Consider the following 144179-nt stretch of genomic DNA (forward strand, 5'->3'; position numbering starts at 1 on the left):
GGTCTGGATACAGCACTGCTCTCTCTGGGTCTGGATCTGGGTTCTAGCACAGGGTTTTTAGCTAGAACAGCAAAACAGCTCAGCCAGGCTGTTGGATTTTGAGATGCCCCTTGGAAGTTTAGGGGTTAGAATCAGGTTGCTGGATTCTGAGGCCTGCTGCAAAGAGTTCAGCTTTGGGTTAGGCCTCTTCTTCAGGGTTCTAGAGTTTGGTTCTAGAGTCTGGTCTCTGGATCTATCTGGATTCTGGAATCTCTGTCCGGATATTGGGCCTCATCACAAGTTGAGCGGTTACGCCGGTGGTATTACCGCCGGCGGTATTAGCCCTACCGCCAAACCCCCCGGTGCTATTAGCGCCGGATCATGGGTTTGGCGGTAATGGAATTCCCCATTCCCCACTGAGCCTATTCGGGAATGCCCCATTCCCCATTGGGCTCAATGGGGATTTTCATGCTCTTACCGCTGGCGGATTTCCCGCCGACGGTAATAACGCGAAATCTCGGCGGATTTCTCCCTAGCTAAAAGCTGGGGAGAAATCCGCCGAAGCCCTGATTTGGCAGACCCTTAAATCTGGCGGTAATAGCGCGACCGCCGGATTTAAGGGTTACCGCCAAACTCGTGATGAGGCCCATTGTCTGGATCTGGTCTGGCAGGGTGCTTTGCAGGAATCGGTGAGTAGTGGAAAACAGTGTGTTTTTCATCTCTCCTAGCAGTCCTTATTTATGTGTTTCCAAAGTGGGTGGGTACGCTGATTCTCTATGCCCAACCCTCTAAGGATTTGATAGGTTAGAGAATTCCCTGTCCCCTGACTGGAGAAAGGATCAGCGTGTCAGAATGAGTCAGAGTGATGCTGTGTTTATGGCTTAACTGAAATCCCTCCCCTTTGCTTTTCCATAGAAAATCTATTTTTCCCAAAAAACATATTTCCCAGATACACAAGTTGTTCATAATACATATACACATCACAGATCAATTAAGGCATGTCTCTGTTCAAGTCCCATGTTCCTACGAGCTTGGATCAGAAATGACCACTTATTTGCGCTTTTGGTGGGTTTCCCAATATTGGTTCTGCACCAAATTCTACACAGGCATAAACACCCTCTCTGAGCATATTACTGTAAGTTTTTATGTTTCTAGCATAAACACTGTATCTACAATATGAATACATTCCGGGGTTTAGTCTCAGAACATCACACAGCGTCCAGCTTAGTCTTAAATTGTGAGTTAATTTTTCATTTTAACCGTCTCAAAATTTTACATTTTTGTCAGCTTGGTACACTTTGTTATAAGCAATTTTATAAAACATATATTTGCTGGGCTATCTGAATCCACAATGGTTTGTCTCCGCCTCCCGGATCTGGCTGTCTCAGAGGTCACATGTCCTGTCTCTTAGAGAAGTTGTTGACCAGTTACTCCCAAATCAGCATATTCCTATTCATCCCAAAGCCCCCATTGTTCCTTCCTCCGGGCTGCAGAGAAAATCTCATCCTATCCTGATTTACATGTCAATGAGATATCCTCTCCTGTTGGTGGGAAGGCCCAAGGTGTGAAGGTTTCTCATGAAAAGAAGGCCTCTTGAAGTTTTAACTAAATCAGATTACCTTCTGGTCAATTGCAACATAGTTCCTTGTAAATAAAATATATTTCTAAACTTACAATAAGCAACATATCTTTAAATCAAGTCTTTTTCAACAATGAAATCACTGTGTGCCACTCTATATGGCATTTTGATGGAATTCTCTTCTTTGGCATAGTTTGGGGTTCCATGTTCAACTTTATCCAAAAAAGTTTTAAAACGGCAGCTTTCTGGTAGAGGTGAGCAACGGTACTACACCCATTTTTGACAGCTGTCTTTCCATCAGTATCCTTTAAATAGGATTTTGTTCTGAGAACATATGTTTTTTTCTGACATTGTTTTTGTGTGGATTCTTGCATTACATGATATGGAACACCCAACAAAGAGGTTGGATCTTTTAGGGTAGTTTGTGAGCCATGATTTTAGCACTTTGACACCCAAGAAAACGAAACTAGCTCTGTTTCTTTTTCATCCAGCATTGCTATTTCCAAGTGGTTGCAGGCTGCTTTGTGGGTAGCCCAATGGTGATTTTAGGCAGTGATCTCCTGTGCTCACTAAGATAGGCAAAAGTGGATGGTGGCCTATTTTTCAGGTTTTCACTGCGCATTTTCTGGTGATTTCTAGCGAGCAGCATGCTTTCCAGTGGCCATTATGATGTTTCTGCTGCCAGCAAGGCACAGTGATGTTGCAGGGCTTGGATGAGTGGGTTGATACATCCCACAGTACCAAATGGTATGTTCCTCCCTGGACTAAGCTGACAGCATCCCCTTCCCCCCCTTTTTTTTCAATTAGGGGTCCACTGTGACAACTACCCAGAGGCACTATCGGCCTCGGGACCACCTTCTACCTGAACGCCTGTGGCTTTACTCACGTTTCCACAGGTAAGTGATGTCCATCAACCACATGAAAGATATCAGGTGATTTAGTCACGTGTTTTCTCGCTACTATGCCTGTAGCTTCCCCTCACCATCCCTCATCCATCTTACAGCACCATCTGAACATCCAGATACATAGTCCTCCTTAGTCCTGACGAAGGCCCTAGGAAGAAAATGGCTCACACAGCCCCTATATAGGGTCGAAACATCGGGTGTAGACATATTTACCCTCCAAACACAGTGTTACCAATGTTAACTGTTTCACACCAATATATGTATTGTATACTTGTTTTTCACTTGTTTATCAGATTTTGACCCATGTCGTTCCTCTGTGGTATCGACAGTAGGAACTATATTATGTCCATTGCATAGAACTATGTGCAAGAGAACCAACTTGCTTCTGTTTTGTTTTATTGTGCCAACTGTGGTTGCTTGTCTTTTCGTAACTAATGATGTTCAGCACTATACCTAAACCATAAAGAAAGTAGATACCAAAAACTATATAAAATACGTTTTTGGGAAATTTAGGTGTGGTTTCTTGCACTTCTATGTGCGAATGGTTGAATGAACAGTAAGGGGTGAAGCTCTCCATTGTTTTTCTTGACCCTTTCATTTGTGTTTTATAAACTAAGCCCTCCTGGGCAGGATAGGGTTGATCCTCCAGGAGCCCTTCTTTAGACTTGATTTGTGGCAATCCATCCATGACACTTTCCTCGGATTAAAAAAGTACACAAATAGGATTCACAATGACTGCAACATAATGTTATCAAATGACAAAAGAGAATAGCATCAAATATAGGACTGGACATAGAGAATGTATTATTGATAGGAGAACAGTATTGAATGAGTTTCTACATACAGAATGTTATAAAAATAAAAAATCCTGTCTTTGTTACATAGAATACCGGAGCATAAGACTAAATTGCTTTTGCGTTTGCAGACATAATTCAAACCTCTACCGAACGTCATGATTTTGATTATTAGGTGTTTGCTGTCACTGACCTAGTGCTCCAGATATTGGGCCTCATCACAAGTCTGGCGGTAGCCCTTAAATGCGGCAGTAGCGCTATTACCGCCGCATTTAAGGGTCTGCCAGATCATGGCTTTGGCAGATTTCCCCCCAGGTCTGAGCTGGGGAGAAATCCGCGGCAAAATTGCCGATTTTAGGCGCGATTACCGCTGGCGAGAAATCCGCCGGCGGTAATAGTGCATATTTTCCCCATTGGCCCAATGGGGAATGAGGAATTCCCGAATGGGCCCAATGGGGAATGGGCAATAACCCTTCCGGCAAACACGTTATCCGGTGCTAATAGCGCTGGGGGTTTGGCGGTAGGGCTATTAGCACTGAAAGCGCCGGCGTTACTGCCCAACTCGTGATGTGGCCCATTGTGTCAGCCCAATATAGGTTTGTTAGAAAAAGGTTTTTAGAGAAGAGCAACAGTTATCGTGCCAAACTGTAAGTTATCAAATAATTTGCGTATTTGCCTTTTACAAGAAAAAGGAAAAATTGGTTGAATCACTTGTTTTTAAGCCTAATTTATTTAAACATATATTCAGTGCAATGAGTCTTTATGTCAGCTGGGGGTAAATGTCCTGGGAACTAGCCGATTTGTGGCACAATTGCTGCGCGGTAATACCCAGAAATTCCCCATTGGGTCTAATGGGGAATGGGGAATTACCATTCCGCAAAACCCGTGATCCGACGCTTATAGCGCCAGGGGGTTTGGCGGTAACGCTATTATCCCTGGTGGTATCCCAGCGGTAATGCCACCGGGATACCGCCCGACTCGTGATGAGGCACACTGTGCATCTCATTATGAGTGCGACAGTAATTCCATGATTTTTAGCAGAATTACCAACAAACTTTACTGTTACCGCTACTTACCCTTGTATTACGACTTGCGATAAGGCGGTCTTAAAGTTCATTTTTACAGCGCACAGGGCTCCATGGGGATTTTTGTGAATTTACCACAAGTGGACATTCGGCCGCAGTAAATCCGCAGTAAATCTGATTATTATTATTAGCTGTAAAGCTCAGTGCCCAGATGCCCCCGGGTTCGGTGCGCTAGATAAATTGCGAAATAAATAAATAAAGTGTAGTGCTTGCCTCCAGTTACACGGCAGCGATAAATCCTCCACCTCACCTCTAAACGTGAAATTCAGCGGTGGGGTTAAATTGATGCCAATTCTGTTACCAGCAAAACAAAGTGGTACCAACAGCATTACTGCCCAAATCGTGCTGCACTGCCAAACTCGTAATGAGTCCCTGTGTTGGCCCAAAATATATTGTGCTTAGAATACTTTTTAGTTTTGGCCCTAGTTGAAATGAATACAGCACTCATCGCTGACGTTTCACCATTGCAATGTTATTGAGTTGTAAGTGGGTACCCCCGCAGTGGTTTCCAGTGTTAACAGCTGTCAGGACCATTCCATTTATGTGTAACTCAAGCCCTTGCACTGTGACATGCTAGCAATGATTTTAACCTGTGCTGAGTTCCACGTCTTCAGGCGTTTGGCTCAAACTTGTTATCATGTGGTTTCTATTGTAAACGTTCGGAAGCAAAATTCCTGCTGTGCGAGGTGCTCGCTTTATCCGCAGCATGTGAACTGTGACAGCATGGAAATACCATGCCATATCCATGTGAAATGTGCCCGGCAAGGCATAGTTCTGTGTCTGAATAAATAACTCCTTGAACCGATGTGGCAGGCTTGGAAAGGCGATAGGAAGCTACTGCTGGGCGCTCATTTTTAGTCTCTGGGAAAAATTCAAAAAACGTGCATTAAAATCATGAAATGCACAATGTCATTTACCCTTCAGGGAGTACACTTTAAAGTTTGAGAATCCCGTTGAAATCAGTGTGCTGGTTTTGCCCAACATACAATACTGGAAACTCCTTCAGTATATAATTCATGAACATTCCTGGGAACATTATCATGAAATAATTGACTGCGTCGCAATTAGGGCCCCTGAGCTGAACCTGGAAGCCTCCAATGAGGGCAACGGTCAATTATGTCATATAGTGCACAGTACAATGTTGAATAATGATGTCAGAGCATTATCATAGAGAGCACCAAACTGCCCCTCTTGCCTACAGTGTAAACACCTTTCACAAGCAATCTATGTAGTAGTAGATACTCAGCAATAATGTACTGAGGTTTCAAGACATCATAACGAGTTCCTTGAAGTAGGCTCAGGAGCACCAGCAGACACTGCCAATTGACATTCCGATCGGCTGGAATATTATTGCATTGCACAATTTAGAGTTATGATATGATATGATATTGTATTTATAGCGCACCTATACACAAGTGTTTCAAGTGGTGGTCAGCAGGCATTTTTCTCCCTTTACAATAATAACACCAAGCATTGCTACGAGTCAGTGAGGAGATGGAATTCTCTATTAGGCAATAATGTCTTCAGTGGCAGGCCATACAGAGGAGGTAATTCATAGAATTCAGCGCACAAGTGGCGCACGCGGCTGGCGCACAGTGTGCGCGTGCGGCAGTCTGCGCCAGCGGCGTGCGCCAAAATCCATTTCCGCGCACAGCTCATTCATGGATCTTAATATCCATAACCAGCCGTGGCGCAGAGCGGGGCAGCGACCCTGCAGCAGAGCCAGTAACACCCCCAAACCCTCCCCGTGCGCCAGGAACAGCGCACAAATCCTGTGCATGGCGCACAGGCCAGTGAACCAGCATACAGCCTCCCAACCACGAAAACGTCTGCAAAACTCCCTGCGCACCCCTCTGAATACACGTACCCTGCTGCGCGGGGAGAATCATACGCGATAGGCCCTGTGCGAGTGGGGTACGTGTATTACTGGGGTTCGCGAGGAGTTTCACACGCGATAGGCCCTGTGCGAGCAAGGTACGTGTATTACTGGGGTTCGCGGGGAGTTTCACACGGAATAAGCCCAGTGCGAGAAGGGTACGTGTATTACTGGGGTTTGCGGGGTGTATCACACACGATAGACCCTGTGCGAGCAGGATACGTGCATTACTGGGGTTCGTGGGGAGTTACACACGCGATAGGCCTTGGGCGAGCGGGGTATGTGTATGACTGGGGTTCGCGGGGAGTTACACACGCGATAGGCCCTGGGCGAGCGGGCTACGTGTATGACTGGCGTTTGCGGGGAGTTTCACACGCGATAGGCCCTGTGTGAGCAGGTTACGTGTATTACTGGGATTCGAGGGGAGTTTCACACGTGATAGGCCCCTGTGTAAGCAGGGTATGTGTATTAGTGGGGTGCCCCAATGGGAATTGACAGTGTGTATCCTCCCAGGTGAGCCCTCACCACCCTCCCCAGGGCCTGCAGGCAGCCCACACCACAGGGGACTACCCTGCACCCCTGGCCATGCCCCGCAGGCAGCCCATCCACCCTGGCCATGCCCCCGAGCCAGCCCACATGTCACCATGCAGAAGTGAGCACCGACTCATGTCCTCCTGCACCCCCCCACCCAGCAGTGACGGGCACCTGCCAGCAGGCCCTGACTCATGTCCCCCTGCACCCCCACCACCCAGCAGTGACAGGCACCTGCCAGCAGGCCCCGACTCATGTCCCCCTGCAGCCCCCACCCAGCAGTGACGGGCACCTGCCAGCAGGCCCCGACTCATGTCCCCCTGGACGCCCCCACCCAGCAGTGACGGGCACCTGCCAGCAGGCCCCGACTCATGTCCCCCTGCACCACCCCACCCAGCAGTGACGGGCACCTGCCAGCAGGCCGCGACTCATGTCCCCCTGCACCCACCCACCCAGCAGTGACGGGCACCTGCCAGCAGGCCCCGACTCATGTCCCCCTGCACCCCCCCAGCAGTGATGGGCACCTGCCAGCAGGCCCCGACTCATGTCCCCCCCAACACGTCATAAAGATGCACAATCATGGCCCTCATGTCCACCAAAATCCTACAGCATGCCACCCCAGTCTTGAGAGGCAATTAATTTCCCAATCCACCCCACACTGATATGCCTATCTCATGAACAAACCAAAAGTCAACTATGTATATCAACACGTGTCCGTCACACACACACACACTGGGTTCTATTAATTGTGTAAACCCACATTTTGACATGCATGAACCCAATGAGCGAATACCACACATGGAAGTAAAATATGAAAATGTATTATGAACAAAAAGAATGTAATAAAAAGAAAGCATAAAAAAAGTCAAACATGAAATGAAATGCATGTCCAAAACATACTAAAATGAAATGTAGAACCAATCCAAATAAATCCAAAAGAATATTCGTCCAAACTCTCCGTCCACCAAAGCAAATCCAAAGGAAACGTAAAATGTAAAATCCATTGATCCATGGTGAATAAAAAAAAATAAGTTCCCACAAATCCAATGTTCAACTATGTACAATGAATATTCAAAGGGTCCACGAGCCCAACGAAAGAAATGAAACCCATCAAACAAACTACCTAAGAAATAACTATATACAAAAGTGTGGGGCATAGTCCAATCACCCCAAAATAAAGCAAAATGAAAATTAAACCTAAAACTAAAAACTATATACAATGGCGGCGGGCTAGTCCGATGGCTCACTTTCCGATTTCCCGGGCCAGGGCATCATCGAACTCCTGCTCAATGTCCTGGAGGCGGTCCTCTTCCATGGCCCCGAGGGTTCGTAGGGACGATGCCATGTTCAACTCCAACTCCCTGTGAATTGCCCCAAGGCACTCGGCCCGCCTCTACGCCCTGACCATTGTGAGCCGTGTCTCTTCCGCCCGCCACCGCTCCACATCTATGGCCTGGCCCAACCGCTGCCACACGGAAAACACTCCCAATCCTGGGTCCTCCTGCCCTGTGGCCGATGCCTGCCCCTCGGATGTGGATGGCCCCGAGCCATCATCTCTCCCACCTTGTTGCTGCTGCTGTGCCTGTGCCCTGGCTCTTGCTGCCTGCACGTCCTCCTCAGGCTGGGGTGCAGTTGTTATGGTGGCCACCTCTGCTGGACGTCCGACTCCCGACTATGGCAGGGATGTGTCCTCCACCAGCCTAGCCGCTGGGTCAGAGGCAGCTCCACAGGGTAGCCAGGTGATGCCTGGGTGGGAAGATGGCATGGAGGACGACTGGCGCATAGGGGGTTCAGGTGAGGAGGGGGTTGGAAGAAGGTCCAGCATACAATCCAGCCCTGGTGACCCGTCCCAATAGGTCAACACGGTAAACAAGGCATCCGAGATGCCGTGCAGTGTCTTCACGAAAACAATGCAGGTCACTTTGCATGCCCTGTTGACGCAATGCCATCCCAGCCAGGACAGGCTCAACCCGGTCCCGGATTGCCACGTCCACAGGGAGAGGAAGGCCAGTTGTTGTGTGCTCATCCCCTCCCTGAAAACGGGTCTGGACGTAGGCAGCCCTGCTGGTGCAGGATGATGCAGTCACAGGATCGGGGACAGCATTACACACAGGCACCTCCGCAGCGGCCTGTGCTGCCTCCTGTCCCTGCCTCTGCGCTGCACCACTAGCACCAGTGGAATCCCCACTTCCAGACCCCGTGTGTGTCCCTTCCACGTCCTCCTCCTCTACCAAACCCCCACCAACCTGGATGACTCCATGCCAACCTTCTCCTTCGGACCCTGTGGGGTCTCAGCTGCCCTTCTGCTGCCGAGGAGTCCACCTCCGACCTCCACCTCTTGGACCTACCCTCGGCAGCTGCAGCCTGGGATGCGGCACCAGACTCCTCACTCCCCGACGAGATGACAATGTGGGAGGGGAGCTGGACCTTGCGTCTCCGGCTGGTGGTGCGATCCCTGCCGCTTTGCTCCACAGCACTCTCTCCGACCCTCTTCATCAGTTGACGCTGCAGACAGGGTGAGATAGAACACAGGCATCAGGGCACTGTACAATGGACTGATACACACATGACAGTTGTACATGAGTGGCAGTGTAAAACTACAGACATGGCATCATACTCCCCAACACACATGTCATTTCAACTCACACATATGAGCAAATCAACAGGAATATTGCACCAGGCAGCACCATCTATACACAAACAACAGCACAAGCAGCCGAAGGTGAGCCTGACGTCACATGAAATACGGGGAGTGCACAACACATGCACACACGCCACCAGACTTACATGCATGTGTACATCTCCACCAACTGTCACAGTGATGAGATCGCCATCCATGTCACATCTCACATTCAGCCTTCTACATGTCAGTGTCACATGCATCCATGTTGCATCACAGTTGAACCAGCATCCATGTGTGACACCACAAACATGCCACAGTACATACTCATAATTCATTACATGTGTGCACCCACACATACATTTGCACAGCATGCTTACCAACACATACACCATCGATGTGTCTCACACTTGAGAGGAATCACATGTGGCAGGTTCATGTCCCTGTACATACGCAGCCATACATGTCCCTACAAAGACATATGTGCAACCTGCACACTCCTGGCACACCACAACACGCACAGCGTCCAATCATTATGCATGTACACTTACCGCTCGACTCCAGACGGGTCTTCCTCTCAAGGACCTGGATGTGGAGCGCTGGGTGTTTGCGTTCCAGGACCTTCATTTGGTTGTCGGTCAGGTGGACCTGGCACCCCTTGGCATCCGCTGCCTTCAAGAGGCGCCGGGCCTTGTTGAGGGTCCTGGACCTGAAGTCCTCCCAGCGCTTCCAGACATGTTTGATCTCGCGGACTGCCACCTCCTCCTTGTTGATGGCAGTCACAATGTCCATCCAGATCCTCTTCTGTCCTTCATTGTCGGTGCGCAAACTTCCAAAGAGGGCATCATAATGCCCCAGGACTTGCTCCACCAGGACACCAACTTCCCTGGCAATGAAGCTGGTGGCCATCTGCCTCTCTGGCTGGGGGTTGCCAGTGGTGCCAGATGGTGTTGTGTCCAACATGGCAACCCCAGAGGCAGGTGTTGGTGGGCAACTGGGTCCTGGGGCTGGGCTGTGGAGCGATGGTATCCCAGTCGGGAGTCTTCTGTTCCAGCAGGGGTGGTCACAGCAACTGCCCCCCTGCAGATGGCTGACGTGCAGGCAGCAAATAGCAGGGCACGTGGCAGCATCCAGGCAGGCAGCAGCAGATGGCAGGTGGGAGAGCGTGCTCGGGGCTCTGGGGGGCAGGCAAATGGCCTTCTGGGCAGGAGCGTGGTCTTCCGTGTGTTGTTGCGTGGCCAGCTTGATACGGAGTGATTTGGCACGTGAAAAAATTGCACGTCAGCGTGAAGTCCGAGGAAAGGCCCTTAGCGTGTAAGCGCATCTGTGACGTTACGCGTGCGGGCGTTTCTCTCATGACGTGTGCATATTGATTCAGCACGTGAAAAAACTGCACGTCCGCGTGTTAATGCGTGTAATCCGAGGAAAGGGCCTACGTGCATAAGTGACGCGCTGCGCGCAGGCGTTTCTCTCAGCACGGGTTAAAGGAGAGTGGGGCCAGCAGTTTGCTGTACGTGCCTTTTGTGGAGACCGACGTGTGTGTTGCTACTTCGTGTTGTTTCGCGTGCCATCACAACTTCACAGCGGATCAAGGACGTATTTCTTCTTTTCGCGGGGGTATTGGCTACGCGTGTTTTTCATCATTACGCTAGTCTGATGGTGAGTCGTGCATGCTATTTTTCCCACTGCGGGTGCCCCTGTGTATTGCGTACCTGTTTTCGAGGTCATAGTAGACTGCGTGTCCCACGCGTACGCTTTTTTTGTGTTCCTGGGTGCCACCGCGTACTGCGGGAGGTTAATTTCATGCACGTAGGCTGCAGGGGTTGCATGCACAGTTTTACTGCAGTTTTGGGGTGCCTGAGCGTTGCGTGACCCGTCACTTCATCACCGGGGTCACATACAGCCTTGCAGGTGCAGGGGTGCTGTTAACATCTTGCATCCCACCCACTTCACCCCAATTGCCCATCTGTGCCATGGTTGGGAGGCCACCAAAGGTGAGGGGTGCCCCAGCTGGGCGTACTCCTCGTGGCGGGATTGGTCAGGGACGTGGCCAGGGTGACCAGGGAGTAGGGGGACTCCAGGGTGTGCAGGGTGGCCGCAGAGGGGAAAGAAGCAGTGGTGCGCCACTTGGGCACGATGTTGTGCCATGTGTCGGTGCAGTCATGCCACCACCCCCTGTGGTTCCGGGAGATGCAGCTTCTGCATCTGGCACTGGCGCCCATATGACCCGGCAGTCCGTTTCATCGACTGCCACGGGCCCAAGGGTAGTGGTAGCTGCAGGTGCAGCTGTGGACACCACCACCCAGACTCGGGGTCTGCCAGCGCAGGCTGCGTTGGCACTTGAAGAGTCCTTGGAAGATTTCCAACAGGGCAGGAGGCAAACCGTGGGTGCACACAGGGCTGCCCTGACCGAGACACATGTCCCTAGGGCAGTAATGTCATCTGCTGCCCCGACCAGCCCGGTGTTGGCAAGTGCAGGGGCAGATGCAGCCAACAACACCCCGGTTATGAGTCTACCAACAAGGACAGTCGAGGTCAATGACCCTGCCACAGCGGATGTTGCAGCGCAGGGTCCATTAGAGGGCACCCAGCTGCCACTGATGCAAATCAGGCCTTTGGTCAGACCTCCACCTGCCACTCCCTTGGCTCAATCCACCGGTGTCACTGGCCATACTGATCAGGGTGGCATTTGCCAGCCAGGGTCTGCGCCACAATCCAAGAGGAGGAAGGTTGCACCTGCAGCACAGGCTGGGACCCCACACTCAGCCACGACCTCCTGCATGTCGAGGAAGAAACCTTTCTGCAACCAGGAACTGGACTTCCTCGTGGACTACGTGCGGGACCACAGCCGTGACATGCTAGTGGGGTCTAATTGTCAGACTACGACTGCCCACCATGATACCCACTGGAAGCAAGTTATGGAACATGTGAGTGCATTCGGCCATGAGGTGTGCACGGCGCAAGAGTGCAAAAAGCGTTGGAATGACCTCAAATGCAACGCTAGGGCTAAGCGTGCTTCAAATTACAACTTGACTCTGGTGATTGGCAGTGGGCCTGCACCTGAGGAGGAAGACCTCACTCCGCACGAGTCACTCGTTGCAGAGTTCATACCACCTGAATCGGTCGAAGGAGTGAGAGAAATGCCAGACTTTGATGCCCAGTCCAGTGAGTGTTGCTGCGTGTTTGTTGAGGACATGTGTGTTTTACTTGTGTGATGTGTTGTGCATGACTGCCACTACATGTCATGTGTACATGGTTCTGATGTGCAAGTAATGCAATGCTTCACTGATGCATGGCTGCTCTGCAGGATGGTGGACATGTGGAGCAGACGGGGACTGTCCGCATCACCATTATTGCTCCCTACTCACATGCTGGTCACCAGGATGCCCCTCCAGTCCATGTTCCAGCTCACTGGCCCTTCTGCATGTAGCCTGGGGTGACCTTCCTCTCAACCCTGGGACTATGTCATAGCATGACTGACGTGCATGTGTCCTCTGCCTGCATACAGGTACTCCATGTAGGCATGTCCCTTGCCCCTCCCCCCCTCTGCACCCTAATTTCAGCTTTGCACTGGCCTGCATCAATTTTGCCGTTAAGTACTTGCCTGTTCATGCGTCCTGTCTACATGCTAACTTCCACCAGCCAATCTGCCAGACATATGCTTTGTGGTACATCCTTTGTACTTGATGCAGGGTGTCTCACTTGGACTGTGCAGATGTCAGATGCTCCGCAGGGACATGAGTGGCCATTCATGCTCCATGTGCATTCCACTCATGCCCCTATGTGTCCTTGAATGGATGATCATTGTAGTACGTGTCCAGGGTGACCTACATTGCGTGGCATTTCATCACCCTTCCCATGGCCACTGTGGCTCAGTCCTGCGTCGCACACATGTTTCGGGTGTGACAGTCTGTGTGGGTCACAGGCCTCAGCCTGTTTCATGCCCAATGACTCTGTCCAACTGGTGTACTGTCTTCTTCACACGTGGGTGTACTCTGCAGGTTTCATCATGTGTCCTGCTTACTGTCCCATCATCATCTGCTGTGTTGTCACTTGACTCACATGTTGCAATTGATGCTAGTCAACACTGTCTGTCAATACACAGGTTTATGGTCATACTTTTGATACAATGCAAGGCATCCCTGCATTTCCACTTGGGGAGAGGGGTGGTTTGCTTGTAGCCATGCTACCCATTGCATGCACATTGCACGTGATGCCTGAAGTAGACCTTGCACTGCCTTCACATTTTCTGATACACATCATGAAGTACTTGTACAAATAGATGGTGAGTAACGTACACATTTGCTGCACTGCATCGACCCACTTCTGAGCGGTATAACACCCTTCTACATGCCTAATCACAGAAGCAATGTCAAGTTGACCCAGCATGCATGGCAGGCTCTCTTTTGTGTGTGACATGCCTGCTTGATGTGTTTGGTGTCTGTGTGATGTCTATGTGTGTTTGTGTTGTGTGCTTCTAACATGTGTAGTGACGTTTTTTCTCTCTACTTTTCAGATGATGACCCAATGGAGCCAGAGGATGGTGTTGTCATGCCAGGCACAGGGTTGGTATCACTACAGCAACCTGGCACAGGTGGGGGTTGTGGGGTGGTAGGCCATGAAAACCCACATGTGCTGCAGACCATCTTGTCTTTGGCTGGCAATGAGTCCAGCCCTGATGACCACTCTGACGTCCATGTCGAGTTGGATGTGTATCAGGTCCATATGTCAGGGGTGAGTGATTCTGATGTGGGCACTCCTCTGTCCGCGACACCTGCACTGAGGGGTCAGACAGTGTTGGAACCTCCGCCTGTGGAGGATCGGGACGCAGGGTCACCCTCCACACCAGTCGCTGATGTGCCTGGGCCATCACATCGACGGGGGCATGTAGTCGTGCAGCCGCGGGCGGTGCCAACACAACGAGGACACCCAGTCCTTGGGTCCCGCAGGTGTCGAGGACAGCAACGCGGTGGCCGCGCGCAACTGAGTGGGAGCAAGACATGACTGCCAATTCTGAATGCCAGGGGGCAGCAATGGAGAACATCGCTGTGAGCATGGAGTGTGTGGCCCAATCCGTGCTCCCCCCTGCTAGGCAGGTGCTTCGCCAGCAGCGGGCGGCACGGTCCACGGCCCGCTCACTCAGGTTGGGCATGGCGGCCTCAGACAGGGCACACCAGGCTGAAATGTTGTCTCTGCGTGAAGCAATTGCTGCTCACGCAGAGGCACACATGGAGGCCCTGAGGGCTGAGTATGAGTCCCTCAGATCCACTCTGGGTGTCCTCTTGATGTCCCAGAGGGTGCGGTCAGAGGAGAGGTTTGAACAGATTGAGCATACCATCTCAGCTGAGCTACGTGCTTGCTGGTAGGTGCATCAGTTGTCCAGCCAGGCCTTGCAGGAAGAACTCTGTGTTACACGTGTTACATTGCAAGAGGAAGCACGCGTATCACAGGAGGTTCTGCATGCAGACCTATGTGTCATCGCCACACAGAACCAGGCTCACCCATCCGGCAGACTTTCTGCAGGCTCCTGTGCCACGTCCTCCTTTCCAGGAAGAGCCAGACTCGGACGACGAGGTATCTCTCACATAGGTCGGGCTGTGCAGGCATTGAGCCCATGGAGGTTTTTTTTTTTCCTCAACATCATCGCATGTGGGTGTTGAGCAGCACCCTGTACCTCCCCCCTCATGGGTGCCTCCCAACCCCCCGGGTCGTATGTGGCCATTTTTGATTTTTCTTTTAGTTTAGTTAGTTAACTTTCAATTTGATAGTTAGTTTAATTAGGTAATGTAGGGTTTTTCATAGTTAGTCTAATTAGTTAATATAGTTTAAAATTGCTTGTCTCTTGTGCTTTCATGTGACGGTGTGGTGCTTTGTGGCTTTTGAAAGCATCCACTGTCTGTTCCAGCTGGTCCCTTCAAGCTTGTCTCGTGTATGTGTTTGCAGCTCGGGTCCTGACTCACATATGCCACTCCTGCTTCCCTTATCAATGGGCTCGCAAGGATGGTTCGGTGTTACAGCCTATTACACAAGGGCTTTGGACTGTCATATCTGTGGTATGCCTGCTGCTGTACTACTTGTGTTGACACCCCTAGTGGGGATGATAGGGGTGATATTGACCACAGTTCTTCCTTTGCTAGATGGGTGGTTTCATTATTCATGTGTGCATTAATTGCTATACATTGTGTAGTATGTTTCTTATCTTTGCTGTACATGTGCTTGATGCAATTCATGCTGTAGACAGTGGCTAACACACTTTTCCTGTGAAAGTTGCAATGATGGAGTGATTTCTGATGTACATCTCTGACATGGTCCAGTCATGACATGCCTGGGAGACACACACAGGGAAATGTCATGCATTTATCATGTGCTTTCTGCCCTTTCTGCAGATGGATGAGCCTCCAGACCACCTTTCCCAGCAGACATGGCCCATTGGACGTCTGGAAGCTGGCCACGTTCGGTGGTGCAGACATGCGCATGTATGCGCAGGAAAAGCCACAGGGATTGCGCTCATACATCCTGCAGAAGCTGATATGTTTCAAGGAACTCCAGGAAAGGTGAGCAGCACAAGGGGGCCACACCGCAGCCAACCTTCCACCAGGCCAGTTGCACATGCATGCTAAGTAGCACCACTGACAGTGAGCTTGGACAGATATTGGTGTTGAAGCGCACAGTACAGCTAAGATGTGTTGGTGGACTAATGGCTAGTTGATGGGAAAGTTGTCAGGGGCACATGAAGGGGCAGTGGCACATATCCTCCGGTCCTCCATGGTCCATTGAGGCAGTTTTATTAGCCATGTAGTCTTCCAAGACAGGGAAAGAAGCAGCTCACAGGGACAGACAGCGAGGGACAGACTCGTTTGCAGTGCATTTCATTTTCATGTTGAAATTGCCACATGCACTACCTACTTTATTTAGGTTATGCTGGAACACGACTTGTACTGAAGTCGTACCTTGCTAAATGCGTCTGGCTGCTTATCCAGGGAACATTGGATGTTGTGTGAATCTTGACACATTGGTCTTCCATTTGCCACGCACCCACCGGTGCATGACTTACTGCATTGACTGCGTATGAATCATCACGGGGGGAATCTTATATATGGGTACGAAGCACCACACCAGATAGTTTGTTTGTAGAGTATTTTGTTACTTTGGGGCATGCATGGTGGTGTGTGTGTGTGTTATGGGCACGCACAGATTAGTGACTCTGGCTCTCTTTGCAGCATTGAACTGCTCATGTTACCGGACCTGAGAGTACGAAGGCAGGAGGCCAGCACTCACCCCAGAGATAAGTTTCTCTTTGACTTCCATTTGAATAATTTGGTACTATGTGCATGATGTACACGTTTGGTCTGATTGTGTATGTGTTAATGTGATTATTATGTTTTTGTACATTCCCTACTTTCCCTTGTCAATCCTACTCCCCTCTCCTGCCCCTTATTCCGGTTATCCAGTATACCAATGCCTGTCCCAACTGCATATCCCTGACCCTCCTTCCCCACCAGGGTCTCAGAGGCCTGTGTGAGTTTGACCTTACAGGCACCCAGACCACGGTGGGGGTGGTTGGTTCATGCCACTCCTGCGCCTGTACACGGAAGCTGTGACAGTACACATCAGTTTGTGGTGCATCATTCCATATTATGTACCAAAAATGGTACACATCCTGTTGTGACATTGTTTTACTGTGCTACCTTGGTTGTTCCATCATTGTGCAAGTACTTGTGCTTTGTGACGTGCTGCTACTTCAAGTCATCTACTGGAGGTTCTTCTGGTTTGTTTTGCTGCCTGCAGGCTTTTTGCTTGGCTTCTGTGTTTGCCTGCTTTGAGTTCTCTTTGATTTGGTGTTTTTGCAAGTCAAGGTGGCCTCTGAGGGTGCTGGACACATTTTACACGCAAGGTGGAAGATGGAGACAAAGGGGAAGGGTGATCCTGTGGCCAGATGAACTTCAAGGATGAAGGCTACATACCCCATGCGCAGTTGTTCAGTGGGTCATGCTGATATGGGAGGGAGGGGGGTATTTTGTTGTTGGACAGTTGCCTTACCCCACAGTGTGATGGGCACCCTGACATTGTAATTGTGGTCTCCTATGTACATGATGTATTCTGCTGATCAATGGCTGTTCATGTGTTGTGTTTACCTTTCAGGTGTGAGGATATAGTTGTGGTTTGACATTCTGGGGTGTACACATGGGCAATGTTCACATGTGATGAGGACTCTGATGGTCACTTGATTGCACATGCATGTATTGAGTGCATGTCCCTACTGACACACACACTCACACTATGATCCGCAACATGTACAACCACCCTTCCATGTCCACATGTGCACTCAGTTTGCCTTCTGGGGCCCACTGTGTCCCTGCAGCACATGATCTATGACCATTTGTGGATCCTGTACATGCGTGATTTGTTTTTTTATTTAGTTTGTCGTTTTCATGTGATGCTCAGGGTGTGCGTCACACACAATGGCTGGTCACTATGCTGTGTGCTGAGCAGTGTGTTGCAGGAGATGGACACAGCACACGTATTATGCAGTGTTGATTTTGCCGTGCACAATGTGCATGTGAACAGGCATTCATTGTTATGTTCAAGCTACAACTGTTGTTATGCATTTGGGTATGACTTGCTTTGTGTGGGAGGTTGTTGGTCAGTCATTTCATCTGATTCCATGTCAGGCATCATTGTCTGACACCACTTTGCATTTTTCACATGTCAATGGGTACATTATTGTTACTGTGTTGGTGTTTTGCTATTGCTTTCCATGTCATGTTGCGGTTTTGGTGGCTTTGGGTGACATACCAGTGATTGTCATGGCCTGTTTTGCAGGTCTGTGTGATACACACCTTGCATGTGTACCTTTTGGTCACACAGGATTGGTTAGGTTTGAGTTGCTAGGGATGCACACAATGTGGCACTTCCATGGCAACATTCTCAGGGTGGTAAGGTTGTGACAGTTGACTGTCTCTATGTCATCATCGATTGTCACCTGGTATGTGCCAGGCCTGTGTGCACTCCGCAGGGGTGGGAGTTTAGGTAAAAAATGTGGCCACAAGCTGTGTCCGGGCTGCTTCACCACGTGCCCTATCCCCTGCCATGGGCAGCGCCTGTGCCTGTGGTTGGGGATGTGGGGGCACCACCATGTCCACCGGTACGCCCTGCCGTGTTGCAACATTGTGCAGGACACATGCTGCCACAATGATCCTGCACACTACTGGGGTAGCATAGAGTAGCTGCCCGCCAGAGCGGTCAAGGGAGCGGAAGTGTGACTTGAGCACTCCAAATGTGCGCTCCACTATGGCCCTGGTTGCAATATTGGCAGCGTTGTATCTTGGGGTGGGGTGGTGGGGTTCCGGATTGGTGTCATCATGTGGTTGCTCAGAGGGTAGGCACTGTCCTCTGGAGAGGTGATAATGGTTGTGATTATTAGGGTTTGTGTATTTGTCTGTGAGTGACATGCATGCATGTGCACAGGCATTTGTACTCACCTAGGAACCATGTGTCTCTATGCTGCCCAGCTTCCAGGGCCCGGCTCAGGGTGGACATTCTGTATATGAAACTGTTATGGGCAGAGCCAGGGTAGTTTGCATGGACAGGGGTGATGATTCCCTTGGCATCACATACCACCTGCACATTGATGGAATGCCAGTGCTTGCGGTTTCGGTAGATGTGCTCAGTGGCCCTAGGTGGACGTAGGGCCACATGGGTACAATCTATGGCACAGAGCACTTTGGGGAAGTGTGCCACCCTATAAAAGTCCTGGACAACGGCCAGCCTTTCTGCGGGTGTTCTGGGCAAGTATATGTGCCTGCTCGCAGTCATGATTGCCAACACCTGGTGTAGGCAGCGTGACTGCGTGGCCTGTGAGACCCCCCACTATGGCAGTAGTCCGCTGAAATGACCCAGTGGCCAAAAAATACAGGACATTGAGCACCTTTTCTAAGGGGCTCAATGCTTGGGAGCACAGGGTGGGGGATGTAAGGTCATCTTCCCACTCCCTGACCAGGTCTAGGATGGCACGAGGTGGAAACCTATACCTGCCGTAGACCTGGTCGTCAGGCATCCAAAAAAGGCTAGTCCGGGGGGAAAAAATGCGGGCCCTGGCTATTGTCCTCCTCCTGCGGTGTCCCACGATCAGTGCTGTGACAAATGGGGCATTCATCGTAGCGGTATGTACGTGTTTGTTGTTTGTGCGCGCTTTTATACTGTGCGCGGGGACGCTTACGTCTGCCTTCCTGTGGTGGACGTGTTGACGCCTGTGCGCGTCTTTTAGCGTGCCTTGTTTCCCTATTCAAATCCATGAATACGAGTTGTTTGCGTGCGTGTGGGCGTTCCGTGTATTTCCCTGCAGTACATCCCCAGTTACGCCTTCTTTTTCACGCGTTGTTCCACATTCCGTGCGTTACGCCCCGTGTTCCGCCCCCTTTTTGGTGTGTGCGCGGACGTTGTGCGCTATCCCTGTGTGCGTCGCGCACGGCGTTCAGGTTGTTGCAATGACATGTGCGCCCGTGTGCGCCACGCACGTATTTGGTGCACAACCAGTGGAAAACACGCGCAGCGCCTTCCTTGAATCACACGCGTGCGCATGCGCTTGCTTTCTCACGTTTGCGCCACCCTGCGCCAGCTTGCGCTGGGAATTTCGGCATACGTTTGTTTCGTGAATCGGCCCCAGAGTGTTTATTACCACTTGCACAATGTATAGGTGCTCTGCATAGAGGGGACCTGTTAAGAGGCTATGGGCCATTACCCTCACTATACGGTCCGCAACTCAAGGCGTTATTGACATTAGGAAACCTCGATGCTTTGCAGTGTACTAAGAGCTAAATATTTTGTCACAAAAAACACAAAGAGCATGCATATGGTGAACGTAGATCACAAAAGACTGCCTTCTCCATTTCTATGGGCCATCTTGGAGCAGCAAATGGGGGGCTTGAATGTGAAGGCGGTGGGCGCAGACCGGGCAGCATTTGATAATCAAAAAACCTGAGAGTTCTACTCTTGCCCTCGAGAATTTTTTTAAAATAGTGGGTTAAAATTGAGCAGTTTACAGCACACTTCTTTGAAAAATGGGATACAAAGCTAAAATAGCGTGCAATTGGTTTTGTCGGATGACTCATGAAAACATCCAATAGATGCAAGTCGCCAACAGTGCATAGGAGCGTTTCTCCAACACATTGTCATGATGCCTTTGCCCACAATATGTGCCAGTATAAAACATTTGCACCCTGGCTGTGCCCATACATTTACATGTTGGTTCACCAATATATGCCAGTATTTCCATATAAGAACATACTCATGTTTGCTTTGCACATAATGTCAGTAATGATACTTTAAGAAAACATGTCCCCGCTAGTTCTGCCAATTTATGGCAGTATCCCACATAAGGACATACTCCAGTAGGCTTTACATTACAAATGCACACCACAGTAGAAAAACATGTCCAAACTGGCTGCACTAAAATGCCAGTCTAACTACATACAACACTTATCATGCTTTCTTTATCAAAGATGCCCAAGACAAAATGTCATGCCACACCAAGAAATGGCTAGACTGGCCTCATGTCTGGTGGGTCCAAGGTGCAGTCCTCCCTCACCGATCAGGGCGAAGGCTGGGCCGGGGAGGCACTCAATAGGGGTTGGAGCTGACCGTGACATGTTGCACATGTCACATGCCATGTTCAGCTCCAACCCCTTCTCCCTCGGCTTCCTTGCATCTCAAATACAGGAACCAGGAAGCTGTGGCTCTTGCAGCTTCCTGGTTCCTGTATGTGAGCAGCACGGAGGAGCCGAGAGGGCCTGGAAGGACGGACCGAAGTTGCAAAAAAAGGTAAGAAGGCTTTGTTTTGTAATATGAAGTGTGTTTTGCATGTGTGAAGTGTGTTTCAGATGTATGTATGTGAATGGTGGGTGAATGAGAAGTGATGTTATGTGATGTGTGTTTTTGAATGTTCTTTGTGTGCCTGTATAGAGAATGCAATGAGTGGATGCAAGAAAAGGTGTGAGTGACTGGTGGGTGAATGAGAAGTGATGTGCTGGGTGGGTGGGTGTGTGCCTGTGTAGCAAATGCAATGAGTGAATGTAAGAGAAGGTGTGAGTGACTGGTGGGTGAATGAAAAGTGATGTAATGTGTGTTTTTGAATGTTCTGAGTGGGTGGGTGTGTGCCTTTGTAGAAAATGCAATGAGTGGATGGTGTGCCTGTGTAGAGAATGCAATGAATGGATGTAAGAGAAGGAGTGAGTGACTGGTGGGTGAATGACAAGTGATGTGATGTGTGTTTCTGAGTGGGTGGTTTTGTGCCTGTGTAGAGAATGCAATGAGTGGATGTAAGAGAAGGTGTGAGTGAGAGACTGGTGGGTGAATGAGCATACATGCAGTAGTGTGTGTTTGAATATTCTGGGTGGAGTTTGGTGTCTGTCTGTGTGGTTAATCCAGTGTGAGTGCGAGAGGAGATATATGGGTGAGTGAATGGTAGGTGAAAGGGGATGCATGTGTGTACAAGGCCCTGGGAGATTGGGGATCACTGGAGCATTTTTGCCACAACCTTTATTGACTTCACATGTTTTACTGGTATTGTTGGGCGAAGGCAAGTTCATGAGTGCCATTGTTAGGCAGAATCACATGCAGTACCCTTGGGGAACACTATATGCAATTAAGACTACAAGTGCCAGTACAATTTCACCTTTGGTACAAGTCCGTACTACATAGCCATGTGGTAGCAGTGGCTGAGCAGCCAGGCTTATCTCAAGAGTTGAGTGAGCACTAGAACAAGTTGCACATATGACTAACAAATAGTGATTCAAACAAACACTGACTCAAGGTTTCTTGGTAAAAGAATATACATTTATTTGCACAGTCAGTTTGAAAACATCACACTAGCAAGAGCAGCTCAATATCATCTGCTAAAATACCACAAATACACAACAAATAAGTTACTGAACAAGTTCAGCTCCCCTTAAGTGGGAGCAAAATGGCACTTCAGATACTTTAAAAAGGCGTAAAAAGACAAGGTTATAAGAATCAACAGCACAAATACTTTCATAGGCAGGGCAAAGGGATTAAGTAAACTAAAACCAGTAATTCAGTTCATAGGCCTGGGCCAAAGTCAATGGTTCAGAGTCTTTGTATAAGATAGCACAGTTCTGGTAGTATACGGTTAAGTCCTTGCCACAGATCTTAGGAGGATTTGGCTAGGCGAAAAGTTTGACAAATTATTAGGGAAGGGCAAGCCTTTGAAGTCGGGAAAGTTTCACAAACTTTCACCATGGCCGAAAAGATTTCCGGACCGCGATTGCACAATACCTTTAAAGTGAAGAAGAGCTGTGCTTAGGCAGTTGTTCCTGGCAGTTCGAGCAGATCTCACTGTTCCTTAGCTTCAGTCGTGGGGACAAGAAGGAGGACATTGGGATGTTACTGCACTGCCCAGGGATGAGGCCGCAAACTTGGCAAAACGTTGGTTTAAGGTGTGAGTGCCTTAAAGTCCACGAGATGGTTTCCTTCTGCCTGGCTATCCAGTTTTCAACAGCACTCTGAAGAAAATTCGACCAGGATGGGGACGGTGTCCAGGTGTCTTGCGAGTTGGTAGTTCCCACCAGACTCAAGGGAAGAAGTTAACCTTGAAGGGCTTCTCTGTCAATGGAGTTTCAGGCAATTCAGACCTGCAGTAGGGCTTCACCAGTCATCCAGGAGTTGCAGCAGTCCTCTTCCTTCAGCTCGTCTTCGTTCTTTCGTTCCAATGTTCGACTCTGCTTTCCAAGTCCCAGAGACCTGCTTTTAAACAATTTTTCCCCATTAATTCCAGCCTGGCTGTCGCTCACACAGCAGAGTGGCTGTCCTTGCCGGACAGCTAGCCGGCCAATCACGCCAGAGTGCTTTCAGGTCTCCTAGGAGAGTAAGCACAGGGAGTTTCGGGCACCTCCCTCACATCCTGTCCACCCCAGACACTCAGGCGCCAGAGGAGGGCTTCAGCACTGAAGCCCGCCAAAGGCCAATGAACAAAGGGACCAAACCTGGTTTGGCATGCAGAGAAAACACAAGAAGGACCTTTCCTAAAAGAAATGGCAAACAAAGTTGACCAGAGTCTGTTTTTACACATAGGTCTTGGGCGCCATATTGAATAACATGGCTGACCCGATTTTTAGCTACCATTGTTCGCGGTCGGGACAAATCATGGTAGTTTGATCCAAACCACTGCCACCAGCTATTTAAAGTAGGAAAGGGTAACATCTGACTGTTACACAAGTGTTCTGACTCAGGGGATGCTAGGCAACACCTCCAGCAATCTATAGGAGGATAGGGTGTGCTGGGTCAGTAAATTTAAAGAGACTAGTAAAGTCAATTTAACTTTATATGCTCTGGGAGACAGTAGTCAGTCCCACAGAAAGAAGGTATTTAAACCTTGGGGAGTCTGGAAGACACCCTGTGCCACTGCACTGAAGGTGCTGTGTGGCACACAGAAAAAAGATGATGCCTGTGGAGTTGTTTTAAAACTCCATAACCAAAGAACACAAAAGTAAAACACACATCAAAATACATGGAAGAGTGGGGAAAAAAAAGCTCACGCTCTTCCCAGTCAAAAAATCAAATCCAGCAAAGTTGCTGCGAGTCTCAAAAGGTAAGGGAAATTAGCACATTCTTGAGAATTCTCCCTAACAGCCATTCCCTGGCTGGACTAGCATTTTGTTGCAGTCAGTCTAGCCATTGCTTACTGCGGCATGTCATTTTGTTACGCTGCATCTTTAAAAAAGCAAGCATGATAAGTTGTATTACTCTGCTAGACTGATGTTTTGGTGTATCGGCCTGTAGATTCTTCATTGTAGCATGATTTTGTATTAACTGAGCATCTATGATGAATCAAGTGAGATAAGTGTTCTTATGGGTCTAGACTTGCTTACATTGGAACTAGTTTGGACAGGTTTTCCTATTGTGACATGTCACTTTTAATGGCTCAACCAACATGAGTATGTACTAACATAGGAGTACTGGCATATATTGGCAGAGCCAGTTATGTGCTCAATGCCAGTAATGATACTATAGAAAAAAACATAAGTATGGTCTTATATGGGAATACTAGCATATGTTGGTGGAGCCAGCATGGAAATGTATGGGCACAGCCAGCATGCAAATGTTTCTTTATACTGGCATATATTGCTGGGACCGGCATGATAATGCATTGGGAAATGCCCTGTGCACTTTTGGTGACTGCATTTATTGTACTTTTTTTCATGATTTACCCTACACCCTACAAACCCTACACACCGATTCTTGGCCTTTTACCCACATTATTGGCCTTTTACTCACATTATCCCAGAAAGTGTGCTATGTAATGCACAATTTTAACCCATTATTCAAAATTTTACTCTGGTGAGGGAGAAGAATTCCCCCGGGTCCCTCACCCCCAACACATTTTCGTTATTTTGGGATCCCTCGCTATGCTCAGTCGCAATCACATACTGCAAATATTTACACCCTCCAAAAACACATCCTGTGGCTTGTATATTTGTGGACCAGGCATCGCCCCTTCTCTCTATGTTACGTTAAAGATGTAAGCTTTGATTGAAAAACATATCTACTTCTTTCACTTGCAGTAGTGCAAGCCCCTACAGCAGCATCATCACCATGGACATTGTGCACACGTGGTAGTCCGGCCTGGGGTGTGGCATGCCCTGTGCTTTGTTAAGGAGCTTGGGGGGACCCCCGCAGCATGGCTCGCAGGGAGCTGCCAAATCTTGTGCTATGCCACTGGGCACCACTGGGTCTGACAAAGGGGTAGTGTGCAGTGCATGCCTTGAAGTCTGCCACTGAGTCCCCGGGTGAGAAGCAACTTGTGGGTGTTTTCAATTTTAAATAACTGTGGTGCTATGAATTTATGTGTGCAGCAATGAGATTGCATTAAATGTTTTTTTTAAATTTTTTTAAAGTCCTCTGGCACTCAGATAATAAAAACTATGGGGGGTCTTGGGTATATTGAAAGAACCTATACCAGGTATTATACTCCAAAGTTAACATTATCAGGTGCCCTCCACCCTGTGCATCAAGACCAGTCGAATGCTTGTCTTCTATCGTAGTGGTAGGTGAATCATATATACATGTATAACCAGGGAATTTTGTTGATACTAAGTCCTGGTCAATTATTTAATTTTTAGGCCTTTTTTGCTCGTGCCGCATTTTTCACCTGGTTGAATGCAGCTCACGTCTCCCCAGGTCAGTGCTTTTTTGGCTTGTTTAAAACAGATAACACATACTTCTGTGTCCTTTGATCTATAGATGTTTCAAACACTAGCTGTAGCCTGCGTTACAGATTTTGGTTACCCTGTTAGAAATACTGCATTAAGTATGTGTTACATATAGACCCCATGTCGAATCTGGAAAATGGCATTCCCCAAATGTGTAATCGTGGACAAATCATGCCTCCCTCTGTGCCTCTGAACCCTGTGTGGTTCTTATATCTGGCTGAAATGAGAGCACAGGGAAACAAGGATGCTAGATGCATCTAAAAAAATGTGAAGGTCGTTAGCCATCACTTCATGTGATGTCACTTGGGGGCAGGGTCAAATTACATCACTGCCTGTGATGTCATCAGGGGGTCAAGGGTCGTGTGATGTCACTTCCGTTACACCCGGCATTTTGGTGAAATGACGTCCCTGAGTTCCTGCCCCCTGGAGTCTCAAGCACCTCACAGACATCCATTATAAATTGTGTGCATGAAAGGTGCTGGGGGGCCCTTATATGTCATTTTTGACTGGGTATCTATCATAGATGGCCATAAAAATGCCATGCCTGACCCCCGTTTCCCCAGCACCTCACACGCACACAATAAATGGAATTATGTGTGTATTAGTTTAGTGCTTTTACTTAGGTGTACAATAAAAATTATTACATCTTTACAAATATCATTACATCTTTACAGGAACACACAGTGTTCTCATACAATCAAGAAACAGGCTACAGAAGCTATAATATACAGAGGTCGGCCATAGCCTTATGTTGCAAGACAAAATCACATGAGCTGTGCAGAAATATACAGATATACACAGTGTTTTGTCCATAGGTGAATATAGGTTTAGGCAGAGTCCTGCTAGAGGATATCACTTAGTGTTGTAGATCAAGGCGAGGGTCCAAGGAGGAGTGTTTGGGGTCAGTCGTTAGGGACGTGCATTAACTAAGCAGGGAGAAGAGCCATGATTTAACCTTGCTTCTGATGGCCGGATAGGATGGTTCAGCTCTGAGGCCAGGGGCTAGAGAGTTACAGGTTTTGGAAGCCAGTACTGGGAAGCTTGCCCCACCTGCTGTCTGCAGTTTGAACTTAGGGATGTTGAGGCAGTGTACGTAGTTGGTTCTGGTGGGTCTGGAGGACATCTTTCTAGAGAATTTGTCGGCCAGGTATTTAGGAGCTGAGTTTGACAGACGTTTATAAGTGATCATATGGGTTCTGAAATAATTCTATCTTGTATTGGGAGCCAATTGATGTTGTGCCTCGCTTGTGATATATGATTAGATCGAGGTATGTTAAGAGCGACTCTGATGGCATTGTTCTGCAACACTTGCAGCTTATTGAGGTTACGTTTACAGGTGCCTAAATGTAAGGTGTTGCAGTAGTCCAATTCGGAGAGTATGAGTGCTCTAGCCAGCATGACACAGCTGGTGGTGGACAGAACGGGTCAACATGCATTTATTAATTTGGCGGTGTAGGCAGTAGATGAGGCTGTTGCATTTACTTGTCTAGAAAGGGAGAGAGTTGAATCTAGATAGACTCCTAGTGTTTTGGCATCCTTGGATACTGTAATGTCACTCCCATCGATGTTAAAGGAGGTGCAAAGGGGATCTAGTGTGTTGAGGCAATGGCTTGAGCCGATAAGCAATAGATTGGTCTTGTCATCATTGAGACAAAACCATGCTTGGACATCCAGGCTTGTATTCTGAGGTAGATCCCGTTAAGGAAGGCCGAGTCTTTGTCATATGACCCTGAGAGAGTGATGAGTATTTGAGTATCACCAGTGTCATTTGTATAGGGGATGCCCAGATCATCTAACTGGTCAAACAGCAACTTCGTAAAGATGTTGTACAAAGTCGGGAAGACGCAAGAGCCTTGCGGGACTCCACAGGTGATTCGAGAGGGATCAGCTGAACTGAAGGGGAGAGGACCCTCATGGTCTTGTCTGAGAGGAAGGATTGGATCCAAGCAGCGGCTTTAGGGGAGAAAGAAATTGCAGAGGTCAAGTGGGTAGTTAGGATACTGTGCTCGACTAAATCGTAAGCTGCAGATAGGTCGAGTAGGAGGAATAAGGCAGGGTTTCCATTATCTATAACTTCATCTATCTGGATTTTTAAATCCAGGAGGACTGTCTCTGTGCCGTGTCTGGGTCTAAAGCCAGATTTTTCCAGAAGCCCAGAAGGTTGAACCTATCGAGGTGGTTCTGTAATTGGATATAGGCTGCTTCTTCCAATATTTTTAGAAGAAACTGAACAGTTGTAATAGGTCTGAAGTTGAAAGGAATGCTGGGGTGGAGGTTAGGTTTTTTGATGAGTGGCATGACCCAGGTCTCTTTAAGATTATTTGGGACAGAACATGAGGACGAAAGAGGTATTAATGATGTGATATAAGGGGTGAAATCCTTGGCCCCCTCTTTTATGATAGTGGCTGGGCATGTGCCTCCTAGGCATCTAGTGGGTTTTAGGCTAGCGATTATGGCTTCTACCTCTTTGGTGGTAACTGGGGAGAATTCAAATAGGTTGCATGATTTTGGAAGAAAAGCTCTGTAATTTGCTTGTGTTTGGCACTGGAAGCGAGGCTATGTTTTTTACCTTCAATTTTTGCTTGTAAAAGTGTGATTTTATCTAGGAGGGCCGTTGGATGTTGGCGCACCAAATGGCATCATTGTTGCTTGAGTCCGGTGGGGAAATAGGTGTCTCTAGCTCTTTGAGGATGGTAAAGAGCTCTTTGGTGCTGGACCTATTAAGCCTAATTCAGTGAGAGAGTTTTCTAAGGCTATGACTTTAGTGTTATGTAGGCCTAGGTTCAGATCACCTAGTAGTAGAATTTGGGAGTTTGGTTTGGTGTTGTGGGTGAGAAGATGTGTGCTGTCTTCAGGGGGGCCAGGTGGTCTGTATAGAAGGTGGGTGAGTAAAGTGCGTGAGGCTGATAATGGGAGTTTGGCGGAGAGGAGTTCTCCAGAGAGGATTGGTTGGCTGGCAAATTCTCTGATGCCAATACGGGTTTTGGCAATGAGGGGGACACCGCCACCTCTTCTGGTTGTTCTTTCAGCTCTAATGATTGTGTAATTTTCAGGCAATGCTAGCATGAGGGAAGGTCCTGCTGCTGGATGGAGCCATATTACTGTCACTGCTAAGAAGTCTAGGTTGTTGGAGGAGATGAGGTCTACTAAATCTAATGCATGTGCGATCAGAGACCTGGCGTTGATGAGAGCTCCTTTAATGTGGGCGGCTTTCGTTTGCTGAAACGATACTATAAGGGGGGGCTTGGATGCCTGTGAGGACGCAGCAATGTTTGTCTTTGGGAGGGCAGTGTGGGGTGAGGGGGTGATTGTTGCTCTCTGGTACTACAGTATTAGCCCTAGGTAGTTGGCAGTGGACGAGTGATGGAAGCAAGCTGGTAAGTGTGATGGTGTTGGAGAAGGGTAACAGAGTGGCCATGGTGAGTGTGGCAGTCCGTAGGTTATCCATGAAGACCTTTAGTAAGTAAGTTGCTGATAGCAGATGTGTAAGAGTCGAGCGAGTATATGCTTGAAAGTGGGTAAAATGCTTGGTGCAATCATAGATATGACAGTAAAGATGAGAATACGGGAGTCCAAGACTGGTGCAGTACCGGATATGCATACGGCAGCAGCGTCTAGTTACCATGGTGACGTGCAGCGTTATAGACTAAACGGAATCGGAAACATTCATCCATTCCTAATGGTAGACTCTATAATAATAATAATAATAACTTTTAGTATTTTTTTTGCACGGTCACACGATACAATCAAGATGTGAGGCTGTGGGAAGTTTGCAGCAATATTTACATTACAAACAGCAACTGCGTCATGTTGCTATGGCAACCGGCGGGTTGACGGACAAATTAATAATAAATGGGAACATTTCCTGACACTGACATATATGGGGCATTAGATTGGCCCTTAGTTTTAAATTAAAACACGTAGCTGTGTTAAATTTCACGTTGGATCATGAAAATACAGCAGGTACTTCCACGTCGGTGGTCGTTAGATGGCTGCTAATACAAATAGCATCGGTGGCCATGACAACGAGCATACAGCGTTCTGTACGCTCGTGTTTGTCGTGATGATTCACTCCATTTAGGTAAGCGTTTCCCACTTGTCAGCACACGGCAAGTTCGGGTTTACTGAAGCACCTTTTGTTTTATCAGATCGGGCAGCAGCGCTCATATTTTGCAATAACATTGACTGTAGCGGGACAGGGGATTTCAGAATAGCTACCTCCTTAGTCGTGTCCTTACAACAGGATTATGGATATATAGTTAACTTTGGCGACCTAACAGGCACTGATGGGCGCATCATGTTTCCGCTAACAGGTCTGTCGACACCAACCTGACAGCGCCCTACATCACCCGCCCTCGCGGAGGTGAAGATACTTAGGATCCGCCCCCGGCAGAGTTACAAAATAGGGTAAGACAATATCTTTGATGGTGATACACAATCTGGTGTAATGGGTGATAGTCACACCCCCTAAATCAAAATACTACTCTGGTTTGCACTAGCAGATACACGTGGTGTGCAAGAAGAAATGACAATTGCCAGCCATCATCTTTGGACTGCTATTCCGTCCAGATGCGATAGAGCCACGCCGTGGCATCTTTCAAACATGGTAAGACCATGTTGTGATCTCCCTCTAGTAGTAGCGAGATCCTTGTTTTTACAAATTAAGAAACACATTAGTTGCATTTTTGAAATAATCTAAAGAAATATTCTCTGGAACCCAGCACACACTTCTAACACACATGTCTCTGTCCATTTCTCGACAGAGCGAACAGGACCCTCCCACTACAGGACCCTCCCACTACAAATTCTCTTCTCGTCCTGATGAAGGCCTACCAATTCACAGCTACACAGTGTAGCTAGAAATGGCCAAAACACAGTTGTATCGACTCCTTTTCCCAGTGTCCAACATACACACTGTTAAAGCTCTGTAATTTTTCATTTTTCTCAATGTTAGTCTTCACTGATTGAAGGATATTTATATGTCTCATACTGTGATCCAAGCAAATTATCTTGGGTGAACACCAACGACTCCCGTGTGGATACTGTTTTTTGAACTGATGAATGTCCTGTAAATATGTTTTAACTCAAATATAATTTTTGTCATTTATTAAACCATTGAAAAAAGGAGAGCAGTGTGTGTACTGAGGATGTGAGTAAGCTATCGTAGGTGGGCTGCAATGGAGACTGAGGGACGCGCACAGACAGTATGGAGTAACTACAATTTACATTTGTGATATTAGCACTCTTACCGCACGGAAATGCGAATGCGGGGTAGCTCGAATGAGCAGAGAAGGCGGCAATGTTCGAGCATTTGTTGTAGGTGTGTCTCGATTGGCGGCTAGTCAGCAGGCCTTAGACTGAGGTTCGGTGGGTACACATGAGGAGTAAATGTCAGGCATGGTCTGGTGGTCCGCCCGGCTCTGACAGGCTCGGGACAGGGACTTTAACTTGTCCTTCAATGCTGGCTGGCTTCCACTTGCCGGCGGATGCTGATTCGTTTGGATCAGGGTTGTAGGGGTTGTCACAGTGTCATTGCCTAGCAACCAGGTAAACAACTGGTCTAGTGGAGATTTGATCATCATACCCACGGTGCAGTGGCCATCTTATTCTGCTGGGGGATAAGTAAAGATAAATGTCGTGAGCACGGGAGCCACAGAGTCAGAGCTCCACGTTGCTTGGTGAAGAGGGACTCAGGTGGTGGAAGTAGTTGCCGATGGGCAATTTCACTGCAGATTAATTCTGGATGCGGGTTCGAAGGCGCATCAGGCTTCACAGTGGGATAAGGTGGGAAGTTGTTCTTCACGCGCAGGCACCTCTGCAGGACCGCTCCAGAGGCTGCTTAGACGTTGGGGCCACAGCCCTTCCTTGAAGAATGATTCACTGGCTCGGGACAGGACCTTCAACTTGGCCTTCGACGCTGGCCTCGCTTAGATCATGGTCGCAGGCGTTGTCATGGTATCGTTACCTAGCAACCAGGTAAACTGCTGGTCTGGTGGAGATTTGATCATACCCACGATGCAGCGGCCATCTTATTCTGCCGGGGAATGAGTAAAGATAAATGTAGTAGGCACGGGAGCCACTTTTCCGACCCCCTGTTTTTCTAAATAAAATATGAAGAGGCTTACGTGGTCGGAAAATTAGGCTTCCACTTTCTTCATACAATACACTTAACTTGGAGAAAAAAAACCTGGTATTCCTCATTGGCGGACCTGCACACACCCAAGCTGATGCAGGGGTCTGATTGACAAGCCATTGGTTCACGTCTCTTTGCTGCGGACACCCATTTCTGTGTCTGCTACGTCATATCCAATCAGGGCACAGGAAATCTACGGCCCTGATTGGATGACAGAGACACACCTTCAGTCACTTGGAGGCTCAACCACCATACGTGCAGAAGTCTGTTTTCAACATTAAGCGCAGACTCTCCCGACATGGGTTTTCCAGTACGCGAGGACACCGCGAATCGCGAGAACGTCACCCGGGACTGATTCCCACCGGCACCCTGCGACACACACATTCAGGTAAACTCGGCGGACGCTCGTGTCCCCTATGACACTATGCCTTTCTTGTAATATTAAGGACAGTCCTCACATTTGGCCTCTTTAAATTGTGCACATAGCTAGAGGATCCGTACTGCCCACAGACAAGAGGACCTTACAACTTACCACCACATATACGCAAGGGACAATTTACCGTGCCCATGGAGGTTGAATAATAGAAGGGATACAACACACGTCCCCCTTTTAAGGTAAATCTCCATGATTACTATTATGATGATTACTCAGCACATTATGAGATAGGAGTTTGACAACTTCCGGTACTCCTAGTACGTTGCTGTAGTTTGGAAAGAGGAGTACCTGAATATATGCATTCCCCTCTCTCTTTCTTTTTTGGTAGGGAATTTTGGATTTAGTGGAGACCCATCTCCTCAGCCCCATCCACGGCCGCACCTCCAGCATTTGTTGCTCTGAGCAGCCACGTGGAGCTCGTTTTCAAATGTTGTCCTGATTTGCATGCAGCCTTCATGTTGAGAGGCGGGCCATACAGAGAAAACCTATAGGAGATCCGTGGTGAGTTAACACACTTACGATGTACGTCCACCATGGAAGGCCAGAGGTAGCATCTTTAACCCTGACCTCCTCTCTGCCCATGAAATGATTAGTTCACATTGTTAAAAAGAATTATTCTCTTTTTCATTAATGTATGCAATTATCACTAGTTGCCTTGAAATGTCTAGGAAGGAAACACGCAATACTAAAAGGGGAATTTATCATTTTTTCCTCTCTGTTTTTCTATAGGGGTTGTGTCTTTTCGCCCTGAAGAAGGCGGCCATCATGAACAGCTATGAGTCACATTGGGCCTCATTACGAGGTTGGAGGTAACCATGGCGCTATTAGCGCCATGGCTGCCTCCAAAAACTTACCGACTCCGCCCTGGTGAATGGAGCTATTACCGGCCATTCCAAAGTTGCCGGGGCCGGTAATTCCCCATTCACCAGGGCCCTTCCGCATTCCCATTGAGTCCCCATGGGGCTCAATGGGAATGGGGAAGGCGCTAATAACGGTACCGCAAATTCCAGTACCGTTATTAGCTCTAAAGTCCCTTTGCGGGTCCTGTCCTTAACGCCTGGTAAAACCAGGTAAAACCAGGCGTTAAGGGAGGACCCACAAAGGGAACCCGTAGTAGGGCGGTAAGGGATTACCAGCACCAGTGCCCTTACCGGTGCCGGTAATCCCTTACCGCCCACCTAGTAATGAGGCCCATTGATTCGGTTGAAATGATTTTGTAATTGCCGCTGAAACGCAATTTATTTGCAAGGGGGAATATTAAGAATAACATTAGGGTTGACAGACTGGTACTCTTAAAATTGTGGCCAACGTTTACTTGATGGTTGATTTGAATCCCACCCCCTGCAGCGTCGGCATATGTTTCTCAGAATCTTTATTGTAACACACATATGTCAACTTGTTTTGTGGCCTATCTCTACTAGAATTCCTAATACAACATATACATGTCAAATGGAAATGAATATAGGTCAATTCAACATGTACCTTGACTTCTAGATGTATTTTGTGTGATTCATGTGGCACTACTTTTTCAGAATATAGGTTTTATATCATCATGAATATGTGTTAACTTGATGTGTGGATTCACTGTTTTTGTTTTTTGTTTCCCTTGAGAACTAATGTCTAGTTTAGGAGCTAATGTATTTTCTCTTTCTTTCTGTTTATGACAATACTTCTTTGTTCAAGCAAAATCCTTGTTATTTGTACAAGTGTATATAATTCATTTTTTTCCAATACAATTATTTAAACTCACTGGGCCTCATTACAACCCAGGCGTTAAGGGGTTAACGGCGCTGTAAAAGGTGTCGGCGCCGTTAAACCCTTAACTCCTGAGTACGAGGTCCCTTTGCGGGTTGTACTTTAACGCCTGCTTTTAGCAGGCGTTAAAAAACCAACCCGCAAAGGGACCTAGGAGCTAATTACGACACCGTAATTTACGGTGCCGTAATTAGCGCCTTCCCCACTCCCATTATGCCCTATGGGCCAAAAATCGGAATGGGGAAGGGCCATGGCGGCATGGGGAATTACCGCCCCGCCAACCTCGGAATGGGGTGGTAATTCCCCAATCCGCCATGGCGGAGTCGGTAAGTTACCGGCATGGACCATGGTGCTAACAGCACCATGGTCCAACGCCTGGGTCGTAATGAGGCCAACTATGCAGCCCCTCTATGTGTGTTTCCTTCCGGACAGTACTATGGGCGATATACTTTGGGATTTATTCCACTAGTAATATTAAGGGTCCCCAATCAAGCTCTTTCTGAACATAACCAATACGGGATGAACCCTTTGGTAGCAGTACTTCTTTCTTTTTTGTTTGACGGGAGCCACGCAGTCAGAGCTCGACGTGGCTTGGTGAACACAGAGGGGCTCAGGTGGTGGAAGTAGTTGCTGATGGGCAATTTCACTGCAGATTAATTCTGCAGGCGGGTTGGAAGGCGCATCAGGCTTCACAGCGGGATAAGATGGGAAGTTGTTGTTCGTGCGAGCTTATGCAAGGCTGTGGGGTGTCCAGGGTGTAGGCATTGTATTTTTTTACTAGGCATCTATCATAGATGCCAAGTAAAACAATTTCATACCTTCCCCTTGAGCCCCCAATGGCCTCACATGCACACACTCAATGTGATTATGTGTGTATGTGAGGTGCTGAGGGGCCTAGGGAGCAGGCATGGTATTTTGACTAGGCATCTATTATAGATGGGCAGTAAAAAAAAAATAACATGCCTGCCTCATCGGCCCCCAGTTCCTCACACATGCACACAATAAATGTGGTTATATGTGTATGCAAGCTGCTGGGGGGCTTTGGGAGCAGGCATGGTATTTTTTACTAGACAACGTTCATAGATGCCTAGTATAAAAAATATTGTCCTATCCCCTGGGCTCCCCAGCGCCTCGGAAGGGTAACTGATTTGGCCTGTGTGAAGGGGGTTGTGCAACAAAGGCATTTTTAAAATGTGGTTGTTGTAAAACCCTCTCCCGACTAGACAAAATCATCTCCCGGGCCACCAAAAACACCCACACACAATTGCACAGCATGCACCCATCATCATACACTCACTTGTAACATAAGCATACACGCATCCATACACATATTTAAATTAATATTGACACACCTTCTGCCGGAACTTTCCTCCCAGCGCTGCAGATCGTGCGAAGCACAAACAGGAATCAGGAATCAAGAGCTTCCTGGTTCCTGCACATGCGCCACAGCACTGATGACGAGTGCCCCCTCACGCATACACACATGTAGTTCCCCAGGAAGCATTCCTAATTGGCTATGTAAGGCTGGGGAAGCAAAACACCCCAGCCTTGCATGGCTCATTGAGCATGCATGGCTTCGGAAGAGAACTGTCAAAGGGAAACCACATTTTCCTTTGACAGTTCAAGCCAACCCAGGAGTACCCCCTCAGCTGCAAAAAAGCAGTTGAGGGAGTGCTCAGTGTTTACACCAGGCTGGCTCTTGGCTCCTCCACAATGCACGGGGCGCCAGTGGGTCAGCACCCCCATACCCATTATGGAGGAGCTGCCACTGCTGCCCCAATACCCCCTCCAAGGCCGTGCCGAAACACTCACACGCGCATTCATATACACATCCACAGAAGCAGTCACAAACCCACACAGCCTCTATCAATCATTCACACGACACCCACCAGAACACTTCAGTCGCACAGATATATGATTGTGTGTATCTGTGTGAGTGAAGGGTTCTAGTGGATGTTGTGTGAATGATTGAGAAAGATGTATGGGTGCATAACTGCTTATGTGCATGTGTATATGGATGTGTGTGTGGGGGGGCTCAGAGGAGGCATAGGTGCAGGACAATATCAAGGTAAGAAAACATGTTCTTTCTGGCTACATGCAGTGCACGCAGTGAGTAACACCATGTTTTATCACCTTGGTATTGCCCTATTCCAATGCCCCTTTCAAAACCATGCACACACACAACACACATGCACCTCCACACAAGCAGTCATTAACCTACACAGCCTCTCTCAATCATGCACATGACACCCACCAGGACACTTCACTTACATAGCTATACAAATTCCTGTATACATGCGCACAAGCAGTGTATACGTGTGCATGTATATATGAATATGTGCTTCTGCCTGACTAAGTGTTCTGATGGACGGTGGGTGAATAATTAATTCACACAGAGTGCAGCAGAACTCCTCACACATGCATATACACACATTCATATAGACACATGCACACAATCAGTCACTCACCTATACAGCCTCTCTCATTCATGCACATGACACCCACCAGAACACTTCACTTGCACAGATATCCATGTTCATATATATGTGTGCACACAATCACTGAATGATTGAGAGAAGCTGTATGGGTGTGTCTCCGCTTGTGTGCATGTATATATGAATATGTGCACCTATCTGAGTAAGAGTTCTGCTGGGCGACGTGTGGGTGAACCATTCACACGGCACCCTACTCATGCATGTCCACACATTCATATAGACATATGCGCACTCATGCAGCTCCTTTTAATCATGCGTCAGGAGGGCTGATTCTCACCCACAAGAACACTTACACAGACTCACACATTCAGGGCCTGATTGCAAGCCCCATGTAAAATAATAAGTGTCTTCCCATCACCGAATCACACTTGTCTTATTTTACACAGAGCTCACACTCAGGCGCTCATATACACCTACACAGCATCCACACAAGCAGTCACGGATCCATACAGCCTCTCTTATCAATCATACACATGGCACTCACCAGAACACTTCATCGACGCAAATACATTGTCATGCACGTGTACATTAAAATTACAATGTCTCTCTCACTCACACACACACACACAAACAGACACAACCATTTTAAACACTTAGCTGAGTGGCCGTGGCAGTGATCTCTGGAAAGCCTGGGCTTTCTCCCTCTTCCTCAAATGTCATCACGTTGTTGGAAGCATAGCTCTCAACCATTTGTTTCGCAAAGGCGGGTGAAATCACCCGATTTTGTTTTTGGCGGGTGAAACACCCATTGGAATGAATGGGCGTGCAGGAGGCTTGGCGGGTGAGTCAGCACTTTGCAAGGCGGGTGACACCCGCCAAATGCGGGTGAGTTGAGAGCTATGTGGAAGAGTGTCTTGGGTCAGGAGACTCATTCTCCCCTCCTCCTGCCTATATCTCTATTAGGCAGAGGGTGGGGCCAGTGTTCTGACCCCACCCCCAGCCTGAGACAGACAGGCAGAGGGAGACGCCTCCGATAATTAAGAAGAAGAAGAAGGGTGAAAAGCCCTTCAGGATGCCTCCTGGGCCAGATTTTCTAGCTCCCTGGATGCATCTGACCGGACGGATCCTTGGATTCGCAAGATTGGCTCACCTGTGGGTTCTTTGTAGCAGTCTTTTTGTGGAGTTTCCCCTGTTGTTTTGAGCGTGTTTCGTGTAGAAAAGGACAAGCCTCTCCAGACGCCACCCTTCCTGTAAGGGTTCCCAGGCCAGGTAAGCTCAGGAGAGACCACCAAAGATCTCCAGTAAAAAACTTCCAGATGAAGGAAAAAACCTGACAGCAATCCAGGAAGAAGTATCCAGTAGAAGAGGTAAAGTTCTTGTAGCACCAATTGCACACGAGAACCGGGGAAAACAAGAAGAAGGGAAACCAGGGGAGAGCCAGGGAGAACCAAAACAGAGGACTGCCAGGCAGGCAAGAGGGAGAGCACAGGAGGAAGACTAGAGAAGGAAGGATAGAAACAATTACGGAGCGCTGAGCAAGGTTCCACGTCTAATGTGTGCTTAACTGGATGCTGCTTGTGCTGCCTCTGCCACTACTAGGAGAATGGAGCATTGACAATGCTTCCGCATAAAGCTGCAAGCTGCCATCTTGGGGGTAAAGCCGGTGCCCGCTATCGTCGTTGTGAGCAGCCAAGAAGACCAGTGCGACCAGGGACGGAAAGGTATGACAGCATCTTGATCGGCTGACGTCACCCGTGGTCTCCTAATGCCTTTCACAGAGCTCTACATGAGTGAATGCATGGGCATTTTATTTGACGGCCTTCATCTATGTAAAGTGCTGTGTAGGGCATTAGGGAGACCAGCAGTCTTTGAATTTGCAAAGAATGTAAATGTCTTTTAGATTTAGAATCACTCGCTCCAAAATGGAAATATATTTATTTTAACTTTTTTTTAAAAATTTTACTTCTTTGCATTTTTTACCAGGAACTGGAGGCTCCTGAAAATTAAGGGGTGGGGTGGGAGTAGGGGGGTGCCCTCTATTGGTGAGCTCCCACGGTTCTAACTATAGAACAGTCTGAAAAAAAAATACAGCAATTGCAATTTAGCATCAGCATAGATAAGTGATTACCATGGACAATCCTATATATTGCTGATTTTTCCATAATTGACAGCAAACACACACAAGTTCTGATTAATTATTATATTTGTTTCTATTTTAATGGTATCTTTAATACAGGCACCAGATTGACAGATTGAGATTGTCGCAGCCAGGATGTAAAAGCATGTACAGACCATTGACATTTAATTAGAGATGGGGTGGCCGGGAAGGAGACATCGCCCTAGTGTCCCCTATGGCCAAGCCCCCACTATCGAGCAGTCTGAAGAAAAGAATACAGCAATTGCAATTTAGCATCTGCATATTTAATTTATTTCTATCTGGGCAATCCTAAATATTGCTGATTTTTCCATAATTGACAGCAAACACACACAAGTTCTGATTATTTTTGTTTACTGTTTATATCATTGTGTTGTTAAACATGTGACAGCGATTTAATGCCGAAGGGCTTAGGCTCTCTACAAATAAATAAATGAAGGAAGGGCAAGTTTGGAATGAAAGTAAGTACAGTTTACTGATGAGGTAAAAATGCTAGGCGGTCTGAAATTCCATATCAGGTAAGTGCTATTGTGATAAAAGGGAGATGGAACAAGAGAGACAAGGGGTGGTTGTGAAAGTGTTAACCAGGGTGCAAGGAGGGGGGAGTAGGGAGAAGCATATGGTATGTCTAACTGCTTTTATAGTTAAAAATGAAGTGGTTGTCCAGATGAAGGAGGGAGTGGTGCCATGAGGGTGAAGTGTTAGGTGTCTGAATGTTGAAGCAGGCGGTGGGTTAGGTTTATGATTGAAGGGTGAACCAGTCTTTAGATAGTACTTTTGAAGGTGTTGAATTTGGGTTCTTGTGAGATGTATTCTGGTAGTTTGTTTGCTAGGGTGGGAGCAATGGAAGAGCATGATTTTTGCATCAACATTTGAGAGTTGTTAGTTTAGTTGTATTTGATGGCCATAGGTATCTACGTGGGATGGAAAGAACAAGGTAGGATTGGATTGTTTTGTGTGTAATGTTTTGGATTCGTAGTCCAATTTGAGTTTTAATGGGTCACCAATTGAGTGTGTATAGAGCTGGAGTGATATGATCGTAAGGCTTGAGGTTTAGTACACATTGACCAGTTTTACTTTGGAGAATGTAGAACAATTTGAGGTTTTCTGAGGACAGACCCATATAGAGAGAATTGCAACATGCTCATTGGGAGAGTTTTGGCATTTTGGGGATGTTGATCTTTTGATGAAGTTCCAAGCAGGGAATTATCTTTCTAAGGATGTGCAGGAGGCAGTCTGTTTATTTGGTGAGGTCTTTTATGTGTGGTTTAAGGGATGGGTCAGTGTCTGTTAGAATTCCCGGGTTACATGCTTCTGAAGCAGGTGAAGGGGCGAGGGGTTCCCAGATCAACGGCCATATAAAATGGAAGGTGGTGACTGTGTTGGGTGTCAAGAACCACCATCTCTGTCTTGGTGTGGAAGAGACATTAGTTGTTTTGGGACATCCATTTTTGAGTGGCTTGAAGCCATTGGCCGATGGAGTTGTTGGAGTCAATGTTTGCTGAAGTGGAGAAGGCAAGTTGTGTGTCATCTGCATAGCCTTGAGATATGGGTGTGAATTATTGTGTAACGTGCGTGTGGGGCATGATAAAGGCATTCAAGGGCCATGGCGATAAGGTGGAACCCTCAGGGACTCCTTGAGTAACTTCCATGGGGATCGATAGGAGATCTGTGGTGGGGCAGTTTTGGAGAAAAGACAGTCCATTTTATGGCAGAGCCTTGTATGCTTAGGTTGAATTGCAGGTGATTAAGAAGTGTGCAGTGGCTGATGGTGTCAAATGCTGAAGAGACGTCTAGAAGAATAAGGCAGGTCAGAGTGTCGGTATCTAGTCTGAGCAGGATGCATTCGTTCATGTATAGAAGCACGGTTTCAGTGCTTCTGTGGGTTCTGAAAATGTATTGTTTGTTGCAGAGGAGATTCTCAGAATAGGGTGAGTTGTTTGCATGCTAGTTTCTCTGTGATCTTTGATATGGATGACAGAGCAGAGATTGGTCTATAGTTGCCTGGATTCATCTTTTTCAGGAGAGGTCTCTGGGGCTCGAGCCAGTTGGGGTTGAGGCATTGCTAAGTTGTGCTATGTGAGAGTTCTAATAAAGATCTTTTTTATTTAATTATGGAGGCTGGGCAAGGATCAGTTTGAGTGGTGGGTGCCTTGGGCTTCATTATTATATTTTCTTGTTCTCTTGCTGAAGCAGGCGTAAGGTCTTTGAATGTAGGTGGACTGATGCTGGGGTTGAGTGGTGAGATTGTCGAAGTGCTGCTAAATTAACATTGTCTATAGTTCTGGATTTTCTTATTTGTTTGAAAAGCTATAGCTATGTTGTCAGCGCAGTCTTGGATAAGGATTAGTGAGGTTGTTCATGGTTTCAGGGTTAGTGATTTGGCAGAATATTTTGAATAGTTCAGCCACTTGAAATTGAGCTCTGGTGCTAGTGGATTGGTGAAATTAAGTTTGTCCTTGTCTGATTGTTTTTTTCTCCATTTGCATTCTGTTTTTCTAAATGCACGTTTATGGAGGTTTAGATCAGAGTCAAATCATTTGCTGGATGTATTTTCTGGTGGTTTAGGTCGACGAGTTATTAAGGGAGTGAAGTGTGTCAAGTTTGTGGTCATTTCAAGGTAAATGTTTTGCAAGATGTCTCTGTTTGGTGAGGGACTGTATGGAGGTGGAGAGTAATTTGTTGTTGGAAGTTTTTCTAAAGTTTTGGAAAATAATGTTTTTCATTTAACTGAAGAAAGAATTCGGAGTTGTTCTTTGTTTTGTGTGGGAGATGGAGGGAGTGTTATTTGACCAGGTGGCAGTGAGGAGGTAATGGTCGGTCCACGCTAGTGCAGCAGAAGTTGCTTCGACAAGAAGGGGACTTAAAGATGTCAATGGAATGCCCGTTTTGGTTTGTGGGGCCTTGAGAAAGAAGGTTAATGTTTTGGGCAGAGAAGATGTTGTGGAGGGAGCGTGACATAGGGCCTCATTACACGGATGGCGGTGGACCAAGGTGCTATTAGCACCTTGGTCCATGCCAGTAAAATACTGGCACCGCCTTGGTGGAAAGGGGAATTACCGCCCTATTCCAAGGTTGGTGGGGCGGTAATTCACCCTTCCCCCATTTCCCTTCCCCATTTTTGCCCCATAGGGCATAATGGGAATGGGGAAGGTGGTAATTACGGCACCGCAAATGGCAGTACCGTAATTAGCTCCCTGGTCCCTTTGCGGGTTGGTTTTTAATGCCTGCAAAAAGCAGGCGTTAAATTCTCCAACCCGCAAAGTGACCTCGTAGTAAGGCGGTAAGGGTTTACCGGTACCGGTAAAATACCGGTACCGGTAAACCCTTACCGCCTACCGTATAATGAGGTCCATAGTGTCAGTATAATCTAGTCCGATGTTGATATCACCTAGGACGATGAATTTATTTGTGCTGATGGAGAGGTTGTACATAAAGAAGTCTCATTAGTTCTGGACGTGTAGATTGTAGCCAGGAAGTCTGCAGATGATGACAAATATTAGGGCAGGGTTAGGGTTGATGAGTTTTATTACAAGGCGTGCAAAGTTGGATGTTGGGATGGTGGTGACAGAACATGTGGTGGATGTCTTGTGCTATAGGGGTGCTATACCTCTGCCTTTTTTAATCTGTTTCCTATTGAGTTATTTGATGGTGAAGTCGGTGGGAAAAGGAGAGTCAAGCATTGTCTGTAAACCATGTTTCTGTGATGGCCAATATGTCTAGATTAAAGTCTTCTATAAGAGCCAAGATGTGATGTGCACTTTTCATTGCTGATCTTACAGTGATTAAACCAATGTAAATTTGGACTAGTAGTTTAGTTGTAAGTGTAGTGGATATAGACAATTTATGGTTGGGTGTGTAGTTGTTGTTGATGTGGTGTTGGTCCATGTAGTTATTGTTGGGTTGGAATGGCTGGGCAACATTAAACATGTTTGTGGAGAGTTAGAATGGGTGAGCTGGGTGGGGGGTCTGTTGTGTAGATTTAAATGGGTGATAAAGGGGGGTTGTAATGTGTAGTAGAGTATTGGGATGGAGTCTGGTTTGTGGTGTTTGTGGGGATGCTGTGTTGGGTTTTGTATATTCTACACCTGGGTGTGGAGTGACTTATGGGGAAGGAATGAGATTGGTACTAGTTAGGTAGGGTCTGTTTTCTTTGTTTTTGCTCGGGCTGATTGTGAGTGTTTGTGGAGCTGTTGGAATTGGCGTTGTTGGAATGAGTGTGAGTTGGTTTGGGTAGATTGTGATGACATCCTAGTATAGTCAGCATTTTGGTGGCAAACATTGATAGCATGGGTTGGTCGGCGGCCTGGTAGGGGATCAATCATGATGTCTGAAAGTGTATTCTGATAGGGGTTGTAGTATCTGGTTTGATGTGTGCTCTAAGGGTAGAGAAAGTAGGTGTACAGAATGGGTACCGGGATGTATCCCAATTATATTTTTTACAAGAGAATAGCATGATGTTTGCTATGTTTTCTTTTGAGGATTGTGTATAGTAGCTATTGAAGTAGGTGTTGTCTGGGTTTGTTTGAAGGAAATATATTATTTTCTTCCTACAGATATTTTGTTGTATGGTTCGGGCATGGGTAGGCAGTGGGGAAGGGACATGGTAGTAATTGTGGGTGAAGAGGGGGGCATAGGATTGTGGGTTATGGTACAATGTAATACAAAGGATTAAACAAACACATTACTTGGGTCGGTAGCAAGCAGCAAACTAGACAAAATGGCTAACAGGCCAAGGATATCTGCATTAATGATGCCCTTTACCTTCCGCCCTTAGCTGGATGCCCTGGGGGCAGGAAACTCCTAAGTGAGTTTCTTAATATATTTGTGGGGTTTGACAAACTCTGAACTGGAAAGGCGCTGGTTGGATTAGATAGTCCGGTAATTGTTGGTAGGTAGTTTGCACAAGTAATAGATGAGTCAAGTTATTAGTGTGTCAAACATGAGGTTTGGTTTATTCCTTGGTTTAGTCAGCACCAATGAGAGACATCATTGGATGTAAAGGTTATAATTATAACATGATGATATGTTACACAGCCGACGCGAGTTTCAACCTAAGTCTTTTTCAAGGCTGTGTTTTTAGTGAGTTGGTGAAGTGGTGATATGGTATACCCAGTGAGGTGACATTCAAAGCCAATTAGTATTGAGGATATTTCATTCACATCCATTATGCATACATTAATAGGCAGTATCAAAAAATAAAAAACAAATTGCGATTTACGCAAAAACACATTGTGACACGCAGGAGAGGTGATTTACCATGTTGGGTGATTGCAAGTGATGGTGACAAAAGTATAGTTAATTGGACAGAACAAAATCACAGTTGGAATAATAAGGTGCTGATTTGCAGTATGATTAGCAACATGAAACGGAACAATGTACCAAGGGAGAAGAACAGAAGGACAGACGTTAGGGTTAGATAAGCAGAGGGCTGGATAGAATTCCAAAATAGCCTGATAGAGACAAAAGATTGAAGTCTTACCCTTTTGGGTTTGATGGTTGAGCTTCCAGGTGGGGTGAGCTGGTCCTCCCATGTGTGGGTGCCAATAGGCTGGATAGCCGCGCTGAAAGGAAATGGATAGAGTTGACTGATAGGACCCTGGGAGGGTTGGAGGTGGGCATTGTTGTGGTTATGGCGTGTTGTGTGCGCATTAGTGGTGTTCTGATGATAGGACATGATATTTGGCCGTGGATTAGTTGGTCTAGTGATGTGGTAAGTGCAGTGCCCGAATCCAGACAGATTTAGGACGTGGTGAATGAATTAGTATGATCGTGTGAAGCCTCTGCGGATGCTGAGACAGTTAGTTGTAGATGAAGCTTATACAGATGGTCAGGCAAAAAGGACGTATCTATGATTGATGAATTGAATACTGCTGCCTTGTGGTTGAGCGGCCATTTTAGAAACAATTCTACTGATTGCAATTGCCAGGTTGGTGGGTGTGGGAGCTAAGGTTAGGAAATAGCGGTGTGCGTGATGGGGGTGCTTGTTGATATTATCAGCAATGTGCGTTGGTAGTACGTGCGTTAGTTGGGAGCATTAAGTTAGCATGTGCTCAATGAATATAGGGGGTGGGTGTGATGGGGTGCTTGTTGATATTATCAGCAATGTGCGTTGATAGTACGTGCGTTAGTTGGGAGCATTAAGTTAGCATGCGCTCATTGAATATAGGGCTGCGAGTGAGTGCCCGGTGATACTATAAGCAACGTGCGTTTTGTTGTGGAATACACGTTAAGTTTAGGAGCAAAACGTTAGCAAGAGCCAATTAACCAGAGGACTATGAGTCGGCAGGACGGCAAAATTAAAGGGGGAGTGGATGCGGATGCGTCTACAGTAGCGCGGTGGGTGTCACGCATTAAAGCTTACCTTGAGCTGGGTTCGGCAGTGCTGGTGTGTGGAGTCTAGGATCGGCTGCCGCAGAATCGCACTCCTTCCTGAATATAAGGAAGGAGTGCTGCGGTTGTTTCCGTCGACGAGCGATCTGATTCGCTCGTTGCAAGCGGCCCGCAGATTGGCTGCTGGGCCAACACATGTCGTGGTGCTGGGTAGAGCACACGCAGTGTTGTTGTTGTAGGCCATGGAAAGCGAATATTCCACCTTGGTGAATCATGAGAACGGTGGCAGTGCAAGTTTCTTTGAGTTTGAAGTTGTGATTGAGGTGGGGCGTGGTGGAGGATGGTCCAGTTGTGGAAGGAGAATAGGAGACTCCAGGGACTGAGTCAGCCCTCTTGGGGCGGCAGGTGGGAGGGAATGGGGGTGGTATTGGACAAGTTAGCAAGGAAAAAATATAGAGAGAGCCTATTAATGGGCAACTAGTTGACAGTAAGCAGGGCAGATTAAGCTCATTGTTATGTTGGAGAAAAAAGTCATAAAGTGAACAAGAAGTCCAAAATAGTAAAGGATCGAATAACCAACCACAAAGATGGTGGAGTACCAAAGCAGTGGCATGAATACAGAATCTGACATAAATGTCACTGTAAATTGTTTTGACCTATACAACATTCAGATTTTCTACATTTGGATGTATACATTGTTATAAGAACACATGGGAATCATGGTCACTGTTCAATCCAAAGGTAACAGCTCGATATTTGCATATCAGCTTCGCTTCTCTCTGACGTAGTTGGAGTTCTCTGTCTCCACCTCTTGTGTTGATTGGTATCTTTTCCAGGCCCATGAAGGTGATATCATCCTTGTTGTCCCACTGGTGTTTTTCCTGCCAGTGTAAAGCCAGTGGATATCTGGTGTCCTGAGAGTGAAGGGAGTTCCGATGTTCCCTGATCCTTGTTCTGAGCTCTCTTTTAGTGTTTCCAATGTATTTACGGTTACAGACACAGTTGATAGCATACACCACAAATTTAGATTTACAGTTAATATATTGCCCAATTGTATGTGTGTCAGTGGTGCTGAAAATCACTGTCTTAGTTGTGGTGGCGAATTTACACATGGAACAGGTTCCACATTTGTAGAAACCTACTGGTTTGTTGCTGGTGAGCCAGTTGGTGTCAGTTTTGGGGATTGGTGCCATAAATGACGGACTGAGAATGTTCTTAAGTGTTCTTGCTTTGGTATAAGTTAGAGTAGGTTTGTCTGGGATCCCTTGCACTTGGGTCTGTATCGGCAACCCTACAGTCCCATCACTTGCAATTAATAGACACCCGTTGGCAGCACCACCTGTTGTTTTGATCTTGTTTTGATCACTTCCCACTCCTCCCCTGCCCCACACTTCCCCTTTACCCCTCCGCTGCACTTGCACGTTCTTAATGTCACTAGGCCTAGTAAGATTGTTGTTTTGTCCTCTCTGTACCCCTCCCTCGCCTTGCGCCCTGAAACACTTGTGTATGGCGTGATATAAATAAAATATCATATCATATCTGCCATGTAGGCCACTTTCCGGTCACTTTGGAACTTTGCAGTTGTGATTGGTCCAGCGGAAGCCACCTTGCCTGCACCCTGCTGACTGGCACTGTATACAACGCTTGCTGTTTGTGGAGTTGTAAAGAGGGGGATGTACAGTATATCTTGTCAGAGATAGAATGCAGAACGGGTGGGGGGGTGGTGGTGATGTGTGAGTGAGTGAGTGAGTGAGTGAGTGAGTGAGTGAGTGAGTGAGTTACGTGAGTGGAGTGTATGCTTGGATTAGCATTTATATCTAGACTGACATCGAAGTTGGATGCATCCAGCGGGTGCCTTTCTCATGCACCTATTCTCCTGCTTTTACCTGAAACACGATCCATCTAGATTGGGTTTCAGATCATTCAGTGGGTGGGGTGGCAATTATTATTAATTCCCAGCATGCACTAGCAGGAGTTCCCTTGCCACATGCCATTAGTGTGCTTTGCTATGTCTCCGTCCTTTTCATCACATCTTCTTACTGTTTATTATCCCCTGGGCATAGTCATCAGCTTTTTCAAATAATTTTGAGATTTGGTTGCAATGTTGCAAGTTACAGTTTCCAATCTTTTAGTCTTGGGTGATTTTAACATTAGGGACAATACGCCCAAATCTTTAATAGCGACACACTTTTTTGAGTCTATGCTGGACATCGGGTTTAGTCAGCTCGTCCTGGAGCCGACTCACTCACTGGGCGCTATTTTAGATCGTATATTTTCTGTTTCTGTAAAGGATTAGTAATTTCTTTCTCAGATGCTCAGCCTGGCCGAATAATTTCAGGCAGTTGGTTCAAATAAATTGCTTTGATCGGAAAATAGCCTTTTTAAACCTATACAGAAACCCCTGATGATAGCTTCTATAAAGCACTAATAGTACTGGTTGACATTAGTTCAATGACCGCGAGTATTTCAACCACCATAATTATGGGCGATCTAAATTTGGATTGCATCAATTCCGGACTTAAGGTAAGACATGTTGACGTCATTAGATGGAAAACACTAATGTCAGAACGAAATTTCAGAATGGCTAATGGGTCACTTTTAGGCGGTGCAACACCTCAGAGTAAATGGAGGAGAGGGAATTCTCAAAGTATCATCAGCTATATATATATCTAGAGGATTGACTATTTACAACAGTGGACACATTTGAAATTATACAACAACCGCATAGTGATCACCACATGCTCTCCTTAGCGTGGACTTGGCAATTGGGATCTAATATTCTGCAACCAGAATTTCATGGGAAACAATTCATTATTTACAATGCCAAAACTCGTTTCCATTGGTGTGATGATAATTTACAACTACTAAATAATAAACGTATGCAGCGGAATTCCAGGGGATCTACTGAACAATATACAGAAATTCTGAACAGCTTTAAGTGGTCGTTGATGACAGCTCGCCCTAAAGCTTTTAATTATAAATAATGCTTTGATCCGGAGCTAAAGGCCAGTAAAGCAGAGTGGCGCAAAGAGAAAAAAAGTATTCTGAAGCTTCCATCAGTAGAAAGACCCAGAGCCCTGAAATCAGCCAAATGTCAATACCCTAATTGGACAAGAGGTTGACGTGTATGGTGGTTTCAACATGACAGTGAAGCTATGTTGGAATCTTTGCATAATAAAACTCTGCACAAACTTGGCAAGTTTTGAATAACACCCAATCGAACATTAATCCACTTTGTATGCTGATCCAACATTCGATGCCATGATGCTCTCTTAACAACCACTCGATATTTGGAATTTACATTAAACTGTTTAAATCATTGAGGATCTAATTACAAAATTGAGTGGATCAACGGCAATGGGACCGGATGGCCTTATTAACTTTATGTTTAAAGCAGATTCTCGAAGTTGGGCTTTCATTCTGTACAATAGCTTCCAGAATGTTATTATAGAGCGAACCCTTCCTCTATCATGGTGCAAGTCACTGATAGTCCCAATTTTCAAAAAAGGTGATCACTCGGCCCCAACCAACTGCAGACCCATAGCTTTGCTGGATGTGCCTGGGAAAGTCTTCGCTCGTATTGTATTACGAGATTTTAATGCTTGGACTAAGATGCATCAGCAAGGGGACCCCAATCAAACTGGGTTTGTGGCTGAAATGGGGACGGGAATAAATCTCCTATGCCTTAATGCCATCAAGGAACAAGCTCTTTCGACAAAACAACCAATTTATTTTTCATTCATTGATCTTCATTCTGCTTTCGACTTGGTATCCCGAGTCCCACTTATGACCAAACTTAAGAAAGCAAATTGCCCCTCTACAATGTGTGACATAATGTATGCCTTCCATTCAAATACTTCTGTGGAAATAGGATTGGCCATGGAGGGATTGCTCTCAGCATCGATTCACACAGCAAAAGGGCTAAAGCAGGGTTGTATCATTGCTTCAGCCCTCTTCAACTTTTTTATACATGATGCTGGGGATGCATTCAGTCATGTCATATCTGATTCACCAAAGTTAAATGGCGTACCGATACAAGCATTGTTTTACGCCGATGATTTGGTGTTGATCTCGAAAACACCAATGGGCCTTCAAAAACTATTGAATTTTCTGGCTCAATATATTGAAGTGAATCAATTGGCAATTAAGTACTTGCATGTACTGCCCGTAAACTTATGCGGGGTAAAATGGTATGGACAATTAACAACATTTGTCTAGATGCAGTATTAAACTACACTTATTTGGGGAGGATCATAGATCAAGAACCTCTTAATAAAAGTCATCTTTTGAATCTAGAATGTAAATTAACAACAGCCATATCACAGATCAAGATCATTCTACACAGGTATGGCAAGTTCTCCTTAACTCCTGCCACAACATATTATAAGCAGAAAGTTACACCCACTCTCCTTTATGGAATGGATGCGAGAACTATTTTACCAAATTCCATCTTTGATGAACTAGAGGGCAAATTTTGGAGACAAGTGTTACAACTTCCCCAGTGCATTCCGGTAGACCTGTTGCGATATGAACTGGGCCTTGTCTCCTTAAATGCTGTATATCACTGGCGACTATGTGCATTGTGTAGAAAATGTTTAATATTGGACCAACCAGACACATTGCTTAAGACCTTATCGGATTATGTGTTCTCGTCCAATCATACGTTCCCCAACTCATGGACTATGGCCATCTATTAAATCTTGGTCAATGCAGATATTACTGTTGAAACCCTTGTATCCAATTCAGATTGCGCTAAAATGAAAATGTATCTCGTGGATTGGATAGAAACGAGGACAATCTGCTTGACCTATAAAAACTTTGCAAAAAATCCTTTTGATGTAAAAATGCTAAGAGTGATGGAACCGTATTTAAGTAGATCACCATCACCCATCATTAGATCTGCCATTCTTCGATTCAGATTGAATATTTGGCCGACTCGTGATATAATGGGCGATCGAAAATTACTACGAGTCCATGAAAATATTTGTCAGTTCTGCTAAGATGCAGGACATAAGGAAACTTTGGAACCTTTAATAATGTACTGCACAGCATTGATAGTAGGAAGACAAAAGTAGCTTGCTAAACATTATAAGCGTTTAGGAGCACTGTGTCCGACTATGCAATGGCAGTTGCTCCTGAACACTCTGTCTATGAGTATTAGGATAGCAACAATTTATTTTCTTTCATCATTGTCATTAAGTGATTGAAAATGTGCACATATTGGTCTGGAGGTGAGTGTCAATTGTGAAAATTGCCATATATTAACATAAAGTGAGTAAACATAGGGATCTCATAGTTAAATATATATGAGACCGATATGTAACTCTCTCCTATCAAGGTTGGCAGAGTGTGCAAATGCCTAACTGCCTGTGTTGATATGGAGAGGGTAAGTCACAGTTGAAGAGATCAATAATACTAAAGGAGAAAAGATTGTAGTGAAACTATCTCTGGTGGAAGCTAATAAGATAACTATTGATTAATTGAGTTATGAATTGTGGTTCCTTCCGGTGTAATGCGCACATTTGTTGTAATTATTGTGTTCATTAATAGAAAATGATCAGATTTAAAATAATCTAAATTCAGAATATAAATGTTATTCTGATTTTTTTCTTGAAGAGAATTGTATTTCCTCATTTAACCTCATTGTTAGTTCATTATTATTATTATTACTATTAGGATTTTATATTTTGTGATGTTAATAATATGTATTGTGTAACTTCGGTATATGAATTTTGTAAAATGAGTTTTATATTATTGAAAAGTTGATTAAATCAGCTAATTCAATAAAAGAAAATGTAAAAAATCACCTAGCTATACATGATGCAAAACAGGTTTTCTTTACTAATAAAGTTGAAACTGCGCTGAGCCAATCCAAAGAATTATTCGCAGTGGTTAAGTTGGTTTCATACACTGTTCAATCCTCCCCTAGAGCTGCCCCCACCCAAATATTCTGCAAATCTTTGAGTTTTTTGTCACAATAAATGTGGACATATGCAATAGTATCTGTCCCGCTCCAGCCAAATACGAAGCAGCCCTATCCCATTTGTGGTCCACTTTTCCTGTTTTCTATCCAGAGTCATTTTTGACGGCAGTCCGAGGACTTACGTCAGCAGCCCCCTCAGATGCTATCCCTTTGGGCATCCTCAAAGATATTATGCCTAATATAGTTAACTGGGTTACATAGGCAGTTGATCTATTCTGCCAATCTGGCTTGATTCCAGGTGAATTAAAACAGGCCATTGTTCACCCCCTTCTTAAGAAACTGACACTGGACCCTTTGATTCTGGCTAATTCCACCCTATTTCTCTTCTTCCCTTTTTCATGTAACCTTTGGAGCCTTTGGTTTCCCCTCTGCTCTATTCCTTTCTAGAATCTTCTAATCTGTCAGGCACCTTTCAGTCGGGATTCCGTCCTGGGCTTGGCACTGAGAGTGCCTTAGTCTCTGTAGTGAAGGGCCTTACCAGGCTAGTGGACAAGGGGGGAGTGGGAGCCTTGATCTTAGTAGATCTTTCAGCTGCTTTTGGCACCATTGACCAATCCCTCCTGTTGTCCCATCTGGCTCTGACTGGTCTCTCTGGGCCAGTATTGTCCTGGTTCAAATCATTTTTGACTGATAAGGGCCAATCTCTCTCTCTTCCCTGGTTTTCTTCTTCTTCTTATCTGCTTTCATGTGGTGTCCCCCAGGGCTCCACCTTGTCCCCTATGCTGTTTAACATCTATTTACAGCCTCTTGTGTGTCTGGTCCACTCTTATGCCTTCCGGTGCTTATGCCGACAACAATCAAATTGTCTTTAGATTTGATCTTGACCTGTCTGAGGCATTGTCATGCTTGAGTGGGTGCCGGGCCGCCATTAATGTGTGGATGAAAAGCAATTGGCTTAAGTTGAATGTGGACAAAACTGAGGTGTTAGTGGTGGGCGTCCTTTCTATTTGTTATTTTCTGGGCCTCTTCTTTCTGGCCACCTATTTTGGGTGTTTCTCCAATTCCGGTGACGGTGGTTCAGAACTTAGGTGTCTATCTGTCTGTGTCACTTTCTATGACTGCTCAGGTTAGTGCTGTTTGTAAAGTCAGCCACTTTCACATTAAGGTTCTTTGCAAGGTTTCACCCTTGCTGCCTGGACATCTGCAGCCTCTGGTAGTTGCCTCTTTAGCTCTCAGCTGCATTGACTACTGTAATGCCTTGTTTTTAGCTCAGCCCCATTATCCACTGCAACGGCTGCAGATACTCCAGAATCTGGTAGCTCGGATTACTATCAATACTCCTTATGGAGCCCACATCACTCTGATGCTTCAATCTTTGCACTGGCTACCTGTTCCTGAGAGGGTGGAATTCAAGTCCCTCTGTTGAGTACATTGGGCATACTATCGCCACGTGGCTGAGTACTTACAGGCCATATCCTACGCTGTGGTACTGATTGTCTGCTCACTGTTCCACGTTTTCGTCTATCAAGGATTGTTGGCTGAGCATTTTCAACCGCTGCAGCAAAATTGTGGAATGCGCTACCGCTCACACTCAGACGCACCGAGAACCATTATGAGTTTAGGCGTGGGTTGAAGAATTTGTTATTCTAGATGCCTGGGGTAAGCCTTAGTTTTTCCTGATTGTCAGCGCACCAAGATGCCCTTGGGTGGATGTGTGCTCAATAAATGTGCTTATTATTATAATTATTAATAATAAAAATAATAATGTCATAGAAAAAACAAAAAGGTCTTGTCCAAAGTGAAACATGCGTCTTAAACTTTCTTTTTTAAATTGTAGTTTTCTTCAAACTGTGTTTAGTATTTTTTTGTACTATCGCCACAAATATCCTGTGATTTTGTGCTCCTTCCTTTGAGTTTTATCAAAGTATATATTTCCAAAGATGTTGTTTGCTTTTCAAACTGCCCATTCAAACTAACCAGTGTGTTCATGAGTTGCAAGGTTTGATTTTCATTGTGGAATTAAAAATGTGCCCACCCCGGCCCTGAATATGAACAAACATCCAGCCCAATCTATCCTCTAGCCGAATGGTGCATTTTTACAGCACCTATTTTTTTTATAAGGAATTGCAAAGATCTCTACCCATCCCCGCCCCTGTGTACTCGGAGCCTATGGATGACATCTGATCTATTAAACAGAGCACCTTTGATAACCTATCATTTAAAACTGAGCTAGTAGTGACATCTCTTCTGGTAAACAGACTGTTTTTGATGGTAGATTATTTGAAGGTCAGCTGGGAGTGATGTTTCTTCGGCTGAACAAAATCTATATCTATATATTATTTGAAGCTGAGCTGGGAGTGGCATTTGCTTTAATTAAAAGCACCCAGTCTTTTGCTGAGTGCATACTAAAATTGGTTGAAGTATGAGTGATGTCTCTTTAAATATGTGCTGTCTCTTTCTTGCATGCACATTGATGCCTGCCTTCATCAAACAACAACTATGAGCAGGTGACTATCAGATGTATAAACCAGCAGGAAGATTAATGCCATCTGAAATTAGTGCGTGTCAGGTGTGAGATGCTAAACCAGTTCTCATCATCTCATTTTATCATGGTAGGTGCAAACCCGGCTTTGTAGTCTGAAACTAAAACTACAATGGCTGGTTAAGAACACTGAACGAAGTGTGCTGAAAGCAAGGACTTGAACATCTGAGCCATTAAAGGCACAACTCAAGGGCTTTATTTCTGCATATTATGCATTGCGTAAAGAAGAAGCAGAGTATACATGAATGAGAAAGGCACCCGCTATATACCTCCAACTTCGAAATGCTATTATATGATAGGTTATTTATAACACGCTTAATACCCAGAGGTTTCTAAGCGTGAAACCTGGGATCGAACCTGCATTGCTTCGTGTCGTCTTGCTTCCAAGGCGAGCGTGTTACCCCTGAGCTATCCTCCCGAGACGAATGCTAATCTATACATACACTCATGCCACGCATCACACCCACACACAGAAGCAGCAGTGGGTTAGTCCTGTACCCCATAGCCATTCGTCCTGGGATATGGACTATTTCCATTAGTAAAAAGGGGCTGCGAAAAAGGTGCATCAGTGACATGGAGCTATGAAATCACTCTAGTCGACTGCACGCCCCAGCAACACAAACCAACACTTTAAGGGTAGTTTGGTGGTAGAAGGGCCTGTCTAACAAAGGATAATATTATTTGCTTCATAGGCACGATTATTGCAATTACCTTTCGTTCCCCGCCCGCAACAGAACAAATTAGGTTTAATGCAGAAGAGGTACAGAAATGACAAGCTACAGCTGAGCCTATACCTTAAATACCCCCCCTCTCCCTCTGCTCCCACTGACCTCAATCGCCTCACCCACCTCGATTATAATTTCAATAGTTGGCAACTTTTTTCTTTGCAGCTAAGCCACCTGCACCCAAGACTTAGCCTTGTAAATGTTTATGCTTGAATTATGCCAGAGTCATATTTCCCTCATAGGCGGCCCTCAGTATTCTCTGTGAGTTAGTCAAACCCATATTTTGAAAGCTGACCCTTCGCTGTTTATCGGGAGCCAGTATTGGAATTGCAGTGAAGGGCCTGTGTGGCAATATTTGATCAAACTAGGAAGGAACTCAAGACCTTCCTCTTCAAGGAATGACACATAGGTCCACACACCCTGCACTCACTCCCTAACCTGACACTAGCCGGCCTGCTCCCCTGTTCCCTCACCTTGTTTCTTGTAGATCTCTTGACACCATGTTGCCCAGGACCCACCGCCTACCACGCCCACTCGCTCACTTGTATTGTTCAGTTGAGAGCTGCTTCCCTCACTGTGTACGTCCCCCAATGACTTGTAAAACGCTTGTTGTTTCCAAAGCTAGGTAGGCACCCAATAAATTCCCTAATAATAATGATGGTAATGATTAAAAAACAAGGATATCTGACTGCATGATTTCAGGTAAATTAAGCGTCCACCTCTTCAAATCAAGGAGTGCTTTTTCAGTCCCATGGCGAGGGCCGGAAGCCGGACTGGCGAAGGCTGAGGGCATGGTAGGTTTTCCAAGAAGGCTTCGATTTGGGTATAAGCTACTTTATCAATGATTTTCAGAAGGATGTGGGGATGGGTCTGTAATTGGTGTGGATAGTGGGGTCGAAGGAAGGTTTCTTGAGGAGGGGGGTGATCCATGACTCTCTAAGGCAGGTCGGGATGGTGCAGGAATTGAATAAAGAGTTTACAATGGCGGTGTTAAGGGGGAATCAGAGGGTCTGCGCATTCCTTTACCAAAGTGGCAGGGCAGATGTCACCCATGCAATGGAATGGCTTGAGGCCTGCGATAATGGTAGCTAAATCAGGCTCTGAAATTGGTTTGAAATTGAATGGTTGAGCAATAGGTGTCGTATTATTCCGGGGATGACCTGAACTGTTTGCGAAGTAGTTGGCGAGTTTAGCTTTCATTTTAACCTGAAGTTGTGTGACTTTATTTGTTAAGGTTTCTTGAATTTTGTTGCACCATGTAGTGTCTTTAGTGACGTTAGAGAGAGGAGTGATGGGGTATTGTAATTCTCTTAGGATGGATAACAATTCTCGGGTGTTTGAAGCAGCTTCAGCAATTCGTGTTTTGTAGGTAGTTGCTGTAGATTTGTAGATTTTGTTTTGGAAACGTCTGCTGCCGCTGTGAATCGTGCTTTGTATTGGGTCATGGGGAGTTTCTGCCAGGCGGCTTTTGCGCAGCGGTTTCTTATGCCCGTAGAGATTCTAGCTCGGCTGTGAACCATGAGTTCTTATGCTTAAGTTTCTTGTATTTCCATGGCTTTAGTGAGGTGAGGGTCTCGACAGCTTTGGTAAGCATAGTGTTGTAGTGAGCAACAAGTGCCTTGGTGTCTAGGTGTTTTGGTATGTGTGCGGAAAGCAATGGGAGTAGGCGCTCTTTTGTCAGATTGCAGGAGCTGCGAGCTATGGTAGGGGGCAGGGCCATAGGCCATTCTATGCAGCTTGGAGGGATAGGGATAGAGAAGTCAATGCAATGGTGGTCAGTCCAGGGGCAAGATGTGTTATAGAGGACGGAGATGCCATTAATATGGTTGAGAGTCCAATCAAGTGTTCAGCCATGTACGTGGGAAGGTTAATGGACAAGTTGGGTGCATCCAAACGCAGTCATGGATTTGGTAAGGGATGCCGCTTGTAAGTCTGTGGGGTCATTGTAACCTAGATTGGGATAACCTAGGATGGTCATCTGGGTAGATGGTTTTAAGTTGTTCAAGAGGAGTTGAGTATGGTCTTCTTCAAATGAGGCTAGAGCGCCTGGTGCCCAGTAGACGAGGTGAAGTGCGATGGTGGAATTAGGTGAACAGGCTACTTTGGCTGAGATGATTTCGCAGTGTGGTATAAAAGGGGGATTTATAGGTCAGAGTGCCATGGTGGTTTTGTGAATAAAGGCGACGACTCCTTTGCCTGTGGGTCTATCTTCTCTGATAATAGTATATCCGGATAGTACTGCAATGGATAGGGATGGGCCAGAGGTAGGAATGAGCCAGGTTTCAGTGATGGTGATGAAGTCAGTGTTGTTGGATGTGATGAGGTCATCGATGTCCACAGCATGGGTGACAATGAACCTAGAGTTGATCAGGATGCAAGAGAGTGTTAAGGAAGGTGAATAGGTGGTGGATGGATTGAGGTTGGTGGCATTTTGTATGATATGTGATGGTGGGAAATCGGCGGAAAGGTGGCATTGAGTTCTGGTGCGATAACAGAGGAAAGAGTTGCGGGTCTGACGGTCCCATGGATAGGCTAGGTGAGTGGTGACAGGGGGATAAGTCTGACTTGAGAGATGAGCAAGTCAATTTTTGCCTGTGCATGACGTGATGAATGTGGGTTTCTGTTTTGTGTTGAGGCATGTGTTGATAGTGAGATCAGTGGTCGTTTCTCTCAGCACAGGGTTGAGAGCTTTGGAATTAATTCCCTGATGCACAGGCCAGCAGTTCACTGGGGCGAGAGAGCAAGTGGTTGTAATGGTGTGTTTGTCATCCAGTAGTGCTTGCGCAGGAGTATAGTGGTTAGGTAGTGTGTCATGGGGATGAGTTTCGGTCCTCCTGGGCCCAACCATCTGGGGCTGCCAGGAAGGAAATGCATAGGGGTGGGGGGAGTACAAGAGATGGTGGAAAACGTGTGTGGTGAAGAGTGGTGCTCAGGGAGGCAGGGAGGACATCAGGGGTGCGCCGTTAGGTGTCATATGGGCAATGATCCCTAATGGTTAAAGTGAGCATTGCCAAAGAAAAGTGGTAACAGGTAAATCCATGTTGAGTCTCTGTGAGGCAGTGCTCAGGGGCTGGAGCTGTAGAAGAAGGTACGGGGGGAGGGTGTTGGGCGTACCTCCGCTAGATAGGTGCTGTCTGTGGGGGGATATTGTTGCAAGGCATCCAGAGCGGGCGTTTTCTATCACCGTGAGATGCTCAGGGGAGTTTGGGGCTGCAGATAAAGGTGCAGGAGGTAGGGTGTTGGGGGTACCTCTGCTAAGTAGGTGCTGGCTGTGGTAGGATGATGTTGCAGGGCATTCTGAGAGGGTGTTTTCAGTCACAGTGAGGTGGTGCGCAGGGGAGTAGGGGTGCAGAAGCAGGTGCGGGAGGAAGGGTGCAGGTCGTACCTCCGCTAGGTAGGTGCGGACTGTGGAATGTTGCAGAACAGTATTGGGCATGACGGTCAGGCTGCTTTGTAGTACTCGCATGAGGGAATCCACCAACGTCAATCTGGTGGTTCCCAGGGGGAATGGGAGTTTGGGGTGTGTAGAGGGAGACTGCATTTGGCGGCGTTTTGTTAGATGGCGGTAACTGCATAAGTCATTCTCATTCAAGGAAGGGAGGAGGAAAGGGGTATGGAAGAGGCATTACTGAGGAGTAATTGGGTATAAAGGTGCATCATAGCTATATAGAAGACACCGCAGCAAGCTGCGTATAGGCTCTTCTTGCCTTCAGGTGGAGTAGGTAACATCAGGGCTCTGCTTGATGGTGTCAGGTCCAGCTTGAGCACAGTGGTCGTCTTATCAGGGGACAACTGCTGCGGCTCAACATGCAAGGTGCTGGGGGCCAAGGTGCTTTGGCCAGCAGTGTCTTTCAGGGCAAGTCAGTCTTCCTTCTTGTAGGGAGAGACAGGCAGTAAAGGCCTTAGATGCAGGCCATGGGTTGCGGACGGATTTGTCAGCTGGCTCAGGTCTCCGCAGGACATTTCAATGGTGAAAATGGGCAGGTGGGAGCTATAGCACCCTCCACTAACTTCTGCAGCTGTTCCTGGTCATTCAAACTGCAAATATCCTCCTTGTGTGGACGGAGCACGATGCACCTGAATAGCTTTTTAAAGTGGGCTGGGAAAGCCTTGCGGTGGGTGAGTCCCACTAAAGTAGTGTGGCGTGGGAGTTATTCCCATCGGAGTTGTCCTACTGATTCCGTATCTCTCTCCACAGTGCTCAGACAAGGAGTCACGCCAGGAGGTCCAGTCGCAGGAGGAGAGCAAATATAATGAGCAGAGGTGCCGGCATATGGATCTGCTGAAATGAACCCTAGAAAGCAGGCCTTCTGCAACACAATCAGGGGACACTTCAGAAGGACCCCGGTCCAGGTTCCCGCCATCCCTGGAGCACCCCCGTTGCCCTCCTGATGTTCTTACCCTGCTGCCTGCAAAACCGTGGGTGTCCGTGGCTTGCACCTGGAGCACTGCCCCGGTTCGCAGGCGCCGTCCCTCACCAGGGGAGCCTCCTGCACTGCTATCTCGGGCAGCCGCCATTGGATTGGGCTCAGACTTGGGCTGTGTGCTCAGCAGCCTGGTCACTACTGTGTCTTTGAAGGTTCTAGGGGGGGAGGCTCTGGTCCCCTTTCGTCCCGTTGCTGCGTGGCCTTAAACAAAGAGCACCGTGGAGATCGGAACCCGGGTCAGTATCTCAATTTCTCTTCCTCATGACACATAAAACACTGCCACCCCCCCACAGTCATCATAAAGTGGAACCAAGAACAGTGATAACACCTCATCCAGATGGATAAAACAGCTTGAACTCTACTGATTAAGTGTAACCCTACAATCCTCAGGTGTGCCAAATGACCACCACCGTCTCAATCTTTCAAGCTACTAGCACCCTCAAACTACACACAAAGAATAACACAAAGACACATGGAAGTTGTATGCATGTGAGCACCATCCCAACCTCAGGAACCTCGGGGAGCAGCTCAGAGCTCATTGCACAGCCTTCTACATATATCCAGTCATTCTTTCCAAAACATAGTTTCGAATGACAAAAGCTTTGAAAAAAACATTTTAATGCATTTTTCTTCATGTTTTTGGTTATATTTTAGTTTTGTAAAGAAAAAAGGTTTGTTTTAAAAGGAAAACAGCGGGTTGGAGGGGAACCCCACCATTAAAAAAAAGTAAAATGCATTCGAATCTTTTTTTTCGATGCTTTTGTGTTGAAACTTTTGTATTTCGAAACTGTGACTGTCGAAAAAATCACTATGAACCCCTTCTACATCATTAGCTCTATCACATGTTGTGCTGCTAGGGGCCCTCCCAGTGTCCCGCGGCAGTCACCCAATAGATCTTGATAGAAGAAACACCCTAGCGTCAATGCCACAAACAAACACATACCACATAGAGCCACACCAGCACTCAGGACTCTGGTATGCAATGCCCACACTCATACAACGCCCACACTCATCAATGCCCACACTAACCAGTGCCCACACTCATCAATGCCCACACTCATGCAACACCCACACTCGTCAATGCCAACACTCAGCAGTGCCCACACTCATCAATGCCCACACTCATACAACGCCCACACTCATCAATGCCCACACTCACCAGTGCCCACACTCATCAACGCCCACACTCATCAATACCCACACTCATCAACGCCCACATTCATCAACGCCCACACTCATCAATGCCCACACTCACCAGTGCCCACACTCATCAATGCTCACACTCATACAACGCCCACACTCATCAATGCCCACACTCACCAGTGCCCACACTCATCAATGCCCACACTCATACAACGCCCACACTCATCAATGCCCACACTCACCAGTGCCCACACTCATCAATGCTCACACTCATACAACGCCCACACTCATCAATTCCCACACTCAGCAGTGCCCACACTCATCAATGCCCACACTCATACAACGCCCACACTCATCAATGCCAACACTCAGAAGTGCCCACACTCATCAATTCCCACACTCATACAATGCCACATGCCATCTGCCTCTTCATTATAACCACCCATCTTTTGTTTTTCTAAAACCATGTGACACAAGGTCACCACAAATTTCGGAGATGTGTTATACACAAGACCACTTTATATTATGTTACATTACCATTAATGTCAGTAATAATAACACTTATTAAAGCACTTAGATGAGGCAGGTCTATGCCATGAACACTAGATACAAACGTGATAACATTATTGTTAACTTGAAACGTGTGTCTGGGGTTGCTGTTGGTACTCTTCATTAGAGGAGAATTGGATAGGATGCTGTCGATTATTCATTTAAAAGGCTGAGTGGAAACCTTTAGGCAAACAGTTGAACAGTCATGTTGTAATAAGTACGTGTGGCTGGGCTGCCATTGAGGGTGTTGTGTGCTGGACCTTGAAGGTGTATCACGAAGGGGGACCGTGGGGTGTATTTGCAGACTGTTAATCTATTTTGTTATGTCATTTTTCATTAATTATTTTAAAGATAGAGGAACAAATGATGATGAATGGTATTCAATGAAACACAAAGTAAAACACTTGAAACACTAAATGCCTCTGAAATGTTATTTGAGAGCATTTTTGCAACTGTTGGACATGTGTTTACTTTTTAGGGCGTATATTAACTTGATGCAAAACTTTCATTGTCTTAAACCTACTCCCAACACGCACAATGTCATTTTTTTTTAAATGCCACTGGAAAAGAGGTCTATCTCTAAAAGAGCAATACGCGAGATTGTTTTCTAAAATGGAAGAGTTGTTTATCACACCCAAAGGAAGTCAGCGAGTATATTCTCCTGTCTTCCCCCCTTCCAGTGGCCGAGCTAGAGAGGGGTCTGGGTGGGCATCACCCCATCCACACACAGGGCTCCTGTCAGAGTCCCAGCTTGTAAAGTAGAGGAATGTTTTTGTTCAATGCCCAATAAACAGCTCTTACTAGAAAAACGTCCATCCGCCACTGCCCCACCTTCAATACCTGCATGCAGATGACCTCCTTCCCCACATCCCGAGGCCCCTGGAGGCATCACTGCTGATCTATGTCTTTCTCATTCTCCGTTTCTCTCTCTCTCTCTCCCCCCTTCTATCTCTATGTCCCCCTTCTTCCTCTATCTCTCACTTTTTCCCCTTTCTCTCTCTCTCCAGCTCAGGGTCTTTCTCTCTGTTTAGCAGATACTTGGAGCTCTGATCACCACAAGGACTGTGAAGAGGCACTCATAGGAAGTGCTAGGGTAGGGGTAGGTGTGCTTGGAATTGTTCAATTACCCACTCCCTCTATCTCTATGTCCCCCTTCTTCCTCTATCTCTCACTTTTTCCCCTTTCTCTCTCTCCCCAGCTCAGGGTCTTTCTCTCTGTTTAGCAGATACTTGGAGCTCTGATCACCACAAGGACTGTGAAGAGGCACTCATAGGAAGTGCTAGGGTAGGGGTAGGTGTGCTTGGAATTGTTCAATTACCCACTCCCTCTATCTCTATGCCCCCATTCTTCCTCTATCTCTCACGTTTTCCCCTTTCTCTCTCTCCCCAGCTCAGACTCTCTCTCTCTGTTTAGTAGATACTTGGAGCTCTGATCACCACAAGGACTGTGAAGAGGCACTCATAGGAAGTGCTACGGTAGGGGTAGGTGCTCTTGGAATTGTTAAATTTGGTTGCTTCAGAGATCGCTGGGCCCCGGGGTGCTAAACCCCAGGCTCCGCCCCCTCCTTGCTTGAGTGATGTTGTGGGGGAGTTTTCTGCCTTGCAGGATATTAATGGCGTTGGGCAGTCATTCATTAACTTGACTTTGTTTGTCTTTTGAAACATACGGTAAGTACGGGATTGGTTTACAATATAAAAGCCTCAAAGCATAATTAATATAAAAACAGAAAAATACAGAAAATTGCTTGTTTAAAACTGGTAAGCCATCTGCTTTTGAACATATGAATTATTCAAATGCACCTTGATGACAGAATTATACAGATGTAAAGTGAACAATTACGCAATCTAAGCTCCACAAGAACATACAAAATAGGAATTTGCAATCTTTTGTGTAGCTTAAAAGGTACCTGAGGGGACAAGCAAGCCAGAAAATACCATGTGACACATTTGATATTTTGTAGCGCCTATTTAGTGATTCACCAACTTCGAGGAACATTTTATGAGATTCTCATAACCCCAGGATCGAAGGCAGGTTATTAAGATGGAGTTGAAAATAAAGAATAGACAGATGTATATCTGGGGAACAGGGATAGTATCATAACGCCTGGCCATGTAGGCCTTGACCACCATGTCTCAAAACATTACTTTAGCATTGCCCTGTGAGTTCTTCTTTACGGTAAGAGAAAATTGCAAAGACGCCCCCCCCCCCCGCCCAGAAAAAGTGCTCTTTATATGATATATACTGGGATGTATACCGCGTGCCGCTGCTATTTGCAGGATCTAGGTTGGGCAACTGGGGAAACAGGGAAATGCAAGGTAGATATGCTGTTGTGTTGATGTTTGCAATTTGGAGTTTATTTCAGATCTTAAACAAATCCACCAACCATACACAACATATATCAATTAAAAAGAATCATATATAAAATAATAAAACACCATGGCGGTCATTACAACCCTGGTGCTAAGTGCACCAACTTTACCACCATGGAGTAAACTACGTTTACACCATGGTGGATGGCGGATTTACTGCCCCATTCCAGGGTGAGTGGGGCGGTAAATCCCCATTTCCCATTTTCCCTTCCCCATTCCCATTTTTGCCCCATAGGGAATAATGGGCGTGGGGAAGGCGCTAATTACGCCGCCGTAAATTACGGCGACGTAATTAGCACCATGGCAGGTTAGCGCCATGGATTTTAATGCCTGCTAAAAGCAGGCGTTAAAATCAGAATCAGGCGTTAAGGGTTAACGGTGGCGTTAACCCTTAACGCCTGAGTTGTAATGAGGCTCTAATCTTTCTGAAGCAGATGCTTTTCTACCAACATCGATTCGATGTCAAAAACTAAAAAGTGTTCCGCGGTTGCTTTTTTGCCACGTCACAGTATCTTCTTTCCATAATTCGATTTCCCATAGACTGTCTGGGTCACTGTGTCGAACATAGCCTGCTTTGTGCTTTAGTATGATGATTAAGGCTCTGTGTTTTGCGTATTTACTGACTTGTACACATAAATACAGACAGAAATCACTCTTTTTCCTTTCAGTATTTATTTGCAAAAATTTGAACGGAAATGCATGTCTCCTGGGTGTGACTTTAAGTCGTTAAACCTACATGTTAGGTCAGTGGCTGTGCAAAGCATCATAGCAGGAAGGATGAAAAAGTAATTTAATTGATTTTTAAGTTGTTTAAATGGCCACAGGTATGCAACCCTTGGTGTGCAAGAACGCCACTCTAGGAGCTTCCCATTACATGCATCCAAGTGCTAATGTGTTTTTTTTTTGTCATGTGAATAAATATGGAAAATTCTAGGTACACTACTTTTTTTACATAGCAGAAAATAACATGGGTAAATACAGAAAGAATCACTGACAAATAAAAATGGATGAATACAGAAGTAAATGGCGCAAAAATAAATCGCATAAAACCGGGAGCCTTAATGATAATGATGTGTGAGCGATGGGCTTGGTGTGCATGGCTGAGTACCGTGCGTATAAACCCACAGCACTCAAACGAACACACAACTGCACCACCCACACCTAGATCATTCTGGTGTCTTTCAGTTATGCAGATACAAGTGGGGACCCCCTTTGCTGCAGACATATTCACATTCCGGCTATGTGTGTGTCAACCAACATGTGAAACCCACGCATCCTGGCCTCTATCTGACACTGGAATTCCCACTTATGTAAATCCCTTTGGAATGCCCACTTATACAAATCTGGTAGCAATTTACTTAATCTATGTGTTTGAGCATTACACCCTTGAAAGATATATTTGCGCACAGAGGATCTACATTAAGGGCCTGATTCATGGAATTTTTTGCACGGTTTTAAAGTGACTTTACCCTCCTTAAAAGTGACATTGCACTACCGACACAAACCCAGATTCATGGAGCTGTGCTAAGTGTATTTTGAATATACAAAATGACTTTGCACGGGCTCAACGCTGCAAAAATAAATACACTTTGCAAAGTTCCATGAATCAGGGATTGTGTCGGCAGTGAAAAAACACTTTCCAGCAGTGCAAAAGTCTTGAGATTGCAGGAACAGAGACAGTTGGTTGAGTTTGAGATGTCGCATGGTCATGCGGTTGAACCTGCTTTAGGTAACTAGTTTAGTGTTAGTTGCAAGATCTGAGGTTATGGCCAGAGGCATGGTGAAAAACGAGCTTCTACAGTTATGCTGCACCTTTTCCCTCCAATGCATTATAGAAAAGAAAAGTGTTTGAACATGATGAACAATGATTGTAGATGAGGAAATGTGTTAGATGGTGCAAAATATTTGCTTCATATGGACTTTGCACGGCAAAAATACACTTTGCACAGTTCCATGAATCAGGGTTTGTGTCGGCAGGGCAAAGTCACTTTTCAACTGCAACTGGGAAAATATTCCATGAATCTGGCCCAAGGTGTCTGTCAGATGGACGTGTCATACCTGCGTTGACAAGTAGTTGCAACCCTTACAGCACTACTACTGCATAATATCTGTGGCCTGCTCAATCACTCTTGATAGTCGCGATACTATTCTAGAGAATACTGTTCTTTGTAGATTTTATGTCTGGCAAAGTGTGCCCAGTTTCCTGTAAGATAAGGAATCTCTTTGATGAACCGGAAATGCTTTACTTTTATAGCTAAATGTCAGCTTTATTAGGGTTAGGCTTGTTTGTTTGTTCGACTCAGACCAAAGCATGCCCAAGTCACTTCAAAGGCCTTTTCCTGTGTGTCTTGTGTTTTCGGTTTACAGGATGCTGTGTTCTGGGTCTGGCCCCATTGTTTACTTTGTTTCTTTTTCCCCTATGGTCCCACATATAAAAGGAAGCATTCCTTTTGGCACGTGCTACAAACGTAAACACGACCAGGAGTGGGACTTGATTCGTCACTTACATGAGTCTGGCATTTCTGCAGCTGGAACTGGGAACAGGGGCATTCCTGGAGCGGTCTTCGGTGCATGCTTCAAATTGCACGGAACCCCTCCCGGACCCCCAACCCCCAAAGTTTGTAGGGACACAGTTGCTCACGAAATAATGAAATACTTTATGATTCGCAGCAGGACTTTGGGGCAGTTTTCTTCTGCAGAAACACATAGATCGATTTTCTCAGCATAGAAATGTGTGACTGGTAGAAACACTGGATACACAACAGGCAAACATGTGCACAAGACCTAGTGCCTATCAGAAGTATTGCAGCCCACCAGGAAAAAGTTCACCCTAAACATTCCTCCCGGATAAATAATTTAGCAATAATCTCACATTCTGCGGGCTACAATGGTCAATAAAGGCCCAGGGGACACGTTACAGCGGGGCCCCCAGTGCGATTATGGGGCTGCTGATGATGGCAATAGAAAAAAATGGCTGTATCAGGGAGAGTCAGGGTTGCCATGGAAATGGAAGGCAGGGCTCTGCCCTTTCCCTTGGCAAAGAAACAGGAAGCCATTCAGCCCTGGCGGTAGGAACCCCTGAGGAAAGGAGTGTTGGATTTGGGGAGGAGGGGAGTGGAGGGGGTTGATTGGGAGGCGGGAGGCAGAGGATGAGTGAAAACAGCAGCGCCAGACGCAACGACCACTCGGCTTGCTCCAAACCCGGGCTTGCATCAGCAGCTTCTTCCCAGGTTTGGGGCAAGCTGATTGGCTGCTGCACCTACTGAGGGTGCTTATACTAGTTATCAGACTGCTAGTGAATACTCCCCCGAGTGCCTGTGCTGGAATATATTGCAATCTGCTTGCAATGATATCATTCAGATGAACACTTGCCAGGCAGCTAGGGAAGGTGCTCCTTTAGGCCAGGGTGCTGCTCATGTGCCAGGTGCATCCCTCAAATAGGTAAGGTGCTACTAATGGCCTGTGGCTGCTTAATGTTTCAGTGCTGGGCCTGCATATCACTCCTCATTCCCTTTGCTCATATTCTCCTTCACATTTGTGAGTGTTTTCCTTTTTTTATTGTACTATCTAGGGTTGACCTTTTTTCAGATATGACTTGGAATAGTTATTCCAACTTAAAGTCTAATCATGAATTGCAATCATCGGCAGACAAGTTCAGCTCATCTCTCCTCTAATCGTGGAGAAAAGACACATTCTGAAAAGGAAATAATAAGGGTTTAATGGACTTTCTTAAAAAAATGGCAAGTTATATAATAGACCAATAAATACAAGGTGGTGAACTCCACAAGTACTGAATAATCTCTTTCAACCAATGAGAAAGTCCCCAACACAGATCGCCAGACCCTACTCTTCATGTTTATTGGCCGGTTCATTCATCAACCAATCAGACAGTCCGCAACACGGGTCCACAGACCCTACTCTTCATGTTTATTTGCCAGTTTATTCATCAACCAATGAGACAGTCCGCAACACGGATCCACAGACCCTGCTCTTTATGTTTATTGGCCGGCTTATTCATCAACCAACGAGACAGTCCTCAACACGGATCCACAGACCCTACTATTCATGTTTATTTGCCAGTTTATTCATCAACCAATGAGACAGTCCGCAACACGGATCCACAGACCCTGCTCTTTATGTTTATTGGCTGGCTTATTCATCAACCAACGAGACAGTCCTCAACACGGATCCACAGACCCTACTCTTCATGTTTATTGGCCGGTTCATTCATCAACCAATCAGACAGTCCACAACATTGATCCACATAGCCTACTCTTAACGTTTATTGGCCGGTTTATTCATCAACCAATGAGACAGTCCACAACACGATCCACATACCCTACTCTTCATGATTATTGGCCGGTTTATTCATCAACCAATGAGACAGTCCACAACACGATCCACATACCCTACTCTTCATGTTTATTGGCCGGTTTATTCATCAACAAATGAGACAGTCCACAACACGGATCCACAGAACTTACACGTCATGTTTATTGGCCAGTTTATTCAGAGGCAAACACACAAAGATAGGAGACCACATCTTTGGCCCCATTAGACAAAGAATCATGTTCAAAAGCAGAAAACTAGTAGTACATCACTCGTTAACATCCATAACCCCTGTAGCATGGCTACTCATTTTATGGCCCACAAGATGTTTGGGACTTCAACTCCCAAGATTCCTTTCCACCATAGTCATTGATAAAACATCTTGGGAGTTGTAGTCCAAGATAGGAGCTGTAGTTCAAGACACGTAAATGGCCACATGAAGTGTAACCATGCCTTATACAAATCAACCCTCAAAGGCCAAATATCCCACTCCACCTGGCGTCACCTATTTGTCTTCTCTGGAATTCTTGGCCACTTTTTTGGGCCCCATAATTCTCTCTGTTCGACCTCTGACGTTTGTTTTTTTTCCTGACCTTCTGGGATTGTATTTTCTAGAGCTAAACAGACCCTAGAAAAGATTGCCTGTGGGGGATTTGACCAAGCCTACCCAAATGCCAGCCCATTTCGATCTCTCCTAACCAGACTACCTAATGCCACCCGGATACTCCCAGGTCAAGTTTGTAAATGACCCCTTAGTCAACTTTTTAATTGTGTTATGGTTCAATTATTGCACCTTTCACAAATGTACACACATTTATCAACAAAGCAATCTACATGGTAAACAGAACATAAGTACACAGACTATCACACACATATATGTACATTCACCCATTATAAATTCATTACTCTTTATGTTGATCATATTTTAAAAAATTCTGTTTTAGATATTTACAACTCCTTGAGACCTAAAATTCAATGTGCACAATGTATTGTAGCAATTATCAATGGGGTATTCCCTCCCTGCTAAAATGCGGAGCCACAGATCTGTATAAGCGCGCGGCGAGGAAGTATGCAAGAGTCTCTTTCTCTTTAATGCCGGACACATCATTAATAGATGCTCTAAAGTTTAAACCTGTTCCATTTCATTAAAAAGCTCACGCCCACGTTGCTCACGATTAAACTGTTGCCCGGGACCCATATCTTCCACTGTTGAGAGAAGGTTTACAGGGTATTTCATGGAATAAATGTGCGCCGAAAAGGGGAGAGCAAGCGTGAAAATTGCAGCGCATGCGTGCTAAAGCCACGCACGCAGCCGTTCATCGATTCATGGAATGCGCTGCTCTTGTAAAACCTGGGATGTGCGCCAACTCAGTTCACTAAACGGCATGCGCAACGCGCACAGGGAAAGCGCACATCGTGTAGCGCACACAAGAAATGTGGGTGGAACACGGGGCGTAACACGCGGAATGGGGAACAATGCGTGAAAATGTGGCTGTTACGGGGAAGTACAGGAGGTAAATGTTCGCAACGGCCACACGCGTGCTAACAACACGTATTCATGGAATCGAACAGGGGAAAGCCGTGCGCTAAAAAAGATACGCTAATCTGGAAACACGTACGCCAGCAGGAAGCAGGCGTAAGCGGCCCCGCGCAGCATAAAAGTGCACGCAAACAACAAACAAGCTCATACGCTTCTGTAACGCTTACCTGAACTCTGCGGGAACACCACAAGGACTCTTCTTAGTGAGCAATGCTACTTGTAATTAGAGACCTCCCTACTGCAAGGAATTCCTGTCAAAACACAGAAAACCCCTCTAAGAAAGAATTCAAGTTTTCAGGGAAAAAAGGGGCACTGACTCAATGTTCAAAATACTATGGTTAACACTCTTCCTATTTACCTTCTGCTTTATTATGGTGGGCTCTCCATCCTGCTTCTGCGCAGGGGCGCTTGTTCTGAAGAATGGGCGATGAAGGGACTCAGTGGTTCATGTAAGTGAGTGATGGAAAAATTACATAGGAACTGGCACAAACAATTTCTGGGACTATAAGTGGAAAATAACTGAGGGAAAACTTGAGTAGTTTGAAAAGGTGAAAACAATCCCAGAGGACACAGGGAAAAAAGGAACCCCTAGAATAATGATGCACCACCTAATACTACACTGGTCGCAGATAACACTCTCAGATGAATGGGCAATTTCTAATCTTCCCGTAACATGCTAACACCGCTTAACAATAGGGAAAACGTTAGGAGGCAAGAACCTTGTCTCTCTACCCACTGCTCCTGACTAAAATTTCTAAAGAGGTGGAGTACTGTGAAAGAAAACCACAGAGAGAAAACTCGGAGAGCGGTTTCCAAACGTGTTCATGCATACAAGAAGCATTCTATAAGCGGAACATGAATGGCTCGCTCCACGAGGTGAACGCACTCAGAAAAAACATAACACCATGCAGGAACAAGAATAAACTTTAGAGCGTTGGACACATTACAGGGCAGCCACATGTGTGAGAATACTTGCTGTGATAATGAGCCGTAACTGTAATTCACTCTGCGCACGGCGACGCACTTCAAAGACAACCAGGGAAACGCATCGAACTAGCGATGACAGGAACAGCTGACTGACAGAAATTTTCTGATGAAGACACAGGGCCTCATTACACGGTAGGCGGTAAGGGTTTAACGGTACCGGTAAGGGCACCGGTACCAGTAAACCCTTACCGCCTTACTACGAGGTCCCTTTGTGGTACCCGACCTTAACAGCTGGTGTACACCAGCCGTTAAAGTTGGGACCTGCAAAGGGACCTTGGTGCTAATTACGGTACCGCAATTTGCGGTAACGTAATTAGCTCCTTCCCCATTCCCATTGAGCCCTACGGGGCAAAAATGGGAATGGGGAAGGGCCATGGAGAAAGGGGGAATTACCGCCTCGCCAAACTTGGAATGGGGTGGTAATTCCCCTTTTCTCCATGGTGGTACCGGTATGGTACCAGCGGCAACCATGGTGCTAATTGCACCATGGTTTACCGCATAACATGTAATGAGGCCCACAGAGGGCTGCAGGGCTGAATACTAACGAGGGAATAAGAAACTAAACTAAATAAGAAAGGGGAATGCGAAGACTATGATGCTGTGGAGACTGTGAAAAGAATATAACAGCAATTCCCTTGACAGCGCGGACCGCGATAAGCGTTAACTGCTAAAGCAGAAAAGACGTGAAGCGCAGAGCACTCAAGGGGCGGGGCTTAAGTAGGGAAGGAGTGGAAATGACTAGACCCATACTGTGACTTCTAGGAACTAGGAGGCGGCCATGTTTGGAAATCAGGAAGTGACTCCTTGCTTGCTTCATCAATATTGAGTCTGCACTTTATCCATGAGTGATAGGCAAAGGACCAGGTTTTCTTGGAACTACTTTTGGGAGTTTTGGCTGTGATCATGACAGTATTCCCCCCCAAAACCCCTCCTTAATTGGAAGCCCCCCTTCTTGGTTTGTGCGGGTTGTTTCAATAGAAGGTTTTTAACAGTCTTGGAGCGTGGATGTTTTCAAGGGGTTCCCAAGTTCTATCCTGCGGACCATATCCTTTCCAGTCGACTAAATAGAATAACTTATTGCGAACCATCTTGAAGTCCAGAAGAGCCTTGACTTCGAACTCGGGCTGGTCGTCTTCCACTTCCACTGGAACAGGAGGCTCTTGAATTCGAGTGTCTGGGCTCACTGCTTTCAACAGAGATACATGAAAAACTGGGTGAATTTTCATATTCTTTGGAAGAGTCAGATTCATGGCTACAGGGTTAATGACTCTTTCCACTGTGAAGGGTCCCAAAAAACGTGGAAGGAATTTCCGAGTTCCTTGCAGTGCTAAATTCTTGGTGGCTAACCAAACAGAGTCTCCAACCTTGTATTCTGGGGAATTCCTTCTTTTGAGATCAGCAAACTTTTTCTGTGACTCTTTTACTACTGACATTTGTTCTCTTGCTTTGATCATGGCTGTGGCAATGTTGGCATGCAGGTTCTTTACTGTTGGCATTTCCAAGGATTCTGGTGGATCCAAAACCAAGTTCTTGGATGGCGACCATTTAGGATGAAAAAAGGGGTCAATCCACTGGAGGAGTGCACCGAATTGTTGTAGGCATATTCAGCCACCCACAAAACGTCTAGCCAGGTACCTTCATTTTGATGGAGAATGCATCTGAGGTATTGCTCCAGCGTTTGTGCGCTCCATTTGCCCATCAGTTTGTGGATGATGGCTAGTGGACAACCGCACATCAATCTGGGCTAGTTCACAGCATTTCTTCCAAAATTTGGAAACAAATTGACTTCCTCGGTCGGAAACCACAACTGAAGAAAATCCATGTAGTTTTACTATATTTTTCAAAAATATTATCGCTAGAACCACAGCTGAAGGGAGTCCCTTTAAGGCCACAAAATGTGCCATTTTGGAAAAAAGATCCACAACAACCAAAATGGTATCAAACCCCTTGCATTTAGGTAAATCGGTGATAAAGTCCATGGAGAGTGTGTGCCATGGATTGGATGGTACACTCAATGGTTGGAGGAAACCAGCAGGTTTCTTCTTCTGTGATTTATTGTGCGCGCAATAACCACAGGTTTGGATGAATTGTACTACATCTCGACGCCAAGTTGGCCACCAGTAGAATCTTTTGATTTTTTCCATGGTTTTAGTGATTCCGGGATGACCTTCCATGGTGGCACTATGATAATTAGCAATTACTTGAACTTGTAACTTTTTTGTGGGCAAATATCAACATCCTTGAAGAAATGGCAGGCCATCTTGGACGCTACAGTATTCTTTTTCAGATTCCCACTTCTGCAGTTCCTCATTCGTCATGCTGAGCTTGACTTCCTCTCTAAACTCGTCGAATGCTGGATCTGTGATGTCCACGACCCCCAGGATTTCTTCTCCGGAAATGATCTCCACGGGGGGAGGGGCCACATAAGCTTCTTCTCCCTTTCCAATCCGCGACAGGGCATCAGGCTTTCCGTTTCGAACACCTTGTGGAATCAGAAAAAATACAATATTACGGCTGTTACACAGAGCAAAGGAAAATGCACCGACACGGGCTTATAAAGATTGCCAGAATCTTTATTACAAAACTGAACAGTATTCAACAAAGTACACAAATAGCTATTTGGCCGTCAATACATCACAGAGACCACCAGCAGGGTTCAATATGAGCAGTGAGGGAATTTCCTAGCTGGACATTGACGCATTTATACAATTTGTAAAATGATGTCCAGCCCCCTTACACGTTAATCATGCACTGGGCTAGGGTCGCGCCAGGTTCACTTTCCTAATTTACATATCTCGGCATGCGGTTTACTTTTCAATACATTTACTAACACACTCCATTATTGTTCAATTTATCATTTACACTCTTTATATATTGCTTTAATACAGACCAAACAATGTTTCACATATTATATTCGGATAGCATTACTGTTTTTGTATACTTGTAGTTTAACATTGCTAATTCAAGTAATCCCCTGCTCCCGAGGTCAACAAAGGACAAGGTCTACCCCCAATGGCGGTTTCTAACCTAAAATGGAGCCTTGATTCAAGATGGCAGCTTACATCAATTTCTAAGGTCAAGACCTTGCCGCAGAGAGTTATTTGCGTACAATTTTTAAGCAACTTGGCGTAGGCCAATATACATACAAATCGTTTGTAATAAGAGGCATAATTTAATATTCGGTTTGACAAACCCTCCTTTTGGCCTATGCCAAGTGCTAATACTATTTCTGATTTGATTGCAAGTAACTCCATGCGTCATCGTCCAGACACCCCAAATGATTTTCGGACATATCTATTGCCATTAGGTCTGATACCAGAGTTTCCTTTACCCATTGACCATGTTCCGTTCCTCTGTATGCAGAAGGATACTGAATCGGGGCTGTGATTAACAGAATAAGATGGATGCGTGGCATCCTTATTGCCTATAGGAGCCATTTTGAAATAGATTAAAGACTGAAAAGGACGAGACAATCTATCAGAAGGCCTAACAGAAGCAACGTTTGGCTTGCTTCTATTTGCAAAAAGCAAGCATCCTAGGGGCATCAAAACATTCTTTTCAAAACTATTTAAATTTGTACCATCAAAGTTCCCTGAGATGCTGTCATTCCATCGACCAAAAAATAGTGCTCTAAGAGAAGCGTAACAGGCAGTTGTCAGAGGCAAAGGGTAAATATACCAACCTAGCTCTTTATCCACATGTTGCGGTAAATGTGTACAGATCCAGCAATTGATCTTATTAAAAATTGCATGAGTGGCATTCATTATTAATAAAAGGGTATTATTCTGATAATTCCGTCTATGCAAAGAATCTCTAGGCGACAAAGTATGCAATTGCACAGAAGGAGTGGGAATCACAGATACATTTTCAATAGGTAAAAAGTCCTCTAACGGATATGCTTCTTCCAGATACCATAACCCAAACCCAAAAGTCATTACAAATCCAGTAATTAGTGCGAGAAGGCAACAATACACTTTGGGGGTCCCCTTACATACTTGATCATTGTCTCTGCTAGTCACATTTTTATCTAAAGGTTCAGTACGAGCGGTAACGGGTGCAGGCATCGTAGTCTTCAATCGAAAAACACCAATTATTCGTTTGCTGGCGACTCCAGTCGCGCGTCTTCTTAATGTCTTTCCCACAACCCTTAGCCAACAGAATCTTTCCGTACAATCGGGCCAAAAAGACAAGCCCTCAAATGATTTTTTTCAGTCGCACAGTCAGACCATGCTGTACATTTATTTCCTTGGGCGCAAATTATATTTTGCAGTTTCTGGTGAGAACAAAGTGTCGTCACTTCCTACTGGAAGTGGTGAACGGACGGAAATGGGATCAAGAAAGGATTGATCCGGAAGTTCCACTGTTGGGGAGTGCGGAGACAAGATGGCCGTTTTGTCTGGCCCTGCGGATTCTGAAGCGGTCTCCGATTCTCCCTTGTTGGTTGTTGCTGTTTCAGGCACAGCAGTGGGAGGAGATTCTGTGTCTTCTGTATTGTATGGCACGGGCTGTGGGATCCGTTTGGTGTGCGTCGCATGGATCCAGTGTGTACGACCCAGGACTTGGTAGGGACCCCTCCACCGAGGTGCAAGGCAAGATGACCTCTCAAAAACCTTTGTGAGGATCCAGTCCCCCGGTCGTAGACTGTGACCGGGGCCCTCGTAGTGTACAGGTAATGCCTCTCGCACCTGGTGATAAATTCAAAACAGATTTTTAGTCAACTGGTTACAGTAGTCTGAAAGAAGCACATTTTCTATATCCCGTAATGAGCGACTTTTTGGCATACCCCAAATATTAGCAGGTCTCCCCATTACCACCTCAAAGGGAGACAGCCCAGTCTTAGTTTGAGGGGTCGTTCTCATCGATAGTAATATGATCGGTAAGGCATTCGGCCATTTTAGCTTAGTGCCAGCACACGTCTTAGCGAGTTTGTTCTTTATAATGCCATTGTGCCTTTCCACTAATCCGCCACTGTGGGCATGTCTAGCTGAATGGAACCGCTTGTCAATCTGTAGTCCTTTACAAATTTGCAGGATTACAGTGGCAATAAAGTGTGGCCCATTATCAGACCAGATGACTCTCGGCAGCCCGAACCTAGGAAAAAACTCTTTTAACAGAGTTTTTGCCGTGGTTATGGCCGTTGCATCTTTAACCGGGAAGGTCTCAACCCACTTACTAAAGGCGCAAATAACAACCAATACATTTTTAAGATTGTTTCACCGTTCCATTTCAATAAAATCAAAGTGAATAACCTCAAACGGGACAGAAGGTGGAGCGAAACTTCCTCTAGGAGTCGAGGTACCTTTCCCTACATTGTGCTGCAAGCAAACCATGCAGTTCTGGACAAAACGCTCCGCAATTTTGAAAATCTTATCATTGGCCTATACACTGTGTAGCATTTTTGTTAGTTTCCGCGCACACACATGTGTCGGACCATGAGCCATAATAACCATCATTGTAATGTAGGCGTCAGGGAGTAACCATTTCCCTTCAACATTGTCTACCCAACACCCATCATCATCCAATCTTCCTGCACCCTCGATCCATCTCTTAGTTTCCTCTATGGTAGCATCTGCTTGAATATCTTTTACAACATCGATACTTTCTCCCAAAGTGCAAACATTTACAACTTCTTTTACAGCGTACATTTCTGAACTGAAATCAGTGGCAGTCTGTTTAGCTATCTGATCGGCGAAGGCATTCCCTTTTCCTACATCATCTGTAACCTTTTCATGTGCTGAACATTTTATGATAGCTAACTGAACAGGGAGTGCAAGTGCTGAAAGCAATTACACTATTAAAGTGCCGTGCTGGATTTTCGTTCCGTGCGAGGTCAAGAAACCTTGTTCTTTCCAAAGTCTACCGAAATTGTGGGCCACCCCAAAGGCATACTGACTGTCAGTATATATATTCACTGTACGCTCTTCAGAAAGCTCACAAGCTTGAGTTAACGCTATAATTTCTGCGGCCTGCGCAGAGTTATGCATAATTCTTTTAGTTTCCACAACCGTGCTTAAAGTAGTGACAGCATAAGCAGCCGTGGATGTACCGTCTGGAAGTTTAAAACAAGAGCCATCACAAAATAGCTCTCCTTGAGGGCTATTCAAAGGCGTGTCTTTCAAATCGATTCTGCCTTTAGTCTCTTGTTCTGTCATATAAAGGCAATCATGTGACGTATCGTCATCATCAACAATATTTTGTGAGACAGGTAAAAGTTCAGCCGGATTTAATACGCAACACCTCTGAATTTGAATGTGGGGAGCAAACAAGATCAGTTCATATCTTGTCAATCATGCAGAAGTGAGGTGTTGCGTTTGAGTTCTATTCAATAGAATATCTACAGAGTGAGGTACCATTAGGGTTAACGCATGACCCAGGACCATTCCCTCACTCTGTTTTACAGACGCAGCAGCAGCAGCAACAGCACGCAAACATCTTGGCAAAGCGCATGCTACAGGATGAAGGGCGGAGGAATAGTAGCCGCACAGCCTATTCTTCCCTCCATGTTCCTGCGTTAACACAGCCAAAGCACATCCATCACGTTCATGCACAAACAATACAAAGGCCTTATCATAATTCGGAGTTCCTAAAACCGGCGCCGACACAGCGCGGATTTGAGCAAATCGAATGCTGTCTGGTGTTCCAAGGTCCATGGCAATGGCAAAGAAATGCCCTTTTTTGTCAAAGCCAACATTGGTTTAATCGTTAACGAAAAATACGGGATCCACAATCTATAATAAGAAGCCATACCTATCAAGGCTCTAACTTCCTTTTGCGTATTTGGGACAGGCATACCAGAAATGGTCTTTATTCGTTCAGGTGTCAACCGTCTTCCCTCCTTTGACAGGAGATAGCCTAAAAAGGCGACCTCCTGGCAACAATATTGGAATTTCTTAAGTGAAGCTTTGTGGCCATGTTTTGCTATATGACAAAGCAACAACACAGTGCCTTCTTTACAGGCACTCTCAGAATCAGCGGCCAAGAGGAGGTCATCTACGTACTGTAGTAACGTGCAAGTAGTAGGCAACTCGAGGGTATCAAGCTGCTCTTTCAATGCCCTACTATAAATACTTGGACTCTCAGTGTACCCTTGTGGTGCACGAGTGAATGTAAATGAGCGTCCACGTAGGGTAAACGCAAACAAATACCTACTATCCTTGTGTATAGGAATACTGAAAAACACGTTTTTAAGATCAACAACGCTAAAGTGAGTGGCAGAAGCCGGAATCATGGTTAATATCGTTGTAACATCAGGTACAATATGAAATTGAGGAGCCACAATTTTTTTAATAGCGCGTAAATCAATTATAAAACGAAAGGGAATCGCATTATAACCTTTTTCGTATACTGGCTAAATGGGGCTGTTACATATGCTACCCGTAATTTCCTCAATTACTCCACGATGTACAAAATCAGAAACTATACATTTCAAAGCCTGTTCACCTTCAACTGAGATCTTATATTGCGGGATGTGAGGCAATTTTACTCCATGTTTCAAAACAATTTTAACAGGTTCAATTTGGAGAATGCCCACATCATTATCATCAATTGCCCATATGCATTTTGGAACATTACTAAATTCTGGCGGTAAAGGTCGAGTCAAAAACTGAGCGGCGAGTGATTGCTGAGGTGAAATTGTTAGCCGAATTCCATCCAGAGAACAATGAATTACTGCATGTAATGCCTTCAACAAATTTAGCCCCAGCATGTTCTCCCCACAGTTTGTGGTAAGTAAAAATGGACACTGTTCCGTGAAGGGACCCAGAGTTATCGGTACTGGCAAAGAGACCGGACAAACTACAGGTGTGACTGAAAACCCTACGAAAATGTTGGATTGCCCTGACAGGGGAATATTTGGAACCCGTGAATGGTCAATGGAACATTTCTGTGCTCCCGTATCTACTAAAAATAGATGCTTCCTATTTCCCACCGCCATCTCAACGTAGGGGCCTTTCTGATGAACAGGAATAGCGGAACAAAATATTATCAAAAGGAAGTTCTTCGGAGAGGTACGCGGCAGAAGGGTGATCAAAAATGTTTCTATTATCCACATTCGAAACGTGCTTATCTTGTGAAAGAGATTGCTGTGATTCTGGTGCAAACTGACCTCTGCCAGGGCCCCCTGCACCTGGGCGACCTCTGGATCGTCTACCCATGTTCCCAAATGACCTTTGCTGTAAGGTCGGACATTGTGCGCGCCAGTGGCCTTCCTGCCGGGTATTTGCACACTGGTTAATGGTTACCGGAGCCAAGGGCGCACTTCCCTGTGGAATGTACTGACCTCTAAATTGATTACCCCCTCTAGGGTTTCTAACGATCTGCTGCAATAAAACTTTAGTTTTCAAGTCACCCTTTTTTTTCTCAAGTTTCTATTTTTCAGTGTTTACACGATTTTCATAATACTGAGCCATATGCAATACTTCTGATTGGGACTTCGCCTGCCAAGCGCTTTCAGAGGACATAATCTGTAACTGGATGTCAGGCAGCAATCCACGTACAAATTTGTCGACAAACAACCTTTTCCCTGACTCTGTGCCCAAGTCTTGTCCACTGAAATCCGAGAATACCTGCTCGAACCGATTGAAAAAATCGGTAGCACCCTCAGACTTTCCTTGGACACAGGGCGTAAGCTTGTCCCATATGATTCTTTTTTCTGGAACCATAGTTTTCAATTTTACAATAATTCTATCAGGCAAGGTTAATATCACTTGAGGTGGTCGTTCGCCAGCTGGTCTTCCTCTGTCCAGCCTAGTCATGTTACCCCATTTATCTCCCAACCCAGGTATGTCATCTATAGTCCTAATCTGCTTCCACAAATCAACTGGCAGGAGTACGGGAAATAATAGGTCAATATCACTTAGAGTGAATACCGATGACTGTAAGACCGACTCTATTTCTTTATAGAATCCGGTCAGATTTTTTCGTATAGTAGGAATAGATTGCTTTATGGTGTTCACTTCCTGTCTTGAAAACGGGACGTGAACAAACTGTGAAACGTAATGTGCAGGAATTTCTCCGGCTACCATACCTCGTGCAGCATCAGCCGCAATCTCAACTTTTGGGACAAATGTCAGAGGGACCTCTCTCATAGGCAACTGAGAAGTAGGCAGCTCCGAACGCTTACTAAGCAACAGAGCCAAGTCAAGCGCTAAGGCAGTCGAAGAAGTATCAATCGAAAAAGCTCTCTTATAAACACTCAACAATTCTGCGGGACAACAAATCTTTCTTGTTACACACTCATTCTCCAGGTGCTCTACCATCACCTGTATCACTTTCATTTGCATTTCTAAAGTATATTGACTGTATGTGTCATATACTTCATCTGGAGTTATCGACATATCCGAAATCCATCTTATCTCGTCCTTTGTACAAATTCGTGCTTCCTCACCTTTTAATTCTCGACGAGGAGAAAACCGTTTCTGTAAGTACATAATACCTAAACTATCACCATCTACTTCCTCGTTCTGTAACTCTTCCAACTCCTTCCTATACTCAAAAATCCTCTCAACATTCTCATATACCTTCTCCGCAGTATCTCTGGACAATGCTAAGGCGTTCAAATCCCGTAACCCTTGTGGGAAATCTACATCATTTAGTCTATTCCACATTATACTTAAATGAGTCCCTAATCCTTCGATAAAAACATTTTTATTAGGAATATCTTTGAAATGTTCGAGTGTGGAAAAAACATCAGCTTGTTCACCCTTCTCCATACAATGTTTAGCCCAAGCAGTCAATTCATTCCTCTTGTCTGGCGACACAGTATTACGAGTCACAACCCTTGGTCTTACTCCCTGGTCTACTACAAGCGATGCAGGATCACTTAGAAGAGGAAGAGTAGGCACATTCCGAATAACAACAGGTGAAGGCAAGGGGGCAGGCAAAGGGGCGACGGCTGGAAGAATAACAGGAAGAACAACAGGGAGGACCGGAGGAACTATGGGAGGGGGAACTACAACAGGAAGGGGCAAAGCGCCAGGAGGAGGGACATATGGAGGTGGCGCGGAGGCATCGGGCCTTCGTTCATGCAAAAGTTTATTAATCAATTTGTCTGACGTATGAAAATCTTTTGAAGGGTAGATTTTCTGAATGCCTAATTGAAATGCCCTGTCTGTGTTCCTAACTGACTCCAATTGCTTATTTTGATCATATAACCGTGCCTTTTCGACACTCGTCATATGTCGACGCATATGTTTCTCTCTACTCTTTTGTTGCTGCAAAGCTTCTATTTTCCAACTGTGCAACGCGTCAAATGCTGCAGGCCTAGCCTTCTTCTTTACTAATACAGACTCTAAATATTCTATACGAGGGATTTCAAAACTACCATTGGTTGGCCACCGAAGATTAGAATTAGGTCTGGTTTGTCTGTGCCAAACGCCATTAAATGCTAAACTACCAAAGCCTTTCTTACAGTACATAGTACATGCTGGCGACCCCTCCTGTGGTGCGGGACGGCTATCTTCCAAAGATTGTCTGTCACTGCGGAAAAATGCCCTAAAGCAGGCAGACAATTTCCCAGGCATATCAAAGTTCTGGTGTTACCTGATTAAATAATTGTGCTCACGAGGTCAATGCTCCAAATTCAAATTTGTCTGGGTTAAATTAAGAATCGGGACACGATTCACCTGACCAAAGGACTGGGAGGCCCGATCGGGTTACTAAGGACAATGCAAAGGACCCACGTGTCTGGTGATTTTTGGCAAATTTACCCACCTCAAATATATGGACCCTCGTCAAGACGTTGTTAAGAAAGGAAGAAGGCCTTGACTATGGCAAGGAGAAAAGTGCACAGAATTGCACAGTGAACAACTTTGGATCTAACAACGTGCATAAAATACCCAAGACTCTTGTATGTATAAACCCAGGAGTGCAAATAAAGTATTTACCAATATATGAAAAAGGAATGTGGGGTAAGCACTTAAGACTTCCTTATAACTGAAAGGAAAGTCAGCAAACTCTTTACCCACTATGCTCTTACAGATACCGACAGCGCTAAACCCACGTAGCGGGCAAGCAAGGACAGATTCTGTGAACTGACACTCTGTAAAATACTGAATAAGGAACATTCAAACAGTACTCACGAGGACCGGAAAGACCACTAGAATGTCAGTAATTTCACGAACCCTGTAGATCAAACAGGAACCCAGAAGGCTGTAAAAGCAAAGGGTTAAAGATAACAAAATACATAAAACCCTAGTCAGGGGCAAGTATGAATTGTGATGTTAACTTGTGAGGAAAACAAAAGGGGATACACACTGGAACATGTTACAACAACACCCACATCTAATATTCGATGGAAAGTAAATGCAGAGGTGCAATGGAAAATATGGAATGGAATCTGAATAAAGTAGGATCAGGAGCAGGGGAAACGCTATTACAAAAGGAAACCTTTCCCACCCAACCAAGGGAAAAAGGCAGTAACAAATACTACTAAAGTAAGATTAATGCATCAAGCTTTTCAGTAACCAGGACAGCATAAAGAGACAGAACGCACCGGCAACCTGGGCTGCATCTAAGAGTTAAGCACAGAGAAAGGCTGTCTGCAGACAGAGGAAGACAGAAAGGGAAATTCAGAAAGCATAAATCAATTAGCACATTAATCCGAAATCCAGGACAGAGGAACAAGATACAGGAGCTAAGGAACTGGGCACAAAAGCTAGGAACTGGAACTAGGTACAAGGCACAGAAACCAGGAACAAGGAACAGGAGACTAGTCACAACAGGAACACTGCTACAATGACCAGCGCCGGACTGAAGCAAACTGAGGCTTTTAAAGCTGCTAAACGAGCACACCCCTCAGGCGTGCCGCCTGCTGCACCTGCAGCCACAGGTGTTGCCTATCCTCCACCCAGCCTTGTGCTGCAAGGGAGGAGATGAAGCAGTGAGCCAGTCATTCTGGGAAGCAGGAGGTGAAGCAGTGAGCCAAGGCATTCTGGGAAGCATAGTCATTTGATTTAAGTAACATGCTGGCTGCCAGAGAGGAGATGAAGCAGTGAGCCAGGCATTCTGGGAAGCAGGAGGTGAAGCAGTGAGCCAAGGCATTCCGGGAAGCATAGTCATTTGATTTAAGTAACATGCTGGCTGCCAAAAACCTGGAATGGATCCGGAAGGGAAGTAACTTGGAATATAAGGTTTTAACGCTCCCAATTCATCAGAACACTGTAGCATAGGGTTCGAAGGAAATGTCCAGTAGGGAATAAACCCCAAAACATGCCCCCTAGTGGCGGGAACGGGAGCGAAGGGAGCAAGCCGTGACACCATACCCCCTCCCACGGCCGACTCCAGGCGGCCGTTACTCGCACAAAACATCTTCTTTCCATGACAGGAGCGCTTTGTCTTCAGAAGTGGCACTGACGGAAACGATGACCCACGGGCAGAAGCAGAAGGACTGGAGTGAATAGAATCAGGCCGCAGTCTATAAGAGCCATAGGCAGGTTTTCGGTGAGGAAGAGACTCATGGATCGAAGAAAGGCATGAAGGACTTGCAGGACCTGAAGCAGATTTGGAAGGTCCAGGAAGCTCAGTCTCTGGAAGCGAACACTTATACAACATTGAGGAGGGAGGCAGGCTGGTGCGACATGCTTTGGACAATGATTGATGCTCTGGTAGCCCCCCTGCTGAGAGCGGACACACAGGAGGCGAGAAATCAGCAGGTTTCAGGAAACGTTCATGTTCAGACAAAGAAGGTGGCGGCCGAGGTAGAGGTTCGGATCTTCTCCCATCATCTATTTGATTAAAGGCCTGTGGTTGAGGGTGACCAAGGTTCGACTGCATCTTTCCCACGCCTTGGGGGCCTAGAAGTCCAATGGGTTGTACGAGGTTGGCACTCCTGATGTCAGTCATGTAGCCACCTTGTTGCTCATGGAATACAACCGCAGGAACGTTTGGCATACCGATAGGAGTGATAGACGCAGTACTTGGCACATCAGGCACATTCGCAGCAGGAGTAATAACGGGCACGTTTTGAACTGCAGCAGTCATGTCCTTTCTTTGGCTACTAGCACCCGAATGGTGCAGCAGTTGGGGGGCCGTGCCCGTCCCTTCCTTCAGGCTCATGTGGGATCCGGCAACAAAAAGGCTGTCAAGCGGCTGATCCAAACCGGCCCCCAAATGTGAACCGTCCAGCCCGTTATCCTAGTTGGCTACTTGTTCGATGTCTGAGCCATGGCGGATGGTATCCGTCTCCCAATTGTAACACTCCAGGCAAGTCCAACGGCCTTGCATGTAAGGCCCTCCCGAGTCGTGATCCAGCTTGATGTTTCTGGCAGAAGATTCAGACTCAGATGTAGCATATGCGGGAGGTGCTGATTCTACAGTCAAGCAGTTGGGAGTATTAACTTGTGTAAGAGGCAGGCCTTCTGGTGATCCTCCTGAAGCATAAGAAGGGCAGATTGGACGTTCATCCGTAATAAATGGTTGTGATTTAGGAGGTAGCTCAGAAGTAGATGAATCTGCAACACGATCAAACAGAGCAGACAGGTGCACCTCCGATATTGGCAGCGAGGCTGAACAGGATACAGGTTTTTCATGAACTGAAGCCAAACTAGCAGTAGGCTCTGGGACCGAAGACAGGCACTCAGGATGTGCTACCGGAGGCTCCGTGGCTGAAGGATAATCCGCTGTATGAGTCACTGTAGCCGAAAACAGGCATGCCAGAGGAAATTCAGAGGCTGAGGGCATGCAAGCTGGAGCCGTCACGTTAGCTGATGACAAACTTGTCAAAGTCTTTGACTCTGACCACGTACAAGGTGAAAGCTCTTGAGTGATTGGCAGACATAGCAATTGTTCATTGATTGAAGACACGTTAGACAATGATGACTGCAGAGCCGTGGACTGGATAATTGAAGAGTCAATGGTTGTAGGAGGACAAACAGAAGTCCCAGAAGTCAACAGACACATTTGTGGCTCAGGAATGGAATGCACCTCTAGGGCGGTTGACTCCTTGGCACCAGTAACCAAAGACTGAGCTGTAACCATGCCGTCCCTCTCCTTAGTGGATGACACAGAGTCTCTTCCTTTGTAAAAATCAAAATCAACCAGAGGGATCACCATAGTAAAGTCTCTGTTAATCAGGATTTCGTCAAATGTCCATTCCTTTGTCTCAACTTCTGAAGGTGGCAGATTATCAATCAACAGTTCAGGAATCGCCTGCCGGGTCTTTGTTTTAGTATACTGTGGAATGAGTCCATCAAAACAAGAATTATGTACTGTCTTTGATTGTTCATTGTGACAAAATTTGGCAGAAGGAATGAACACAGAGGTAGCATCATTTTCCACATCAGCTTGAATGTTTACTTCAGTCTCAGCAGCTAGATCAAGGGCAGAACCTAAGCCTACGGTAGTGACTGATTCTGTGTATGCCACCATTGTGGATAATGTTTGGGAATCAGAAGCATGTATGTGTTCAAACTCTGAATTATGACTGACTGCTACAGAGGAAATCTTAGGTAAAGGAGTGACTTGTAAATCCTCAACTAATAGCAATTCCTGACAAACGGTAGAACAATTGTCAGAATCTGTGCTCTGAATAAGTGCTGTGCAAGAAAGAGGACTTTCACTCCCAATATAATTTTCATATTGACAAGTATCATGACCTACTAAAACCTCCTCACTCAGAGATTGAACAGTCTTCACTTCATCAATGGATACAGTTTGAGGTGTAGTCAGAAAAAATCGTAAAGTTTTATTCTCCTCTAGTAAACTGATGTATTCTCGTTTTAACTCCTCAAATTCAGCTTTTAGCATGCCTAGGCTTAACTGTACATCCCTATCAGTAGGCACAAGGGAAGGCATGGTGACATCAGGGCTGGATCCTACCCTAGTCATCCGGACGTTTACTGATTGTACATTGTCATTTACTGCTTGCAAGTCTTGTGATCTATACTCTCTCTTACCGACTTGGTCTGTGTTACCCTTAAGTAAACTACTGACATCAGACCTCTTGACATTAGGGACTACAGTAAGTACTTGTGCAGAGGAGTAAGCAGTTGACTGAGGGCTGAAAACAGAAGATATGTAATGAACCCCTTCATTCTTTATGTTTGAATCATGAAACTGTTCAATCTGAGGTAAAGCACAACCGTAATCATGGGGTTCAACAACAGATGTACTCGTATTTAGTAAATCTAACAGTGTTTTATTTTCTGCTGCTAAGGCTTGTGCGGACATATCTGGATCAAAATTAAAGACAGAACTAGGATCAGACAATGTACGATGGGCCATCCTGTGGAAAAAATACTCAGCACGTAAATACCCATTTGTATCAAGGAGTTCCTTTAAGTCAGGATCAATGATTTGATTGTCACAGGTAGACTTAGGGGAAACTTTCTGTACTAACTTGTTAGTGACCTTGCTGCCTTTCTTTCTTAACCTGGCCCTATTCAGACGGGAATAACGGCTGGTCATTCTGTTAAGAAAGGAAGAAGGCCTTGACTATGGCAAGGGGAAAAGTGCACAGAATTGCACAGTGAACAACTTTGGATCTAACAACGAGCATAAAATACCCAAGACTCTTGTATGTATAAACCCAGGAGTGCAAATAAAGTATTTACCAATATATGAAAAAGGAATGTGGGGTAAGCACTTAAGACCTCCTTATAACTGAAAGGAAAGTCAGCAAACTCTTTACCCACTATGCTCTTACAGATACTGACAGCGCTAAACCCACGTAGCGGGCAAGCAAGGACAGATTCTGTGAACTGACACTCTGTAAAATACTGAATAAGGAACATTCAAACAGTACTCACGAGGACCGGAAAGACCACTAGAATGTCAGTAATTTCACGAACCCTGTAGATCAAACAGGAACCCAGAAGGCTGTAAAAGCAAAGGGTTAAAGATAACAAAATACATAAAACCCTAGTCAGGGGCAAGTATGAATTGTGATGTTAACTTGTGAGGAAAATAAAAGGGGATACACACTGGAACATGTTACAACAACACCCACACCTAATATTCGATGGAAAGTAAATGCAGAGGTGCAATGGAAAATATGGAATGGAATCTGAATAAAGTAGGATCAGGAGCAGGGGAAACACTATTACAAAAGGAAACCTTTCCCACCCAACCAAGGGAAAAAGGCAGTAACAAATACTACTAAACTAAGATTAATGCATCAAGCTTTTCAGTAACCAGGACAGCATAAAGAGACAGAACGCACCGGCAACCTGGGCTGCATCTAAGAGTTAAGCACAGAGAAAGGCTGTCTGCAGACAGAGGAAGACAGAAAGGGAAATTCAGAAAGCATAAATCCATTAGCACATTAATCCGAAATCCAGGACAGAGGAACAAGATACAGGAGCTAAGGAACTGGGCACAAAAGCTAGGAACTGGAACTGGAACTAGGTACAAGGCACAGAAACCAGGAACAAGGAACAGGAGACTAGTCACAACAGGAACACTGCTACAATGACCAGCGCCGGACTGAAGCAAACTGAGGCTTTTAAAGCTGCTAAACGAGCACACCCCTCAGGCGTGCCGCCTGCTGCACCTGCAGCCACAGGTGTTGCCTATCCTCCACCCAGCCATGTGCTGCAAGGGAGGAGATGAAGCAGTGAGCCAGGCATTCTGGGAAGCAGGAGGTGAAGCAGTGAGCCAAGGCATTCTGGGAAGCATAGTCATTTGATTTAAGTAACATGCTGGCTGCCAGAGAGGAGATGAAGCAGTGAGCCAGGCATTCTGGGAAGCAGGAGGTGAAGCAGTGAGCCAAGGCATTCCGGGAAGCATAGTCATTTGATTTAAGTAACATGCTGGCTGCCAAAAACCTGGAATGGATCCGGAAGGGAAGTAACTTGGAATATAAGGTTTTAACGCTCCCAATTCATCAGAACACTGTAGCATAGGGTTCGAAGGAAATGTCCAGTAGGGAATAAACCCCAAAACATGCCCCCAAGTGGCGGAACGGGAGCGAAGGGAGCGAGCCGTGACAGACGTCGTCTCGGGCTACAGCTCACCGTCCAGGAATCGGACCGTGCAGTTTCGTCGAGGAATTCACTTCTCGTCTTAGAGTTGCCGGTTCTGTTGACACCGTCCGATCCCGGTCCGATAGCCGAGCCAACCTTCAATGAGACAAAGTCAATCTTGAGGGTCCCTATTCGGGCGCCATCTGTGGAATCAGAAAAAGTACAATATTACGGCTGTTACACCGAGCAAAGGAAAATACACCGACACAGGCTTATAAAGATTCCCAGAATCTTTATTACAAAACTGAACAGTATTCAACAAAGTACACAAATAGCTATTTGGCCGTCAATACATCACAGAGACCACCGGCAGGGTTCAATATGAGCAGTGAGGGAATTTCCTAGCTGGACATCGACGCATTTATACAATTTGTAAAATGATGTCCAGCCCTCTTACAGGTTAATCATGCACTGGGCTAGGGTCGCGACAGGTTCACTTTCCTAATTTACATATCTCGTGCATGCGGTTTACTTTTCAATACATTTACTAACACACTCCATTTTTCTTCAATTTAACATTTACACTCTTTATATATTGCTTTAATACAGACCAAACAATGTTTCGCATATTATATTCGGAAAGCATTACTGTTCTTGTATACTTGTAGTTTAACATTGCTAATTCAAGTAATCCCCTGCTCCCGAGGTCACAAAGGACAAGGTCTACATGACCCTATCATGTAGCCTGAGGGCAGGTTGGACATTAACTTCCCTACTAAGGTTGGAGAGGTTAAGGCAAGAACAAGGACACACGAGACGGCCATTTAGATTACAGCGTGACTTTGTATAAAACCCCAAAATGGCGGTTTCTAACCTAAAATGGAGGCTTGATTCAAGATGGCGGCTTACATCAATTTCTAAGGTCAAGACCTTGCCGCAGAGAGTTATTCGCGTACAATTTTTAAGCAACTTGGCGTAGGCCAATATACATACAAATTGTTTGTAATAAGAGGCATAATTTAATATCCGCTTTGACAACCTGGCCGAAATGTAATGATGAAAATATATTCTGAAAAGAAAAGAGCCCACCTCAACTGTCTCGAAGATTGTGCCTTGGCGAAACGTAGGTATTGTAAATTTCTGTGATCAGTGAATATGGTAACGGTGTGTCTTGCTCCAGCAAATAATGCCTCCACTCCTTCAGCGCACCTTTGATGGCTAGCAACTCTTTATCTGTAACAGTGTAATTCAGTTCTGCTGGGGAGAATTTTTTGGACCGAAATGCCACCGGATGTAATTCTTGCGAATTTGGATTGCGCTGGGACAAGACCGCCGCCCATGGCAACATTTGACGCATCAGTTTCAACTACAAATGGTAGATCTGGTCTTGGGTGTTGTAAAACCGGTGCTGCTGTAAATCTCTCCTTTAACCTTTGAAAGGCCTCGTCCGCCTCCTTAGTCCAATTAAAGGGTTTGTTCTTTCCGAGTAAACAAATGATGGGATGAACTAGCTGCGAAAAGTCTGACACAAATCGCCAGTAGAAGTTTGTGAATCCCAGGAAGCTCTGAACTCCCTTAACAGAGGTGGGTGCTGGCCAGGTAAGAATAGCATCAACTTTTCTGTTATCCATTTTAACACCTTGCGATGACAAAATGAATCCCAAGAATTCTACCTCTGATATAGGGAATTTTCCTTGAGTTTCTGAAGAACCGAGGTCACGTGTCTCACATGTTCCAGAGGGTCGGCAGAGAAGATGAGAATATCATCCACGTAGACTACCACACAGATGTCCATCAATTCTCTGAAAATGTCATTCATAAAGGACTGGAAGGCCGCCGGGGCATTACAGAATCCGAAAGGCATTACTTGGTACTCGAAGAGCCCGTACCGTGTTCGAAAAGCCGTTTTCCATTCATCTCCTTGCTTGATGCGGATTAAGTGATAGGCCCCTCTTAAATCAAGCTTTGTGAAGATTTTCGCCTGCTTTACTTGGTCTAACAGCGTAGAAATGAGCGGAAGTGGGTATCGATTCTTTACAGTGATGAGATTCAAGGCTCGATAGTCTAAGCAGGTTCTTAGGTCACCTTCCTTTTTGCGAACAAAGAAAAGCGGTGATGCTGCTGGGGACTTAGACGGTCTGATGAATCCATTAGCCAAGTATTGATCAAGGTATGTTCTCAAATGACCATTTTCTTTTTATGTTAGTGGGTAGATTCTACTGCAGGGAAGTGGAGCTCCAGGAACCAAGTCGATTTGGCAATCATATGACCTACGAGGGGGCAACACTTCCGCTTGCTTCTCCTCCTGGAAAACATCCTGAAATTTCCAGTATTCAGATGTCAAGGAACCAATTGCGCCTAAACTGATTTCAGTAGTTTGTACTGGCTGTAGGGCTCCCACAGCACCTTCCACACTTCGACATGAGTTCTCACAATCTGCAGCAAAAGTTAATGTTCTGGATCGCCAGTCAATGGCTGGGTTGTGCTTTTATAGCCAAGGAATTCCTAAAATTATTTGAAACTGAGGAGCTTGAATTAGGTCAAAGGAAATCCTCTCCTTGTGTCGTTCCTGACAAATCATGACCAGATCGTTAATGCACTGTGTAACCAGGCCTGACATTAATGGAGTGCCATCCACTCCGGAAACTTTCCCAGCCTTCAACTTTTCCGTTACAGAGAATCCTAATCTACTTGCCAGGTGAAGATCCATATAGTTGCCAAGAGTCCCACAGTCTATGTAAGCTTTTAACGCAAACTGTTTTGTGAGAAATTCAGTACTACATAGGATAATTGGGAACACAAAGTGTGAGGTCACAGAAACCTTCTCCACGCTCGACAAGCTGACCCCTATACTTGTCGGGCACTTCAGTTTTCCGACACCTGCTCCTTCTTATCTTGATTAACTCCTCCCAATGGTTTTCTTGATGGTTTCCCTGGGCAATCCTTCAAAAAATGTCCGGCCTTCCCACAATATAGACATAACTGTTGTTGACGCCTCTTGTCCCTCTCCGCCTGAGAAATAGGGCCTCGTATTCCTCCCAATTGCATGGGTTCAGGATGAACTTTGGTCCCAGCCTTCCTGCAGATTCCTTCGTGTGAACTAAAATACGTTTGATTCTCAGGACAAGAGCGATTGGTTCTTCGGTCCTGTAGGCGATAATCCAATTGAAGAGTCAAGTCGATGAATTCAGTGATGCCTTCGGGCGGGTTTACAACCTGTGCCAAAACATGTTTTAAGTCACTTCTCAGGCCACGATAAAACAAGGTTGTTCTTTTCTCCATAGGCCAATTGGCTTCAGCCACCAACCTGTTAAAGGTTGCAACATATGCAAGTAAATCTTGATTGCCTTGTCGAAGTGACAGCAACTCATTATCTAAGTGATGAGTGAAACGTTTTTCCAATTCCCGTTGAAATTCGTGGAAATTTCTCAACACAGGGTCATCTCTGTTGACTAAGGGAACCGACCAGTCGGCAGCATAGCCACCCAAGTAAGATAAAACAAAGGCCACCTTAGATTGATCTGTACAAAATACTCCTCGTCTGCACAGAACATGTAATCTGCATTGATTAAGAAACACAGCAAACTTCTTCGAACCTCCTGTGAAACGCTCCAGAGGCGCTAATGGAATATTTCCAGGAACCACTACTTGAACAGGAACTGGAGCTGGAGTGGACACTGAAGCCTGTGGGTTACTCATGGGCAGTGGAACATGTCCTGTTTGGGCCTGTAGGAGCTGGCGAGCTAGTTCCTCCGTTCTATCTTTATTCACCACTAACTCTCTCCGAAGGGCACTGGTCTCTGAACGGGCTGCATGGACTTCAGCCCTTAATTCCCCCAATAATTGCGTCAAGGTATCAATCTCAGGAGTTTCGATGGTGTTCAGGCAGAGTGTATTCAGTACGGCTTCGCGTTCTGTAACGCTTACCTGAACTCTGTGGGAACACCACAAGGACTCTTCTTAGTGAGTGATGCTACTTCTAATTAGAGACCTCCCTACTGCAATGGAATTCCTGTCAAAACACAGAAAACCCCTCTAAGAAAGAATTCAAGTTTTCAGGGAGAAAAGGGGCAATGACTCAATGTTGAAAATACTATGGTTAACACTCTTCCTATTTACCTTCTGCTTTATTATGGTGGGCTCTCCATCCTGCTTCTGCACAGGGGAGCTTGTTCTGAAGAATGGGCGATGAAGGGACTCAGTGGTTCATGTAAGTGAGTGATGACAAAATTACAAAGGAACTGGCACAAACAATTTCTGGGACTACTAGTGGAACTATTAGTGGAAAATATCTGAGGGAAAACTTTAGTAGTATGAAAAGGTGAAAACAATCCAGAGGACACAAAGAAAAAAGGAACCGCTAGAATAATGATGCACCACCTAATACTACACTGGTCGCAGATAACACTCCCTGATGAATGGCCAATTTCTAATCTTCCCGTAATATGCTAACACCGCTTAACAATAGGGAAAACGTTAGGAGGCAAGAACCGTGTCTCTCTACCCACTGCTTCTAACTAAAATTTCTAAAGAGGTGGAGTACTGTGAAACAAAACCACTGAGAGAAAACTCAGAGAGCGGTTTACAAACATGTTCATGCATACAAGAAGCGTTCTATAATCGGAACATGAATGGCTCGCTCCGCGAGGTGAACACACTCAGAAAAAACATAACACCATGCACGAACAAGAATAAACTTTAGAGCGTTGGGCACATTACAGGGCAGCCACATGTGTGAGAATACTTGCTGTGATAATGAGCCGCAACTGTAATTCACTCTGCGCACGGCGACATACTTCAAAGACAACCAGGGAAATGCCACGGACTAGCGATGACAGGAACAGCTGACTGACAGGAATTTCTGACGAAGACACAAAGTGCTGCAGGCTGAATACTAACGAGGGAACCAGAAACTAAACTAAATAAGAAAGGGGAATGCGAAGACTATGATGCTGCGGAGACTGTTAAAAGAATATAACAGCAATTCCCTTGACAGCGCGGACAGCGATAAGCGTTAACTGCTAAAGCAGAAAAGACGCGAAGCGCAGAGCACTCGAGGCGCGGGGCTTAAGTAGGGAAGGAGTGGAAATTACTAGACCCATACTGTGATTTCTAGGAACTAGGAGGCGGCCATGTTTGGAAGTCAGGAAGTGACTCCTTGCTTGCTTCATCAATATTGAGTCTGCACTTAATCCATGAGTGATAGTCACAGGACCAGGTTTTCTTGGAACTACTTTTGGGAGTTTTGGCTGTGATCAAGACAGCTACGATGAATATACCGTTCCTCACAGCAGTGGTCGTGGGACAACGTAGCAGGAAGAGGATAGCCAGGCCCTGCATTTTTTTTACCCAGCACCAGCCTTTTTGGGATGCCTGATGACCAGGTGTATGGGAGGTACAGGTTTCCACCACAAATAATCCTAGAACTGGTCATGGAGTTGGAGGATGACCTCACATCACCCACCCTGTGCTCCCAAGCACTGAGCCCCTTGGAAAACGTGCTCAATGTACTGCACTTCTTGGCTACTGGGTCATTTCAGCGGACAAGTGCTATAGTTGGGGGTGTCTCACAGGCCACGCAGTCACGCTGCCTACACCAGGTGTTGGCCATCATGACTGCATGCCCCTCAGTCCGCAGGCACATATACATGCCCAGAACACCTGCAGAAAGGCAGGCTATTGTCCAGGACTTTTACCAGTTGGCACACTTACCCAAAGTGCTAGGTGCCATTGATTGCACTCATGTGGCTCTACGTCCTCCGAGGGCCACTGAGCACATCTATCGTAACCGCAAGCACTGGCATTCCATCAACGTGCAGGTTGTATGTGATGCCAAGGGAATCATCACCTCAGTATATGCCAACTATTCAGGGTCCAGCCATGATCGTTTCATATTCAGAATGTCACCCCTAAACCAGGACCTGGAAGCTGGGCGGCATGGCGACACATGGCTAATTGGTGAGTATAAATGCCTCTGCACATGCATGCATGTCAGCCACTGAGAAATGTGAAAACCCCACTAATGACAACCATTATCACCTCCCCAGGGGACAGTGCCTATCCTCTGAGCACCTACATGATGACGCCAATTCGGAACCACACCACCTGAGGTAAGATACAACACAGCCCATATTGCAACCCGGGGCATAGTGGAGCGCACATTCAGAGTGCTCAAGTCACGCTTTCGCTCTTGTGAGCATCTGCTATATGCGCCCCCAGTAGTGTGCAGGATCATAGTGGCAGCATGTGTCCTGCACAACCTTGCAACCCGGCGGGGCGTGCGGTGGACATGGTGGTGCCCCATATCCCCAACTACATGCACGGCTGCTGCGCATGGGAGATGAAAGGGCACGTGGTGAGGCAGCCCCTACCCAGCTTGTGGCAAATTACTTCACCTAACATCCCACCCCTGCGGAGAGCACACAGGCCTGGCACATACCAGCTGAAATCAATGATGATGACAAAAGGGGCAGTCAACTGTCACAACCATACCAGCCTGAGATTGTTCACCTGGAAGTGCTACATTGTGTGCACCCCTAGCTACTAAAAGACACCCAATGCTGTGTCAGTAAAAGGCACACATCCATGCAGCATGAAGGACTACCCCCCTGCAAAATACCACATCAAAATAGTGGCATGTCACCCAACCCCTCCCCATCTCAGCTACCCAACACACCATGGCATGCAATGTGAAAGCAACCAAATGAATGCACATCACATGACACAAGTGTCACAAAGTGCACTGTCCCAAATGGAAACAGGCCACAGACTATTTCCTCTCAATAATGAATAAAAAATAACACACATGAACAAATACTTACCAGCAAGACAAAACATCAGTACAGAATCAAACAGTGGCAACATATGACAGTAAAAAATTAAAGTAGTGCAAGTGTTACAACCTGACTAAGGCAGCGCATTGACCCCTTCCAACTGCAGAGCGTTGCTGGTAGGCAAATGTGTCAGTGTGCTGCATACAACATGAACTGCATCTGCAAAGGAGACGGGCTTGTTAAGACATGAAGAAGGTACATGTATATAAGGAAAAAGTGATGGATGTAAAACCATATATAAATCCACCATGCAGTGGAGAATTGAACAACAATCCCCACTAGGGATGTATACACAGTTTGGACTACAGACAGCCCACACAACTTATGGGAGCCCAATGTCACTGTGTAAGTTACTGTCACTTGGTCACACCCTTTGCGAGCCAATGGAAAGGGGAATCAGGAGGGGTGTGTTTGTCAGGAACCCATGTTTCTAACCCAAAGACAGGACAAGCCTGCATGTGCCCAGCTGGAATACACAGTGGATGCCTGCGGGAGCCACACAAAGCAACACACTGTAACATAAACATTTTTTTTTAAAACAAAAATCAAACATGGCCATGTGTGGACTGGGGGGGAGGCCACCCAGGAGGGACGAGGTACAGGGTGCACCCCAACTCCCGCATGCATGGATATTGACAAGAAAAAAAAACCTCCATAGGCTCATGGCCTGCTCGGCTACGCTACAGTGGGAGAACTGCCGTCGCTGTCATCACCCTCTGATGCTATATCAGAAGGTGGGCGTGATATGGGAGACAGACCACGCAAAGCCCTGGAATGCTCCTCCATGGCAGCAAGCATGCAGGTGTGGAAGGTTTGGTTCTGCAGGATGATGGTACGGAGATCCCCATGCAGCACCTCATGGGTAGCATGCATTTCTGCCTGCATGGCCTCGCGTGATGCCCGGATCTCCTGACAGGTTGCCTGGAGCTCAGCTGAGAGTGTGCGTGTCAGCCGCTCCAGATTCTGTTCTGACCTTGTACTCCGGGACACCTCAAGTTCTCCCAGAGTATCTCTGAGGGACCTGTGTTCTAACCTCAGAGCATCCCTGTGGGCCTGTGACTGTGCAGATATGGCTGTGCGCAGAGTCTCCAGTCCAGCCCGTCGGTCCCTGTTGGATGCCAACATGTCCTCCCTGTGTGAGTGGCAAATGGACTCTGTTGCCTGCTGCTGGAGCTCTACCTGCCTTTCAGGGGGGAGAATGGAAGTGGCCACCCTATCCACGGCCTGAGCCATCATCTCACACAATGCCCCCTTGTGCTGCTATAGTGTACATGGAGTTCTTCCACACAGTATTGCCTGGTGGCGCCTGGCCACCGCATTGGCGGGCACCATGCTGTTTGGGGCAAGGTGATGTCCACCTTGCTGTGCTGGCACTGCCTGAGGCTGCAGGACTGTATTCCTCCTTTGATCTGCTTGCCCAGGAACAGGATCAAATATTGTGTAGTGTGACCCTGCATCCGTAACCACCACAGGCTGACTTTCCAACACTGAATGCCCCATAGAGGGGTCTACCCCCAGTGCAGGTGGGTTGGACAGAACAGCATCCCTGCCAGAAACACTCACCTACGACGGGACATATGTCTCAATGTCCGATTCAGCACCTGATTCATAGAGGCCTCCGGAGGTGTACCCAGAGACACCCGTGGATAGTATGGTCTGCATGAGTAATGGGTTTTCACCTACAACCACCCCACGTCCTGCACTGACGCCCGGTTGTGGCGGTGAGTACTGCTGCCACTGTGCCATCTCCTCCTCCTCAACAGCATCAAGTGCCTCATCACCTGCAAAAACATAAAAGAAAAGTAATTAAAACAGGCATGGGCACCATAGCCCACACTCATAGGCATGACGAGGCAGACATCCAGTACATAAAAGCCACATGTCACACATGACAATAACTCTGGCATGCATGCACTGGTAATGAGTTGGAAGGGGAGGCAAAAAGCCGACACTGAGGACTCCAAGATGGAAAAGCAACGCATGTGCTGCATGCTTGATAGCACTGGCATCAATCATGAGCCTGTGAGTGGCATGGACAATCCACATACATGACACATGCCAGCACACAGATGGCACGTACCATAGCCATGGCAGATTTGACAAGGACACCCAGATGGTAGAAAATCAGTACTGTCACCCATCCATGTGAGATGGACATAATGAAATCTTAAATGAAAAATAGTGTGACAAAACATGCATGTGCCACACGCTGCAACAAAGCCAGTGTTCACTGATGCAGTGATGGCAGGCACAAGGATACATCAATAGTTGGTGATTGTGTGCAGGCCATGTGTAGGTGCACATTCCTCAATCAGCCTGATTGATGAAATCATTTCCATAATAAGGTAACTAATGTGGGTCATTGTGGGGTGTAATCTATGGCTGAATCATGTTACATTATGGGCAGAACGGCACAAAAATGTGTGGTAAAAATGCTAAGCATTTCATCAATCAGGCAGAATGAACATGAGAACAGTATGAACAATGTTGTGGCAAGATGGCAGTTGAAGGGCAAGTGCAGTAATCTGGTGCAAATTGTCTACTGCGGTCAGAAGAGATACTTGAAAACGGAAACCCAAGGCCGGGGTATGGTTTGGAGGCACTACATGGGTGACCCATACCAGTCATGACTACACACCCTCACCTGGCACTCAATCCGAACACATCACCCAAGCAACATACACATGGTTTGCACACACATGCATGGCCACTCACCAGACATTGCCTCAAGATCGGGTAGGTCTCCCACGCCTTGGATCTGATCCTCTGTGATGAAGCCTCCAGCGATAGACTCATGTTCTGTAAGTACTTCCTCCTCTGGTGGAGACCCACTGCCATTCACCAGAGTAGAGGCATGATTGGAAGCCAGCTTGTTCTTTGCTCTGCGTTTGAGGTCATTCCACCGCTTGGAGCAATCATCAGCTGTGCGCCTAACAAATCCAAGGGAACTAATCTGGTCTGCGATGCACTGCCAGTGGGCCCTATGTTGAGCAGTCGTAGTCTTGCACCCAGCAATCACCAGCATTTCGCGGCCATGGCCGACACGTAGCCCACAAGTGCGTCTAGTTCTGCATCATTGAAACTAGGCTTCCTTGACGTGCTGGAGTGGGAAGCCGTGTCTGGGGTCCCAGCCTGTACCGCAAGAGCACCCTTCTTCCTCTTGGAAGGTGGTGCGGACCGTGCACGTAAAAGTTTCATCAAATAAGAGAGCAATCATTTTTTACAAAAAATGACATTCAGAAAAAATCAGCGAAGTTTGCTGAATTTCAAGTTTCAACATCAATTTAATAGAGAGGGTTTTTTTCCCCTCCCACAATCACAATCACATGATGTTAGTCCACTACGCGTCTTGGGGTTACCTTGACCCCTTCTTCAGGTGCTGATATGATTTGTATTAGTTTCCTTGTATCCTAAAATAAATTTCACAAAAAACAAAGGTTTGTACTAGGTTTGTCTCCGTAGCATGGTGAGCACCAATATATCATGAAATTATTTTTGAGACACTTTACGTGTGAATTTCACTGACCTTGGAAATATCCATGGTCTATATAGCAATCTCTGACTCTCGTATCACTTCAGATTCTTGCCACTGGTTAGTCATTGATGGTAGACTGGTTTTGTATCCCTCCTCAAGGATCTTGTCACAATGCAATGGTCTAGCAAAATGTTGAACTCACTCTATAGAGAAGAATAATCTTATTACCAAATGGTCACAACCTACACTCAATACTGCCTCCCTGCACCCAGCACGCACTTGATCAAAAGGCTGAAGTAAATGCCTCCAGAAAACGTACCCACAGTTCGAGACTTTCATAAACGCAACGCGGGAACGGCGAAACGGCTGCAAACACAGCCTCCCAACCCGCGGTGCGTTTAAATTAGATGGTTCAAAATGTCACGTGATCGTAACCCAGATCACGTGACCCAAAGACGTACGTTTCTTAAAAGACTATCGCCCCAATTCCTCTGTCCCTACGTGGTGTATCTTCCTAGAAAACACCACGTATAGTATCTTTTATGTTATTTGCTACTAATACTAAAAAAAGGGCTCGATGTGTACTTAAGGACTAAGTGCCTGTACCGTAGTGCCGCCTCGCGTGATCAAGCAGTGATCACGTGATGGCGTGTCTGTGATCAGACACGTAGTCCGAGGATTTGCGTGCCATCTATTTTTATTAATGCTGCACCTCCTGTTGAAGGAAAGTGTGAAAGTCTACTGTTGGGATATATTGATACTGATATTCTCTACAGGTTCTAAGTTTGGGAAAATCGCATAAAAAAACGCAGATTCTCATATTGCGTACATGAACAAGATCTTCCTGTTTTGATTAAAGGTAGGTAAAAGTGAATATTATGCTAGCGTCTTCCCAGTGTGATGCTCATTATGAAGCACCCTGTCCTAATTAAGGTCAAATCATCTCATGAGTATGAACAGAACCAATTCTACTCTATACATAGATAGACTAGTTACAATGACCTAGGTGATGGTCCTCTGTCATCCCAATAGGGTATACAGATAATCATTATTCAGAATTAAAGTGGCCAATTCACTACATGGTAACAAAAGCCCAAATTCATCCAGATACCACGGGCGCTCACCATGCAATCAGAAACAACCACAGTCATTTCCCCTTCTATTTAACAAGCTGACATTCCTTCATTCTTCTAATTAACATATCCTCAAAATGAATCAATACCAAAAAAACCAATTCAGATCGAACTTTCACCGCCACAAGTGGCTTTGACTCGGTGACACGGAAGTCAGCCTGGGAGTCATCCTGTGCCGGTTTGGTTGAAAATATGAGCCGGGTCAAGAAGGCCTGAGCTGGGATGGTCTCAGCTGCATCTCCCCGACCCATTGGGGGGGGAGGGGTGGGCATAGGTGTCCCTGATTGGTCCTCCACACACTGGCCTCTTGGGCCACCCTGCACATCCTGGCCATGTCCCCTACCACGCCCACCTCTTGGTGGTCGGCCACCTTTGCCTCCCTTACTGCTTGGTCGCCTCCCAACCATGGCACTGACGTTGTTGTGCGAATGGGAGGTGCAGTAAACAATTGTACTGGGCAATTGGGGTGAAAGAGGTAGGGTACTAGATGGAATATGTACCCTAGTGCTCTAGCAAGGCTGTCTGTGACCCCTGGGGGAAGATGACGGGTCACGCAACGCTCAGGCACCCAGAAAACAAAATTAAATGTGCACGCGACCCCTGGTAGCCCAGGTGCGTGGAACAGAGAACCCGCACTGCGCTGTGGCACCCAGAAACACAAAAATAAGCATACGCGTGGTACACGCATGCTACAATGACCTCTGAATGGGTACGCGACACACGGGGGCAACCACAGTTGAAAAATACGTGCGCGACTAACCGTCTGCCTGGAAAAAGTACGTGAAAAAGACACGTGTGTGCGCGTTGCCAACACCCCTGCCAAAAGAAGAATTGAACGCTGTCTGAGTATACAAGGAGCACAAACTGGAACCGTTGTGAAGTAATCACGTGTGAACCGACAAGAAGTACAAGAATAACACGCTCGCTCTCCACAAAAAGCACGTACAAGAAAATGGCTTCCTACGCATACCTTTTAACCCAGCACACACATGCGACGTCACTTATGTGCGTACGCGCTAAGGGCCTTTCCTCCAATTACACGCAGTGACACCCGAACGTGCAGTTTTTGCATGTGTACAATCAACATGCACCTGTGTTGAGGGAAACGCCCTTGTGTGTCATGACATAGAAGCGCTTACGCGCTAAGGGCCTTTCCTTGAATTACACGCTGACGTGCAGTTTTTTCACGTGCCAAATCACTCCGTATCAAGCTGGCCACGCAACAACACACGGAAGACCACGCTCCTGCCCAGAAGGCCATTTTCCTGCCCCCCAGAGCCCTGAGCACGCTCCCACCTGCCATCTGCTGCTGCCTGCCTGCCTGCTGGCCACGTGCACGTGCCCTGCTATTTGGTGCCTGCACGTCAGCCATCTGCAGGGGTCCAGTTGCTGTGACCACCCCTTCTGGAACAGAAGACTCCCGACTGGTATTCCATCGCTCCACAGCCCAGCCCCAGGACCCAGTTGCCCACCCACACCTGCCTCTGGGGTTGCCATGTCGGACACTACACCATCTGGCACCACTGGCAACCCCCAGCCAGAGAGGCAGAGGGCTACCAGCTTCAGTGCCAATGAAGTTGGTATCCTGGTGGAGCACCTTCTGGGGCAGTATGATGCCCTCTTTGGAAGTTCACGTGCCGACAATGAAGGACGGAAGAGGATCTGGATGGACATTGTGGCTGCCATCAACGTGGAGGGGGTGGCAGCGCGCGACATTCAACACGTCCGGAAGCGCCGGGAGGACTTCAGGTCTAGGACCCTCAAGAAGGCCCGGCGCCTCTTGAAGGCAGCGGATGCTGAGGGGTGCCGGGTCCGCCTTACCAACAACCAGATGAGGGTCCTGGGACGTATACGCCCAGCGCTCCAGGTCTTTGAGAGGTAGACCCGTCTGGAGTCGAACGGTAAGTGTACATGCGTACTGATTGGACGCTGTGCATGTTGAGGTGTGCCAGGAGTGTGCAAATTGGACATATGTCTTTGTAGGCCCATGTATGGAAGTGTATGTACAGGGACATGAGCCTGCTGCATGTGAGTCCTGTCATATGTGAGACACATCAATGGTGTATGTGTTCAAATGCATGCTGGCCGAATGCATGTGTGGGTACACACATGTTTTAATTTCTTTGAATGTACTGTGGCATGGTTGTGGTGTCACACATGGATGCTGGTTCCACCTGCATGTATCTGCACTATGTACATGTGCATGTGTGTGTATTTGACAAGTGTGCAACTGTGATTCACCATGGATGCATGTGACACTGACATGTAGGAGGCTGATTGGCAGATGTGACATGGATGGCGATGATGTCAGTGCGACAGGTGGTGGAGATGTACACATGCATGTATTTCTGGTGGCGTGTGTGCATGTGTTCTGCACTCCCCGTGTTGCATGTGACATCCGGCTAACCTTTGGCTGCTCATGCTGTTATATGTGTATGGATGGTGCTGCCTGCTGCAACATTCCTGTTGATTTGCGCATTTGTGTGATTTGAAATTATATGTGTGTTGGGGAGTGTGATGCCATGTGTGAAGTTTGACACTGCCACTCATGTGCAACTGTCATGTGTGTACAGACCATTGTACAGTGCCCTGATGCCTGTGTTCTATCTCTCACTGTCTGCAGCGTCAACTGATGAAGAGGGCGGAGACGGTGCTGTGGAGCAAAGCAGCAGGGATTGCACCGCCAGCCGGAGACGCAAGGCCCGGATCCCCTCCCAGATTGTCACCTCGTCGGGGAGTGAGGATTCTGGTGCCACGTCCGTGGCCGCAGCTGCCGAGGGTAGGTCCAAGAGGTGGAGGTCGGAGTTGGACTCCTCGGCAGCAGAAGGGGCAGCTGAGACCCCACAGGGTCCGATGGAGGAAGATGGCACAGAGTCATCCAGGTTGTTGGTGGGTTTGGTTGAGGAGGAGGCTGTGGAAAGGACACACACGGGTCTGGAGGGGGGGATTCCACTGGTGCTAGTGGTGCAGTCCAGGCGCAGGGACAGGAGGCAGCACAGGCCGCCGTGGAGGTGCCTGTGTGTAATCCTGTCCCCGATCCTGTGACTGCATCATCCCGCACAAGCAGGGATGCCTTCGTCCAGACCCGTTTTCAGGGAGCGGATGCGCACACAACAACTGCCCTTCCCCTCCCTGCGGACATGGCAATCCAGGACCGTGTTGAGCCTGTCCTGGCTGGGATGGCGTTGCGTCAACGGGGCATCCAAGATGACCTGCAGGGTTTTCGTGAAGACTCTGCACGTTATCTGGGATGCCTCTTTGACCGTGTCGACCTACTAGGACGGGTCACCAGTGCTGGATTCCTCCGTGTGCTGGACCTTGTACCGACCCCCTCCTCAACTGAACCCCCTATGCGCTAGTCGTCCTCCGTGCCATCTTCCGGCCCAAGTATCACCTGGGTACCCCGTGGAGCTGCCTCTGACCCAGCGGCCAGGCTGGTGGAGGACACATCCCTGCCACAGTCGGGAGTCAGAGGTCCAGCAGGGGTGGCCACCCCAACAACTGGACCCCAGCAGGAGGAGGACGTGCAGGGATCAAGAGGCAGGGCACATGCACGGCAGCAGCAGGCTCAAGGTGGGAGCGATGATGGCTCGGGGCCATCAACATCAGAGGGGCAGGCATCGGCCGGAGGGCAGGAGGACCCTGGATTGGGAGTGTCTTTCGTGTGGCAGTGGTTGGGCCAGCAAATAGATGCGGAGCGGCGGCGGGCGGAAGAGGCACGACTCACTATGGTCAGGGTGGAGCAGGGCGCTGAGGTGGGCTGAGTGCCTCGAGGCAAGTCGCAGGGAGTTGGACATGGATTTTTCCCTGCGAAACCACAGGGCCATGGAGCAGGCCCGCCTCCAGGACGTAGAACGGGAGTTCGATGATGCCCTGGTCGGGGAAATCAACAACTAAGCCGTAGGACCTGCCGCCACCAATGTATATAGTTCATTAGTGTTAGGTTTACTTTCTGTTTTTCCTTCATTTGGGGCGCTTGGACTATGCCCCACCTTTTTGTATATAGTTGTTTATTAGGTAGGGTTTTTTGTAGGTTTCCTTTGAATAGTTGGGCTCATGGACCCTGGATATGTACTTTGTATATAGTTGCCATTTGGGATGTATCATGTAATGGGGATTTCAATGTGGGGTGGATGTAATACTTGGTTGGGTGTTTGGACTGGGGTGGCGTGGGGTGGGATTTTGGTGGCCATAAGGGCCATGATTGTGGATTGTGATGACGTGTTGGGGGGGACATGAGTCGGGGCCTTGTGGCAGGTGCCTGTCACTGCTGGGTGGGTGAGTGGGTGGGGGGACATGAGTCGGGGCCTGCTGGCAGGTGCCTGTCACTGCTGGGTGGGTGGGAGTGCAGGGGGACATGATTCAGGGACTGCTGGCAGGTGCCTGTCACTGCTGGGTGGGTGAGTTGGTGGGGGGACATGAGTCGGGGCCTGCTGGCAGGTGCCTGTCACTGCTGGGTGGGTGGAGGTGCAGGAGGGCATGATTCAGGGCCTGCTGGCAGGTGCCTGTCACTGCTGGGTGGGTGGGTGAGTGGGTGGGGGGACATGAGTCAGGGCCTGCTGGCAGGTGCCTGTCACTGCTGGGTGGGTGAGTGGGTGGGGGGACAAGAGTTGGGGCCTGCTGGCAGGTGCCTGACACTGCTGGGTGGGTGGGGGTGTAGGGGGACATGATTTGGGGCCTGCTGGCAGGTGCCTGTCACTGCTGGGTGGGTGCATGGGTGGGGGGACATGATTCGGGGCCTGATGGCAGGTGCCTGTCACTGCTGGGTGGGTGGGGGACATGTGTGAAGTCTCCCAGGTGCATGGTGCCATGCGGCCTCCTGCGGGGCATGCCCAGGGATGATGGGCTGCCTGCGGGGCATGGGGAGGAGGGTAGGGACACACCATGGAGGGACCACACTGCCAAATTGCGTGTGAAACTCCCTGCACACCCCTCAGAATACACGTACCCCTCTCGCGCTAGCGAAAACGTGTGTGAAACTCCCCACGTACCCCGCTCGCCCAAGGCCTATCGTGTGTAAAACTTCCCACGCACCCCAGAAATACACGTACCCCGCTCGCACAAGGCCTATCGCGTGTAAAACTTCCTGTGCACCCCTGAAATACACGTACCCCGCTCGTCCAAGCCCTATCGCGTGTAAAACTTCCCATGCACCCTTGAAATACATGTACCCCACTTGCCCAAGCCATATCACATGTAAAATTTCCGCGCACCCCCGAAATACACGTACCTCGCTCGCATAAGGTCTATCGCGTGTAAGACTTACCACGCACCCCCGAAATACACGTACCCCGCTCCCACACGGCCTATTGTGTGTGATACTTCCCACTCACCCCCGAATTACATGCAGGCACCCCATCCACCATGGCCATGTCCCACAAGCAGCCCCCTCACGCTCCCCATGCCCCACAGGCAGCCCATCCACCCAGCCCATGCCACAGGGGGGTGCTTTTTCTGTGCAATTTACCTGGCGCGAGCGGGGTAAGCGTATTCCGAGTGGTGCGCCAGAACATTTTCACGCTTTTGGCTGCCGTGAGTGGGGTACGCGTAGTATTTTCACGCAATTACAGTGTACCGGCCCTGTAAACTGGTGCAGGGTTAGCGCGGCCCTTTGCGCTGCATTGGGGATTTCAATGCCTTTTCCTTGCGCAAGGGGCATTCTTGGGGGCGTAACTGGCGCTGCGGGATGTTCTCTGCACCAGCGCTTAAAATGGATTTGAAATTCCATGAATACGCAGTGCGCCAGAATGCTGTTTAGCGTACACAGCTGGCGAACGCTGGCACACGCTTCCTCTCTGCGCTGCTCGCGTGTTCTGCCTCTGCGCTGAAATCTATGAATTACCTCCATAATCTCAGGCTCAAAAAGGAAAGAAGGGATTTACGATTAGGAAATTGTCATTAAATATGGGAAAATAGTGTAAAATGTTTTTTTCTAAGCTGAGTGTGTCTATAGAGTCGATACCTTTTACATACATTGATTGTGTCCATCAAGTCTTTCCCGTGCAGTCTCTTCTTTGCCAGACTTGGATTCTGCACCAAACGCCCCCTTGGAGTTGTAATAGTGCCCATAATTGAATCTCAGCTCTTAACCCATTGCTTAGCGCCTTGCATGACGCATTAGCCATTCATTCATTCAGGACACAAAATATAGAATTTTGTGGAGGAGCCATTATTTTTGCGCATAGGAAGAGAGATTTCCATCCAATTTGAAAGTTAAGCGAGGCCAACCCTAGCTCAAATCGAACCAGAGACATGGGGTGGACGTCGGCATATTGAAGGCACTTTTCCATATACTGTCCTCAATGTTTTGCCAGAGGGTGCCACGATTACACGTTTTACACGTTTCTGCACCATGGGTGAGGCATGGTACTCTTTCCACTTATAATATCTCAACCTAGAGATTATGGAGAATTGTCCATGTTTAAAATGGGTTTTTCTTAGCTGAGTCGCATATGCTGCTCTTAAATGGACGCACTCCTTCATACCTCTTCTGAAGCTGACTACCGAGGGTAACACCTACATAGTGTAATGAGGATATTACTTCCAGCGAGTGCGATTCAAGATCCAACTTAAAGTTCGTTTTCCTGCGCCTAGGCTCCAAACACATGATTCTTTGGTTATTGTGTTTTTACAGGAAACTCATACAATTTTTCTGGCTCTTTTAAGAGCTATTGAGGTGGGGTACAGTGGGGGTGCCCGTGGTAGATACGCTCTTAGTACATCCGGACAGAGTGCGGTTGTTTTCACAGTTGCAGGACCTTTAGAGCCTTCTACAGAAAAGGGGAGCCCACACCCAAGCTTAGGTGGAAGCCCCCTTGAAACCAGATGGGGTGTGAAACATTGTACGCGAGACCCAGTATATAAAATGATAATTCTGAGGTCTGAAGAGGTGCATTTTCCATTTAAAAAAACATGTAGATTTACTTGGTTAATCTAGAAAAACAGAGGTCAAGTTCCAAGTTTTTTGTTTTTTACTCTTCGCAGTTCCACTTCTTTTTACAGCCATTTTCAGCATTCTTCTATTTGAAGTTAATGCATACGTCTAGATTGTACCACTCTATACCAGATACGGGCTACGTTGAAATCTTTTTCACCTTCCATTGGCAGAGCTTAGATGACTTCTTAGGCTGGGTAGATGCCAGCTTTCCTCACATTACCCAAGAGAGGATGCTAGCAATAGGAAGGCACCTCTGCTCACACCCCAGCTCCCCTTGTGTTTTGGTTAATGTGTCACATTGTGATGGCGGGAACATCCTTAGACATTACAGCTGCTAACGTTACAGCCCATTCGCAAGGGATGCACCTTTAATATCAGGTGAATAATGGGGAGTCCTGCAGTAGGAGGCTTAGTGACTAGTCGCTTGGACCAGGGGGGTTATTTCAATGAGACTTATTGGCAGACGCCAAGTGGCTCAACCATGGCTGTTTTCTGGTTGTAGGAACATGGGTCGCGTGCAAGCTGCTCTCAGGAACCTACAGTGGCTTCCAGGAAAATAGAAAACCCAGCAGGAAATCCCTGCATCATCTTGAAATGCATCCATGGACTGCTCCTTCATGCCTTAAGGAGAGCGATACACAGCGCGCCCCAGGATTGAACCTTTGGTCTATGGGGGATCACAGCCTATTCATCCATAGGACTCTCTCAGACCAGAGCAGATCAAATCCTTTCAGTCCCAGGACCAGCCTTTGGAATCAATTACCACATTCTATTCATGCTCCAGCTCCTCTGGTTTCAGGCCCCTGTTGCAGCGCCATCTCTTCAGGTCGGTGTTAGCGTTACGGGTTCCAGCGGAGGTTACATTAGTGAGCAGGAAATGGAGTTCAAGATGCAATGCATAAATGTTGCAAGTGATTAACCGACTGGGCAACAATGAATGACCATCAATGCAGGGCCCTCATTCTTTTGGATGTTTCGCCGACTTAGCTGTCAACCTGCCCCAGGTGCACCCTGAATGGGGAGGGGTCGGGGGAGGGTCACAGTTCCACAACTTGTTTTGCTGATGCCCGATGCCTGAGGGCTTGTGCGCGCTATACAAATAAATAAATAGATACACAGCTGCAGTGACAATTTAAATCCCCTTTGCTCAAGAAAGTCTTCAGTTTCAGCTTCATCATTGGTTGGATGCTAGCACGCTAACCAAGAACTGGATTATAATTATGGTTAGTGACTACCTAGCGCTTCATGGACTGTCCTGGCGATCGAACCAATGCTGCACAGGATTGTCCTGTTCCCAAGGCGCTCATGTTGCCCAGGAGCGACCATCTCGGAATATTTCAAATCGGGGCGCAGAATGTGTGCTTCCCTCAAATCATAGGTTCCAATTAAGTTTATGGTGTAGTTACCCCTCCTACTGGTACAGATGCCGCAGGAGAAAGAAGCTCAGTGCTAAACATGCTCACCTGTCATCTCATGACGCCTCCATGTTCCGTGGAGTTTCATGTGCTGACAAGTGAGAGGTAAAGAGCAAGTAATGTGCCCAGGAATCATACCTCACCTCCATAATCTAAGCAGCCTTGTTTCTCACATTGTCTGAGAGGCTCTCTCTCACAGCTGCTGGTAGCATAGCTCAGCATTGCATGCGTTCATGTCCGAGATCTTATGCAACCTGCAATCAACAATTTCAATGCCACTGCCCCAATGGCTAACGCATCATCCTGTGTTACACCACCTGCCACAGCACACACATTTGAGTACTTCCTCTGCGTGCTTCCCTCCATCAATGGCAATTGCCCTCGTCGTTCCTGCATAGCCGCAAGACCAACCTACCTCATTCTCCCTCCATCGTCACACACAAGTACCGCCCCACCTGTGCACTTAGTCAGCCCCTCTTAACCTCTCCATGCACACGCTCAGGTCGTGCCTCCTTCCGGGCCGTGTCCACCCTTCAACACATCATCCCACACTCTGCCTCCCCCTACTACATTCCTTCCGCCTCTAAAACACCATCTCAAGCACTACCTGCTTAGACCACCACACAACATTACCCCAAAGCTTACCCCACCCATTAAACTCCCACCACCCACTCCTTTCCTACCTGCCCTATTGGAAATAAGCCTACATGCTAAGAAACAAGTTAATCCCCATTCTGAAGTGCCCACTTCGACCTTCCTCACCATACTAACGCTGGAGCAACCCAGCTATCCTGCCACTCTGACCATGACTTTTCCCAACATGCTTTGCCCAAGCACAACCAATGCTGTGGCACTCAGGCACACTTCCGCTCCCACTGTCCAGCACACCCACATCATGACTGCCACCTGACTGGCTACCATGGCCAACACACAGCATGCCACATGTGCAGGAGCCTCACTCCTACCCACACCTACTGCAACTAATACCCAGCTACTCTCCAAAACAGCTAAGCAACATCCCACCTACACAAAGCAGTTCATGCACTCATCTACCCACGCCACTCCTCTCACACCACAATACCCATTCCGTACACTCTACCATTCACCTCCTAGCCATTACCCTATGCCTGTCCAGAAGACACCACCTATATCACCTCACTGCATCTCTCACCCACCTACTAACAGTGTATGGAACTCCTTCCTGAGACACAGGACCACCTTGCCTCACACACCTTCTCCACATGCTGACCTGCCCTCACCCATCATGCCAGACACAGCCAACATCAAACCCCCACATAGAAAGGCCTCCCCCTGCAACCATGCACCTCAAACTCCATCTTTGCCACAACAACACTAGAAAACCTACCTCTGTGCTGTGCCCTCCTCAACACCAGATCCCTCACTGTGCATCCCCGTGAAATCCTAGAACTCATCACCACAAACGACCTTAACATCCTTGAAACTCACAGAAACCTGGCTCTGCCCAATCAGCAGGACCAACTCTCTCCATTACCAGACCTTCAGGTTGTGCCATTTTTCAATGCGATAGGCAAGAAACGAAAGGCGGTGGAGTAGCTATCATATACAAAGAATTTCTCGCAATATATGCATCTCCTTCAACCTCGATTCCCAACTGTGAATCGTTGTCAGCCAAAATCAAAGGTTCTCAAAACAACACACTCTCTTTTCACCTCATACACCGTTCCCCAAGCCCCATCTCATCCTTCGAAGACAATCTCACTCAACTTATCACCACCGACCTGAAACCTTCAACTCAAATTCTAGTTCTAGGTGACTTCAACCTCGGTTTCAGAGACACCAGTGACACAGATGCTGCTGCCCTACCCACTTCCCTGGCAGCCTTTGGATGCACCCAAATCATCTCAGAACCTACACACTCTCATGGACGCATCCTCAACTAGTTGCTAGACCATAAGTGTAATATTACCATCTCCTCCAATCTACCATGCCCATGGTCAGACCACCACACTATCACCTTCACCATTACAGCCATATGTTCCTAGCCTATCACCTCAACCAGCATCACTCTAGCTCGCAGGTCACGTAAACTGACCACCACTAACATCACTCCGCTTATCAACGTACCAACCCCTCTTCACAAGACCCCTCAGTCCTGGTGGAACACTATAACACTTTTCTTCTCAATGCTGTCAACCACTTTGCACCCCTCAAGGCCAAGAACTCCAATAACCCTACACATCTCAACTCCTGGTTCACACCAGAACTAAGTTCCGCCAGGGCACTAAACGATCAGAAGAAGGCACATGGCTCAAAACCCCCTCCACAATGAATAACCGCCTCCTCGCCTTACTCTCACACCACTACAAACAGCTCATCCTCACATTGAAAGCTGCCACATAAAACGAAAGAATTGCTAATGCAGCCTCAAACTCCTGCTAACTCTTCACCATTCTCTGCGAACTAGAAAACCTTATTGCTGCCCCAGATGCCATCATTAAAGACAATGTCTGGTGTAACAGGATTCAAGACACCCTCACTGGAAAAATCACACAGCTCCAATAAAAAATTAATGGCAAACAAGACTTGCTGTTCTCAGCCGGCCCCTCGCCGGCCCTACCCGCGACAGCATCCCACCTTTCAAATTTCAACCAATCTGCAACACTGACTTCGCAAACATCATTACTGGACTTAAGCCATCAACTCCTCCTACTCATCCTGCTCTGTCCTCCTCACACTAAAGGAATCCTGGACTGCATCGCTCCTGAAAAATCCCACCCTCTACCCAGCTATCCCCACCAACTATTGCCCCATCACCACAGTCCCCTTCCTCCTCAAAATCATGGACAGAGTCACCTACACAAAAATCCAAGCTTCCTAGAGCACTACCACATCCCAGGCTCCCGCCAGTCAGGCTTCCGCCCTAAGCATGGGACACAACAGCCCTCCTTGACCTAAAAAAACAACTTGATCTTGCCAATGATAGGGGCTCCTTATCACTGCTCCTCCTTCTCGACCTCTCAGCGATATTCAACCTTGTTGACCATGAGATCCTGTGCAAACTCCTCACCTGTGCAGCCCACTTCTCCCCTGAAGCCACCAACTGGATTGCATCCTTTTTGTCAAACAGATCCTCGAGAGAATTCTTGGGCGAAGCCTCTCCCACACCAACACCCAACACCTATGAGGTCCCCTAAGACTCCTGCATCCCACCCACGTTGTAAAATGTCTACACAAAACCACTATTCAACCTTCTGGAATCCCTGGGAATCTTGTATACTAACTATGCAGACGATACTCAAATCCTCATCCCCCTCTCTGGCGACCACTTGAAAGACACGATTAGGATCAATGAAAGCTACAAAACCATTCAATCCTGGAATGCGGCACGCAGTCTCTGCCTGAACGACAAAAACACAGAGCTTCTCCTTGTCGGGCCCCCGTTGCGTCTGAAGAATCTCCCCCAAGGAATACACCTCCTCCATCATCGACGGGCAAAAAATCTCTGTTGTCCCATCTGTTAAGACCCTTTGGGTCTACCTTGACTCTTCTCTCTCCTTGTCACGCCACGTCAATCACATTGCTTCAACAGCAGGCTATGCAATTAAAAGTATCAATGCCAGCAAACCTTTCCTCACTACCACAAACTGAAAGTTTCACGTGCTCTCATATGCTCAAAACTTGACTAATGCAACTCCTTGCTTTGCGGCACCTCTGAAAAAAACCTTTGCCAACTACAAACAACCCAGAACAATGCACTCAGAGCCGCTCTTGACATTGGAAAACATCACCATATCTCAGATGCAAGAAAAACAGCCCACTGGCTCCCTGTTTGGGATAGAATCACCTTCAAAATTCTCTCTCCCTCCCACCACTGTCTCTCGAACGATGCCACAGGTTACCTAGTCGTCAATTTGAAAATACACTCCTCAGTTAGAATGGCCAGAACTGTTTTCAGACACCGCCTTGTCACACCATGTTTCAAACGAACCAAACCCTGTGGCTCCAGCTCCCCTGTCCGGGCTCCATTTTTGTGGAATGAGCTACCTCCACACCTACAGGGAGAACCGTCCTACAACGCCTTCAGAAAACACCTCAAAACCCTCTTATTCAACTGACTCCCTCTCCCCCCACTTCTGATCTACTTATGTCTGCTCTGCAACCAGCGCCTAGATGCCCATGGGCTATGCGCATTGCTATAAATGTAGAAATAAATAAATAAATGGCTGCTGCTAGCTCTAAACTTTTGGCTGTCATCATTGCAGGTGATTTGAACATGACGTCCTTACAACTGCAGGCTCTCCCCTTATCTCAGGGAGAGAAATGTGGGTGGCATTAATAGATGAGAGGGGTTTCTGCATGTTGAATGGGTCTGTAAAGGGGGACATTCCTCCTCGCCTTACCTGGCATCGAGATGGTTATTTGGCTAAAATTGATATTTTTTTGTCTCAAGGGATCTATTTATGGGGATTGCGGAATTAATAGTAGCTCCACGATCTAGTAGCGAGCCCGACCTGTTCATAGTAAAGTGGAAATTCTCGCCTTTGGTCCATAAGAAGGATGTGTTCTGACCAAAGGTGGAACTGTATGAAGGTCGAAACAGATTTAAGTGGAACGATCATCCTTATCAAGTTTCCATAATTATTTATTAAAACTGCCAAATGTACAATATTTGGGGATACGAATTACTAAACAAATAGGAACTCTATATAAAGCCAATTTCCCGAAACTCCTTGAAAATTTCCACGCGGACCTGGCTAGATGGAACAAACTGACAATATCCTGGCTAGGACGCCTCAACGCGATACAAATGGTCTGTCTCCCGAGGTTTCTATACCCCTTGCAAATGCTCCCTATCAAAATACCAGGACACTACTTCCTAGAGATCAAGAATGCTATTTTAAAATTCCTGTGGCAGGGGAAAAAGGCTAGAATTGCTTATGACACCTTGACATTGCCAAAGAATAGGGGTGGAGTAGGCCTTCCAGATCTCAAGAGATACTACGAAGCAGCCCAATTACGAGTACTCATCCCTCACCTGCGCAATCAGAAAGACCCACAGTGGATTGCAATGGATAACCATTATCTGTACCCGGCAACCGTTTCAGAGTGGCTATGGGCTCCTCGGAGAAGAATACTGAATAGGTCAAAGGCACATCCAAACCTAGCAACTATATGGGAAATATGGAGGGAGGGCACAGAGCAGAGATGAGGAGGATCACCACATGGCCGTCGCCATTGAGCCACTTATGGTCCCCGGGCATTAACAAGCATATCCCCAATGTGGAGAGATTTCAGGCTTGGTACGAAGCGGGGTTGGAAAGAGTAGGCCAACTCTTGCAAAGCAAATCCTTCATCACACTCTCAGAACTAACAGAGGCCTTAGGAATAGGAGTATTGTCCACATTCAATTTTCTACAGATTAAAGGAGTCCTGACAAAACCAGAATGGAAAGAGAAACTGAGTAGAGAACTCACCCCCTTTGAAAATCTGCTTGACTCCAGAACAGACATGAGGGGCCTGATATCCGCCATGTACAAAACACTGATAGAAGCGGGTAGGGGAAATACGGAATATCTCAGAGCACGATAGGAGAAGGATTTGGGGGCAGATATCGACCAAGAAACATTGGATAAAATGTGCCAAACAACCTCCCGAACTTCCATATCATGCCAATATAAACTCCACGCTATCCAGCTCTTACCAGGGTGGTAGTACAATCCACATAGACTATCCAAAATGTATCAGTCAGCTAGCCCCTTGTGTTGGCGTGAATGTGGAGAAACCGAAGACTATTGCACATGTGGTGGGAAAGCCCCCGAATCAGGGTCTATTGGGATGAAGTTCTGGGGTGGATCAGGGATCTGGATGGCATCCAGAGATTGGCAGATCCCCTCCTAGTTCTGTTTGGCTTTGAGAAATGTGAAGATGAATGGAGGAGAATCCAGGGCCTGGCTCCGCATCTTTTGCTCGCCGCCCGAGCTCTACTAGCTATGAAGTGGAAATCTATCACAACCCCGACTGAGAAAGAATGGGTTAACGTGGCAATGAACATATGTGTTGACGGAGAGAGGAAATTACTGACGGGACCATTGGTCAGTACTCAACCCCCGAGAACTTGTAATAGTAGATAGCTGCACCATGTGAGGACAGGGTGCAGGATTCACATACTCCAGCACATCTAAAAAATCAGGATCAATAAGTTGGCAAAGGGAAGTCTATTTAATGATACATACATCAGCATATGGAAATCAGCAGCATTGCGAACACCTGTCTCGCTCCGACTTCCTCGAACTTCAGTCGAACAGCCGTTTTTATAGGCTAAACTCATCATCATTGACGTCTAATTCTACAAAAATCATCACGCACTATAATTGGTTGGGCAAGGTAACTTAAGTCTAGGTGTTATATCTGTATATGACTTTAGAGCATGCAGATTGGATAACTCTTATCTGGTGGGCGTCTACACCCATCCCTCTACATCATGCGTGATGGACGTCACTATAAGTACAACGTCCTATTGGTTACAGTGTCTATAGGACCCTAGATTACATGGTCCATTGTGATTGGGCAAGTCACACCCCTAAACATAAATCTCCACTTTAATTAGCAGCATGCAGAATGGACACCCAGGCACCTAGTGTCCCAAGATTCACTATCAATCAGTGGGTTTAGGGCGATGTGTCAATTAGTTGGCTAAGGAAGGCCTCGAAACTGTAGTCTCTTATCAGGAAAAGTTATGGCACCCCTTGGATCTGGGTGACATCAGACGGTGGTACATCTTCGTGCCTGGCTTCACCGTGAATCTGCTTCGGATTCCAGCTTTTCGTGTATTTAATTCTCCATGTAGCTCCGCCACCTGCCTGGGCCTCCTTATCTTGACCTTCGTGGGGCAAGCTGGTATGCTCTGAAGTTTTGATTCTCTTTAGCTGTAGCTCGCCTCCCTCTCTTGGGTTGACCTCGATTTCCCAGGCCTGAGCCATTCTTTGTTAAGCGCCACAATGCCCTGGGCTGCCTTGCGCTATATAAATGTAAAAAATAAAAAATAAAAATAAAATTAAGTTTCGATTCCGCTCTATTCCTGGCCTTTGGCTGGGTTTCGAAACTTGGCCTGTCAGGCCTCTGGCTGCCTGGGTACATTTCTGCTTTTACAAAATGGAGTCGCATGTGTGCATTGTGCCTTATTGAGGCAGATATATGGTTGGCGCTTGCTGCTCTATCTTCTACTAAGCATTGCAAGCCGTATCGATTTCTTAGCATCTTGCGTTTCAATCCTATTTACACATGTTTAACAGGTCGGTTGCTTCCATCTTGTCACGTAGCACCGTTTCCTCACGTTTTAACATTGTCTCTTCTCTGTGTCCATTACATTTATTTTCGTAGTTACTCGCACTGGCATGCTTGTCTTTTCTCATGCATTAGTCTGTCCAGGCCCTCTTCTCATCATCGTTTGCCTTCCATCAGGGCTCTTTGTGTCTCCTCATGGACAGTCTGTAAATACTCATCGTTTCGTATCAGCAGCTAGTATGGTTGTCTGATTGGGTACTGTGTTGCCCTGGGCTGTCTGCTTATTGGTATTTCAGCAGGTGCAGATCTTCTAATGTACACAAGGCAAAGGCCCAATGCGGCTCTCTGTTGGTTCAGTTGCTCCTCATACGTCACATATCTTGGTGAGTATTTTACTGGCAACTCGCACTTGGGGGCAGGGGTGCAGGCCATATCTGAGGCCTCCTGTACACTCCCCCCTCTGGTCGGTTCATCGACCACTTCTGCTTCCTCCCTTATATTTAGTTTCTTTGTTTCCTCAATGTCTTGTTCGTCGTCTTCCGGGTTTACACAAGATGGCGTGAATGCATGCAATTTTGGTGTCCATATCCTTATCACCCCTTTCAAACCTCCTGCTGTTTTCACATGCTCATCTTTGTTCCAGATCATTAGCTGGCATTGTCCATTTGGACTGCAATAGATCCATTTTCCTTCATACCTTCTTCGTTTCTTGGGATAAGTGAATTTTATTCCTTCTGGCGCAAACTCACTGGCCTTCACAAAGTCCTTTATCTCTTCGTCTGTCAGGTCTCTGGGCTTCCAACCGGGCTCGATATCGACCATAATTTTCATTCCAATGGCCTTCTTTGAAGTTTTCTGGCACTGTGTGTTGATTATCTTGATAACACAGAACCCTAGCAGCACCATAGCTAGTAAGGCTCCCAGAAACTTGAATGTCAGCCATCCATTGCGGGACCCAGGAGAATAAGTTCCCAAACCAGCTGTCATCGTCCACTTCATCTGTTTCCTCGGTCATCTGGTTCTTTAGACTTGTCAGCATGTCTATGGCCTCGGTGAGGGTTCCATTTTCCTCATCGTGCGATGGTATAAATGTGCAACACAATTCTCAGATATTTGCACAAACACCTCCATCCATTGCTGTGATCATGTCAAGCACATATCTGTTCTGGAGGGTCTTCAGTCTGACTGCTCTCAGCTCTTCTTTGATCGCGTTGAATCCTTTTACAGTGGTATTGATGGTCTTCAATAACTCCCATCTGGTTATCTGCAACCATTTAGCATTCACTCCAACTTGGATGTGGGGCAAGAGTAGTGTTGTAAATACTGTTGAGGTGAGGCTAAACAGCCTGTGTTCGTACGGGATTGCATGAATGCCTCTTCTGATTTGGGAGAAAAGTAATTTTCTCTCTTCATCCTGGATACTAGTTCCACAGATCTCCTTCTCCTTAGATGAGCATCTGCTTTCTGGAAACTGTCCAAATTCAGTTCATTTTTTGGAATCACCAGTGCCGGAATGTGGACGTTCACCAGTGTGCATATGCCTCTCCAGTTCCTTGGTAGCCTTATGTATGCCTTCGATCCACATGCACAGTAATGGTCCATCAAGACTGTGGTCCCTTGCAACATCCCTGGGGCTTCATATATTCGTCCGCAGTTTTTATTCTCCCCCATTTTCCTTGTGCCATTACTTCTGAAGCATAGTTTCGGGTTTTCCAGTTGTAATATTTGCAGGGGTCCTCCTCTGTCTTAGACCCATGTTAGCAGCTTTACCAATCTTGGCCACAATGGTTTGCATAGTCTTTGTGAATTTTCTATTGCTTCTTGGCAGGCTCCAAGGACCATCCAGGCTCGGCAGATCATGACCCCTTCTTCCCATCCGTTTGGGGACACTACTGACCCCCAGATCTGCATTTGGACTCAGTTCTTCCAGATTTGAGCTTCTTCAGCTGTTTTCCCTTGGACATTCAGTCTCGGTTTATTTCCCATCTTATTCCTGATCCTTTGATGTCAGGGTTCTCATATCTAATCACATGATTCTTGGTGTGCGCCCTGTTTTTTGTCTTGATATCCTGAACAAAACCGTCTTCATCAGGGAAATCCTTTTCGTTGGCCCATATCAGGGAGGCGTCTCTCCCCATAAACTGCCCTCTGGTGTTGCACATTGCTATGTGTGACATGCAGTGTGCAGTGGGGACATCAACTTCTATCGCCACAAAGATTTTGGACTTGCCCATGCTGTATGGCAGGAGTGCACAGACGAAACATTCCCTTTCTGATTGCCTCCTTCCAACTTCCTTCATGTATTGGTACCAAATTGTATGTTGTTTCGTAGATGGGCTGTGCTGTCCAAGTAATCGTTTAGCTCATTGTCGATTTCATATGGGCTTCTCTTGATTCTTAGCGTTTTTCTATAGTTGGCTATCACTATATCTCTGAATGCGTCTGTACTGCTCTTTCGTTCAGGTAGTCTCTCGGGTACTATCCTTGGTGGGGCAGCTCTCACTTCCTGCCCTGCAGTAGTAGAGGAAGGGCTTGCATTTCTTTTCCATCCCTCATGCACTTTTTTGTAGAACTCCTCCCACCACCATCTGCTCGTCATCTTCACAACGCGTGGAGGCATTGTATGACTGATGCTTATTTCTGGCGTTGGAGCAGGCGTGCTTGTTATTACAGTTTCTGTGGTTTTCTTGCTTAGCTCCTCGTGTAGCTTCTTTGCTCTAAGTATGAGCGGGAACACATACTCAACCAACGCATGTGTTTTCTCAGTAAGTTCTTTTGTGGCTTCTTCCGGTTCTTTGAGGGCTTCTGCCATGCTCCCTCTGCTTGGGTTCTCACCTGGCTCCTCTTGTTTACTTCCACTATTTTCTGGAGCCGGTCGTTTCTTAGGCAGTTTTTCTTTTACTGTTGATTTGGTCTGATGTTCCGTAGCCGTTGACACTTGCCCTTGTTCGTGTGCACTGCCGTGGACAGTGCTATGTTACCATTCATTCCGAGCTGACCCTGTCTCCAGCCTTTCTCATCATTCATAACCTCAACCGTGTAGCTGTCACTATTTATTACATTCAATTTCAGTTTGTTTGCTTTACCACCAGCTTTTCTTGGAACAGGGATGACAATATATGGTCTGGGTGCTTTTGTGGGACCCCGATATTCGTTATCAGGTGGATGCACAGACAATGGGACACTCAGTGCACCAATAAAAAATGCAATTCTGATAGAGACAAAAATACAATAATAATCACTATGCATATACATATAATGGCTTTAAGTAATAGCTTGCAGCATCCTCTTCCAGGGAAGCGGGGGCACCCCTCTGCGGGCGGCAAAACCATGTTACTGTTCTGGGCCCCCATGCCGAACAAGTCCATAGTCAATAGTTTATTTCCTTTCTTAGTTTGATCTTGTTGCTCAAAATGGTTCAGCAAATACTAAAGTGGCGAGTATTATTCAAATGTCCCCTTTATGGGTGTAACCAGTAGTCTCGAGATATGCGGCACAGCACCGTTTAGCTAGACTATGGAGAAAGGTTAGACTACTGTCTTTATGATATCATTTTCATTTTGTATTTCTATAATAAACACAGTCCCAGGCACTCCTCCAATTCACCTTGGCCCTGAGGACATGCAGGAATATGTTCGTAATGACACCATGAAGAGATGGATTCGCTACAAATCACGCAAAAATAAAATGTCGAAAAAATAAAAATAAAAATAAAAGTGAACATATCAGAAGGTAGGAAAAAATAAGAAAGATGTTGAAAATGGAAAACACGATGGTGAAATTCATATGTCTGTTCCTTCCAATTGGTCGTTCGTTGACACGTTGAGGAATAGTGTCTCTCCCCTCCATCTGCCCCACGGCAGAAAGATGATGAAAAATAGAAGAAAAATACAGGAAATAAAAATAAAAATAAAAAATAAAATACGAACACGATGTGGTTATCCTTGTTTCCGCTCTTCCCAATCTGTCCTATGTTAGCAGAATGGAGAACTTTGTCCTTTTTTCTTACTCTGTCCTCGGCGGAAGGATGATCAAGAGTTTTATCGTGGATCTCCACCCTCTAAGGCTCTCCTCAGCAATGGATGTCCATAATTGCTTCTCAGCTGCGAGAAGATAGCTCTCAGGAGCCTGTTGAGTTGAGCGTTCTTTGCTGGGTCGCTGAGGAAGGTGGGCACGTCGACAGTGATGGGTCTACCCACTAGTTCTGGAAAGTTATCAATGAGGTGGAAGAAAACTTGGTATGCTTATTGGCTGTCTTCAGGTGACAACGACATTCGTTCTTACTTGCTGGCCTCTAGTATGCAGGCCCTTTTTGTGCCATGAACAGTCTCAAAGGAATCTCCTTAGGAACTCTCACTGGAAGTTGGACAGTTCCATTTGGAGCATAATCCCGTGGAGAAGAATCTTCATGTGTAGGAAATTGACTGGATCTATGAGGAAAGTGACAACATCAACATCAGCAGGCCTTCCCACCATTTCTGGATAGTCTGTGACTAGTCTAATCAGGACATTGTGGGCTAGCTGCTGTCTGCAGGGGAAAGGGACATTTGCTTTATTTTGCTGGGTTCCGATCACAAGTCTTTCTTTTGTCATGAGCAGTTTTTGCACTTTCCTGCTGCGTGGATTGCTACCACATGGTACAGTTTATACCACACTCGGTTCAAAAAGTAATTGTTTCGGGGATCTCTGATGAAAGTCAGTGTATCTGTGGTTCTCCCGACAAGTCCTGGGCACTCCTCTATCATTTGGAAGAATAATGTGTACGTTATTTCATTAATGATCACTTGGGGTGGGAGAATTAGTCTCTTGTTCACTGTGCTCGGGCAACTCGGCGAAGACATCTGTGATGACAGTCAGTAGTTGCCTGATTACTTTCTTATTTTCTGGATCTTGAATGTATTCGGTGACACTTGTTCCTCTCCCGAGTGTCGGATATGTTAGGAGCATGAGCTGAAAATAGCTGAGTTCATCCCACTTAAGACTTCTGCCGGGATGTACCATAGGTTCTGTGCACAAAGTCTTGGTACTGGGTGCTTTAAAATAAAGTATTTGGTTCTCAGAAAAGTCTTATTTTACTACTTATCAGAGTCTTAAAGTTCATGTTCAATGCTTCGTGTGGTTCAACGTGTTCGAGCTACCAGTGTCACTGCAGTTCCTGAATATATGATTCTCCTGTTTACCCTGCACTTTTGGCTGCACAGAGTGTTCGTTTGCTTGGTTTTGTCTCTTTCTGTGCATAAAGGAAAAGTTCAGTGTGGACACGATTTTCACAAACGGGCTCTTTTCTTTTCTTCTCTGCTCATGCGTCCTTCTTCCTCGCCATAGATCTTGTCTGCACAGCTGACGTCCTTCCCCGTTGTCTGTAGATTCCTCTGAGGTGGATGCAGTAGGAGTGCTCTCTCCTATAAATGGTTTGATGTCATTTAGGAAGATTCAGGCTATTCTTCCCCCCAGTTTGACAGCAGACGGGGTGCAGTCCTCTACGATGAAAGGGCCATTAAACCTAGGCTCGGCCCATCTTTTCCTTGTAAAATTCCTTACGAGGACACTGTCGCCAGGGAAGATGAGAGGCGCACAAAGGCTGTGAGCTGCGCCTGCATCAGCACTGTCTGTTGTGGTTTGTGCTGTGCTGTTCCCTTTACGCCATTGCTGCAGCTGGCCTGAAATGACAGTGGCGCTGGATGTGAGACAATCAAGGTAACTCTTCATCTCTGCTCTCTGAACCTTCCTGGCAGGCTGGGCATCACATCTAGCCCTGTCTCAGGGGGTAAAAGGGGTCCTCATCCTTCTACCAGTAACAATTTCATGTGGCGTAAGATGATGGTCGGAGCCTGGTTGGTTCTGAAGAGCATACAATGCCAGTGGTAGACAGTGCAACCATCCCCTCTTTAATGTGAGCTTCAACTTGGCTATTCTCCCTTTTAACAGGCTGTTGAGCCACTCACATATCCCATTTCCCTCTGGGTGATACGCCGACGAGAACTTGTGCTTTATACCAAGCAACAAGCTAATCTGCTCAAACACTGTGTTTACAAAATGGGACCCATTATCTGATCTCATTACCTCACACACACACCACCTAGGGAACACTTCCCTCACCAAAAGGTTTGCGGCACAGGCTGCATCGGGGTGTGTACAGGGACCTGCTTCTATCCATCTTGAGAAAGGACACACCACCACAATTAAATACCTGTACCCATTACACACCTGAATCATAACTTGTAGGTGCTGGAACGGTCCATTAGGTCTGGGAATGATTCCTCTCACTACTTTTAATGTGTGCCCAGAGGTGAATTGCTGACAAATTATGCAGTTGACTATAAAAAATGCAACATGCTCCGCTAAATTCGGCGTGAACCAGTCTTCTGCGAGCGTTGCAGCAAGATTTTCTTTTGACATGTGTAAGGGGTAGTGGAGCTGTTCTAACGCTACTTTTAGAATGGTGACAGGCATTACTGGTTTACCAGTGCTGTCTTGCCTCCACAATCCGTCAGAGGGGTTTAAAGAACACCCTCGACGCTTCCATACATTTTTCTCCTCCTGAGGTGCCTCCACTTGGATCTCCATTAGCTGAGTCGGCCCCATATTGCTATAGGCTTCTGGTGTGGCTCGTGCTACCATCATTCGTTCATGGGTACGTGCCACCTCCACGTCCATGATTGTTTCATTCTTGGATGCCATGCACTTGGCTTCCGTGTCCGCTTCATGGTTTCCACGTGACACGAAATCTGTCCCCTTGGTCTGAGCGGCGCATTTCACGACCGCTATGCACACTAGGAGCTGTAGTGCTTTTATCAGCCTATCCAGTAAGGCTGCAAGTTGCACTGGCATGCCGTCTGCTCGGAGGTAACCCCTCTTTTTCCATTGTGCTAAGCCTGCGTGCACGGTAGAAGTCACATAGGCTGAATCACTGTACACCGTCACCTCCTGATCTGCATGATTTTCGATGGCGAGTATCAGTGCCGCCAGTTCTGCAGCTTGGGCTGAATAGCGAGAGGGTATTTGCGCACTGACGAATACCTGAAACTCTCCATTCGCCAGGTGTTTCACCACGGCTACGCCTGTATACCTTTGTCCATCTTCTTGGTCGATTCTAGAATACCCGTCAATGAAGACGACCTCCCCACTTGGCAGGGCGATTTCCTTTACCCTTAGGATTTCATTGTAGAATTCTTCATAGTTTGCACAGTCATGGACCGGTTCACCCTCGGTTACTGGTTCTATTATGAATGTTGCAGGGTTCACCCTTTTACATCGAACTATTTTGATCGATGGATTAGAAATGATCACCTCATAGGCGGATGCTCTCTGTGATGTCAATGTGCCATTTGGCTTCTCCAATATGGCGAACAGTGAGTGTTTGACATGCAATGTCATGGAGCACCCCATCACAATGGACAAGGCCTTCTCGATGGCAAACGCGGCGGCGGCCAGATTTTGTTCGCATGGGAAGTGGCCCCTCATTACCGGGCCCATATTTCTGCTGTAATACGCTAGAGGTTTACACCCCAGCGATGTTCGTTGAGCAAGTACTGCCGTCATAAAATTGCCATTGGTATGTGAGAACAGATAGAATTCTGCAGCATAATTAGGGATCCCGAGAACTGGGACCTTACAAATTGCCCCCTTGAGCTCTGAAAAACCCTTTTCCATCGCATCAGTCCACTCGATTTCTTCCTTTGTCACTTGGGCCTTCTTCAGGGCCTGAAGCAAGGGATTGGTGTACGAGCTGCAGTCAAAGACCCAAGCTCGGACATAATTGCACATGCCTAAAAAGCTTTGCATTTGCTTGATCGTGCGTTGCTTGGCCATGTTCATGATGGCTTCAGCCCTTTGTGGGGTTATCTTTTTCCCTTCTTGTCTTTACCCCCTATGGTGACATTTGCACTGGGTTCCCTATTAGGGTCTGGCGTCACCGATATGATAGAGCACATCAGAGTTTCCTGTGAGCTGTCCTATTTTATTTTTAGGTTCGGCCCACTGTAAGTTTGTGGAATACCCCCATTCCCGGGGTTGGTTCCCCCTCCATTGTTCATTCCTTGTGGCACGGGCGGTGTTGCCTGTTGGGGCTGCCCCTGTTGCAAGTTCCCCATGTTTGAGGGTTGAAACCCTTGTTGTGCACCTTGCTGCAAGCTTGCTGTCTGCTGCTGTACTATGTGGCCCTGTGCACTGCCTTGTTGCGGGGCGGCAGGCTGGTTCACCATACCTGCTCCCATTCCTTGGCCATTTTGCCACATGCCTTGGTTTCTGCACATGCGCGCCACATGTCCTGTCATTCTAGACAGCCAGCATACTGGCGGTGGTCGGACCGTCTGCCCATCCGGCATGGCTTGACCGCTCAACTGTTCATTCTGAAATCTGCCTTGGTTATTTTGAAAACCTCCCTGATTACCATGGAAACCACCCTGGCTACCTTGCCATCCTCTTCCTCTAAATCCTCTACCCCTTGGGTAATATCCCGTATTAGCTTGGTTATTTACGAGCTGCGTGCTGGGCTCGGCTGGGCTGGTCAACATGGCTCCCTCAAGAGTATACGTCGAGAGCTTCTTTTGTACCAGCTTTGCTTCCTCCCCCTTAAGGGTTGCTTCCTTTTTTCGGTTCTTTTCATGCAACAATCTACAGTAGTGTGCAATTGTCAATTGAATTTCGGCCCACGGTTTGGCTTCGATTCCTACCAATTTCTTGAGCTGTTTTTGCACCGGTTCAGGCAACCCTTGACACAGTATGTGGTAAAAGACCGGGATAGACTTTGACCAAGACTCATGTGTTTCGAGCACCCACACGTCTTGAAAATTTTAGATATAAATCAACGGATCCTCTGACTCTTTCATTTTTCGAGTCATTATAGCTCCCATGTCTGATGTGTCTGGGTAGTGTTCGCAGCGCTTTCCACACTGCTGCTCTACAATTATTAAATGGCGCTCCGTCATGGTTAGTGTTAGTTATCGTTACCCTTGGATACCCAGCCCGTTTCCACACATTGTCAGCCCTTTCACCAAGTATGGCATTCAGGAGGCCCTTGATGTCCCCTATAGCTAAGGTGACTCCCCCGGTCATCTTTTCTAACTCGTGTATCCATTTCCCAGCCCCCGATGTCAGCATTGGAAGCTTATTTTTTAAGTTTTCTCGGTCCATGTGTGGCCATGTAATGTATTGTGGCCTCACTCCCCCTTTTTCTAGCAGCGGGAATTGAAAGGCACAATCTTCCATTTCTTTTCCACCACTCCTCAGATCTACTGGCGGGGCAGTATTACCACCTTGCCGTCTACCCGGCAATACCCTTAATCTGCCTGTATAAGTGGATGCTGGCTCCCCTCTCTGATCGCGGGGTGTTCCCTCATGTTTTCCATGTGCCTTGATAGGCTTCGATATCCTAGGTTCAGATTCACTGGCGTCTGACCATCGTACCCCTTGGCCTCGAGGCAGCGGCTTTTCACATCGCCTCCAGTCCTCCTGTACCTTGTCCTCCGTATCCCCACCGGAGTCAGATCCTGAGTAATCCCAGTTTACGCAACTCCTTACATCCTCTTCGTTTTGCCTGATCTCCAGTCTATCAAGGGACAGTCCCTTGCTCCCACTACCTTGGGTGGTATCCTCAGTGTCATATAGCTGAGTGCTCTCTAAGCACTCATCTTCCCTTCCCCCTTGGTAAACCAGTTCTAGTCCCATCTAATCATATATTTTATCAATCGTTTCCCCGATGCTTCTGGTATCGAAGTCATCGTCAATATTTATCCCGCTTGTACCTGGTACCGCATTGCTTGCAGGAAAGAATTCTTCCATGTCTTCCCATTCTACTGTAGGATTAGGTTTAATGACTACCCGCTCCAAATACTCAAGATCTCGTTCCCTCTGTCTGCGTTTTCGTTCCAATTCCTCATCTATCTCCTTTCGCTTTTTCGCTTCTTCTCTAGCCTTATCTACTTATCTCATTCGTTCATTTCTATGTTTCTTTGGCCTTCTACTCTCCTCGTCTTCCCGCTTTTTCACCTTCCTTTCGTGCACTCTCCTTTCTTCCTCCAACTTTAACATGTTCAGCCTGTATTTTTCATAGGCTGCATACTGTGTGCGACTGAGCGTTATTCTTTGCTCTTCGCGATATAGTTGTTCTCGCCTTAATCTATCCTTCTTTTTCGCCCTTTCATCCCTTGCTTCTTTCTCCTTTCTTCCTCGTGCCTTCCTCTCGTCCGCACATCATCACTTCCCTTTCCATCTAGCTTTAATAGTATCTGTCCTCCCATCCATTCGTCTTTCATGAATGCTGTCTCAACACATCCTTTTCGCTCTTTATCGAGAGGTGCACTCACCTGTGCCTGATCCATCGCCGCGCCTCTCCTTGTACCTCGGGAATGTGGAGGCCAAATCAATTTCCTGCTCCAGTTCTTTAGTTTCGTCACTACTACATATAGGTGACTCATATGCCGGGTTACTGTACCGTGTGGCTGCTTTGAGTTCTCGTAACGGTAAAGACCCTCTGATTTGCTTCCCTCAATGACTAGTTCTGGCGGGGCTGGTGGCGCGGTAGACGTCTCACCCCCCTCCGTACATATATTTCTAGAATTTCATGAGGCAACGTAGCGCTTATCAGACAAACCTGCGTAGCAGGTGGCAGATACCGATACACATCATAAATCTGCTCCTTGAAGCCTTTGTTGAGCATCTCATCTGCTTCATCTAGCACCAACATTTTGATAGCACGCGTCCTCAAACTTCTGCGACGAATCATATCAAACACACGACCAGGGGTGCCTGCCACAACATGCTGCCCGTAATCCAGCTTTCGGATGTCTTCACCTACATTCGTCCCTCCAATGCACGAGTGACACTGCACATTCATGTAATCACCCAGAGCAAGAAGAACCTTCTGAATTTGACTGGCAAGTTCTCTGGTTGGTGCCAAAATTAATGCCTGGGTTTCACGAACCTGAATGTCCAGACACTGAAGAACAGAAACACAAAACGTGGCAGTCTTGCCTGTACCAGACTGTGACTGTGCAATTACATCTCGTCCTTTAATTATCTGTTTGATGGCTCGCTGCTGAATAGCAGATGGTTTTTCAAAACATCGTAGAAATTGAACATTGCTGGCATGCGCGTACATATATTTAATATCCAGTCTGCAGGTGGTTCTTCTTCCTTCGTTTGCTCAAGCATCTTTCAAAGCTCGAGAACAGCAAGGCGTTTCTCAAGCTTCTTGCCGGTATATGTGGCATATAGGAAGGTTGTCATGTGCTGTAAAACAGCCTTAGACAATGACCCATTCTGGGGCCAAGGCATAAACATCTTATTGCAGTCCCCTTAACCCACTCCTGGCTATATTTCTTCAATTTTGTTGCATGCTTGGGCAGTTGCTTGCACAAGTGCGCAAGTGGGGTAACCTCTTCCATTCTTTTAACTTCGACACCAACAATATTTACACAATCTTTTAATCTTCCCACTAGTATGAGCGAGCACTACAACCGCAAGCTCCAATCCAATTTTTTCCCGCCAAAATTTATACTATCAATTTACTCAAAAGAAACCATTAATTCACTGGCGATTCCCTCTTAGTTACAGAATCGCGTAAGGCCATAATGCATTTCAATCAATCACCAATACAATTGTTGAACATTTAACATGCAGTAAGACACATATGACGGACACTTGACAGACTAGACAGACACCAGCTGGTCATACATGTACCTGCCTTCTAATGAATACCCCACCATGGGATTTGAACGAACCCCGTTAATTCCGTCTTTAAACGTAATCGTAGCCTAAATTGTCCCCCCTCTGTGGGCTCTGGGTTCACGTTCCTTCTGACCACTCTTTAAAGCGCAGGAACAAGGCGAATTCTCGTTTTTTTCTCTCGGGTGTCCCCCCCGGTAATCCTTTACATTTTCTTCCAGGTGCCCCCCTGGTATTCCTTTACGTTTTCTTCCAGGTGCCCCCCTGGTATCGTTTTACGTTTTAGTTCAGGTGCCCCACTGGTATTCTTTTACGTTTTGGCTCAGGTGCCCCCCTGGTATTCGTTTATGTTTTAGTTCAGGTGCCCCCCTGGTATTCTTCTTTATATATGTTTTTCTTTTTATACTCGAGTCATTAACCCTTTAAATATATACCGTCTTCTCTACCTCTAGCTACTTTATTTTCTCCGCCACCCTCTGTTACCTTTCCCCTACTTGCTCTAATGCCTATGAGACATTTGCCAAGGTAACGAGTTTCGTTGTTTCACTCACCGATCGCCTCTTTTCCTCTGGAACCTCAGGATCACCGCCCCTTCCTCTTCCTGCTTTTAATGTTTTCGTCTGATCCGCTGTCCGTGGGAATGAGAAGGGTTATGCTTGGAAAGGTGGGTTCCTTCAGACCCACTGCAGATTTTTGGGAATTTTACACTATCATTGTCCACGGGGAGCTTCTCAGCCTACTCTGCCAGAATGGAGAAAGGACTTGTGATGTAACCGAAGGCCCAGAGTTACTTCGTGCCGTCGGTCTAAGGGTGTCTTATGACTATATCGATTGATTATCAATAATCAATGGCCGAACCATCCTCACGCTACCAAGTGTTGACGGGGAGAGGAAATTACTGATGGGCCCATTGGTCAGTACTCAACCCCGAGAACTTGTAATACTAGATGGCTGCACCATGTGAGGACAGGGTGCAGGATTCACATACTCCACCACATCTCAAAAATCAGGACTCAGTAAGTTGGCAAAGGGAAGTCCGTTTAATGATACATACATCAGCATATGGAAATCAGCAGCATTGCGAACACCTGTCTCGCTCCGACTTCCTTGAACTTCAGTCGAACAGCCATTTTTATAGGGTAAACTCGTCATCATTGACGTCTAATTCTACAAAAATCATCACGCACTATAATTGTTTGGGAAAGGTAACTTAAGTATAGGTGTTATATCTATATTTGACAATAGAGCATGCTGATTGGATAACTCTTATCTGGTGGGCGTCTACGCCCCCCCTCTACATCACGTGTGATGGACGTCACTATAAGTACGACGTCCTATTGGTTACAGTGTCTATAGGACCCTAGATTACATGTTCCATTGTGATTGGGCAAGTCACACCCCTAAACATAAATCTCCACTTTAATTAGCAGCATGCAGAATGGACACCCAGGCACCTAGTGTCCCAAGATTCACCATCAATCAGTGGGTTTAGGGCGATGTGTCAATTAGTTGGCTAAGGAAGGCCTCGAAACTGTAGTCTCTTATCAGGAAAAGTTATGGCACCCCTTGGATCTGGGTGACATCAGACGATGGTACATCTTCATGCCTGGCTGGTCACGTGTTGGTTCACTGTGAATCTGCTTCAGTTTCCAGCCTTTCGTGCATTTAATTCTCCATGTAGCTCCGCCACCTGCCTGGACCTCCTTATCTTGACCTTCACATGGCAGGCTGGTATGCTCTGAAGTTTCGATTCTCCTTAGCTGAAGCTCGCCTCCCTCTCTTGGGTTGACCTCGATTTCCCAGGCCTGAACCATCCTTTGTTAAGTTTCGATTCCTCTCTTTTACTTGCCTTTGGCTGGGTTTCGAAACTTGGCCTGTCAGGCCTCTGGCCGCCTGGGTACATTTCTGCTTTTACAAAATGGAGTCGCACGTGTGCATTGTGCCTTATTGAGGTAGATATATGGTTGGCGCTTGCCGCTCTATCTTCTACTAAGCATTGCAAGCAGTATCGATTTCTTAGCATCTTGCGTTTCAAGCCTATTTACACACGTTTAACAGGTCGGTTGCTTCCATCTTGTCACGTAGCACCGTTCCCTCACGTTTCAACATTGTCTCTTCTCTGTGTCCTTTACATTTATTTCCGTAGTTACTCGCACTGGCGTGCTTGTCTTTTCTCATACGTTAGTCTGTCCAGGCCCTCTTCTCATCACCGTTTGCCTTCCATCAGGGCTCTTTGTGTCTCCTCATGGACAATCTGTAAATACTCATCGTTTCGTATCAGCAGCTGGTATGGTTGTCTGATTGGGTACCGTGCTGCCGTGGGCTGTCTGCTTATTGGTATTTCAGCAGGTGCAGATCTTCTAATGTACACAGGGCAGAGGCCCAATGAGTCTCTCTGTTGGTTCAGTTGCTCCTCATACGTCACATATCTTGGCGAGCATTTTACTGGCAACTCGCACTGGGGGGCAGGGGCCCAGGCCATATCTGGGACCTCCTCTACATATGCACCATGGAAAAAATAACAGCATCCCTACATGGCAAGGCAACACAAAGCGGCATCCTGTGGATACACTTCTTAAACAAATACTCGCCGGAGGCAACACATTAAGAGAATGCAACACATAGAGAGCCCAAACACGAACACCCCCAGCCATACAGACACCCCCCCCAATGCCTGACAGTGCCTTTGAGATATTCCAAAAGATGTCGAAAAAACTTATAAAAGGACCCCCCTATGAAGGAGACCCCGAACATGTTGGGGGAAAAAAAAAAACTCTGACACACAAGAATACAAACAAGCACATAAAACCACATTACCCCAGTGAAATAAAAGCTCAGCCCTAGGGGGGAGGGAGGAGAGAGTAGGGAAAGGGGGGAATCGAAGAAATGAGCGTGTGAAAATGTATATCTTTTTTAACTTTGTTGAATACAATTGAAAGTGCAAATTAAGTTGAGGTAAATTGATACTACTGAATCATTCGAACTGCATTTTTTGATGTATAACCAAAGCAAATATGTATATTTATTTTTCTCTCCTGTCTTCAAGAGAACTGTTTTGTATGAAAACCTAATAAAAATTACATTTTTAAAAAAACTGCAAAATGAGGGCCAGGACTAATATCAGTTTTTAATTTATTTGTTCAGAAATATATACGATATAAAAGTTTTTTTTTGTACATATTCATGTTTTTGATGAAGAGAAAAACAATTGAGGAAAAAAATAATTGAGGTGGAAAATCCTTGATCTGGGGGTACTTGACTGCAAGGAGAGAAACCGAGGTAATACTTTTGAAGCAGAGGCACAGGAACTGGCTTCGAGTCCGTAAATCTCTTTTGGCCAGAGTGATGCTGAATGTATGCAATCAGCATTGGCTTCGAAAAGCAGTTCGAATATGTGGCCTTTGTTAAAACTCCATAATAGTGATCAGCAAATGGCTCTTCAGGTTAACCCTATTTCAGGAGAATCCTGGGTGATTTATTTCACCAACTTGTTTGCTTTACAATCGTATTCATGGGTCAAAATGGGACCAATGGGAAATGATGAATGGAATTTATCCTTCGACCAAGATGATATTTTAGATTGATAATAAAAACGCTAACCACTCAAGGGTCCCTGGCCCTGATGGTTTATCAAACCAGATCTTCAAACAACACCCAGAGGCATGGGCTACAATTTTGGAGGTTCGATTGGATCAGGACTAATAAACAATGTAAACGGTATTGAGTGTTTAAGGATTTTCAAAATGAAATAAGGCCTTTGAATTAATTGTATCCCAAACTACCTAACAAAGTTTCCGTTCCATAGATACCGGATGGGTTTTTACAGCTGCGATTTACCGTATGGTCTACCAGGGAAGTAATATGAACTAGGAGGAAATGGCCTTTAAATGAAAGATAGTGTCACTTCTGCGTTAATCAGGACGAATTGGAAACCTTGAGCCATTTGCTGGTAGCCTGTCCTAAATAATTTAAAGCATTTAAAGTATTTTGAGAGTTACATGAGTCTAAGAGAAGGCAATGGTAATGATTTTTAATGGACAGCACATATCATTAATTTTGGCAAGCATTAGATTTTTGAAGGCGGTTTTACTGGATGGCCAAAATGGAGCAGTCAATATGGATTAATTAATATGAATTATTTAACATGAATTAACTTCGGCAAATAAACTAAATGGAATTGAATTCACTATGAAACTTGAATATTTGATAACCTGACATGAAATTATCTGTTGTATGATATGTCTTATCTTACTTTGATGTTTACTTTTCATGCAATCTGTAATTATATTATAAAGTTGAATTTTATTAGCTCTGAGCCCAATGATCCGGGTTTGGCAAAAGTAATCGTGCCTGCTGGCTACCCACCAAGCTAAAGGCCTTGCCCCAGCAATATACCACCTCTAACCACCAAACATTGCTGTATATTATTTACACCACCCGTACATCTCAATCTTTTTGAGCCGCCCAAATGGATGAAATCTGATTGAGCATAAAGAGCCTGTTGAAATCAATGGTTGGCATTTGCCCAGCTGTCTTAATGTACCGGCTCCATGGTGGGTAATGCATGCAAAAGCCGTGTGAGTTGCGAGGTATGCCTCACTATTCTGTTAGGAAAGGATGCATGTGATGATGCAGTTAGTAAGACAAGGCACTCATCAGCCTGTGGTGGGCATCGCGCAACGGAACCACATTATGTTAAATAATTGTGCAGACCTTAAAACTGTGTATGAACAAGGTTGTTTTGTAGGTCCGGTTGGTGTATTGTGGGCTGGAAAATGGCCTGACATTTTTCAGGTGTTAGCCAACCACATGCCAATTGTAATGTGTTTTCAGGAACTGTTGGGAACCAACCTAAATACCAATGCCAGTAATTGCCAAAAAGGGCTGAGTTCTGACAATTTCCCAGGCCACCACCACCAAGTAGGTAACTACAACTCGTCCGGGCAGCCACACAGCGTGTTATGGACTAAGAGGCACCCAAGATACAGGGAGAGATGAGAGCATTCCTTCCCTCATCTTCTTCCCCTTTCTTTTCTGTGTGTGCAGCACAACCTTTCCTAATCGCCTTCTAGTGCATGTTCCTACTTTTGGCCAGCATGCTCTCGCTTACATCATTTCTTTTTTAATTCCATTCTGTATTCCTTTTCTTTTTTGTTGAGTTCCCTGCTTTCTATTGGTCCTTTTCCCCCTTTCCTTTAATGATTTTTCCTCATTTGACACTTGATTTGCTCCCTTTGTTAATTGCCTTTTGTTTTCCATACAATGTTCACGTTCATCCTTTCACCCCTCTTTTCTTTCATTCTAGCATTCTTGTAGATTTTCTATGTGTGTTTTCTCCTTTCATTCCTGTGTTCAGGTTCTTTGCCCTTTTCCATGCACTAACCCCATTCTTGATCTTTATCCCTCTTATCTTCTCACTAAGCCCATCCAGCACCTCAGGTCCCCCCTCACCCATCCTGACTTTCTATTAAATTTTACTTGAATGATGCTTATATTGCCAGGCGTTTGGGCGTCCACTCAGCCCTGGCAAACCCCTCCCAGTGGGGGGCTAATGGTCCCAACTTGTCTAAGGCTGGCAGCACCCTGTGAAGATTAGGGCCATTTAGGATGATGAAGAGGTGCTATAGTGCTTGTGGGAGGTGGGCGCACTGCAAGACAAGCTTCTGTCTTTTCTCTGTAGTCTGTGTACCGCTGACACAGGCATTAACCAATGAAAGAGTCAGTCCCTCACTATCTGTCCTAGATGCAGGGAGACCGATACACACCTGCCCCTGCAGCGCCCCTCCACTCACTCTGAGTCCCGGGCCGCCACCCCCTTGGCCTGCCCCTTGAAACAGATCCGGCTGTAGTGCTCCCAATCATGCCTGAGAACTGGGGTAAGCAAAGGTTACGACCTCCCCCTTCGAAAGCCACCATTGCGCTCCAATTTCGATTGAGTTGTGACTACCCCACAGTCAGTGCTTAATTCGTCAGGGAGGGGGCTTGCCAGTCCTCAGTCCCAGCACTTATTTCTGAGTCCCAGCACTTATTTCTGAGCCCCAGCACTTATTTTAAGCCCAGCTTGATTATGTTGTGGTATTTTGGCAACTTTATTATTTTAACTGTCATAGTAACATAACAATCAGCAACAGTGTGCACTGGCCTGGGTCTCCGCATCCTGGGCTGGTTCATTACTGTTCACAAACCTGATGACCCAGGTTGGCATGGCAAACAATGAGATGCAAGGCAACAATCCTGGGCACTGATGCGGGCCATTTCCAAGCACTGCTCCACTCAGCCTGCATGGCATTGCTGCAAATTCTCTAGTGTAATCACCATCAGGGCGGTTTGACAACAACAGGACAGTCACCAGCCAACAGCCCCAACACAGGGGCAAAGTCAGTGAAAAGACCCATATCGAACATGAGAGCCAGCCACGAGTGCCAGCCTATACAAGACCATCTTGCTGCAGTGTTTGACAGACAGCTCATCAGTTCAGTAATGATTTTGCCTACATTTGTCCATCAATTGAGGATAGGAGGAAAACATTTATGCTCTTCTTTCCTGTGATTAGATGGTTAACATGCTCCACCTGACACCGATGGGATTAGAGCTACATGGTAACGACAATGTGTTTTAAAGAAACACTTTAACATTTATTTTATTTCAAGACACACTGATTTGTTATTTTGATTCCACCCTCAATGGAATGCTATATCAGACACTCTCGATGTTCTTGCCCCTGTCAAGAGGATCCGCCAGAAGCCGAAAGCCAAGTACAACTCCTGGTACGACTCAGACCTCGTCACCCTTAAATGCAAGTGCAGGGTGGCTGAGAGGAAATGGCGTGCTTCTCGTACAGCCTCTAACAAACTGGCCTGCCCCTTGCTCCAAAGGCAATACCGGCGCTGTGTTCGCACTAAGAAGAGAGCTCACATCCAAGCCTGCGTCTCTTCGGCATCCAACAACTCGGCTGAACCCTTTAAAATCTGCAAGGACTGGCCAATCCTGCCGCAGTCTGTACCTCTCCTGTCCCTTCCCAGGCCCTCTACACAGCACTGGTATCTCATTTAATTTCTAAAACTCAGGAAATTCTGTCCTCTCTCTCTCCCCCTCCTCCTTCTATTCCCTGCTCTTCCTCTGGCCCTTCTGCAGCCACCTCTCCTCCCTCTTTCTCTGTCTTTCCCCTGTTCTCCCCAGATGAGGTTTCTAGACAAGTCTGATCTATGAAAGTCTCATCAAAACAGGTTCACCCCTGTTCCTTCAGAACCATCAAGGACCACATTGACTCCCTGGCTCCTGCCTTGGCTGATTTCTGCAACCACTCCTTCGTCACTGGATTCTTCCCATCCCCCTGAAGCACTCCCTTGTGCACACTCTTCTTAAGAAACACTCTGCCGCCTCTTCCTGCCCGGCAAACTATCGCCCAATCTCCATCCCTCCTTTCCTGGGCAAACTCCTGGAAAAGCTGGCCATCTCCCAGCTTAATCTTCACACTAAATCTGTTGGTTGTCTCCATGACCATCAGTCTGGCTTCAGAGCTGCCAGAAGCATGGAAACTGCTCTCCAACCTTGATTCCAACACCCCCTTTGTCCTCATCTTACTGGATCTCTCTTCTGCCTTTGACACGGTCAACCATGCCATCCTGCTCAAATGTCTCCATGATAACCTGGGGATCACTGGTCAGGCCCTGGAGTGGCCGACTTCTTTTCTCTATGATTGACCCTCCCAGGTTCAACTCGAGTCCTTCCTCTCCTCCATCTCTATCTCTACCTGTGGTGTTACCCAAGGGTCTAACCTCTCTCCCTGGCTGTTTAACCAATACCTGCCACTTCTTGCCCACTTCATTGCAGTGTTCTGCCCCAACATCCAGTCCTATGCAGATGACTCTCAGCTAATTTTCAGTCTACCCTCAGCCACCTCTTCTCCCTCTTTCATCTCTGACTGTGAGTCCGCCATCCAGGAGTTGTGTGCCGCCAATGATCTCTGCCTTAATGCAGCAAGACCGAGATTCTCTTCATCGGCACACCCACACCTTCCTTTCCTGTCACTCTCTGGCTGGCCTCTCTTGGCCCTCTCCCTGCTCCTACCTGTGAGGCTAAAAACCTTGGGGTCATCTTCGACTCCACACTCTCCTCCTCTCACATCTCTAATGTCTCTAAGAAGTCACACTACCAGCAGCACCTCCTAAGAGGTATTCTTCCTTTCCTCTCCTTCCCACAGAAGCTCACTGTCTCCAGAGCCTGGTTCTCTCTAGGCTGGACTATTGCAACAACCTCTTTCTAAATCTGCCTGCTTTTATTCTCCGCCCTCTGATTCTCATCCAGATCCGGACTGCGAGACTTGTCCTTCACCTCAATCCCAGGGATCGTATCTCTCCAGGACTGAAATCTCTGCACTGGCTCCCAGTGGCTGCAAGGAATAAGTTAAAAACCCTCTGCATTGTCCATAAGGCCTTCTGGGGCCTGGGCCCTCAATACCTTCAACTCTCTCTTCCTAAATATCTTCCTTCTCAAGCTCTTTGCTCATCCGCCTCCAACTCTCTCAGGGTAATTCGCTTCTCCAACCAACAAGTTGGTGGTAGATCACTTTCTTCAGCAAGGGCCTTGCTCTGGAACAGCCTCCCTGCCCCCCTGAAACTTGTGGACGCATCTCAAATCCTTCTGCTTTTTCTCCTCTTCTCTCCTGCTGATTTCCTGGCTGCATCTGATACTGCACTGGTTTATCTGGCCACCCTCTGATCTCGGGCCCAGGTCCCCCCCTCTGCCAGTCGCACACCTGCAGTGCCCTCCTGGCAACCCCCGCACATGGGGACTGTTTCCTCTATCCCTACAGTCCCACTACCAGCACTTGACACCTGATGCCTGCACTTACCCTTTACCCTTGCACTTGCCACCTGCTTGCCTTACCTTTCTATTGTTATTTATTCTATTATCCCATGTACCGCACTGTCCCCTCCCTCTTTGCCCCTGCACTTTCCCCCTTCTCCTTCCCATGCACTTGCGTGATCTGAATGACAACTGGCCTAGTAGGATCATTGTCCGTCTTCCATCTGTTCCCCCTCCCTAGCCTCGTTGCGCCTTGAAACACTTGTCTATAGGCACGTTATAAATGCCATATCATAACCAGTGGGAGTTGGTGCTTTAACCCCAAATATGTTGACACTGTATGGAGCAACAGTGGGAGGTGTCTACAATAGACGGGTAGCTGCTGCAGCCCCCATGCAAGGACATATTTGGGCCCTGGCACTTATTTTCTTACAAATTAAGCTCTGCCGGCAGTCCTTTGCAGAATTATATTAAAATTCATGTGAACGAAAGCATGTCCCAGGTAAACTCCAAATCATCCATAAGCAGGACTACATGCGCCCCTTTCTCTGGCCCACACTGACTCATCATCACGCCCTCACGTAGCCGGAGCTCCAAGGCTGATGGACGGCAAAGTTGCAACATCTTTCAAATGTTTACACTGTTAAAAGGAACAATTTCTTAGTTTGCGACAGTACGTGCCCATTCTTTGACTGCAACGGCGGCAGCAGCATTGGTAATATTAACAGGAAATACCAGTAGCGAGGCACAGCGAGCAGGAGTGGAAGCCCCTCCCATCCACTTCCGCCTTGTGCAGCAAGAACATATTGAAGCCAGACGCAGGAGCGGATAGGCGCATTCTTTCAGTGATTAAGGGCATTAGAGAGGAAGGGACCTTCTGAAAACAATCGCTGCAATCCTATGAACGCATTTCATCACAAAATGGAACCTCAGTTTTTCTTAACTCCATCCATCTCTTTGTAATGTTCATTTACAGTAGACTTTTCACGTGTGTAAAATATTTTCCAACGACATGTCTGATTCAATGTGTTCTTGCAAGTTGTCTGTCTGTATTGATGGAAAAAATAACAAACACAATGTGGAAAAAAGTAAACTTGAGTCCTCTATTTGTAGTAACGAGGCCCCATACGTCTTGATCAATTATTTAGTTCTGAAATAAATCCAACCACCCGAATTTCGGGTGGTTTGCGGTTCTGCAATCTTTTCAAACTCTTCCTTGGGATTCATCCAGAAAGGTCTGAGGTCACCCAGTAGGGTGGCCAACTTTCCAGAATGGTTTCACGGGACACTTTAGACATGGTAGTGCATCAAAAGTGGCTTGCGGTGCGCAGAGTTCCATATGGTGTAATTCGCACCCTCTTGCCCCATCCACTTTTTTGGTAACATTAGTGGCAGATGACATTTTAACAAATACACAGCACAAAAATAGGACCACTATACACGCAGGGCACTCATATATTAGAGCTCTGTCCAGGCCCTGTGGGACAAAATATATGCATGCATCCACACTTGCATAGGCTTTGACAACAACATAAGTGATTTCACAGAAAGAGCACTGCAAAAAAGCATTGTCAGTCTTGGCTACTTAGAGACACCAAGGGAAGTGGCATTACAATAAGCTGCCATCAGTAAATTGAGTTTCAAATAACTTTGTGGTGTGAAATGCACAAATGGCACTATCATTATATAGGTAGGAACTCTATAGCTATTAAAACCATGCGCAAGGATTTTTTTTATAACAGCTTAAACTTACATAATGGTATAATAATATAAGCTATGGACCATCACTTGCAGTGACTCCACATAAAACACTGTGGGATTAAAAGATGTGCCCCGAATCACACACTTTGGTTAGGGACTGCACATGGAATTTTGGCAATTTAAGAGGTTGACCACACATCTTTCAAATTAAGGCTTTGTTTAAATGCCTTGGAAAAAAATGCTTACAACATAAAAAAAAGTAGCATCTCACAAGAAACTAACCTTACACTATATAAATTGTCATAGAAACATGCTGCAAAAATAAGTATGACTTTAGCTTTATTTTCCCCATATTGCATGAAAGGTCACAGTAGCACTAGGCACACGAATGTCAGACAAAACATTCTCATTTGGGTTTTAAAACCATAGTTTTATTTAAAACACAGCATGCTGCATTATGGACCCTCCCCATTTCTAATCACCCCCAATTCACATTTCTTAAGAGACAAAAGTCCCTGCTAATATTCCCCCCTTGCCCCTCTTGATGTCCAGTTGCTGCCATTTGTAATGCTTTGTTTACACAGAGCAACGTGTTGACGCTGTACACCCTGGGAGAACCTCTCTTCAAGTTATTTTATTTATTTATTTATTTATTCATTTATAAAGCGCTTAAATCACAGAGGCAGCTAGGTGCTGTCCCTGCCCTGATCCTCAACTATCAAACGGATGTGTGAGCTCAGGGCCTAAAAGGCTTTGATCAGTCCGGGGGTCGATGCAAAGACGGGACTTTTGGAGTTCCGCAGAGTGCACCTGCAAGTCGCGGGACCAAACCCACAATGCAGGTAAGTCCCGCAAGGAGGGTGTTGCCGGTATGGTCTATTAACATGGCCACCTAACGGGCTGTTCGCACGCATGGCAGTAGGGCATGTTAAAATGCCTTTTTTCTATTTTAGCAGAGTGGGAACTGCACCCACAAAAGTGACCGGTAAATATTCATAACTTCCAAAACATTTGGATCACTGCTCCATGAACATTCTCGTGCCGATTTTGTAGACGTTCCCCCCCTCTTAGTCTTGCAGGCTTGGCACAGCACTGTATTATTTCTCTCTACCTTACTCAACCAGGGTTTATAGAGAAAAAAAGTGAACAGAACTGTGAAATAGCCTACAGCTGTTCTGTGCACTTTGGGGCATGTTGGCTATTTTATTAGGCTGGACCATTTTAAGAATGAGGTTAATAGTTCAGCTTTAGCCCAATCAGGTTGTCTAAAGCCAATGGCGAGAATTTAATTCACAGGAAATGCCTGCCAATCCTATTGGCCAACATCTTAGTGGCCACATATTTAATGGCTGAACAGAGTCTCTGGTGATTACGGACACTTGGTTGGACACTTTGTTAGCTACCACCAAAAAAGGCACTCCAGTGTGCACTCTCAACAGAGAAGCCGATGGACAGGTTGTTAGCCACTCTTGTCCACCCTCTGCTGCAGGGTGGTGGCACACTGAAGTTTATATTACTCCATACCGCGTCAATCCACAGTTCCCTCCGTCTGGTAGTACTTCCGGCAATTGCAAGTGCTGTAAATTACTTCTGCGTCCTAACAAACCTCTGGCGCTCCTGCTGTTTCACCTCAATGGGTTTATCACATGGACTGGAGGAAAGCTGTCTTGAGAGAAAACAGCTCAGCAGCACCACCTCTCTTCTTGATTCATAGGGAATGAAATGACCATTGCAAGGGAGCTTTATGAAATCCTATGTAGAGCTGAGGGAGCCAGGGAATGTATGGGTAGGGCCGAGCCAGGGCAAGCATGAAGGCCTGGCCTGGTTCTTAGGGCCAAGCATGAGCTGAGCCTGGGAAATGGGGAGGAGCCTAGTTGGCGCCATGAAAAGGGGGTAGGTCAAGAAAATTAGCTAAAGAGGTTGGGGAGGACACAAAAAGGGCGATTAAAAAAGTGCTAAAATGGACCAGAGCAAGAAAAAGGGCAATAGAGCGCAACGACGGGGGTTGTGGAAAGAATAGGAGCTAAAAGGGGCTGGGGCAAGAAAAGGGACTAAAGGAGAGAGGATCAACAAAAGGGGGTAACAGAACTGGGGGTTCAAGAAAATTGGTGAAATGGGCCTGGGCCAGTTAAAGTTGCTTGGGGCAGCTAAGGGGGCTAAATGGCACTGTGGGGTCAAGGAAAGGAGCAAAATAGGTCTGGGGAAGTTAAAGGGGTTGAGGGCAACACAAGAGGCTAAATTGGACTGGGGATCAAGGAAAGGGCCAAAACGGATCTGGGTGCAGTTAAAAGGGTTAAGGGCCATCTAAAGGAGCTACATAGGACTGGGGGATCAAGTAAAGGGACAGAACAGGCCAGAGTGGCAGTAAAAGGGGTTGAGGGGCAACATAGGTTGCTAAATGGGACTGGGGTCAAGGAAATGGGAAAATGGGTCTGGGGACAGCTAAAAGGATTATGCAGCAACAAAAGGTGCATGGCCAGGGGATAAAGGGTGATGAGGCAACAAAAGGGTCTGGGGAAACAAAAGGGGGCTAAAGGGAGCAAGAACAGGGGCTAGGGGCAACAAACAAGGCTAAATGGGACTGTGGTCAAGAAAAGGGGCAGCATGGGTCAGGGGCAGCTAAAAGGGTTAATGGGCAACAAGGGGCTAAATGAGACTGAGAGGGTCAGGAAAAGGGTCAAAACGGGTCTGGGGCAGCAAAAAGGGTTAAGGGGCAACTGAAGGGGCTAAATGGGACTGGGAGATCAAGAATATGGACACAATGGGTCCGAGGCAGCTAAAGGGGTTGGGATAACAAAAGGTGACAAAAGGTACAAGTGGCTGGGGAGGTATTGGCAGTCAGGCGACCGGGACCGGACAGCTCTTGTTTTTTGTTTTTTTAAGGAGTAAGGAGTGGGCGAGTACTCGTTGGGGCTCACGGCTGGTCCCTGCTTTGGCAGGCACATACATGAGGGGGTTGGGGGTTCAGGGCAGTATTAAAAATGAATTCTGACCTAGAATCCTCTTGCAGCCAGCCTCCCTGGCAACACACACTTCTTGTGTGAGGAGGGGAAACATGGGAGATCATCAGCCGGCTCAAGGGTTGAATTCCTTTATTCACTTCTCTGCATAGCCAAAAAGGAAAATCTGACTCTCACCATGAATACATCACAGGTTCTATACACTGAAAATGGACTGTGCAACAATGTATGCACATTTGGACTTTACATATTTAACACATTGGTCCTTCTTAGGATAACTTACTATTTCCCAAATTAGAAAATAGCAGCTTTAAACACATGACTCCTTTTGCAAATTATCAAATCTAGCTTCCAAAAAACATGAGACATTTCGCAACTTTAATAACTGGCTTCAAAGCAGTTTGGGATGACGCAGGCCTTCACACTCCCTAACATAGTGTACCCAGAACATAGAAAGGTTATCCTGCTTTCTATTGGCTAATCCCGCTTTCATCTCATTTTAGCCTGCTACCAAATTTTATTCATAGAGAATTTTTCAACACCACTGTTTAGAAACTGTATATTCCTACCATTTAAACTGCTGAATCACGACATAATGTCTTCTGTTCAAATACACTCCATTTCTGCACACACTTCACTTCTGTGTTCCTCAGGTTTTCCTTGTGGCTGCTAAATACTTTTAAACTCCAATCAGACTAAAACGCTTTTATTTATTTGCAAGGCACCAGTGCAGTCCATTTTAAAATGATTAATGTCTACTTAATGTGAATAACCTTCTTCATTTAAACATAGTGTGACCTAATGTTTGTATGCTATGTTTCTTTGTACAAAATGTAATCACACTTTCCATATATTATGCTATGCTAAATATGTGCAGTGTTCCCTGTTCCCAATGTACTTTTTCCCTGAATAAGGGCAACTTAATTTACCTACACAGACAAGAATCCTTGTTACTACAATGTTGGACATGAGAGTAAAATATTAGACCTGATTGCCATATTTGTCTGTCTACCATAAGAGTGGAGGTTAGACCCCATATTTACAAGAGCCCTAGGTGGGTCTCTGGACTGCCCGAGCCCCTCTGGGCTCACCCAGCTCTAGTCCTATGTCTACTTCTAAAACTATAACACAATAGAAACCAATGACTCTCAAGCTTGCTGGTTAGTACTGATCGGTAAGGTAATAAGTGTGGGTGTGGGCTGGAGATTACATTGATTTTGCATGGAATCTAGGACGAACATGTTTGCCTATAGCCTGTAGCTATGGTTGTGCCATAGCCAATGCCCATAGTCCATAGCTAAGGGACATATACTATTTTTAGTGTAAAACCAAGTAGTCCTGGCAAGCTGTCTGATTGTAGTGTTTCCAATATCATTTCTCTGGTCTCTGCTTACCAGGAAGGATTCAAACTTGCACAACGGCTATTGGGGGTAATAGCCCCCAAAAAGGAGACAGGCTCCTGTTGTTCAAAGGTTCTTAGCAAAGACTATCTGTGGCAAATCAACTTCCGGGGTGTCAGTGGACCTGGGGTGAATATCGCTTTCTAAACCATCAATCAGCCCTGCATCTCTAATATACCAGAAGGGATCTTAACAGATTGGAATAACAAGCAAAAAGTATAAACCTCCTTGTCCAATCTTGGTAATGTGGACGAAATGGCAGGCTTATCTCCAATAGGTTGTATATCAATGGTTAGTTGCAACACAGAGAAAATACAATTAATACACAATGATAAAAGGAGTATTCAGTTAAGGTTGCATTAAAAATATCTACTTTATTAATCACAACAGACAGTCTAACAACACTATGAAATACAACCCACCCTGTAAAGGAATGCAGAGGGCAGACGGTTTCAAAGAAGTAAAACAGATGCACCCTGGTTACTGACAGGAGGGTAGTCAGTATGGTTACTAACCAAAACAGTTTGTTAAGGTTTCTTGGCTTTAACACAAAGATAGCAATGAGTCTTAAAATGTCCCTAGGGGCCTTCTGGGAAGGACGAGTGTGACAGAACCACAATGTACCTTGTGCTGTAGATGATCTAGGTTCTCGACAGGGTTGAATAAACTTCAGGGCACTTTGCAGGTTTCTGTGACAGAGTTCGAGACAAGAGTCAGCTGCGGGTATCAGGTGTTAAGACGGTTTGGTGAGTGAAGCTGAACAAATGGCAGCAGGCTGGCCTACATGGCGGTTCTGGGTCAAGAATCATTGTCTCATTGCTGATCGGTGGTTCTGAAACACTGGTCGAGACATCTCGGATGTCATTAAGCGACGGCGGCTTCACAGCAGTCAGCGTTGCCGTCGTATGCAGATAGAGGAACTTCATTTACTCGAAAATGTCCTTTAAGGCATACGTCGGTAGATGCTCATCAAGGCACTTCTCCCAGCTTCTTCAATGGACTTCTGTCGTCCTTTAAGGTGGATCTCCCATAAAGGTGGAGCGTGTTGCAGGCAGCTGCCTTGTCCTTGGTTGTAGGTTCTGTGAGAAACCAAAGGTTGTCTAACCCACTAGTCCCATGGGATCTCTCTCTCAGGTGCCCAAGGCACGGCCATCTCCTTTGGATTCAGACCCTTGTGGTGGACCAGTGCGGGAGGGTCACCTAGGTCAGGTGTCTTCGGGGGAGTGGGGGGAGGCAGCCAATGGTGGTACACAGTATTTCCCCCTTTTTCGTACACCTAACCCATCCTATTTTTTTAGGATTCTCCAATGTCCCAGCCCCCCCTTTCTACAGAAACACTAGGCCAAGGAAGAGGGTGACTTAGAGTAACAAGACTAACTCTTATACATCGCAATGGACATGTACTGTTAATCGGGTCAGACAAAGTCAGGCACTTGACTTTAAGTGCATACAGCTGATACCAATTAGCTCTCCTCACATGGATAAAAGACGGAACATTGAGACACACTCAGAGCAAGGTGGAACATGAGTAAGAGCAGCACTTCCAGGGCTAAGGCAAACCTACTGGAGCAGAGCAACAGACCAAGGGATGAGAGCAGCGGGTTGAGAACCCCAGGAGTTTTGAACTGTTCTTGTGTTGAAAACCAGAGCCAGAGTGTGTCATCCTGCCTACGAGGACCGGCTCACTCCGTGCTGTCTAATGTGATACCATGTCTCATGCCTCCCCTACAGTTCATAGATATTCTGGCACTCCTTATCCAGGAGGATTGCTGCAGAGCCTAGCAGGGCAAGCTGGAGGGTCCTCTGAGTACTGTTTCTCCATCTATTCCCTGGGAGAAGTTTAGGGAAGGGAGTTTGCTTCCCTCTTTGGATATCCTGGCCTTCCTTCACTGGTGGAAGATGTTAGGCAGACTACCTTCAGCCAGGGTCCAAGGATGAGTTCTTCTTTGTTACTTCACATGAAGTCTTCAGATGAACTGCCTAAAGAGGGTCTGCAACCCTCAACCCTGCAACCCTGCAACCCTCTTTTTTTTTTTTTTAAATTCAAAGTTTATTGAGTTTATACAAGTTGAACATTCACTTACATTGAGATGAAGAAATTTCAGTGTATAAGTAGAAAGAGCACAAGAGAGAAGTATCATCAACATAAATCCTGTACAGTATTTCCTGAAAAGTGAACAGTATAGTGAACAAGAACAACAACGCCCAGTCGCACCCCTCCCCCTCCCCCCTCCCCCCCCTTCTCTAATATCTCCAAATAAATGGTTGGGAAACCTCCTTGCACAGCGAGACAACACCAGAGAACTTCGAATATGAGTATGATGACCGACCATTACACATAACGCAACTCAGAGAGCCGCCACAACAAAAATCTTCATTTGTTACTATTATTGGCACAAATCACAACAATGTATTGCACACTTTGTCTTTACGGGGCATGCTTGGCTCTAAACTCAGACCAGGCACTTTCAACATTAGTACGATCTCCGCGTAACGTGGCGGTCAGGCAGTCCATTCTGTAGAGATTCTGTGCCACCCCAAGCCATTCGGTTTTACTAGGGAGCTTGGGCCGCTTCCAAACCATGGTGAGGCAAGCTCGCGCAGCCATCAGGAGGCCCTGTACCATCCTAGGCGCTTTTACAACGTCGTCTCCTGTTTCGATCAGACCGAAGAGGACAAACATTGGTTGCTTCACCCTCTCTTCATCATCCAGGTCCCTGATCCAGCTAAGAACCTCCGACCAGTAAGTCTGGACCATGGTACACCCCCACCACATATGCCAGTAGCCAGCCCGCTCCCCACAACCCCTCCAACAGTATGGACTAACACCTTGGTACATTTTGGCGAGCCTGATCGGGTCATACTGCCATCTATACAAAAGTTTTATAGCATGCAATTTGTATTGGCAGGATATTGAGGACTTCGCAGTGCGTCTGCAGATGTGTAGCCACAGCTTTTCGGAGATCTGTCTGCCCATATCCGCCTCCCATCTGCCCTTGAGCACCAAAGAAGGGGAGATGTCAGTCTCGATCATGGCCGAATACATAGCACTGATCAGACCACTGGAGCCTGTACATCGATCAAGGATCGCCTCAAAAGGGGTAAGGTCCCTCTGCAGCTGGTCTTTCCATACAGGCCTTGTCATCACCCCTTTGAGTCTCAGATAGAGGAAGACCGAGAGTGCTCCTATGCCAAGCGCTTCCTGGAGCTCTTGTATAGTTACGAAGGTTCCCCCACGCCATAATTGGCCTGCTCTTTCCAGCCCCGCCTGGTACCATGTTTCGTAGCTTCCCGGTTCCGGTATGGCGTCACGGATCCCTGGAGACCAAAGGTGACCCAGGGGGGATGGCCACGTCGTGACTCCAACCATTTTCTTGCCTGGTCTCCAAATAGCCCATAATGTACCTAGGATAGGGTGAGATCTAACACTTTCACGTAACTGGGATCTGGGGACCCATAACCATTCAGGCACAATAAAGGGACGAAGGTGGTAATTATCTAAGGCTATCCACTGGGGTTCCGAGCGTTGCCTAAAGTGTGGGACAAGGACTCTAAGTTGCGCCGCCCTGTAGTATGTTTCCATGTCCGGGAGGCCTACTCCCGCGTTGTCTTTGCGGAGCTGGAGTAAGGGTCTTGGGATTCTGGGTCTTTGGCCCTGCCACAAGAAGGACAAAAACATTTTTCGCACATCTACGAAATATTCCGGGGGCAACCTAACGGGGAGCATCTGGAACAAATATAATATCTTGGGGAGAAAGACCATCTTTATGGCATTTAAACGACCCATCCAGGAGATTGTGAGTTTAGACCACCGTTGGCTATCTTTCTGTAAGGCAAGTAGCAGTGGGGGGAAGTTAGCACCATATAGGGAATCGAAGTCACGGGTAACATTAACGCCCAAGTAACGGAGGGTAGTGAGGCTGACTTGGACTCCCAACGGGGCAAAGCGTGCGATCTCAGAATCTCTACTCTTATCAATCGGGAGGAGGACTGATTTCTCCGTATTGATTTTTAGGCCGGCCAGCGCGCCGTATTCCTCAATTATTTCAAGCGCAGCTGGGATTGAGGCCAAGGGGTCGGTCAAATGAAGCAAGATGTCATCCGCATATAGCCCCAGTTTGTACTCTCTTTCTCCCACCGTGATGCCCTTGACTCTACCGTCATTTCTTAGTTTCTGCGCCAGCGGTTCAAGGGACATGACGAACAATATCGCCGACAGTGGACAGCCTTGTCTCGTACCTCTTTCAAGGGGGAACCAACGTGAGTATCCCCCATTCACCGCCACCGATGTCGTAGGGGAGGCATACAAT

At 46.5% G+C, this 144179-nt stretch overlaps 1 protein-coding gene across 1 annotated transcript; it reads right to left on the minus strand.

Annotated features, from left to right (window-relative positions):
• Positions 1-123828: 123828 nt before the first annotated feature.
• Positions 123829-124434, minus strand: LOC138480504 (eukaryotic initiation factor 4A-III-like). The gene has a single exon (XM_069612274.1). It carries the CDS (start codon positions 124432-124434, stop codon positions 123829-123831), a length of 606 nt encoding a protein of 201 aa, XP_069468375.1.
• Positions 124435-144179: the final 19745 nt, after the last annotated feature.

This window comes from Ambystoma mexicanum, chromosome 5p (genome assembly GCF_040938575.1).
Source record: "Ambystoma mexicanum isolate Mex_15411 chromosome 5p, UKY_AmexF1_1, whole genome shotgun sequence".
In the NCBI taxonomy this organism is placed as follows: Eukaryota; Metazoa; Chordata; class Amphibia; order Caudata; family Ambystomatidae; genus Ambystoma; species Ambystoma mexicanum.

What these genes read in the sequence shown, in the direction of transcription:
- LOC138480504 (XM_069612274.1), bottom strand. Translation starts at nt 124,434, where the DNA reads ATGTACGCGCATGCCAGCAATGTTCAATTTCTACGATGTTTTGAAAAA.